General features: G+C 42.5%; 2 protein-coding genes across 2 annotated transcripts; one reads left to right on the top strand and one right to left on the bottom strand.

Annotated features, from left to right (window-relative positions):
* The first annotated feature begins 24,694 nt into the window (after positions 1 to 24,694).
* On the top strand, positions 24,695 to 82,841 carry LOC134353117 (sestrin-3-like). Its single transcript, XM_063061045.1, has 10 exons — positions 24,695 to 24,919; positions 63,451 to 63,516; positions 69,798 to 69,995; positions 72,045 to 72,227; positions 73,436 to 73,675; positions 75,369 to 75,519; positions 76,525 to 76,643; positions 77,706 to 77,896; positions 79,648 to 79,792; positions 82,200 to 82,841. Exons 1-10 carry the CDS (start codon positions 24,827 to 24,829, stop codon positions 82,287 to 82,289), a joined length of 1,476 nt encoding a protein of 491 aa, XP_062917115.1. The 5' UTR covers positions 24,695 to 24,826; the 3' UTR covers positions 82,290 to 82,841.
* A 9,459-nt stretch (positions 82,842 to 92,300) lies between these two features.
* Positions 92,301 to 142,741, bottom strand: LOC134353116 (forkhead box protein O1-like). The gene is made up of 3 exons (XM_063061044.1): positions 140,824 to 142,741; positions 101,380 to 102,647; positions 92,301 to 99,014 (listed from the first exon to the last, which is right to left on the bottom strand). The coding sequence occupies exons 1-2, from the start codon at positions 141,247 to 141,249 to the stop codon at positions 101,391 to 101,393; spliced, it is 1,683 nt and encodes a 560-aa protein (XP_062917114.1). The 5' UTR covers positions 141,250 to 142,741; the 3' UTR covers positions 92,301 to 99,014; positions 101,380 to 101,390.
* Between the last annotated feature and the right edge of the window lie 1,438 nt (positions 142,742 to 144,179).

Raw genomic sequence — 144,179 nt, 5'->3', positions numbered from 1 at the left:
GTATGGGGGTACTGGGGTAACCTATGGATATACTGGGGGTGTGGGAGTACTGGGGTAGCCTATAGATATACTGGGGGTATGGGGGTACTGGGGTAACCTATGGATATACTGGGGGTGTGGGAGTACTGGGGTAGCCTATGGATATACTGGGGGTGTGGGAGTACTGGGGTAGCCTATGGATATACTGGGGGTGTGGGAGTACTGGAATAGCCTATGGATATACTGGGGGTGTGGGAGTACTGGGGTAGCCTATGGATATACTGGGGGTGTGGGAGTACTGGGGTAGCCTATGGATATACTGGGGGTGTGGGAGTACTGGGGTAGCCTTACTGATCACTGTTTCCCCAGCTGCAATGCTGATATTTTCCAGAGCAATTCCAACAGTCCAATCAGCGGCAGGAACAAGCCACAGCGACAGGGTTTCTCACAGGTCATCGACACTCGTTTAAAAGGAGAGCTTCGCAGGCCTTCTGGCTCATTCTGATGGTCCAATCAATGGCAGGAGCAGGCCATAGCGACGAGGTTTCTTACAGGTTGGCAACACGTGTTTAAAAGTACAGAAGGGACAAGTGGGGCAGCCATTGTTGGGAATAGACCAGTGAGAGTAGAAGTGAGGCTTTGGCTCAAGTGAGGCGTTGGCTCTGGGTAAGCTTATGTTAAGGTTCATTTTTTTTCTCTCTCTTGCTGTAGTTGGTGTAGTAAATGGCCATTGTGTGTTCTTCATGCCGAATGTTGGAGTCCTTGGAGACCCTGAACTTGCAGGAGACGAGTAGCCGGGTGACTGTCAGGAGAAATGGAAATGTGAATAGGCAGTTAGCACAGAGCACCACTATGGCCATTCCCCTCAATAATAAGTGTACCATTTTGGATACTGTTGTGGGGATGACCTCCCAGGGGAATGTCATGGAGACCAGGTCACTGGCACTGAGCATAGGTCCGTGCAGTAGAAGGGAAAGAGAGAGAAGAGGGGGGCGGTAGTGTTGGGGTCTCAATAGCCAGGGGAACAGACAGGAGATGCTGTGGACATGAACAGGACACCTGGATGGTATGTTGCCTCCCAGTTGCCAGGGTCAGGGTCGTCTCGGATTGCGTCCACAACATTTTGGAGAGGGACAGAGAGCAGCCAGACGTCTTGGTACATATTTCTACCAATGACATAGGAAGGAGTAGCAAAGAGGTCCTGAAAAGAGAATTTAGAGAGCTAGGTAGAAAGCTGAGCAGCAGAACCTTCCAGGTAGTAATTTCTCGATTGCTGCCTGTGCCACACACCAGTGAGGGTAGAAACAGGATGATCTGGCAAATTAAAGCGTGGCTGAGAAGCTGGTGCAGGGGGCAGGGCTTCAGGTTCTTGGATCATTGGGATTTCTTCTGGGGGAGGTATAACCTGCTCAAAAGTGACGGGTTGCACCTCAGCCTGAGGGGGACCAATATTCACACAGGCAGGTTTGTTAGATCTGTTGGTGAGGGTTTAAACTGATTTGGCAGGGTCGTGGGAACTGGAGTGAAGGGACTCAGGATAGGATGGATGATAAAAAAGCAAAGGTAGCATGGAGTCAGACTGTCAGGAAGGGCAGGCAGATGATAGAACATAATTTCAGCCAGCAGGGTGAGTATCAGCGCATTAGGGATGCAAAATCAAAAAGGGGAGCAAATGCAACACTCAAAGTGTTATATCTCCAATGCATGGAGTATAAGAAATAAGGTGGATGATCTTGCTGCACTATGATAGATTGTCAGGTATGATGTTGTGGCCATCACTAAATGGTGGCTGAAGGATGGTTGTAGTTGGGAGCTGAATATCCAAGGTTACACATTGTATCAGAGGGAGAGGGAGATAGGCAGAGGGGGTGGTGTGGCTCTGCTGGTAAAGAATTGCATCAAATCAAGAGAAAGATATAACATAGGATCCAGAAGATGTTGAATCCTTGTGGGTTGAGTTAAGAAACTGCAAAGGTAAAAGGATTCTGACGGTAGTTATATACTGGCCTCCCAACAGATTACAATGGAACATAGCTTACAACAGGAAATAGAAAAGGAGTGTCAAAAGGGCAATGTTATGATAGTCATGGGAGATTTCAACATACAGGTCAAATGGAACTAAATCTCAAAAGAGTAAGTTTGTCCAATGCCTACGAGATGGATTTTTAGGGCAGTTTGTCATTGAGCCTATGAGGGCATCAGCTATACTGAATTGGGTGTTATGTAATGAACCGGAGGTGATTAGGGAGCTTAAGGTAAAAGAACCCTTAGGAGACAGTGAACACAATATGATTGAGTTCAACTTGAAATTTGATAGGGAGAAAGTGAAGTCTGATGTAGCAGTATTTCAGTGGAGTAAAGGAAATTACTGTGGTATGAGAGGGGAGTTGGCCAAAGTAAATTGGAAGGAGCTGCTGGCAGGGATGACAGCAGGCCAGCAATGGTGTTCATTTAACACTTAAAGCTGCCTACTGTTTGATTCTTTTTGGTGCAGGGGTGACTGTATTTGAAAGTAATGAGCAGCTGAGAGATGCTCATACAAGGATAAGAACATTTGCAGGTTAATGCATCCTTGACATAATTTTCAACTCATTTTTCTGTAGAATTTTGGCTCCCTGCATTCATTTGAAATTAGCCTTTGGAAAAGAACAGCTTAGCTCATTGGACTTGGTTATTTTCACCAGTTAATGAAATTGAGGGAATGTCCAGCTTTGAAATGTGGTTACCAACACTCCTAGCAGCACGTTTCATGTACCCACCATTCTCTGTATATAAAAAAAACCTCTGACATCCCCCCTATACTTTTCTCCAATCACCTTAAAGAAATGCCCCCTCACGTTAGTCATTTCTGCCTGGGAAACCACCTTTAACTGTCTATTGTATCCATGCCTCTTATCACCTTATATACCCCTATAAAGTCATTTCTCATCCTCTATCTTCCAAAGAGAATAGCTCTAGCTCGCTGAACCTAATCCAGGCAGCATCCTGGTAAACCCCTTATGCACCCTCTCCAAAGCCACCAGATCCTTATGATAATGAGGTGATCAGAACTAAACGCAACACCCCATCTTTGGATAATAAACAGAATCATATCTGTGTTCTATTGCTCACTACTAATTCAATAGGCGCAATCTTCTCTGAATTAATTCACTATCCCTCCAAGCAATCCACGGTTATCTTATGTAAATAATGTATGTTTTATTTAATAGAAATTCTAAACAAGACTTAATGATATTTATGTGATGTCAGAAGCTTAAATGTTCAACATGGTTAAAAGTTAAATATTCTGCTTGCAGATAAACTACTGTGCCAAAATATATTGCAGTTTAATGGGAAAACTGGTATTTCCGTCCAGATAGTCAAAGAATATTCATGTCTCGTATTTTGCAAATGATAGGTATGTAGCATCAAAACTGATCTTTTAACAATACCCTATTCTCCTGCAAACGCTGGTATGGAATCTTGTTTGTCTACATAGAGAGATAAAAGAGGTGGGGAAGTTGCACTACTCATTGGGGAGAATGTTTTACTTTAGACGAGACAGTTTATGTCCCGTCTGCAGTTTGTGATGAAAAGATTGAGAGAGGGCAGAGGGCCAGAGTGGGCTGTCCAAGAGGGCTGAGATGCTGCCTGACCTGCCAAGTTCCTCCAGCATTTTGTCTGTGTTGCTCAAATGCAAAGAGAATAATATTGTGGGGGTTGAAGACAATATCATGAGCGCTCAAAATAATGTGATATGTGGGAGTGAAAAAGCAAGGGTCCCAAGGGAGTTTGGGCCTGAAACATATGGTTTACTGCCAAATCCTGTTTTGTGCAAAGTGATAGATGTCTTGTTTAAAGGTGCGTGGGGGGCCGGAAGGTCAGTAACTATTAGAAATATATGTGTGTTGTCCATCTGAGATGAGAAGCCAGAACTAAAGTGAAGCACTTTAAGTACATTGTTTCAATGCAGGATTTATTCATTGACTCACAACTTTAGTCCCCATATGCCTTTTGCATTAGGATTTGTATATGAACTGGTAGAAGAACACATTTAGTCAAGGTTGAACTTCTGTGTAGAATTACTAGGTCGTTGGAAGTGGCAACCAAGAATGGTAAAGAATTTCATCGTACTGATGCAACTGGTATAAGCTCCTCTGGAGACGATCCAGAGGAGGTTTCCGATAATGATCCCAGGAATTAAAGGATTAATATATGAGGAGCCTTTGATAGCTTTGGGCCTGTACTCACTAGACTTTAGAAGAATGAATGGGGTCTCACCGAAACCAATTGAATATTGAAAAACCTAGATAGATTGGACATGGAGGTGATGAGTCTAGGGCCAACTTTAACAGCCTCAGAATAGAAGGATGTCCCTTTAGAACAGAGATGAGGAGGAATTTCTTTTGCCAGAGGGTGTTGAATCTGTGGAATTTATTGCAACAGGCAACAGTGGACGAACGTCATTGGCCTATTTAAGGCGGAGTTTGATAGGCCCTTGACTAGTAAGGGTGTCAAAGGTTACGGGGAGAAGGCAGGAGAATGGGGTTGAGAGGGAAAATAGATCAGTATGATGGAATGGTGGAGCAGACTTGATGAGCTGAATGGCCTAATGCTCTTATGTCTTAGCTACATTCTGGAGTCAGAGGACCACAGCGAAGTCTAAAACTATGGTTCAAAGAATCCTGGAAAGATCTCTTGCAACAGCCATCATTCTCCATCATTTGCCAGTTTAGAACAGCCAATTACTCCAATTGCCAAAAGAAATATCACATATTGACAGCCTGCAGATCCAAAATAAGACACGAAACAGTAGAAAGGAGTCCTTCATTGTTTGAGAATTTCTTTGGCCATTGAAGATCTGGGATTGTACATTTTCTATGGCATGAGCAGTAACAGAAATGAACAGATTGACAGATTGACTTTCAAGTAAGTCATTGATTAACAATTGGTGCATTGAGATGCAAATTAATTGCTGCAGGCTATCCAACAATTTGCATATACAAATTTAACCATTCTGTTGACAGCAAGCACTGTCGAACTTAAAGCCTGCTCTGCTAGGGATTTGCAGTTAAAAGGTCAAATGGAGTGCATGATACAATACGACAAACGACAAGAATAATTATTCCTCAATGCCACAAACTATAAAACCAGAGCATCTTTAATGGTGTGGTTTGTCTGAGGTCAGGTTGATTAGGTTTAAAGGATGGTACAGCATTGTGGGCTGAAGGGCCTGTACTGTCCTGTAATGTTCTATGCCCTATGCAACAATAGAAATTGGATGAATGTTCAACATTCAAGGCTCAAAGTGCCACCTTGGCCGGCAAGAAATAATAATATCCGTGGACACAGCTTACAGTCACAATGGATACAGCAAACAGGTCCACATTGGACTAGTCCATAGCAAGCTCAGAACAGTCCCATATGGTATAAAGCAGAGATTCCCAACCTGGAGTCCATGTACCCCTTGCTTAATGTTTCGGTTCATGGCATAAAAAAAAGATTGGGAACGCTTCGTTTCAAGAGTCAAACTGAGGCTGAACAAGAGTGGCTAGAACAAAATGATGTGCCAACAAAAATTGATCAAAGTGGTTGTTTCAAAGGCAGAGGAAGACTATTCAGCTGTGTGGGTCTAGAGTCAAACTTAATCAAAATGTAGATAGTGAATAATATCTGCTGTCCATTTCACAACCCTTGTGCACAGCATTGACAGGATCGAAGGTATTCACATAATGGGACTTGCCTGGACTCTCACAACATTAAGTGTTGAAAAAGACAGTCAGCAGTACCTAATCATCAAAACACAAGAAGGACTCTACTCGTAGGTAAGGTTACCCAATGCAGTCAAAAATGTTCAGGCAGTATTGGATAAAATATTGCAAGTGCTGATGCAACCATGATAATATGCCTGTTTGTTTATTTAACATTTAAATTTCAAAGTAATTTTATTACATTGGTATGCACAGTACTGCGCAAACATCTTAGGCACATATATACATAGCTAAGACGTTTGCACAGTACTGTATATGTCAATATGGAGCAAAGAGTGAGTTTGTAAATCTAGCAGGAGCAAAGGAGGTTGGGAATATTGAGAGTTGGATGCCACGGGAAAGGTGTGGGGCAGGTGGCAGAGAAGAAGTGCTGGGGCGGATGCAGACACACCCAGCCTTGAGACATCTCGCAAGGTCATTTGATTCCAAACAATGACCATGATACTGTGCTCAAGCTGGAGTTGGCAATATGTTGCATCAGGTTAGGTGCAAATGTTGTGATAAGCCATGTGATTGATGAAGTTTGTTGTTTAATTTAGTACAATAGACCAGCAATCAAGGAAGAATTGTGAATAGTGTTTGGAATCAAGAAATTCTCATAGGTTCAACAAAACAAATCCTTTAACCTAATAACATATCGTAAACCATGGCCAATATATGGTCCCAAATTAGTGATCCTTACTATTCTGTTATCAAAGATCCAAAGATGGACAATCCTTCTGTCACAATAAAATAGTACAGAATTTCCAAGCAGAATGGTGTCATGTCTGCCACATGAGAACTCAGATGTTGGAAGTGAAAATGCGTTCAATGCATTAAATGCAGTCAATGACAAATTTTCACTAAATGAAATGGAAATTGCAAATAATAACCGGAAAGACCCAGGACTGAAAAGGATCGTTCAACAAACACTGAAAGGATTGGAATGATCCAAAAGAGGAACTTAAACTCATTAAACATTCATTGAAGTGAGTTGTTGTATGAGTGGGGATCCATCATAGAGTGGACTGAGCTGCTACATTGAAGGATTCAGAATCAGAATCAGATTTAATATCACTGGCATATGTTGTGAAATTTGTTGTTTTGAGGCAGCAGTACAATGCAATACACAATAATAAAAAAATTACAATAAAGATATACTGTACAGTATATTAAAATTGAATTAAGTAGTGCTTGAAAAAATGTTTGTTTCAATTTCATATACAATTTCATAGGAATAGATAGTATTAGGAAGTCATATTTGCTGCTGCATTTGGACAGTACCCTTGAATAATTGGTAGGTAACCATGGTATTTGTTAAAAACTAAGAACAGGCCACCAATTTTTTTTTCCAGCTACAGTCAGGGCAATATAGACTTCTTCCTAGCATAAATGAAGACTTTTATATCTTCATTTCTGGGAGTGAAACTTTCCTGGTGCAAATTGATAATTACTCAGAATAGGTTGAAACAAAATACATGTGTTTATGCAACCCAACAGAGCATAATATAAATATACTAGTCCAAAATATCTTTAGCTGCTTTATGAATCACTTTGCTTCCACCATAAATTCAGAGGTGGAGATATTCATTGGAATTGCACAATATTCAGTTCAACTCATTAGCTAATGAAGTAGTATATGAATGATTGCACTAAGTCCTTGAAATCATTCAGACAGGGGCTGATAAATGTCAAGTAACACTCTTGCTACAAAACTGCTAGTCATTCAGAGAACATCAAACCTCCTCTCCTAATATTCCTTGGGTTTACCAATGGGAGTCCCACACTATTGAGGATTATCATGGATCAGAAACTCAAATGGGCCAGCAGCATAAATACTGTGGCTATAAGAGCACACAATTGGCTAGGTATCCTGCGGAAAGTAACACACTCCTAATACCCCCGTCGGCAATCGCCTATGATCTGGGCCGACATTTATGTGCCGGGCAGCACCTAGTTAATTAGCTTGTTTATTTTGACTTTTTTCTTAAATATGTACTGGGTGCATTCCGGCTACTGCTGCACCCCTGCATGCTTCGCGGCAATGTATCGGTCCACGGCCTGGAGGTTGGGGACCACTGATTAACATCAAGAACTCAGTTCAAAGATCACAGTTCCAAAGGTTCAAAGGTTCAAACGTTCACTTATTATCAAAGTATGTATGCAATGTACAACTCTGAGATTCTTCTTCTCCAGATGGTCACGAAATAAAAGAAAGCCATGAAAGTCAGTTCAAAGAGAAACAGCAAACCCACCATCCCCACACAAAAAAGAAAGGCAACACTATCATCAATCCCCCCCAGACTTCAAACCTCCTGCACAAAACACAGCAAGAATATCGGTCCCTAAATCCCTCACATTAACCCAAATCACCCCCCATCTACTGTGTTCGCAGTCTTTATGTAACAGTGCACTTCCCTGTTTATTCTTCATGGTGCAATTAGCAGGCAATATCCACTATTTGAGCAGTGGGTCGCCCCTCCCTGCCGAGGAGAAGATACTTCCAACTAGCAAAGTAGCCTAAAACATTATGTACAAACGTTTGTAGATCATTTAATTCCAGTGATACACATATAAATCCAAACAACATTCTTAAAGCACTTTTAAAACTCACAGAGCATTTTTATCTTATAAAAGGCTTCTAAATTGCAAACCATTTCTAAAATACAAAGGGTTTCCAAAATACAATTCCTAGAAACTAAAAGGACAAACCAACAATGCAGATGTCATCCATCACAGAAATCAAAGGCAGAGGAACGGACTCTAGCTCACCTTATGTTTCTTTCATACTTCTTGATGTTTCTTACCCCATAAGCCTGAACTGCTCTCTTCATTCATACAGTTCCTCTGCCACTTGTGTGACTTCACATACATATAATATTCTTTCAGGTACTTTTTTTATACAAACAATCTTAAAGTTTCTTGGAGACACATTTCCCGGGTACCGACAATTAATGCTGTGAGGTTGACTTGCCTGAGTACATAAATATTGCAACTTATTAATAGATCAGTTATTGATGTGCTAAGTGTTTGGCTCCATCTGGTCTGCAAGGTTCCATGAATTCAAGAACTTAGCTAGTGTTGTTTGTTTTGAAACAAGCCCAGCTAAATTCAGCAATAAGACAAGAGTTGTGACCCAACATCTTGCTTTCTATAGACAGTGTGTCTGTTTGTGAAACTGTGTTTTACAGCTTCAACTGATTACTGCTTTCTATTTACATTCGCAGAAATGGAGCCTGGCTCCTGTTTACTACCAGAAGCTAAATAACGAATATTAGTAGGAAGTTTAACTTACAACTGTTTGTTCTTTACAAACAGCCACGGCTATATTTGGAAAGCTAAGCTTGGGTAAAATAAAACACGAGGCTCCTTGGCCCAGGAGTGGATATCCATCACAGACATACACTCAGTGCCAATTTATCAGGTACAAGAGGTCCCTAATAAAGTGGCCGCTGAGTGCGTATGCACAGGTACAATGAAAAACCTATCTGAAGCAGCATCAGAGGCACATGCCATCATATAAGTAGCATTCACAAGAAAACTAAAATTAAACATAAACAAAAGAAAACAATTAGAACAAAGTGCAAAGTGATCAAAGTTGCCACAGTGTTGTTGAACTGTGGTGATTAGGAGTGTGCTTGTTGATTTATGAATAGTTGAAGGGAAGTAGCTGGTCTTGAACCTGGTGGTGAGGGACTTCAGACTTGTGTACTTCCTGCCTGATAGTAACTGCGAGGAGATGCCATTACCAGAATGGTGGGGTCTTTGGTGACGGATGTGGCCCTCTTGAGGTAGTGCCTACTGTACACACTGTACACATGGTGAGAAGGGATATGCTTGTGGTGGTTAGGACAGAAACCACTAACTAATCTCTGCAGCTTCATGGCACAGACGGCACCTGAGGTCAAGACTGAGCCTGGGTTTCTGGTGCTGCGTCGCAGCTACGCTGCCCCTGTGGAGCAGCTCGAAGCTTTGACTAAATACTTGGAGGAAGCCTTTCTCACCAGTGAGAACATTTCCAAGGAGTGCTGCCTCAAGAAAGCAACATTCACCATCAAGGATGCCCATCGTCTAGGCCGTGCTCTCTTCTCGCTCCTCCCATCGGGCAGAAGACACAGGAGCCTCAGGTCTCATGCCATGGCCAACCACTGCTCCGAGCTGGAAACTTCTACACAGCTTGAAATCTACATAGCTCTTTAATAAAACATTAATTAAAAGAAAATTCCAGCTGTGTGGCAACAAAGGCTATGTGTGCAGGAGCATTTCAGTTACTGCAGGGCTGTGGACTCATGAAACTTCAATGAAACAGTGACCACGAGGCTCAGGAGCACTTGCTATTCTACAGTCACCAGGCCCCTAAACCAGCGTGGATAACTTCACTCACTTCAACTTTGAACTGATTCCACTTACTGTCAAGGGCTCTACAAATCATGTTCTCAGTATTACGTATTTATTTTTTAGTTCTGCAATTTGTCTTCTTTGCACATTGGTTGTTTGTCAATCATTGTTTATGTATGATTTTTCATCAACTCTACTGTATTGTTTTTATGGAGGATCAGTTATGAGTAGGGAGGAGATCTCATTGCTGACTGGTTGCGGGGCAAATCTACCCATGAGGATCAAAAGGGACACAAATTTGACTGGGCATCAGTTGCTAGCCAATATACGGCATGCAAGAGAATTCCTAGAAGCATAGTTTTCCACAAACAATTCAGTAAGCAGACATGTAGACCTTGATCCTATTTATGAGCCAATGCAGTCAAAATTCCAGACCACAACTCACAAAATTCGCAATCAACCAGTGACGAGATCTCCTCCCTGCAATCAGAACTGGGTCTCCGTAATGACAATCAGTCAGCTGATTGATAAGTAGATAAAAGCCCAGAATTCATGGGAGACACCACAAATCAACAACACACCAATGATGTGTCCTCGTATAGTGACAAATCACTTGCAAATGAGTTGCCAAGATCGGAGGACAACTCCACCCAACCATCAACCACCTGAGCTATACTTTTTCCAAATTATTTCCAAGTCCAAAAGTTTAATGCTAAAATCAGGAAAAGCCAATAATGGCTGAGGTGTGCTTTGTGCCAGATGTTGGAGAACTGGAAGATCCAGAGTCTCCTCGGGAACTACATCTGCGTAAAGTGTGTCCAGCTGCAGCTCCTTAAAGACCGTGTTGGGGATCTGGAGCAGCAACTGGATGACCTTCAGCTTGTATGGCAGAGCGAGGATATAATTGATCAAAGTTACAGGGAGGTAGTCACCCCGAAGTTGCAGGAGGCAAGTAGCTGGGTGACTGTCAGGGGAAATAGAAATGGGCATTTAGAGCAGAGCACATCTGTGGTCATTCTCCTCAAAAACAAGTATACAGCTTTGATTACTTTTGTGGGGAATGACCTCCCGGGAGAATGCCACAGCAACCAGTTTACTGGCACTGAGCATGGGTCCATGGTGCAGCAGAAGGGAAAGAGAGAGAAGAAGGGAACGCTAGTGTTGGGGAACTCAACAGTGAGGGGAACAGACAGGAGATTCTGTGGACGTGAATGGGACACCCGGATGGTATGTTACCTCCCAGGTGCCAGGGTCAGGGATGTCTCAGATCGTGTCCACAATATTTTGGAGAGGGAGGGAGAGCAGCCAGATGTCTTGGTACATATTGGTAACAATGACATAGGCAGGAAAAGCAATGAGGTCCTGAAAAGAGAATTTTGAGAGCGAGGTAGAAAGCTGAGAAGCAGGACCTCCCAGGTAGAAATTTCTGGATTGTTGCCTGTGCCACACACCAGTGAGGGTAGAAACAGGATGATGTGACAGATAAATGTGTTGCTGAGAAGCTGGTGCAGGGGGCAGGGCTTCATGTTCTTGGATAATTGGGATCTTTTCTGGGGGAGGTATGATCTGTTCAAAAGTAACGGGTTGCACCTGAACCCGAGGGGGACCAATATTCTCACGGGCAGGTTTGTTAGAGCTGTTGGGGAGGGTTTAACCAATGTTGGCGGGGGTGGATGGGGTGGGGGAAACCAGAGTGAAGGGACTCAGGAAAGGACAGATGGTAAAAAGTAAAAATAGCATGCAGTCAGATTGTCAGGAAGGGCAGGCAGGTGATGGGACTTAGTTGCAGCCAACAGGGATGATTTTGTGGCCATCACTGAATCATGGCTGAAGGATGGCTGTAGTTGGGAGCTGAATGTCCAAGGTTACACGTTGTATTGGAGGGATAAGAAGGCAGGCAGAGGGGGTGGTGTGGCTCAATGGCATCAAATCAGTAGGAAGGTGTGACATAGGATCGAAAGATGTTGAATCCTTGTGGGCTGAGTTAAGAAACAGCAAGGGTAAAAGGACGTTGATGACAGTTATATACAGGACTCCCAACAGTGGCTGGGAGGTGGACCACAGGTTACAGCAGGAAATAGAAAATGCGAGTCAAAAGGGCAATGTTATGGTAGTCATGGGAGATTTTCATATGCAGGTCGATTGGGAAAATCAGGTTGGTAATGGATCTCAAGAGAGTGAGTTTCTTGAATGCCTAAGAGATAGATTTTTAGAGCAGTTTGTCGTTGAACCTACTAGCTGATCAGTTATACTGGAGTGGGTGTTATGCAATGAACCACAGGTGATTAGGGAGCTTAAAGTAAAACAACACTTAGGAACCAGTGATCACGATATGATTGTGTTCAACTTGAAATTCAATAGGGAGAAAGTAAAGTCTGATGTAGCAGTATTTCAGTGGGGTAAGGGAAATTACAGTGGTATGAGAGAGGAGTTGGCCAAAGTAAATTGGAAGGAGCTGCTGGCAGGGATGTCAGAAGAGCAGCAATGGAGTGTGTTTCTGGGAAAAATGAGGAAGGTGCAGGACATGTGTATTCCAAAAATGAAGAAATACCGAAATGGTAAAATAGTACAACTGTGGCTGAATAGGGAAGTCAAAGCTATTGTAAAAGCAAAAGAAAGGGCTTACAACAAAGCGAAAATTAGTGGGAAGATAGAGGATTGGGAAGTTTTTGAAAACCTACAGACAGCAACTAAAAAAATCAGAAGGAAAAAGATGAAATGTGAAAGCAAGCTAGCAAACAATATCAAAGTGGATAGTAAAAGTATGTTAAAAATAAAAGAGAAATGAGAGTGGATATAGGACCGCTAGAAAATGAGACAGGAGAAATAATAACAGGGGACAAGGAGATGGTTGCTAAGTCTTCACTGTGGAAGACACTAACAGTACATTGTAGAGTGTGAAGGAAGAGAAGTGGGTGCAGTTACTGTTACAAGAGAGAAGGTGCTCAAAAAGCTGAAAGATACTGAAGGTACATAAGTCACCCGGACAGAGGAACTGCACCCTGGGGTTCTGAAAGAGGTAGCATTAGAGATTGTGGCGACATTAGAAATGACCTTTCAAAACTCATTGGACTCTGGAATGGTGTCAGAGGACTGGAAAATTGCAAACGTTACTCTACTCTTTAAGAAAGGAGGAAGGCAGCAGAAAGGAATTTATAGACCAGTTAGCCTGACCTCAGTGGTTGGGAAGATGTTGGAGTCAATTGTTAAGGATGAGGTGATGGAGTACTTGGTGACACAGGACAAGATAGTACAAATTTTGCATGGTTTCCTTCAGGGGAAATCCTGCCTGACAAACCTGTTGGAATGCTTTGAGGAGATTACAAGTAGGATAGGTAAAGGGGATGTAGTGGATGTTGTATATTTGGACTTGCAGAAGGCCTTTAACACACACACAAGGCTGCTTACCAAGTTAAGAGCCCATGGTATCACAGGAAAGTTACTAACACGGTTAGAGCATTGGCTGATAGGTAGGAGGCAGCAAGTGGGAATAAAAGGATTGTTTTCTGGTTGGCTGCCAGTGACTAGTGGTGTTCTACAGGGATCAGTGTTGGGACCACTTCTTTTTACTCGGTATATAAATGATTTAGATGATGGAATAGATGGCTTTGTTGCCAAGTTTGCAGATGACAGGAAGTTTGGTGTAGGGGCAGGTAGTGTTGAGGAGACAGATAGGATGCAGAAGGACTTAGACATATTAGGAGAATGGGCAAGAAAGTGGCAAATGAAATATGATGATGGAAAATACATGGTCATACACTTTGGTAGCAGAAATAAATGTGCAGGCTATTTTCTAAATGGGGAGAAAACAGAGGAATCTGAGGTGCAGAGGGACTTGGGAGTCCTTGTGCAGAGCACGCTTAAGGTTAAAATAGGTTGAGTTGGTGGTGAGGAAGGCAAATTCCATGTTAGCATTCATCTCAAGAGGTCTAGAGTATAGGAGCAGGGATGTGATGCTGAGGCTTTATAAGCCACTGGTGAGGCCTCACCTTGGATATTGTGAACAGTTTTGGGCCTCTCATCTTAGAAAAGATGTGCTGACATTGGAGAGGGTCCAGAGGAGGTTCACAAGGACGATTCCAGGAATGAAAGGGTTATCATACGAGGAGTGGGTTGATGGCTCTGGGTCTGTACTCGCTGGAATTCAGAAAGATGAGGGGGGATCTCATTGAAACCTTTCGACTGTTGAAAGGCCTAGACAGAGTAGATGTGGAAAGGATGTTTCCCATGGTGGGAGAGTCTAGGAGAAGAGGGCACAGCCTCGGGATAGTGGGGCGCCCTTTCAAAACAGAGATGCGGAGAAATTTCTTTAGCCAAATGGTGGTGAATTTGTGGAATTTGTTGCCACAGGCAGCTGTGGAGGCCAGATCGTTGGGTGAATTTAAGGCAGAGATTGATAGCTTCTTGATTGGACATGGCATCAAAGGTTACGGGGAGAAGGCCGGGAACTGGGGTTGAGGAGGAGACAGAAAAAAAGGATCAGCCATGATTGAATGGCAGAGCAGACTCGATGGGCCAGATGGCCTAATTCTCCTCCAATGTCTTATGGTCTTATGGTTATTAAACTACATTCACAATAGTTTTTGTTTAAGTGAGAAAGTCAGTTATAATTATGAAAAATGTGCATACTGATGAGTTACTTGTATCTTGTTTAAGGTTTAAAAGGAAATTTGACAAAATGGGGATCAGCATAATGTGTCAATACACTCTGTACTGTGTATCTATGTGTGTGAAATATTGTGACCTTGTCGAATGGGATAGTGATGTGGAATGCCCACTTTGTTACTATATAACAATGAATTGGTATGTCACCAAAGACACTCGGAAATTTTTACAGATGTACCGTGGAGAACATTCTAACTGGTTGCATCACCGTCTGGTGTGGGGGGACGAATATACAGGACCTGGAAAAGCCGCAGAAATTTGTAAGTTCTGCCAGCTCCATCATCGGTACTAGCGTCTAGGACATCTTCAAAAGGCGATGCCTCAAAAAGGCTGCATTCATCAACAAGGACCCACCCCCATCACCCAGGACATGCCCTGTCATTGCTACCACCAAGAGGAGGTACAGAAGCCCAAAGGCACACACTCAACATTTCAGGAACAGCTTCTTCCCCTCTGCCATCAGATTTCTGAATGGACACTGAACTCATGAACACAACCTCAGTATTTTTCCTCTCGTTTTGCACTATTTATTTAATTTAAATTTCTTTTTATATATATATATGTCCCACTGTTCCTTATAGGTTTTATTATTATGTATTACAATGTACTGCTGCTGCGAAACAACAATTTTCACAACATATGCCAGTGATATTAAAATTGATGCTGAATTAAACACAACAGAACCTTAAAGCCTCAATATGCATATGGGCTGCTGCGGTGTGAAACCATTATAAAAACCAAGTTTTTGACCCATTTCTGAGGAAGGATATGCATCAAAAACATTAAAATGTGCCCTTTCTTTTTTACAGATGCTACCTGACCTTCAGTCTATTTTTAGCATTGATAGTCTTCTATTATTGGTCTATTGAGTTTTTTTGGTACAGATTTATTTATTGCTTTCAACAATATCAGACATTCACAAATTCCTTATTTTCTTTATTTTGTATTTCTCACATTCTTTTCTCCCCCATGGATTTTGAGCTAGTCCTGACAGTGTTTTCAGCTTTTAATTGTCTTCCTGCCTACTTGCCTGTTAGTAAGTATCTTTTCTTTGCCTCTCTTTGCAATGCGCATATTAACATTACTTAGTAACGTTACAAAAACATTAGCTAGTTCCTTTGAAGTTAGTCAGATTTGGATTCAATCTTATTAATGTTCAACTTTTTTCCCCTAGAATATATCCAGACCTCTCCTTATCAGTTCTATCATATAACCATATAACCATATAACAATTACAGCACGGAAACAGGGCATCTCGGCCCTTCTAGTCCATGCTGAACACAGGGGCCTCTTTAGGACGGCATGTTAGTTAGTGCCAATGATTGTGATCAGGGTCCAATTTCCACTGCTGTCTGTAAGGAGTTTTTATGTTCGGCCCCTGACCACGTAAATTTCCTCCTGGTGCTCCACCTTCCAAAGACGTATGGGTTAGGGTTAGTAAATTGAGAGCATGCTATGTTGGCACCAGAAGCATGGCGACACTTGCTGGCTGCCCCCAGCACAATCCAGATTGTGTTGATCATTAACGCAAACACTGTATTTCACTGTATGTTTCAATGACAAATAAAGCTAATCTCGCTTTAATCTCTAAAGGTGGCCACGGCAGTTTGAAGAAAATTTGTAACCAACCTACCAATGCATCAACTTGAATGACTCAGAAGGCACATTGCCCAAACCCACAAGCACCACTATCTAGAAAGGTAAAGGAAACAGGTGTAAGGAAATGTCGCTAACTGTAGCTTTCCCTCCAAGCTACCCATCACTCTGATGTGGGAATGCATTAACATTCTGTCTTCAGTGTCGGCTGAAAATCCTGGAACTCCCTAGCCAAGTTTGCTGTGAGAACTGAACTGAAGCAATTCAAGGCAATGGCTCACCCCAAGTACTTAAGCATGGCTAACACTAAATACTGGTCTTGCCAGCAAAGTCCACTTCCTAGTAATGATGTTTAAACTTACACTGGAGGCCAATCTAAAGAATGCTGCATTGTCACAGTTTCTCCCAAAATGTTAAACTCAAATTTCTATAGTTCATTCAGGTTTGGAGGATTTTCAGACAAATTGATGAGAAGTTGATAGTTATCTTATTGCCCAAAGCAATATTTCTTAACCACTGAATAAATATTCTAGCCAATCACAGTTCTTTTATTCTATTTTTAGGATTAAATGGCCACCATATTTGCCTGTGTAACAAGATTAGAATTTCCAATTAGTTCAGAGTCAGAATCAGAATCAGGTTTAATATCACCAGCTTATGTTGTGAAATTTGATGTCTTTGTGGCAGCAGTATAATGCAATACATGGTAATAGAAAAATAATGTGAATTACCATAATACATACATATATACTGTATTAAATAGTTAAATTAAATAAATATTATAAAAATGTTTTTAAAAAGTAGTGAGTTAGTTTTCCTGGGTTCAATATCCATTCAGAAATTGAACAGCAGAGGAGAAGAAGCTGTTCTTAAATTGTTGAGTGTGTGACTTCAGGCTTCTGTACCTCCTCCCTGATGGAAACAATGAGAAGAGGGCATGCCCTGGGCAATGGGATCCTTAATGATGGATGCTGCTATTTTTTTCAGTTCGAGAAGTGTCACTTTATGAAAGCATATCTTGTTTGGTGCAGATTTCCTTTGTTTTCTGCTTTAATTAAGTTGTATTAAGCCGTTATCATTGCTAGTATACAGGGAATGTTGACTTTGGATGATAATAGCAGCTAAGCAATGGGAGGGGCATGGTCGCAAAGCAGTCAGCACCATGCTTTGCAGAGGCAGCTGTAAGACCAGTGTTCATGTTCCACTGCTCTCTGTAAGGAGTTTCTACATCCTCTCCATGACCACGTGGGTTTCCTCCTGGTGCTCTGGTTTCCTCCCACATGCCAAAGATGTACCGGTTAGGGTTAGTAAGTTGTGGGCATGCACTGTTGGCGCAGGATGCAGAGTGACACTTATGGACTGCCCCTAGCACATCTTCGGACTGTGATGGCTGTCGACACGAGTGAAGCATTTCACTGTATGTTTCGATGTACGTGAGGTAAATAAAGCTAACCTTCATCAATATTTCATTTTCACTTATACTGGCTGCTTTGACCATTTATACTAATTCTTGTTGACGATAACTTTGTCAGAAAACTTTCTCTTCCCATAAGTAGGAGGAAATCTACAGATGCTGGAAATCCAAGCAACGCACACAAAGTGCTGGAGGAACTCAGCAGGCCAGGCAGCATCTATGGAAAAAAGTATAGTCGACATTTTGAGCCAAAACCCTTTGGCAGGACTGGAGTAAAAAAGATGAGGGGTCGAGTTAAAAGATGGGGGAGGGAAGAGAGAAACACAAGATGATAGGTGAAACTGGGGGGGGGGGGTAGGGTTGAAGTAAAGAGCTGGGAAGTTCATTAGTGAAAAAGATCCAGGGGGATCTAATAGGAGAGAACAGAAGGCCCTGGAAGAAAGAAACGGCGGGGGGGGGGGGGGGAGCACCGGAGATGGGCAGGCAAGGAGATAAAGTGAGAGAGGGAAAAGGTGATAGGGAATGGTGAAGGGGGGGGGGGTCATTTCTGGAAGTTTGAGAAATCAATGTTCATGCCATCAGGTTGGAGGCTACCCAGACAGAATATAAGGTGTTGTTCCTCCAGCCTGAGTGTGGCCTCATTGCAACAGTAGAGGAGGCCATGGACTGACATATTAGAGTGGGACTGGGAGGTGGATTTAAAATGGGTGGCCACTGGGAGATCCGGCTTTCTCTGGCGGATGGACTGTAGGCTCTCTTCTCTTGTCTTACTTCCTAAGACAATGGACTAACTGAGTTTCAGTTTCATAAGTATTATCCTGCTCAAGTAAGTACTGCTCTGAACAATTCTTCTCATTCAGTGTGGGGTCCCCATTTCCCAAAAATAAAGCTACCTGTTCCTATGCTAAACAAATGCTCACATACTGTCAGCTGTGGGAGTGATAGCTTCAAATTGAAGCTAGAATTACACATATCTGGGGCTCACTCCACTCCAGAGAGATCTAACTCATTAATTCAATACTCTACTAAGTAATGGTCTATCAGTGGTATTGGACTTATTAATCCCATAATACCATTTACAGAAGAGTAGGGATATTAACTTGGTACCTCATCAACATCCATGTCCTTTAGATTCTTTAGCCAGAGTGGTGAATCTGTGGAATTCATTGCCACAGACAACTGCAGAGACCAAGTCTTTGGGTATATTTTTGTGTGGTTGACTGGTTCCTGATTAGTAAGAGCATCTAAGATCATGGGGAGAAGGCAGAAGAATGGCGTTGAGAGAGATAATAAATCAGCTGTAATGGAATGGTAGGGCAGACTCCATAAGACCATAAGTCATAAGACAAAGGAGCAGAAGTAGGCCATTCGGCCCATCGAGTCTGCTCCACCATTTTATCATGAGCTGATCAATTTTCACCTATTTAGTCCCACTGCCCCGCCTTCTCACCATAACCTTTGATGCCCTGGCTACTCAGATACCTATCAATCGCTGCCTTAAATACACCCAATGACTTGGCCTCCACTGCTGCCTGTGGCAACAAATTCCATAGATTCACCACCCTCTGACTAAAAAAATTTCTTCGCATCTCTGTTCTGAATGGACGCCCTTCAATCCTTAAGTCATGCCCTCTCGTACTAGACTCCCCCATCATGGGAAACAACTTTGCCACATCCACTCTGTCCATGCCTTTTAACATTCGAAATGTTTCTATAAGGTCTTCCCTCGTTCTTCTAAACTCCAAGGAATACAGTCCAAGAGCGGACAATGGGCGGGATGGCCTAATTTTATTCCTATTTCTTATGATTTATGGTCTTATAAAATTTACTCCTCAACAACTTCCAAAACTCATCGAAAAGCAAAAAAAAAATTGCAGACGGTGGAAATTTGAAATTAAAACCGAAAATGCTGTCAATCTTCAGTATTTGTGTGGAGAGGCAGAGTTAACATTTAGGCCAATGAACTTGCAGGTTTCCAGCTTCTGTTGTTTTACTGTCCCCTTCCATTACTTTTTATTTCACTGTCATTCCTCTTCCAGGAAGATCATAAGACCACAGGAGACAGGAGCAGAAATTAGGCCATCCAAGTCTGCTCTGCCATTCACTCATAAATGATTTATTTTCCCTCACAACCCCATTCTCTTGCCTTCTCTCTGTAACCTTTGAGGCCCTTACAAGAAGCTATCAATCTCTGCTTTAAATATATCGACACCATTGCTCACAGTGGTTTCTGTTTCCTTTCTCTTTTTTGTAAAGATGTTAACCAAAATCATTCTACACCCTCATTTCTGTCCTTAGCAGATGCTTGTAGGTCCAACTTATTCCATGGGGACTTCATCTGAAATTTTATCCTTCACACCCACAATTACTGATGTCCAGTTTTTCCCTCAAATCGCTGTCCTTGATGCATTATGAGATCTATTCTTAATGCAATTCCTAGACACATGTGTTTTCTCGAAAACAACACCAACACTTATTCTGTCTCTAAGCTGTCCCTGTCAGCACTTTCATTTCATCGGAGTTCACCATATTTCTATACTTCAAACTTTTCAGACATCAACGATGGGCCAACTTTGACAGCTCTTTGATTCTAATATTCCTTTCTCACCTTCACATTCCACTCACCCCACATCTGCATCTAATCCAATCTCTTGCCATCTTTTCAACATTCCTCCTAACCTTCCCCTCTCGGATACTGAACAATCAATCCTTATCAGGGGCTTTAGCATCATTGAACTACATGCCCATCTTGTTGAGTTCTGAGCTCCACGTGCTCTTGAACTTTTCTTCTACAACCTTCACCCACATGTTCATATCTTTAGCCAGGAAACTTCAACCCCAAGCCCGTGGAGTCCTTTTCCCCATTTCTAGAATTCCCTATTCACGTGGATCATTCCTTTGGTCCTCCTACGCACTTCAGCAATTTTCATCACTAATTCCCAAACTAATGTTGGACATTTCAAATTTTCTACTGGTTTTCACACCACTGAGCTTGCAACAGTGCCCTCACTAACATTAATTGGGGGGGGGGGATTGTACCTTAAAGTTTCATTAAAAGGGATTGCTGTTAGGTTTTGACAAGGCGACCATTTCTAAACCAGCTTGTCACACGTCCTACTAGACCATCTCTCTCCCACCAAACATCAGGTTACCATCACTAAGGTGAATACTGATCTCATTTTCTTGGGAGGTCCTCATGTCACAACCTCAGCCTCTTGGTCCTCCAGTCCTGGTAATTCTATTTTTACCTCTTCTCCAAGATTCAAAAATATATGAAAAGATATCAATAAGATTGAAAGAATACAGAGGACATTTACAAGAATGTTGCAAGGACCTGACGACCTGACTTAATAGGGAAAGTCTGAATAGGTTAGGACTTTATTTCCTGGAGTGCAGGAGAATGAGGAGAGATTTGATAGAGGTATACAAAATTATAAAGGGTACAGATATAGTTATAGATACAGATAGAATTAATTTTTCTGTACATTGACTCCATTCTTTCTTCCCCTATTTAGCCATGTCCATAATACCTCGGCTGCCATTTCTCTGGCAGATCGACATCCTTGATCCTAGCTGGCTTATTTTCACCATGATGCCCTTCTTCCATGACAGAGTTCCCCTCCATTGCCATCCCTCATTTCCCTGGTGAATTTGTTCTTACATCAAACAATTTCTCCATTAATTCCACTCACTTCCTCTAACTCAGAGTCATAGCTGTGGGAACTCATGTGTGCCAGACTTTTTGAAGGAGACATGTAGCAATTCTTGCGTTAGTCCTACACAGACTTGCCTCTTTGCCTCTTTGCCTCCTTGCCTCTTTTCCCAGTATGTTAGAAAGTCTATCAATACTGCTTTCTGCCTTGTACAAAACTCAAGAATTCCCTTACATTTATAACAATTTCCACTCTCTTGCCTTTTTTATAATCCATCGCCAACTCATCCTTTCCATTTCTTAAAAACAAGGGATTCTGTATATGCTAGAGATCTTAAGCAATGCACTCAAAATTTCTTGACTTCTCTATCTCCAGATAAGATAGACAACCAATATCTATTAGAAAACTACAGATTCCCAATGAGTGAGTGAGTGAGGCCTCCAATGGTCAGAGTTGACCCTGGATATTGTGTCCTAGCTGTCTAGATACTCAAGCCTGGGCAGTACGATATGGAGAGCAAGCTGTTGCCCATGTAGCAAGCTCCCTCTATCTACACATCTGATGAATCCAAAGGAACAATGGAGACTGATACAGTTTGGTACCAGCAGTGTCACAGGAGTTGCCAGTCAGTGTTGAACTCAATGTAGGATGCCTTAACGACTCCAGCTCCATATTTTTCTCTCAAGGTTTACTCCCAAAGCCTTCCCCATGAGTGGGTATAGCCACAAGACAGTGGAGGTTTGAGATCAGACCTTTCCTTTTCCTGGATAAGCTGCCAACCACGGCTGATGAGCCCCTTCTGCCCAAAGCGACCAGTTTTAAGGTGCCGGTAACCTGCCTTTGCCCCTTCTACACAGACAAAATGCTGGAGGAACTCAGCAGGTCAGGCAGCATCTACAGAAATGAATAAACAGTCAAAGTTTGGGGCTGAGACCCTTCTTCAGGGCTGGAAAGGAAGAGGCAAATGCCAGAATAAAAAGCTGGGGAGAGGGGAAGGAGCGTAGCTAGAAGGTGATAGGTGAAGCCAGGTGGGTGGGAAAGGTAAAGGGCTGGAGGGGAAGGAATCTGATAGGAGAGGAGAGTGGACCGTAGGAGAAAGGGAAGGAGGATGGGACTCTGGGGGAGGTGATATGCAGGTGAGAAGAGGTAAGAGGTCAGAATGGGCAGGTGTTGCAGTTTGGCCGCTTGCAGGGATAAGTGCCAGGAGGGAGGTTATCGGGGTGGGATGAATGGACACTGTGTAAAGTGGGGCGGGGGGGGAAGTAAAGATACATTTGGCGGTAGGATCCCATTGGAGATGGCGGAAGTTGCGGAGAATGCTGTGTTGGCTGTGGAGGCTTGTGGGGTGCTAGGTAAGGTCGAGAGGAACTCTATTGCTGTTAAAGCAGCGGGAAGATGGGATGAACGCAGATTCCAATCGCTATTTTAAGTACACCTCCCCCAACCTTGCTTCCTATGAGGTCTCTGTTCTTCCAGTTACTACATCTCCATCATTTCTGCCTGATGATGAGACTTTCTTGAACACCTTCCCTTTTCCTCAGCAACACCTTTCCTCTACTGTAGTTAGCTGGGCTTGCAACGGTAAGTGCTCCATTTACCGCGCTTCTGCTCTCAACCTGAACAAGCACTGCTCTTGTCCTCACCTTCCAATTAATCATTTTTCATATTCAATGGATCATTCTTTATAAGATCTACCAGCTTCAATGGGATCCCTCCATCTTTCCCTTCCCAGCACTCACATGAGTCTGCACCATACACAGCTTGGTTCAGTCTTCCACCGGTCACTTCAATTCTCCATTCTGACTCCCCTGTTTTTGGCTACCTACTCTGTTCCAACAAAGCTGAACATAAACTCAAGGAACAGCACCTCACCTTCCTGCAAGGCTCATTGCAACTCTTGGTACTTAAGGAATCCAACCATTTCAGATAGAAATGTCACCACGGTAGCATAGCGGTCAGCATGATGCTATTATAGCTCAGTGTGTTCCAGAGTTCAGAGTTTGGTTCCGGTTCCGTTCCGTAAAGTCTCTGTTTGTTGTCCCCGTAGAAGGCACGGATGTTCCCAGGTGCTCCAGTTTCCTCCCTCAGTCCCAAGAAATACTGGGTAGGGAAAATAGTCATTACAAATTGTCCTGTGATTTAGGTCAGTGCTAATTGGGGTTGTGGGGTTACTGGGGGCGCATGAGCCAGAAGGGCCTACTCTGTGTTGTATTGCTAGGTACATTTTTTTTTAATTTAAAAAGAGTGAACAGAGTTACTTCTGATGCAACTTTTAAGAACAGTGCAGGCTTTCATCTTTTCAAAGATGCTAGCAGACCTACTGAGTACTTCCAGCATCACAAATGTTTGATTCACTGGGTTGCAAATTCTTTTATTTCTGATTTTCAGAAATGCTGTGATCTACATCCCACATCTGCAACAGTTTTCTTCTTCGCTACTACCTCCACCCATCTCCAGTTACACACCTCCTAACAGAGACAGAACCAACGGTATCAACATCACCGGGATAGTTTTGGTTTCCACACTCTCCCGGACATCCACCATGTTTTCCCCATCTCCTCTCTTTGCAACTTAAAGTACACTTTTGTTTCATCTTTTCCGGTTCCGCTAAGGTCATCAACCTCAAATGCTATTTCTGTTTGTCTCTTTACAAATGCTGATTTACCAGCTGAATATTGTCTACTTTTTTTTGTTTGAGTAGTGTGCATGAATTGGCTATTGTGTTTCTGCAAAACAACAGTAACCACACCTCAAATGTATTCCATCAGTTTTAAATGATATTTGGCTGATTCAGAAAGGTGACTTATAAATGCACGTCAGTTTTTCATTTCTCAAATGTAAACTTTGCCATTCTTAGGATTTCTTCACACGTACACACAAAACGTTACAACAGAGGAAAATTAAATTTGGAACACTTCTTTCTTGTATCACATCAGCTTGAGCTTTTCAAACAATATCTTGGGGTGTGAATATTCAAAGTTCGACATGTTGACCAGAGCAAAAAGCAATCGGTTTCAGAAGAAACCCTTCTGCTCGCCCTAAAGCAACTTGATCATAACCATCAATTCTGATGAAGTTTCGATTGTTGATTGGATGATCAGCCTCCAGCTGCTTTCATTCTGATTGGTTCGCGCTTCTCCTTCCTCTTGGATACAAGGGCGGGCTACTGATTGGCCAGAGATGACGCGAAGCAAGGAGTGAAGCAAAACCTGTGCTGTAATTGGTTAAGTGTGTCCACTGGACCCGCCTTCTTTCCCAGGACAGACTGGGCTGTGATTGGATGACGGTGCGTTTGAGTGACAGGCTGGTGCCTCCTTCCTAAGGAGGTTGTGCCTTGACTTGTACGGAGGAAAGGACCGGCTTTGCGGGACAAAGCCCCGGCTCCAGCGAAAGAAACAGCAGAGGGAGGAAAAAGAAGCAACAAGGGGGGATAAAAAGTCAATGCAAAGAAAATGATCATCAGTATCAGCGAGGAAAACGACAGGAACCCAGAGAACATGGCAGCGGGGGAATATTTAAACCGCTGTCAGAGGATCTCCAGACAGGTAACCGTGCAAAAAACAATATGAACAAAAGGAATAGCAGAGTAAACAGCAGCACTAGCAGCTCCCTGTACATATAGATTGGGCTAGTGACAGGGTAGCCACTAACCACTTTTAGCATTCCAATTTAATTCATTATCTTACGTTCCCGTGTTCTTGCATATCTTTCATTTGCACCATTGAGTCCGGCGACTTGGGTGAAAAAAAATCATTGTAACTTGTTTTGTCTGTTATGAATTTGCGTTTTATTTCTAGTCTTCCCCTTGTTAAGATGTGTCTTTTCCCCCCAATGCAATGTTCTTTTTCACCTACCTCTTTTTAATTTTTTTTTCATGTTTGTGATTTCAAGTGCTAGGGCACAGGGGGAAAAGGTGATATTCCAACTAAATCGATCTCTATTGAATAATGAAGTGATCATTTGATTCACTAGGTTGCAAACTTTGCAAAAAAAATTATTTTGAAAGGGTATTGAACTGTTTTTGTTCCCTCCTTCACCTCCCCCATTCGACATTAATTGTGTATAAATTAGTGAAATCTTTCCCATTAAGTGCAGCCACGTTCCTCGATTGCAATTTACATTACGTTAGCCAGTTAAAGTGTAATTGCAACACATAAAAATAGTCATTCTAAAATTACAACACTGCAAATTCCACCGCATCAGTGTTAAGTAGTGATCCAAGATAGCAAACATGTATGTCTGTGTAGCTGATTTTAAATATCCCAATTCATTTTGGTCAGGAGCATAATCCCCATTATATTGTAACGATCCTTTGTGAATCGACTAAAATGCAACCTCTTTGCATCATCTTTCCGTTTTCCCCCCTTCTTTGCATTTTCTCTCTCTCTCTCTCTGCTGTAAAGAAAGCATTTGGCCAACATCGATGCCAATCAAAGTTGTTTTTCTCTTCCAGCCGTGCCCGCAGTGTGTGTTCTGCCAGGGCAGGGGGCGCTCCAGCTAAGGATCTGCTTGTTTACATCATTGCTGGACTTATTCCAGGCTCCTTTGTGATTTCACTTAAAGCTGCAGAGGTCTCTTTTCAACCTGCCAAATTCTGCAATTCAGAATCACCCAGTGACAAATGCATCTGTATGCAGATTGATATGTAAAGATGGACAAATAGATCTATTGTTGCAACACAATTGCGTTTTTATTGAAAAGAGGAAAAAATTCCTGGAATTAAATTATTTTGACTGCTGAGAAGTGACATCAGTGAGACAAAGCCTTTTTTCCCTCTCTTGCTGCATATTTTAATTTTTGTACTCCAATGAGGGGAAAAAACCATGCAACAGTATTTTAAATCATTAATGTCTGTGTTGTTAAGGTTACTTTTTCAACATTTGTTGATATAACAGGCTTTCATCCTACCTGTTATTCCTTTTCTTATCCTTTGTGTGCCTACAGTGATAGCTCTCTCAGCTGTTCTTTTTTTCTTGCAAATGAGATGCACAATCTAAAAAATATATACATGGGCAGTTTTCTTAGAGAACTGCATCCCTAGGCTTTAGGATTAGATCCATTATTTTGTATCAGCCAGATCTCCTGTTCTTCCAATAAAGGTTTGCTGCTGAAACAGAGCTCTGGTAAAGTACGAAAGCTTCACTGCCTCTTTAGTGGGTCATGCTGATTTATTTTACCATTGGTCCTGATTTGGCCTGGACAATCCCATCTTTCAGATGAATGATCTAATTTCTAAGAATGTTACTGCATTAAGTCATCACTTCTTTATATGTCTTAAGAGTTAGCAAGATTAAAGTTTTCAGTGAACTTTCATCCAAGCAGACATGCATCTACCAGGCATCTGTCTGATTTTTGGGCTGTGTGGAAAATCATTACTGTATTTTATTATCAAAGCATTTCAGTAGTCCAGTTTTAGATTGGTTTGCAAGAACAAAGGCATCTGAAGAGAAACAAAAGTGGGTAAAGATGAATGGATGATATTTTCTAACCTGGAGCCCTACTATTCCATTTCTTCCCCCACCCCACCCCCAACCAAGTGTAATTGTGGTTCTGTTTAAAGGCCCCAATAAGATTGGGGAATTGAGTGTCAGATCATAATCAAATACCATCATTAATGGAAATAGATTATGCACTTCTTCACTGTAACTGTAACCACAGCACTCTCGTTCTTCTATGGCCACTTTAGTTCCTTATCACTATTCTCTTCACCATCCTGTGCCCCTTCACTTATTACAGGATCTTTTTGCAAAACAAATTAAATAGCCAGTTTTCCCCTTAAGGTGCTGACTGGTTGTGCTTCAGTGGGCTGCAGAATGTTCTGGTGTCTTTTTTTTAAGATGTGGAGGCGCCAAGATCATCCCCGAGTCCTGCCCTTGCTCAATATTCTTTAATGGAAGTGTTCCAGTGGGGTCACTAAGCTCTACACTGTTCCATCTGAAGGGCACTTGGAGGTAACTGCTGTGTTCTTATTCCCAGCACAATAAGTAAATTAAATCTAGGTGGCTTGCCTCTGAGGCAAATGTTGAGGTATTTTGGGAACCTTTGACACAAGGCCATCAAGATTGTAGTCTTAATCGGAGGATTGTAATCCTCACCATCTGTGATGCTCAACAGGGTGTCAGTCATACATTCTTTGCTTGTCTCGAGTAATAATCCAAATCCAATACTTCAACTGCATAATCTTATTTATACACTGAGACTGTTGTCTGCTACAGCAACAGAGCCTTTTGGACAAACTTGGATGGGATCAGTTTGTATTCTGGTATTAAGCTTGCTGGGGCAGTGAGTACACAAATTGGGTATGATTATTTCCGAACTACGAACATGGGATTATTGTATTCCACCATGTATGACTGAGGTAGAGCATTACTGTTTGGAGTGACGCTGGATGCTAGGTACACAAGAGGCTGACTCAAGCTTGTTGATACTGTACGAGATGTGTAGGAGCCCAAAGTCTTGCAAACTGCTTACCTACACCAACCAATGAGGAAAAATTTGCTCCCTGCCAAAAGTAAGGATAGAACAGCACCTTGGAACATCGGACTATTGATGCATGTTTTGTGGAGGAGATGCCACATTCTTTTAACAATTTATTATCAAAGGCAAAATTGATGGACTCTTGCAACCAGCTTACACGGCCAGAGCTAAAGTAGGTCAACTCAAATAAATAACTATCAAGAAGTGTGTAGAGTCATATGCATTACTATCTCAGGGCATTAATAAAGGTTTATGGAAAACTGGCGGTATGTCAATTGTTTGTGAGAGGGTCGGGGCGGAGAGGTTATTGAGAAGAATTGGTGATTGAGAAATGACGCAGGTTCGAGCATGATGAGAAAGGAAGATGGAGTGCATGTCACGGTTTCCAGTTCTGGTAAGTTATTCTCAGAATTTTGAACTACTTATGGTGCAAGATTACTATGATATGAGCAACACGAGGATATTATTTGTATAATTAGCACTTTATCTTCTCTAAATTTGGCTGACAAAATTAGTTTTGAGATTTCAGGAATAATCCTAAAACTACACAGTCAGTATATGTACTCAGTGGCTACTTTATTAGGTACACTGGCCTAATGCAAATATCTAATTTACCCAATCATGTGTCAGCAACCCAATGCAAACAGCATGCTGACATGGTCAAGAGTTTCAGTTGATGTCCAGACCAAACATCAGAATGGGGAAGGAATGTGATCTAATTGACTTCTGACCATGGAATGATTGTTGGTGCCAGACTGGGTGGTCTGAGTATCTCAGAAACTGATCTCCTGGGATTTCGATGCACAACAATCTCTAGAGTTTACGGAGAATAGTGCTGAAAACCAAAAAAGATCCAGTGAGCAGCAGTTTTGTAGGCAAAAGCTCTTTATTAATGAGAGAGGTCAGAGGAGAATGGCCAAACTGGTTGAAGCTGACAGGAAGGCAACAAGAACTTAGGTAGCCACACATTACAACAGTGGTTTGCTGAAGATCATCTTTGAATGCACAACACGTTGAACCGTGAAGTGAATGGGCTATAGCAGCCAAAGACCACAAACATACACCAACTGACCATTTTATTAGGTGCGGGAGTTGTATGTTAATACATCATTAATATTTAGACAGATTATTCATATTTGTGAACTCATCCAGTACTTAAATCTCAAAAGAAAATACTATCAACAGGCACCAAGGGCATTTTAAGAGGGGATGAATGCTACTGCCATGTAAGATCTTTAGCAACCAAGGAAGGTTCGTAGACCTTAACAGAATCCTTTCTGTAAGTACGTACCTACCTAAATAGTCTGTGAATCCTTGACCATTTTAGTCTATGTTAGACACTCAACAGAGTTCAATTCAGGTTTGCTGCAGTTCAAAGCATTATTTAATTCTCTGATTCAGCAAGTCTGGATTAGTTGACCATTGGGATCCCACATTGGATGATACACAGTTCATCTTTAGGCAGGCAATCTTTGTGGTGATGTCATCCCTCAATATCAAGTAGTTTACGATTATTATACGTGAGATAGTTGACCATTGGCTTTATAATATTACATGTGCAAAAATACTCGGATATTATTTAGCGCAAGTCACTAAACCATTTTTTGTTGACATGATTGGATAATAAATAAAGGAAATTGGTAATTAAGTCAAGTCAAGCAGGAAGTTTACTGTGGGAGCTGTTTTTTTTAAAAAAAAATTATTCCCTGAGACTTTGCTGTGCTTAGTTTGAAGACTGTTGATGGTGCCTTTCTCAGCTCCCCAAAAGTAATCATCGTCCACATGAACCAAGAAGGTCCTAGGGCAAGTTGGTCAGCTGTGCTGATGTCAGGCAAGGCAACCGTCCTTTGTGTGCTCCTTGCTCATCGAGCCGGCCTGCACTGCCAAGCATGAGGATGGTTTATTTGGATAAGAACCAAGATGGCAGACGGTGACTGGTATTGTACTGAAGGTAGTGTTAGAATTTGACTTGTAGGGAAGTCTTCCTCCGGAAGGAAAGCAATGGTGCTTCAACACGTTGAACAAAATCTTTGTTTACACGACTTTCGTGCATCCTTTCTGTCTTTGGTGACTTGATTATTTTTTTTGAAGAAAGTCAGCCCCAGTGTCTTCCTGGCTTCTTGATGCTGGTGTTAAAACATGGTCCGGATTGGGAACAGTTTTCCAGTGCAGATGAAGTGTGCAGCCAGTGGAAAGAGTACATCTTTTTGTGCTCTATTTGACCTTGACAGATGATAATCCGTTGCATTGGTCATCCTGGTGAATGAGACAACTTCCAATCCACATTGACATCCGGAAGTCCCTAATTTCTTTTGTTTCCTTGTATCAAGCTGACTTCCATTTTAAATAAGACCCGGATATTTTCTTACACCCTTTGCTTCTGGAGTCTGTTAGGTCATGGACTTGGTTCCCCATTGTCCTAATGTGCACAGATACTGGCTTACTGCCATAGTATTAATTGCCTTCCACCTTGTCTCATGTTGAAGAGCTGTAAGTTAATTTGTACAAAAATAATTTGACTCCTCAGGTATTTTCAAATATCTTTTATACTCGCATTGAACTTTGTCACTGCAGCTAATTTGTTACGTTAAGTGTACGGAAGTCCTAAAGTTAGTTGCTGCCTGCCTGGCCTATTGATGGGGATTTTTTTTTCTTTGCATATGGCCTAGGAGGAAGGGTTGGCAAGTTTGCAGCTTGCTTTCTCTTCAGCGAAATCCACTCTGCAATCACTGACGTGCTGGAGTTTGTTACAACTGCTCAAGGCAAACCTGCTGCAAGTGTAGCAAACTGCACTAAGACTTGTAAGTGACTGATACACAGAAAGGATTTTTAAAAGAATCTTATTTTTAACCCTGGTGTTTCAATTTTTGGGAATCTAATTTTGGCGGTAATTTGGTGCAGTAACTAAACATTGCTACCCGGCCTCTTGAGCTTGCTGTCTCAAATGATGAGATTATTGTTGATCTATTGTTTCAGTATAATTTTCCTCTGCTAGTCCCATATACGGTGAAGAGCTGGGTCTCCACAGCCATCCTGGAATGGTGAATTCTAAAGGAAATTTTTCTGAAGTGGCAAGCTTTCTTCTCCTTGCTGCCAAGTGGCCATTTCCCCTTATTTTGAAGCAGTGATCTGGGATTGAGACACTACAGAGAGTCATGGGAAACATCTGCTTATCCGTACTGTCAAGCCTCATTGTATGCATTTCAAGATGTGTTAGCCGAGGGTGAGCAGTAAGCCGGGCAGCACAGAAGAGTAGCGGTAAGTGTAGTCGCTTACAGCGCCAGCAATCACCGATTGGGTTCGGTTCCCAGTGCTGGCTTTAAGGAGTTTGTATGCCCCCCCCCCCCAAGTGGGTTTCCTCTGGCATTTCAAAAGTTGTCTGACACTGGAAGCATGGTGACACTTGCAGGCTGCCCCAGCACAAACCTCTCTGATTTCACGCAAACAACGTGTTTCACTATTTCGATGTATGTGACAAATAAAGCTAATCATAATCTTTTATCTGTATTTCACTCGGACTTTGAAAACAAACATGAAAGAATTATTTTGGGCTGTGACCTGGCTGGGTTAGTGGGAGTATACGGTAGATTTGTGGGTGACCCAAAAAAACAAAGTCAGCATTTTTGCCTGTGGGATATTTCTGCACCTGCACTGCTCCTCCCCCCAAAACCATCGCCGATTTATTTATTTATTAAATTAATAAATCTGGTTAATTAAATTAGCCACTTTTATTAAATTTAATTACATAATCTGTGCCGGATATCACAACTGCCCGAACACTCTCATTACCGAGTGCCCTAATGACACATATATTCTTAGTTTTACTCAATTGTTCTGTCAGTTAACCATTTGACAGTTGGATAAATAGCATTGTCATCATGAGCTTTGCAAATACGGGGAAGTAATTGAATCAGTAATGCAAATTATACACTGTGTCCTTGTGTGTTTTTATATCTGGTATCAAGTGAAATTGGTAGATTGGGAATAGGCTAATCAAGTCTCCTAGGCAGGGAATATGTAACCTGTAAAATTTGTATCGATATTCTCATTTGCAACAGTATGTTATTAAATTAAAGAACACAGGCCCTTTTAAGTCTCACATATACAGGAATAACTAAGTGTCTGCGTTGGCCATCTGGGGGTCTCTACTAATCTACTTACCAGGATATGAATGGATTTGAGAATGAGCCTTCTGTTATACTTTTGAGTGTGAACAAACAGAATCATTAAACATAATGATCTGGTCCAGATTGGAACATTTGAAATAGATTATGTGTATAATTAAGTAATTAACGTGGTTACCTTGTGGAACTTTAAAGTTTCCAATTTGACAAACTCCTTGGATCCACCACCCATAAGACAGTTTGACCTTAAGTCTTTATTGCCCTTGTGATCATCTGGTGCATAACAACGCGATACTTCTGTCTGAATCTGACCAAGCCTGAAGAAATTGTCAAGCAGGAAACGCCTTTCATTGGTGGTAGATGAGTATTTGAAAATTTATATATTAAAAATGGGGCACCGTGCTAGCATAATTGTTAGTCTGATGTTGTTACTGCCCAGGGCACCGGAGTTTGGACTTTGTAAGGAGCTTGTATGTTCTCCCCATGACTGCGTGGGTTTCCTCAGGGTGCTCCAGTTTCCTCCCACAGTCCAAGGACATTCCAGTTGGTTGGTTAATTGGTCATTGTAAGTTGTCCTGTGATTAAATGAGGGTTAAATCGGGGGTTGCTGGGTGGTCATGAAGAGCCTGTTCTGCGCTGCATCTACAAATAAATTTAAAAAGGGGCTTGGAGTATGAAGGTGATCTTATCATGGATGTATCGGAGAAATCTCTTCTAATGTAGATGACCAATGCGATCTGTGAGGAATGTGCCAAGTTTCCCACATCTGCATTAGCAAGCATAAAAGTTCCAGTGCTTTATCACACAATGGTTCTTGCATCTAAACGGAAAAGTCCAAAGCTGTTGACGATGTATTCATCCAGAAAAGCGCAGTTCATCAGGGAGAGATGTGGATTGCTTAACCCTGCTGGAGGATGGGAGCATTTTAGCCGTTAATATAGGAAGCCAATCACCGGAATGATTCACTGATTCAGTTAATGTTTAGTTCACTGGATGCACATTGAAGTGCTCTCTGTTGATTTGCCTGGTGATTCCTGCATACTGAAACTTCTGAATTAGGTATTCGCTTTTTTAAAAAAAGGTGTTCCCGTGGCTCTCTGCAAGGGGGTTAAAATTACCATTTTTGATGGAGGATTGGGGAGTGATGGTGCTACTATTGGCAGGGATGAGGATGAGGGGTGTGCTGTGGATGAGTTAAACAACCCAGGCGAGGGATCAGGATGAAGTGGGTGGGAATTCTGTCTTGCCCCAACACACACCCAGTGGATCAGGACTCCTGTCCTTGCTGAATCGACGTCCCATCAGAAGCTTGTCCCAGAAGAGTGCTATAGGAACTGGCCTAATGAGGACTCGTATCCAAGCTGTGGAGATGAAAAATAGGAAAAGGCTCCACACCCTAAGGATCACCAGCAAAATCCCCGCTGCCTCCTTGGAATGTACCGTTGACCCTGTTTTTTGGGCTCTGCTTTTCCAGCGGAAAGTTAATTGGGTGATTTGAGTACACTGTAAAGGAAATGTTGGTTTTGGCTTATTATTGCCATGTGTACCAAGATACAGTGAAAAGCCTGTCTTGCATACTGTTCATACAGATCAAGTCATTGAACGGTGCTTTAAGGTAGAACAAGGTAAAACAATAATAATGTAGAATAAGGTGCAAGAGCTACAGAGAAGGTACAGTGCAGATAAAGGGCACAATGACTGTAAGGTCAGAAGTCCATCCTATCGTACAAGCGGTCCATTGAAGACGCCGATAACAGTGGGATCGGGGCTGTCCTTGAGCTTGGTGGTGCGAGCGTTCAGGGTTTTGTATCATTTTTGTCTGATGTGGGAAGTGTACAAGGCACTGGCAGCTCAGTTTTTCACTGCATGAATGAACATTATTAAGAGTGATGATCTGACTGCAAGTCTCCACACTTGGTTTCCTTTCCAACTCTACCACTGCACAGCCACTGGCTGTGGAAATCTGAGCACTGGATTATCTCAACAGCAATTCTATAACGCTATCTTAATTCCTGCAATGAGCCAGTCAAAGTGGATTTGAGGGAGTGGTGTTGATAGGCAAGAGAGTTGAATCTGCTGGAGCAATGGAAGCAGAATGGGAGAAGGAAGACCAGAAACCTCCTGCTGAACGTGTGTGAGCTTTTACAATAGTGAGAAAGGATACTTTGCCTGATACGTTCCCAGAACTTTCAGGAAAAGGAAGTTCTTGTCCAAACAATAGCTGGAGAGAGCAGGCTTGTTTGTGGTGAGGAAGGATGCAATAACGGGAATTTGGAAAGTGTTGGTATTTAGTGAGAAAGATGGTGGTTGCTGACTATGGTTGGTGAGGTATTGATCGACTGTTTACCCTCGCGGGTGAGGTATGTGAACTGAGCTATTGAACATGGGAGATGCTCTGAAAATTGGGGGAGGCAATGATTAGGAGTCTGCAGTGTAAGTGGTAAATGGTCTGAGAGATCAGATGATTGTGGTTGAGAATGGATGGGACTCAAAGAACCCTTCATTTAAAAAGAGCTGAATGATGTGTGTCATTGTGAGATGACATTGTCATGAATGTGAGTGAGGAAGTGATGGGAGAGTTTGAAATTGAGGAAAGCGAACAGGGCAAAAATGCCATCGCCTCAAGGGAAGTGCAAATCTTATTGGAGATTAAAGTCACCTTGGGTGTAGAATCCTTTGGGATAAAGGTAGCAGGAACAGAGAGGCCAACCTTGATAGAAGAACACTGGGATTTGCAGCAAATCCAAAGAAATTTGGTTAGATATGAAAAGATGCCTTTTCCATACCAACATTGTTGGCAGCTCTACCTTCTGGCCCTTCTAATGTGTTGTGGCCAGTCATTCATTGAAGAATCTGAAGTTGTGGATGGCAGGTTACTGGAAAGGATTACTGGGAGAAAAGGTTCACGTACCCACTCTTTGTACTTGATTGGTACATTTGCTGAAGCCTTCCCCCCCCCCCCCACTTCATTAGCTGAAGCAATAAGCCTTGGGTTCAAATTTTGCTTGAGCATTGGACCGTACACATTTAATGTCAATGAACTCATTACCTGAGATTTAATTTTATTGACTCCAGAGCAATCAAGTTTGCATAATGGGCTCCTGATTTAACCAGGCCTGTTTCACCAGAGACAAATTTCTTACCCCCCAGCATAATGATGATAGATCTGGTGAATTGCTTACCACAACCAAGTACAAAATTAAATTTATTATCAAAGTACATATGTGTCACCATATATAACACAGACATTAATTTTCTTGCTGGCATACTTTGTAAATCCAATAACCATAATAGAATCAGTGAAAGACCGCGCCAAAAGGGCAGACAACCAGTGTGCAGAAGACAACAAACTGTGCAGAGACAAAAGAAGGTAATAATAATAATACATTTCAAGAACATAAGATGAAGAGTCCTTAAAAATGAGTGCATGGGTTGTAGGAACAGTTCAGTGATGGGGCAAGTGAAGTTATGTGCTCTTGTTCAAGAGTCTGATGGCTGAGGGGTAGTAACTGCTTCTGAACCTGGTGGTGTGGGTCCTGAAGCTCCTGTACCACCTTCCTGGTGGCAGCTGTGAGAAGAGCAGGTGATGGGTGGTGCGGGTCCCTGATGATGGATGTTGCTTTCCTGCAACAGCGCTTTATGTAAACGTACTTAGTGGTGGGGATGGCTTTACCCATGATGGACTGGCCCATATCATCTACTTTCTGTAGGATTTTCCATTCAAAGGTGTTGTTTCCATACTAGGCTGTGATGCAGCCAGTCAATATACAGTCCACCACACATCTGTAGAAGTTTGTCAAAGTTTTTGATGTCATGTTGAATCTTCGCAAGCTTCTAAGGAAGTAGGCGTGCTGCCGTGCTTCCTTTGTAATTTGCTTTGGTGCTGGGCCCAGGACAGATCCTCTGAAATGACAACACAGAGGAATTTAAAGTGGTTGACCCTCTCAACTTCTGATTTTCCGCGATTAGGACTGGCTCATGGACCTCTGGTTTCTTCCTCCTAACGTCAATAATCATCTTCTAAGATGAATTGCTTTTTCTTGTTTGTCACATTTCCAGAGCTGCAATGCACGCTTGTCATTTGTTTAATATCAACAAGTGGCTGAACCTCTGATATAGAGGGCTATGTTTAACAGGCTTGTTAATTCTTGGGTGAAGCACTTATTAATGGGAATCACAGTGATTGGTGTTTTCAGAGGTGGTAATTTAATATATGAGCCAAGAAGTTCACTGTACTCCCAGGAAGATATTAATGATTGGCACTGTGCCTCACGTGTTAAAGGGACCAGGAGGGGCAGTGATTCAGTTGTATTCTAATGTGATGATGATGCTTACTGTTTCTTACCAGGTCACTGTGCTAGTAAGATGGATATTGTTAGCTTACTAAATAAGTAATATCCTTGCTTTAACTTGCAACCTAACCGTGTCCTTGCATTACTGGGTTTCCATTCAGACAGAAGCTACTTGCATTGGAGTCTCTCTCAACAAGCCACTTAATTAGGGCAATTCATACATCAGCCCCAAAAGGTTAAGAAACTGTGTTTAAGAACAGAAAATAAAAATTACAGATCATTTGGCCAGTCCATGGATTCTGTTGTTTGTAAGATTGAGACATTTGTCATGAACGAAGAAATAAAATGTATTTAATATAATGTACCATATACCCAGCTATATAGGAGGTGGAGATAATATTGTTTGCATGTTATTTGGTCCTGCAAAGAATGTATACTATTTCCTACATCACGACAGCGAGAACACTTGAAATATAATTGACTCGCTGTGTAATGCTTCTGAATGGCATCAGATTATGAACGACACTCCATTAATGCCAATTCTTCCTTGCATTAACTTGCATCTTAAGTCTGAATGCTGCATGTAATATTCACTGAAGTGCGACTCTAAGTTACTCCACTGATCATTATTACTGACAGTCAGAATAAACTTGCCTAAGCTTGTGTAAGTGACCCAAGTCTGCCAGCAGTCTGTCTGAAATTAATTTTTGGGGATTTTTTTTTCAAACCGGTTAATTTTGTGCTTCAAGTACTTTCTGGGGGTTTATGTGGATTGAAATCTTGTAGCTTATTCCTAATTTTATTAAATTGTAATATGAGCACGTTTGTGATTTGATTCAGGTTTGACTTGTGGACATCTGCAATTTTGGAAGCCTTCAACACAGTCTTAAGAAGTAGAATATTTAATCTGGAAAAACATTGAATTTGCTACCCCAAAATTCTCCCAACACCTACAGCACCTGCTGCAGACCTGTTTACATCAATAATTCATTCTGGCATCCTCTAGCTCTAAACACAATCTCTGGACAAAGACCAAGTTTGAAAGAGTAACAAAGAAAGGAGGTGAATGAACGGGCCATGAGCCTCCATCTATTGAAATATCTGATCACCAGTATTTGGAAGGGTTGTGAATGATCTCAATCAGCAGATCACTGAAAACGGCTTCTAGGTGAATAAATTGCTTTACATAATTCTGAAAGCTCAGTCACAAACGAGAAAATCTGCAGATGCCGATATGCACTCAGTGGCCACTTTATTAGGTACAGGAGTGGAACCTGGTGAATTTGCTGCTGTTGCCTATCCTCTTCAAAGTTTGGCGTGTTGTGTAATCAGAGATGCTCTTCTGCACACCACTGTTGTAATGCATGGTTATTTGTGTTACTGTCACCTTCCTGTCAGCTTGAAGCAGTCTGGCCATTCTCCTCTGACCTCATTTACAAAATGTTTCGGCCTGCAGAAGCAATACTCACTGGATGTTTTTGGTTTTTCACACAATTCTCTGTAAACTCTAGAGACTGTTGGGGGTGAAAATCCAAGGAGATCAGCATTTTCTTAGATACTCAAACCACCCCATCTGGCACCAACAAACATTACTTGGATCACGTTTCTTCCCCATTCTGATGTTTGGTCTGAACAATAACTGAACTTTTTGACCCTGTCTGCATGCTTTTATGCATTGAGTTGTTGCCACACGATTGACTAATTAGATGTCTGCATTATTAGGTACACCTGTACAGCTTGTTAAAGTGGCCGCTCAGTGTATTCTCAAAAGCTCTGTCAGTGCTTTTGTGTTCTAAACCAGTGAATGGGTTCAGACCCGTAACCATAGCTGTGAAATAGGCAGGCAGGCCAGTGATGATAATACATATTTTCTTTTTTTGAGACAGTACTCTTTTCACCCAAGACCAGCTTTTATTGGAATAAGTGGTGACAGAAAGTAAATGGTTCATTAAAATCTGAAGAAGAATGCTGAAGAAAACCCATGAGGGGTGAGGAAGCACTCTCCCAAGCTTGTACTTTATTTCCTTGTAGCGCCACTTTGCTGCAGGCTAACCATTATATAGAAAATGTCACAATACCCCAAAAAAATCATGCATTCATTTTGCTGTTAGGGAGCCCAAAGGACAATTGGCAGCTGAGATCCAGGTTGAATGTGTGGCTTTGGAATTTCTGTTGTAGACTTGGATTTCTGAGAGCTTAACCCAGCAGTGAGAGTCAGAGAAACCTGGCCACTTCTGCGTCAGAAAAACATAATTTAAAACAATAGCAATTTGTTTCTCTTATTTGCTGTGTTTATGTACTTTGTAATGACCTTTGTCCAGTCATTCAGTGCACACAGTCTTTTTCCCACAGTGCGGGAGCCTCAAACCAGAGGGCACAGTTTTACCGTGAGAAGGGAGAGGGTTACAAGGAACCTGAGGGGTAGTTTCTTCTCAGAGAGGGTGGTGCATCGATAGATTGAGTTGCCAGAGAAGGTTGTTGAGGTGACAACATTTGAAAGACATTTCAGTAAGTACATAGGTGGGAAGAGTTTAGAGGATATGGGCTAAAATGGGATTAGCTTAGGTGGGCACCTTGGCTGGCATGGACCAGCTGAGCAGAAGGACTTGCTTCCAAACTGTATTACGCTCCTGGCAGTTTTTTTTAAATTTCCAGAGAAGATCTTGCTTACTTTATCCAAGTCCTTCCAAATACATTCCTAACTTTGCCCCCTGTATAATTCATCGACATGCGCATAGCCTTTGTGACACAGGGACTGTGATGCTGCATGTGGTCATTTCATTCTGCACATTATCTTACAGTTATCAATCTTAGTAGTTAGAAATATTTACTTAGCTCTTTCTCTAATGTACATACAAGCAAGTTATCAGCCTCTTTATCAGAGAGCCTGTTCATTGCTAGTTCTCTCTAGCATCATTGAGACTTTTTAATTATTTTCACACAAACACTTTCAGTTCTTTATTTAACAGGCACATTTTTTTACTCCTGCTGTGCAATTTGGGGCCCAGTTTAATTCCTTTGTTGGGTCCATGTATTCTTTTGCAGTAGGATTGGTACCAGCAGAACTTCCTATTCTAAGCTATACGTCATTGATTTGAGAAGATATGCTATTGTACCAAAAAATTATCTAACCAAGATTGTGGAGCAGCATTGTATTGGTGCTAGGAGGTTTCCTCTTCAAACATCTGATACCATTTATCACCATATTCTTAAGTGGCTTTCTGTGATTGTCATTGACATGTACAGTATTGCATTGAACATTACAGTACAGGCCCTTTGGCTCACAATGTACTGACCTTTTAACCTGTTCAGAGATCAATTTTATCTGAATGTTCTGGTTGATCCACCCCATCCGCCAGTTTCCCCCCGCAGCTGTGGTTATGCTGCCATATCCCAAATATGAATCGCACTTGTGGCTCTCTAGTTTGTACATTGGCTAATTTTGTCGGTGACCATGAAAAGAAAATCTTGGACTAAGCAGCCATCTCAGTTGTAGTCCAGTTGATAAAAATCACTCAGCATTTAGTTCTGTTGCAGGTCTTTACATGTTAATTTGTAACCCGTAACCCTCTCCTTTTGGAAATCCCTCACTGGCCCATGATTTGAATACAATTCAATTCAGCATGTAATTGTTTGAGGTTATAACTGACTTGTAGGTAACTTGGCACAATTGTTGCTGATATTTCTTTGGTCCCATCAACAGACATCCCACCCTGCAAAAACTCATTTCAAGGAGGTAGCACCATCAGTTTGCGGGAGACTCCCAAAACTTCCGGGAGAGGTGGGATGTCTGCATCAATCCTCTCATATGACTCGCCTCCCCCCGGTTATGACTGTATGGGTACACGTTGCTTCCCCGCTTCCCCTTCAATGCTGTGGGCTTGGCTTGTGGAGCGATCTTGATTGGTGTTCACTGCTTTTGCAGCGATTATTCCATAACACAAGGATGCTCACTGAGAAAGTCATTTCTAATTCTTATCATTAAAAGTGATAGCAGGAAGCCAATTTCTTGTCCATTCTTTTTTACTCTGCATTTGCTAAAGTGTCCTCTTTTTCACCTTAAACTTGTTATGGTTTTCTGTTATCATGGTTTACTCCTTTAGAACACGGAAGAGTACAGCACAGTAGAGGCCTTTCAGCCCATGAAGTTGTGCTGACCTTTTAGCGTACTCTAAGATCAATCTGTCCCTTCCCTTGTATACAGCTCTCCATTTTTCTATCATCCATGTGCCTATCTGTGTGGTGCGTGGCCAATTGGTTAGGGCGTTGGGCTCGCGATCTGAAGGTCGTGGGTTCGAGTCTCGGCCAAGGCAGTGTGTTGTGTCTTTGAGCAAGGCACTTAACCACACACTGCTCCAGTCCACCCAGCTGGAAATGGGTACCAGCAAATGCTGGGGGTTAACCTCGCGATAGACTGGTGTCCTATCGGGAGGGGGGAGGGGAGTCTCGTACTCTCAGTGGCTTCACGCCACAGAAACTGGCATAAACACCGGCCTGATGGGCCACAAGGCTCGGGACAGACTTTAAAAATGTACCTATCTAAGAGTTTCTTAAATCTCCCTAATGTATCTGGCTCTACCACCACCCTTAGCAGTGTGTTCCATGCACCCTCCGCTCTGCATATAATAAATAAGTAGACAATTCCTGCTATACTTCCCTCCAATCACTTTAAAATTATACCCCTTAGTATTAACCAATTCTGCTCTGTGGAAAAAGTGGCTGTCCCCTGTATCTATGTCTCTCATCTTATACACCTCTATCGTCACCTCTCTTTCTCCTTTGTTCCAAAGAGAAAAGCCTCAACTCGCTCAACCTGTCCTCGTAAGACATGCTGTCCAATCCAGGCAACATTCTGCTAAACCTCCTTCACACCCTCTCTGAAGCCTCCACACCCTTCCTATAACGAGGTGACCAGAACGGAGCCCAGTACTCCAATTCCCTTTCTCGATATTTCCTTTCTGTTTAGCCCAGACACTCTGCAGAAAATAACAGGTTCCCATCTTTGGAAGAGGCTCAGTGACAGGCCCACGTTGCGTTAAGAATCTCATGCTCAGCAAAACTTGAAGATTAATTTCTCAGAGTGTCACAGCAATGTTGCTGCTTCAATTTTACAGAAGCTACTCTGCACTGTTGATTAAAACATTTTGCTTCTGGTGTTAATTTTGCATGTATCTGTAGTGCATTTTGTTGTTGTGGGCTGAGATTACACTGCAGCTATGTTGAAAATTAATGACTTTGTTTTTGCCTGATTTTAATCAGCAGTGGACACCTGGGAACTACATCATAGAAGAGTGCTAATTACTGCTCGTAATCCAAATTCAGCAGTAAATGGAAATTAAGTGCTTCAGAGGACTAAAGGCGCTCTATTGTTTCTTCCCGTCCGCACCATCCTTCAAGCACCTCACCAAAGTCTCTGAATTGGTACTAAAATCTGAGATTGCCCTCTGGACAAATCTCCCAAATTGCCATTCCACCTGTTTGGTCCTGAACAGTTTGTTTACTCTTTGTTGCAAATGAATGTGTTTGGAGGTATTCCAGTATCCGCACGTGCAGCTTTCAGCAGGGCCTGGGTCAGCAGATAGAGATCAAGAGTTGAGAATCCTCTGCCTCTTTTTTTTCCTTTTGGCTGTTCTGAGAAACCCAAACAAAGTTCTCTGTGTGTTTGCCTGTTCTTCCTGAAGTTGCTGCCACGATGTTGTGGCTTGTGATTGTGCAGAGGAGTTCCAGCACTCCCTTGTTGAGTACTAAGCCTGATGTGACATGCAAGTTTGAGTATGTCGATCATTCTAGGCATGCTGTCTTTAGCAGGAATCACTGTGTTGACTGGGAGGACATCTTGTCCCTCGGCCATGCACTCTCACACCAGTTAGCACTTGGCCAGGGTCAATTTACCAAGCTGGGGTTCTAAAGTGAAGCTGCTCAAACTATCTTTATATTTTCCAATAAACCTTGAAGAGTTTGGTAAAGAAGGTAAAAGCAAGGATGGTTTGCTGAAGGTTTATAAGGCATTGGTCAGATGGCATTTGGAATATTGAGAGCATTATGGGCTCCTTATCTAAGGAAAGCTGTGCTTCTCCTGTTGAAGATCCAGAGGAAGTTTACAAGAACAATCATGAGGATGGGAAGGTTAGCTTATGAGAATAGTTTGCTGGCTCTGGGTCCTGTACTCAATCGAGGAGAGGGCAGTAGAATCTGAAGGAAATCTACTGAATGCTGAATGGCCTGAATGGATTGAAAGTGGAGAGGATGTTTCCATTGGCAAGAGAGTCTGGAATATAAGGGCACTACCTTAGAATAAAGGGATGTCTTTTAAAAGTGAAATCACGGTGAATTTCTTTAGCCAGAGGGTGGTGAGTCTGTGGATTTTGAGAAGGGCTGTGACAGACAAGTTGTTGGATTAATTGGTTAAGGGTTACAGGGAGAAGGCAGGAGTATGAGCTGAAAAATAAGTCAGCCATGGTTAAATGGTGGAGCAGGCTTAATGACTTAATTCTATATCTTATGGCCATGATTGGCCTGTGATTGGGTGAAGCATGGCCATTAATATATAATTCTGCAGCACTAGAGGGGATTGATACTCATTGCAGCAAGCAGTCATTGGCTTAAGAAGTCCATTGTTTGGATATGAATATCACTGGTATGCTCGGTATTTACAGGGAGCCAGAAGTTGTTTAATGACTGAACAGAAGAACAGTGTTGTATTAACGAGGGAAGGAATTGGTAACCTCAAGTGTGAGGTGACTGAAGGAGAAGCTGAGACATAACAAGGTGAAACAGGGTTTCCACGGGGAGTTTCTGATGATCTAGAATTGGAAGCTGATCCAATGATGACTTTCAGAAGGGAATTAGATGAGCATCTGAAAGGGAAAATGTGAATGGTCTTGGACACGTACAGGCAATTCCTGGGTTAGGAACATCAACTTGCTGACACCTGCGCACAGGAACGATCTCAACAATAATATTAAATTCCAAAAAGCCCAGTGTATGTTTGTTCCTGCAAATATCAGAACTAGTTTCCTCTCTCTCCATTTTACTAATTGTTTTTTTTCTCTTGTTACACTCATATGCTTTTCATTCTAAAGTAATGCTTTCGATGCCATCCTTTACAATGTTGTGGTAGTATATTTACCAAATCAAATGATTTTTATGTGTTTTCTGACTTGGGGACAAATTCAACTTGTGCATTTCTGTAAGATCAGGACCTGTTTGTTACTGAGGGAAGGCCTGTGAATGAAAACGTCACTGCTTGTGCTCTATTTCTTTTTCCAATTTTCTTACATTGCAGTTCAATGCAGATTGATCTACCTCCTTTCGTTTGCAAGTCTGAGCTGCTAGAGTTTTTGTCTTGCAGCCCTTCACAATATTTGTCATCAGAAAGCTATAATGCTCTCATTTCCGAGCTTGAAATGTACACTGTGTTGTCACTTCATTAGGTACAGGAGGTATCTAATAAAGTAGCCAGTGATATGTTCGTAGTCTTCTGCTGTAGCCCATCCACTTCATGGTTCGACGTGTTGTGCACACCACTGTTGTAACGAGAATTGCTGTTGCCTTTCTATCACCTCTCTCATTAACAAGGTGTTTTTACCCATTAAACTGCTGTTCACTAGATGTTGGCACCACTCTCTGTAAACTCTATATGAAACTTCCAGGAGATCAACAGCTGAGATACCCATTGGGCACCAGCAATCATTCCATGATCAGCGTCACTTGGATCACATTTCTTCCCGATTCTACTGTTTGGTCTGAACAACTAAACCTCTTGACCATGTCTACGTGCTTTTATGTGTTGTATTGCTGCTACTGTGTGGTCCAGAATCTCCGGAGGAGAAGGCCCCGAGTCCTTGGCTTTGCTTGTTGCTTGGCGGCTGGGGCGGGGTTGAAGCGCTCGGCAGAGGATGGTGCTCGGAGAGGCTGTGTCGGAGGCTTGAAGTTTTCGGACGGACTCAGAGTCGGCTACGGTCAGCTGCTTCCAATGGTGCTGCATCGGCAAGTTGGCGGCGCTTGGACGTTCATGGCAGGGAGAGTTCCTCCCTTCCGCCGCCTGCGTGAGATGATGAGTCTATCGGGACTTTGAGACTTTTTTTTACTGTGCCCAGGGTCTGCTCTTTATCAAATTATGGTACTGCTTTGCAGTGTTGTAACTATATGTTATAATTATGAAGTTTTGTCAGTTTTAGTCTTGGTTTGTCCTGTGTTTTCTTGTGATATCATTCTGAAGGAACGTTGTATCATTTTTTTTAATGCATACTTTTCTAAATGACAATAAACGAGGACTGAGTGTCCTCATAATCTAATGATTGGCTGATGAGATGTATTTGCCTTTATGGGCAGGTGTATGTTAACAAGAGGCTACTGAGTGTATAAATAAGATCCATTCCTATTGGATTCTATTGAGCTGTGCTCACCACATGTTCACAGTCAAAGATAATCATCCAGCCCTTCCCTGATTATTTTGGAATTGAACAGCCTCTGTTGTATGATCACATTTCCCTTAATACCAGATTTTTTTTCTTTTGGTGGGCTGAAATGGGTGCAAGAGTTTGTTCGTGGGTGACCCAGAGCAAAGTTTAAAGAGAGCTCAGGAGCTTTCAGCTTTCTGGTGGGCTGAAACCAGCATGGGGCCAATAAAAAGAAAGCAAAGTGGCCATTGTGTGAGCGGGCCAGTGTTAGAGTGCTCCATCTTTGGTTCATCGGGCTTGGGCAAGAATAGATGGAGGGTTTAAGTAAGTAAGAAAGTTCTAGTCTGTTTTTTTTTACTGTGTTGGTACATGGCTAGTGTGCTGAGAATGGATCGGGAGGTAGTAGTATGTTCCTTCTGTGAGATGTGGGAAATTTGAGAGACCTCCAGTTTCCCTGATAACCACATCTGCCTGAAGTGCATCACGCTGCAGCTCCTTAGAGACCACGTTAAGGAACTGAAGCTGCGACTGGATGGGAGCTACAGTGAGGTAGTTACTCCTAAGTTGCAGAAGGCAGGTTTGAGAAGGAAGAGATAAAATCGATTGTATCAATTGTACGTGGCCTATCAGCGGCGTCAACAGAGCTTTACCAAGAGGGATTTCTTGCAGGTCGGCAGTTATTTAAAAAGGGAGCTTCGAGAGCGTTTGTCCATTGTACGTGGCCTATCAGTGGCCATAACCAGAGCACTAATCGTGAGTTAGATAGCAGGGAAGGTTCAGGGATAAAAGGGAGACACTGCCTAGTGGAGCGGTCATCGATAGAGTGATCTGAGGCAGAGTAGTCGGGCTTTGGCTCATTCAGGCTTCAGCGAAGTAAGTGGGTGAGTGGACTTCATTTTTTTTTTCTTTTTTGAGAGGAATAAAGAGCATGTCTGTAGGATTAGGACTTTGCTCCGGGTGTCAGATGTGGGAATCCTGGGAATCTTCCAGTCTCCCAGATGGCCACATCTGTGCCAGGTACACCAAGATGCAGCTCCTGAGAGACCGACCGTGTTAGGGATCTGGAGCTGCGGCTTGATGACATACTGCTCATTAGGGAAAGTGAACAGGAGATAGATAGGAGCTACAAGGGGTTAGTCACCCCGAGGCTGCAGGAGTTGGATAAGTGGGTGACTGTCAGGGAAGGGATGGGAAGAGCTTAGATAGTAGAGAGCACCCCTGTGGCCATCCCCCCTAGTAATCATTATCTCGTTTTGGATGCTGTTAAGGGAGGGGGGGAGGTGACCTGACAGAGGACAACCACAGCGATCAGGTCTCTAGCACTGAGCCTGGTTCCTTGGTGCAGAAGGGTGAGAAGAAGATGAGGAATGCGGTAGTCATAGGGTATTCCCAAGTGAGAGGAACAGACGGGGTTCTGTCAGCCCGATAGAGAGACCCGCAAGGTGTGTTGTCTCCCAGGTGCCAGGTTACGGGATGTCTCGGATCAGGTGCGGAGTATTCTGAAGGGAGAGGGTGAACAGCCAGAAGTCTTAGTACACGTTGGTACCAATGACTTGGGTAGAAAAAGGGAGGTTACCAGTGGAGTTCCACAGGGGTCAATGTTGGGACCGCTGCTTTTTACGATGTATGTCAATGATTTGGACTATGGTACTAATGGATTTGTGACTAAATTTGCCTATGATACAAAGATAGGTGGAGGAGTGGGTAGTGTTGAGGAAACGGAGATCCTGCAGAGAGACTTAGATAGTTTAGGGGAATGGGCAAAGAAGTGGCAAATGAAATACAATGTTGGCAAGTGTATGGTCATGCACTTTGAATCAGAATCAGGTTTATTATCACCGACATGTGACGTGAAATTTGTTAACTTAGCAGCAGCAGTTCAATGCAATACATAATCTAGCAGAGAGAGAAAAAATAATAAATAAAATAAAACATAAATAAATTGTGTATATTGAATAGATTTTTTTTTAATGTGCAAAAACAGAAATACTATATATTTTTTTTTAAAGTGAGGTAGTGTCCAAAGCTTCAATGTCCATTTAGGAATAAACGGGCAGACTATTATCTAGATGGGGAGAGATTTCAAAATGCAGAGATGCAAAGGGACTTGGGAGTCCTTGTGCAAGATACCCTAAAGGTTAACCTCCAGGTTGAGTCAGTGGTGAAGAAGGCGAATGCAATGTTGGCATTCATTTCTAGAGGAATAGAATATAAGATCAGGGATGTGATGTTCAGATTTTATAAGGCACTCAAGAGACCACACTTGGAGTATTGTGTACATTTTTGGGCTCCTTATTTCAGAAAGGACATACTGACATTGGAGAGGGTTCAGAGAAGATTCATGAGAATGATTCCAGGAATGAAAGGGTTACCATATGAAGAACGTCTGGCAGCTCTTGGGCTGTATTCCCTGGAGTTCAGGAGAATGAGGGGGGATCTCCTAGAAACTTTCCGAATGTTAAAAGGCCTGAACAAATTTGAATGGATATTGGATCACTGGGAAACAACACTGGAGTGGTAGGAAAGGGGCAACAAAGGGATGGCAGTAGATCCTTGTGTCTTTTGCATCTGTCTTCATTGTGCAAGACACTATCAGAATGCCAGAAATGTGAGAGTGTTCGGGGGCAGAACTGAGTGTCATTGGTTTTACTAAGGAGAAGGTGCTTGGGAAGTTGAAAAGCCTAAGGTTAGATAAGTCACCCGGGGTTCTGAAAGAGGTGGCTGAAGAGATTGTAGTGGCATTAGTAATAATCTTTTGAGAGTCACCAGTTTGTGGAATCGTTCCTAATGGACTGGAAAATTGAAAATGTCACTCGCACTCTTCAAGAAGGGAGGGAGGTAGAAGAAAGGAAATTATAGGCCAGTTAGTCTGACTTAAGTGGTTGTAAAGATGTTGGAGTCTAATATTAAAGATGAGGTTTTGGGTTCTTGGAGGCGCATGATAAAATAGGCCAAAATCAGCATGGCTTTTCTAAAGGGGAAATCTTGCCTAACAAATATTTTGGAATTCCTTGGGGAAAAGAACAGGCAGGATGGACAAAGGAGAATCAGTGGATGTTGTTTATTTGGATTTTCAGAATGCCTGTGACAGGGTGCCACAAATGAGGCAGTTTAACAAGATAAGAGCCCACTATATTGCAGGAAAGGTACTAGCATGGATAGAAGATTAGCTGATTGGCAGGAGGCAAAGAGTGGGAATAAAGGATGCCTGGTTGGCTGATGGTGTGCCGCCGGGATCAGTGCTGGGACCACTTCTTTTCATGTTGTATATCAGTGATTTGGATTAAGGAATTAATGGCTTTGTGGCGAAGTTTACGGATGATATGAAAATGGGTGGAGGGGCAGGTAGTGTTGAGGAAGCAGGGAGACTGCGGAGGGACTTGGACAGATTGGGAGAATGGACAAAGAAATGGCAGATGGAATGTAGTACAGGGAAGTGTATGGTCGTGCACTTTGGCAGAAAGAATAAAGGCATGGATTATTTTGTAACTGGGGAGGAAGTTCAAAAATCAGAGGGAATTGGGAGTCATTGTGCAGGATTCCCTAAAGGTTAACTTGCAGGTTGAGTTGGTGGTGGGGAAGGGAAATGGAATGTTAGTGTTCATTTCGAGAGGACTCATACCAAAGCAAGGGTGAAATGCTGAAACTTTAAGGTATTGAACAGATGGCACTTGGAAGACAATGAGCAGTTTCGGGCATCTTTTTAAAAAAAAAGATGTGAGATGTGTTGGCATTGGAAAAGGTCCACGAGACTGATCTCAGGAATGAAGAGGTTCGGATAAGAGGATTGTTTGTTAGCTCTAGCCCTGTACTTGCTGAAGTTTAAAAGAGAGAGTGGGTGGGGGGACAAATCTCAATACAACCCATCAAATCTTAAAAGGCCTAGACAGAGTAGATGTTCCCTTTAGTGGGGGGAGTCTGGGACCAGAGGGCACAGCCTCAGGTTTGAGGGATGTCCACTTACAACAGATGAGAAAATGTTTCTTTAGCTAGAGGGTGGTAAATCTGTGGAATTCATTGCCACAGGTGACTGTGTAGGCCAAGTCATTGAATATATTTAAGGTGGAGGCTGATATGTACTTGATGAATCAGGACATTAAGGGTTATGGGGAGAAGGCAGGAGAATGGGTTGAGGGAGAATCAATCAGTCATGGTGGAATGGTGGAGTAGATTCATTGGACCGAATGGCCTAATTCTGCTCCTATATCCTTTGGTCTAATCATCAGCACTAACACTGTGTCAACCTTGACATTGTCATACTGCTGTCCAAAGTGTTGAACTAAAGTAAATTGTGGAGATTGCATTGGGTCCAATTTTTGATTTTCCATGTATCTGTGATGTATTTTTCTCTCTAGGCCATCCCTCTAACTCCAGGATGCCTCATGTCCTCTCTGTTTCTGTGGGTTCTGTGGGCTACAGGGTCCCATGTAAGTACAGCCTACTCTGTGCCAGTGGGACAGGTGGGCGAGTTGTTTAAGAGGTTGTGCACTCCTTTCCCTGTTAATGTGTGGCCTTCTCACACTTCTGGCGTAGACCAACGTACTCAGTACCTTCCTTAATTTTGAGCAAACGTGGACGTGCACTGCGTTACACTGCAGAGCCACAGAATACTGCAGCACTCAAACAGGCCCTTTGGTCCATCTAGTCCATGCTGTGCTGATCTTCTGTCAGTCACATCTACCTGCACCTAGACCATATTCCTCCAAACCCTTCCAGGCATATGCCTACCCAAGCTTCTCTTACATCTTACAACTGAATCTGCCTACACCTCCACTGGCAGCTCATTCCACGCTCACACTTCCCTCTCAGTGAAGTAATTTCCCCTCCTATCTCCCTTAAATATTTCACCTTTCACCATAAACCTGTGACCTCAAGTTCTAATCTCACCCAACCTGCCTGCATTCACCCATAAGACATAGGAGCAGAGTTAGGCCATTCAGCCCATCGAGTCTGCTCTGCCATCCCACCATGGCTGGTCCTGGATCCCACTCAACCCCATACTCCTGCCTTCTCACCATATCCTTTGATGCCCTACCTGATCAGAAATGACCAAGTTCCATCTTAAATATACCCACGGACTTGGCCTCCACTGCAGAGCGTTCCATAGATTTACTACTTTCTGGCTTAAAAAGAAGTCTCTGCTGTTCTAAACAGTTGCCCCTCAATTTTGAGGCTGTGCTCTCTAGTTCTGGATGCCCCCACCATAAGAAACGTCCTCTCCGTATCCACCCTATCTAGTCCTTTCAACATTTGCTAGGTTTCAATGAGATCGCTCCACATTCTTCTAAATTCAGGCCCAAAGCTGCCAAACCCTCCTCACATGTTAACTCCTTCATTCCTGGGATCATCCTTGTGAGCGTCCTCTGTACTCTCCAATGACAACATATTCTTTCTAAAATATGGGGCCCAAAACTTTTGGCAGTACTCCAAGTGCAGCCTGACTCATGTCTTGTAAAAGCTCCACATCATCTCCTTGCTTTTGTATTCTGTTCCCCTTGAAATAAATGCCGACATTGTGATTGCCTCCTTTATCTCAGACTCAACCTGTAAATTAACGTCCTGGGAGTCTTTCACAAGGACTCCTAAGTCCCTCTACACCTCTGATGTTTGAACCTTGTCTCCATTTAGATAATAGTCCACACTATTGTTCCTTTTACCAAAATGCATTATCATGCATTTCCCAACACTGTATTCCATTTGCCACTCTTTTTCCCATTCTTCCAGTTTGTCTTGAGTCCTGCTCAGGAAGCAATGCCATTGCAGACTACCTATCCCTCCGCCTATCTTGGTATCATCCACAAACTTTGCCACAAAGTCATCAATTCTATTATCTAAATCATTGACAAACAATGTGAAACCTTATCTATAACCTTCGTCATTTTGTATATCTCTATAAGATCTCACCTTTTCAACTATACTCCAAGGAATAAAGTCTTAACCCATTCAACAGATCCTACCTAGATCTTTGGGTGCTATAACTTGTCTCCATCTTTCCAGCCCAAAGATCTTCATTTTCTTGTGACTAATTAATCCAAAACAGCTCAATCCATAGACCTTCCAAATCCATTTTGAGGTTGGGGAGAGAGTTGATGAGGACCAGTGTTAGAATCATGCCAGTGTTAGTGTATCATGGTCCGTGCATCTCACTACATGAAATAGGGAACAGTGAAGTTCTGAGGACTTATTTTCAGTTGTTGAGCTTAAATTAAGTATTTCGTCCATCTGTCTTGATAGGAACCAAAGTAGATTTGTTTCTAAAAGCTTTGGGATTGGAATCTTGAGTAAAGATTGCCGGGATAGAAATCACACAAGTCATGAGATTGGAGCTTTCTTTTTAACTTGCCTTTCCACAGTGGCTGAAAATACATGGTTTAAAAACTGTTAATGATCATCGGGAGTTTAGACAGCACCGTTCTCAGGTTGGGAGCTGATGGGTAATCCAATATGGCATCAGCTGTTGTCAGTGATGGATGAGGCTTCCCACGGGTGGACAGCTGTTGTGCCTGTCAACAGCACAGCTGGTATGTAGAGCTGGTCATGTTTCATTGCTGGCAAGGCCTGGCAGTGGTTGAATAGGATATCAGATGAACCCGTTAACCCTTCTTTCATTGAGAGAATGCTAGTTTATTGCTGTCAATAATCAACCACGGAAACTCTTAAGTGTGCTGTCCTCCTACATGCCAGTATTACAGGCTGCCAGCAGGCATTCAGATCATTTCTTTTAGTGAATGATATTGTTTTTATTTATTCAAAGATTGTGAGCTAGATGAGCATATTCCAAGACCCTACTCAGACATTCTCCCCTCTCCCTTCTCGCAAGGGACAAAAGGTACATATGCTTGAAAGTGTGTACCACCAGGTTCAAAGACGGCTTCTAGTCCACTGGTATCAGACTCGTAAAAGGACCAGTTGTATGGCAAAGTGGACTCCTAACCCCTCCAACTCCCTCATTATCATCTTGCTCTTTATCGCTTGCCTGCACTGCTCCTTCTCTGTAGCTTTTACACATTATTCTGCATTGTTATTGTTTTACCTTGTTCTGCCTCAATGTACTGTGTAACCAATTGTATGAACAGTGTGCAAGCTAAGCTTTAAACTGCCTCCTGGTACATTAATAATCAAAGTATGTACAGAATACTATATGCAACCTTGAGGTTTGTCTCCTTACAAGCAGCCACAAAACAAAGATACCCAATAGACCTCACTTTATTAAAAAAAAGACCATCGAATGCCCAATGTGGGGGGAAAGACATCATACAAACAATAAACATAAGCAAATAACATTCAGAACAGAAGTTCACAAAAGTGAGTGCATAGCTACGAGTAACAATAAGTCAATAGCATTTTATTCCTATCACTAATTGATTTTGAACTGAGGATACCTCCATGAGTAAGTTGAGAGTCGAGCATGTTGTTGTGGTCTGGAATCATGTGGACTTGTTAATGATTCCAGTCCTCCTTCCCCAAAAGGCATCTGTTAACCAGCTGGGTTTTCCTGATTTCAGGGTCACCATTATGCAGATTTATTCTTGAATGTTTTGAATCAATTGAATTTAGTTGCTTTGGAGATGATATACAGGTCATTAAATTAATTTGCAATTAAGTTGTTAACTAGAAACCAGTACAGAACCATCCTTGATGTATTATGTCAAAACTAATGCAGAACCTAAACTGGAGATTTTGTAGGCACTGGAAATCGTACAAAGTGCTGGAGGAACTCGGCAAGTCAGGCAGCATCTATGGAAACGGATAAACAGTCAGCGTTTTGGGATGAGACCCTTCCTCAGGTCCTCTGAACAAAATGTCTACCCTTTATTCTTTTCCATCAATGCCTCCTGACCTGCTAAGTTCTTCTGGTATTTTGTGTGTGTGTGTTATTATGCATAACCTTCTGTCATACTGAAAACCAGTGGTCAAAGTAAATTTATTATCAAAGTACAAATAGGTCACCATATACAATCCAGGCATTCACTTTCTTGTGGGCGTACTCAATGAATCCAATAACCATAATAGAATCAATGAAAGACTGCACCAACAGGGCGGGCAAGCAGTGTGCAAAAGCTGTGCAAATACAAAAAGAAAAGGAAAAATAGATAAATAAACAGTATATCTCAAGAACATGAGATGAAGAGTCCTTGAAATTGAGTCCATAGATTGTGGGAACAGTTCAGTGATGAGGTGAGTGAAGTTACCCCCTCTGGTTCAAGAGTCTGATGCTTGAGGGGTAGTAACTCTTCCTGAACCTGCTGGGGTGAGCCCTGAGGCTCCTGTACCACCTTCCTGATGGTCGCTGTGGGAAGGTCAGTGACTTCAGGTCCCAGCCTGATCCTTGTCCGGCTTCATTCTCTCTCGGTCAGGCCAATATGGGGGTGGTGTCATTTGCTGTTAGTTTGATGGGGAAAGAACAGGAATACCATACAGTAATCCCTACTGAAAGTGCTCATCTACAGGTGCTCTTCTCTGGTCAAAGAGCCATTCTTGTGTCAATACTCAATAACCATCTCTCTTCCATTAATAATAAATGACCTCCCTCTAAGTTTCTAATATACAGAGCAATAACTGGGTACTTTGAGGGAAACAGATGGAAAGCACTGTTAAAAGGAAGTTTCTGAGTGGTTTTTAAAGGGAAATGAAAGATCACTCAGGTAGTTTTAATGGTTTTAGACAAACCTTTGTCCTGCAAAGTTGTTCTGTGGAGCAGCTTGTTCCATAGGTCATTGAATCTCAGTAATCAGGACCTCCTGAGACCTATCCTAGTTCTATGCTTGCGTAATTTATACTCGTGTGTCCTGATCTCTCCTAACCTATCTAACTCAAATAGTCTATCCACATGGACCAAATCTAATCATTTCACTATATAAAGACCTTATTCAAATCTCTCTTTTGTCTGCTTTGCCAGAATAATCAGACGGATGGCCAAACCTATTCTGATAACCAGGCGCTTTAAAACTGGGCCTAGAAATTCTAATAAATCAAAGACGATGCACTAGATTGGCTTTAAACTGGGGCACCAGCAATGACTTTGACCCCTTGCGCTTGAGGTCCCCTTCTTCACTGCAAAGTCAAGCATGGGAGAAACAATACTATTGGGGGGGGGGGTGTGAACAAAAACTGCAGGCATTGGAAGTCTGAAATAAAAACAGAAAATGCTAATAATATTCAGCAGGCCAGGCAGCACCTGTGGAAAGAGAATCAGAGTTAACTTTAAATGTTAACAGAAGAAAAATGGATAATAACTGAGATTTGAGTTACTGGCCTGCTTCCACATGGACTCTTCAGTTGGCTTAAGTGCTGGACAATGGATAGCGGCGTGTGATTTCTTTCAGGGTAAAGTGTTGTTTACTGGACTAGCTATCTGAAGCCCGAAAGTGGCACAGTAGCGTACTGCTTTCACAGTGCCGGCAATCCAGGTTCGATTCCCACCACTGTCTGTAAGGGGCTTGTACGTTTTCCACTTGACCATGTGCTCATTCCAAAGATATATGGGTTAGTCAGTTATTTGGGCGCTGCGGGCTCGTTGGGCCGGAAAGACCTGTTACCGTGCTGTAAAATGAAAGAAATACATAGAGGCGTGAGCTTAAAACTCTCTGAGTGATTTAAATCCCATTAATTAAATGGATTCAATTTATTTATGGTGACTATCAAAACCCAAGTGGTTCACTGGTGTCTGTTGGGGGGGAGGGGAATATGTTGTCCTTAATCTGAACCATGTGTGGCTCCAGCTCCACAAACTCTCAATTTGTCTTCAGTTGCATCACGGAAACACCAGTGCTCTTGAACCGAAAGTCATACAGACACTGGTGGATACGGTCCAGGCCATCATGGGCAAAGCCCTTCCCACCACTGAACACACCTGCATGGAGCCCTGTTGTAGGAAAGCAGCATCCACGATCGAGGACCTCCACCGTCCAGGCCGTGCTCTCTTCTCGCTGCTGCAGTCAGGAAGAAGGTACAGGACTCACACCACCAGGTTCAAGAACAGTTATTACCATCAGGCTCTTGAACCAGAGGGGATAACTTCACTTATCCCATCACTGAACTGCCCACAACCTATGGACTAATTTTCAAGGATGCTCAATATTTATTACTTGTTGTTTGTCTATCCTGTTGGGTATGGTATTTCATTGATCCTATTGTGTTTCTTAGATTTACTGTGTATGACCACAAGAAAATGAATCTCAGGGTTGTATATGGGGACATAGACCTACTTCGATAATACATTTACTTTGAACTTTGAGATGACCTAGCAAGCCATTGTATTCAAGAGTAATTAGCAAAATGCTGGTCTTTGCCATCCAATGATCTTTGAAGAAATAATGAAAACAGCAATTCTGTCCTACGGGTGGGCTACAGTCTCTTCTTGTGAGTTTTGTTTAATATCTGATCAGACTGACAGAATTGGAGTGTTGGTGTTAATTTTTGAGCTCAAATGCATCTAGAACCCATAACCTTCTCATTTCTTGGGCAAGAGTACTACAGACTGAACCACAGCTGGCACTTTCATTAATGTGGATGTTGTGTAATGTTGGTTACTGTTCCAAGAATGAGGAGCATTTGGATTTAGGCCTAGAACAAGCCTGTGTGACTGTTCCATAGTAGATCATTACTTTCAAGGAATCTTGGGGCGGGAGAAGGGTGCCCTGAGAACTGAACTGAGTCTTGCCTTTGGTATCTTCAGGGTTGACTGGTGTTCTTTAAAACAGGGTGCTGAAACCTTGTGAACAGAGCTGAAGTTGTATTATGATAAAGTGCATTTTATGAGTTCATCTTCACAGAATGCACTGAATTCCAGTGAAGTCTAACAGATGCATGAAATTTTTCGAGCCGCATCCCATGTTGGTCTGGACCAGATCCTGGTATCTGTTCACACATAGTTCTTTAATTGCTTTGGCAGACTGCGTTACATTGGGCGATTCAAGGCTTTATCTAAAGGGCTTTGCTACTTTTATCATCTTAAGGCTATTACCCCTGCTGGGCCAGCAGCTCATCCGAGTCCTCGATCCTGGGCCAGTCTTTAAAAGTAGTCCCCAAGTGTAGCCCATCTTCAAAGACCCTTCCCCTCCCAGGTCCTTGGAGCTTCTGTTGATGATTCTGTAGCTCTGGGTGGGGTTACTAGCTCCATACCTATCCCCCACTGGGACCTTGCATGGCGCAATTTACTTTTATTTTACAGTGAGCTAAATCTGTCGTGAATTGTGTGCGCTCTGTCCATACAAACTATTGGCCTCAAATTCTTTTATCTCCATGCTTTCCCTGTTTTGAAGCCAGTTTCCTGTGAAGCTGGAGCTATGTTAGTAGCACTGTTTCCTCTTGAATCAGATCTTGGTCTGACTTGGGAGACCAATGAGCCTTTGAACCAGACTGAGACTTTGGGTTGGACTTGGGAGATTTGAGCCCGTGAGCCAGACTGAGACTTTGGTGCTCTTCTGAATGCAGATCAACCTGCCAACAGTGCCATATTTGGAAGAGACATTAAAGCAAGGCCCGATGTAATGTCTCAGACCAATGCAAAATAAGCCAGGGATATCTCTGAAAAAGGTCCAGGGAGTTGGTATACTGGCATGAAGTGATCCCTCAAGCAGGAATGCTTAAAAAGATGTAAACAACTAGCTAACATGCAATTGTTGCACCTTGCTGAGTCCAAATTGGCTAGCATATTTCCTACATAATTTTGCTACAATAAAAACCTGTTTTGGTTGTAAAGTCCTGCAGGATATTGAAATCTCCGAAAGGCACAGCAAAAATGCAGTACTTTTCTGCCTTTTAACAGGCAAGGACATTCCAAACCTCCTCTTTCACCCACTGCAGGATTTTTTTTAACAAGTATTTGAGATTAGATAGCAGTTCTATTGTTTTCAATAGTCCTTGATAATAGTGTTGGTGTGTGACCTCAGTTCATACTTGGGGAAATGTTTTAAGCAGAATTTTTAAATATTCACTCTGGCAACACCCAATTATTTTTAAGTCTTTTTCTTAAGACCTTTCAGTAAAGCATAATCCCAACAAAAAACTATCCTGACATAAAACCCTGACAAGCTCCATAAGATACAGGATTATACCATTTAGTCAACTCCGTCATTTGTTTTTTAACTCCATTCTCCCCATAACCTTAACACCCTTAACCCTCTTACCAACTAAGTGTCTATTGCTTTCTGTTTAAATACTTTCAATAACTTGATCTCTACAGCCCTCCATTATAACAAATTCAACACCCTTTGAAAATGAGATGAGAAGGAATTTCTTCAGTCAAAGAGACACCCCTTTATTCTGAGCACAAACATGAGGAAATCTGCAGATGCTGGAAATTCAAGCAACACGCACAAAATGCTGGTGGACGCAGCAGGCCAGGCAGCATCTATAGGAAGAAGTACAGTCGACGTTTCGGGCCAAGACCCTTTGTCAGGATTAACTGAAAGAAGAACTAGTAAGAGATTTGAAAGTGGGAGGGGGAGGAGCAGATACGAAATAATAGGAGAAGACGGGAGGGGGAGGGATGGAGCCAAGAGCTGGACAGTTGATTGGCAAAAGGGATACGAGGCTGGAGAAGGGAGAGGATCATGGTACGGGAGGCCTAGGGAGAAAGAGAGGGGGAGGGGAGCACCAGAGGAAGATGGAGAGAAGGCAAGGAGTTATTGTGAGAGGGACAGAGGGAGAAAAAAAGAGAGGGAAAAATAATAAGGGATGGGGTAAGAAGGGGAGGAGGGGTTATTAATGGAAGTTAGAGAAATCAATGTTCATGCCATCAGGTTGGAGGCTACCCAGATGGAATATGAGGTGTTGTTCCTCCAACCTGAGTGTGGCTTCATGAGAAACAACACCTCATATTCTGTCTGGGTAGCCCCCAGTCTGATGGCATGAACACTGATTTCTCTAACTTCCGTTAATGTTCCTTCTCCCCTTCTTATCCCATTCCTTTATTTATTATTTTTTCTTTTTTTCTCTCTCTGTCCCTCTCACAATAACTCCTTGCCTGCTCTCCATCTTCCTCTGGGCTCCCCTCCCCCTTTCTTTCTCCCTAGGCCTCCCATTCCATGATCCTCTCCCTTCTCCATCCTTGTATCCCTTTTGCCAATCAACTTTCCAGCTCTTAGCTTCATCCCTCCCCCTCCTGTCTTCTATCATTTCGGATCTCCCCCTCCCCCTTTCATATCTCTTACTATCTCTTCTTTCAGTTAGTCCTGACGAAGGGTCTCGGCCCGAAACGTCGACTGTACTTATTCCTATAGATGCTGTCTGGCCTGCTGCGTTCCTCTGGCATTTTGTGTGTGTGTTCCTTTATTCTGAGGCTGTGCTGTCCATTCCTAAACACCTGCTAATGGAAACATCCTCTCCATGTCCAACCAGTAGCCAACTGGTTTCAGTGAGATCTCCCCCGTCCTTCTGATCCAAGTACAGATCCATATATAACCACAAGGTCTCAGTTATTAAGGGCAAGTTGAAAATTGAGACAAGACGCTGCAAGTGCTGGAATCTGGAGAGAAACAAAAAAGCCTCTTTGGGCCAGACAGCCCCTATGGAAGGAAATGGGCAGGTAATGTTTTGGGATTGAAAGTTAATGAACACAAAATATTCCTCCAGCAACTCCATGCAGAAAAACTGAATTACATTTTTGTTTTGGTGTTCATTTAGCGGAGGATAAGGGAACATTTTCTTTGTGAAAGAAAGAGTTAATGATATTTCTTGGGCACGAGGAAAGTGAATTTTAGTATTGAACTCCTTGAAACAGGAAACCAAAAGAAAGTTTCCTCTCAAACTGTAAAAGGCAAGAGAAAGCTGTCAGCTGCATTTGCGATACAAAGGCTTTGAATCGTTCCGTGTTGACGTGTGGTAAATGTGACGATCCAAAGTTCCTCTTTGTTCCACCTTTGGTACTGTTGCTTTAAGCCAACCAACATGATGCACTGCACACAGCCTCTTTCGAGATTATCACTCTAGCATTGCAACTTGGGTGGAAGAAGTCTTGTAGTGGCATTTTAAAGAAATGCTAACTACCTTTCCTATGATCTTTAAGGTAGGACATTTCTGTGCTGAGGAATGGAACACTTTGGCATTAAGAAACCCATGTCAGTTTTGACTTAGTGAACAAAGTGCAGAAGCTCAGAAAACATCTTCCCCAAGCTTCCACAAATAAGAATGGCATTTACAAACAATGAGCCCAATGCGTATTTGCGTTCCTTTGAAAAGAGTTTTGTACCTTCCCCCCCATCAAAGCTGCTGGTGAACGCAGCAGGCCAGGCAGCATCTCTAGGAAGAGATACAGTCGACATTTTTAGGCCGAGACCCTTCGTCAGGACTAACCTAACGAAGGGTCTCGGCCTGAAGCGTCAACTGTACCTCTTCCTAGAGATGCTGCCTGGCCTGCTGCGTTCACCAGCAGCTTTGGTGTGTGTTGCTTGAATTTCCGGCATCTGCAGAATTCCTGTTGTTTGCACCTTCCCCGCTATGCAATTATTCCAGTGGCTTGTAGCCCAAATTCTAGGTCAGATATTTTTGCTTGACTCAAATTTGCAATCCTACTTGAAGCTGTTGAGGGAACTGCTTTATTTTATCTGGTACTATTTTCTGGAATGTTGCTCCAAGACCGAGAGGTTGGATCTTGAGGAACCTGACTGCTCTAATACTTGGAGGATCCTGTTGTTAACTTTGGATTGCAAAAGTAAAGAAGAGTTCTGGTTCTTAGTACTGTCTGCTAAAGAATATGTTTATGATTTTTATTTTGAAGAGGCAGATGTGATTAAGCAGTTGTAGGTCACTGGGTATATGGTGCAGGGCACACAGAGAATCTGGCAGGTCTTCTGCATGGACTGTCTAGGCAGGGTTTGGTATTGTGAATAGTCCTTTGCAAACAGAATGCAGGGACCTTGGAGTTTTTAAAAAGAACAAGTGTCATTGTCCTGAACAGTGATCTCTCAAAGTGCTGTGCAGTGTTTGTAAGGGGCAGCGTGGTAGCATAGTAGTTAGTGTAATGCTTTACAGTGTTAGCGACCCGGATTCAGTTCTGCTGCTGTCTGTAAATAGTGGGTTCCTTCTGGATCCCTCTTACATTCCAGAGGTGTACAGGTTAGTGTTAGTAAGCTGTGTGGGTGCCAGAAAGATGGTTCCACTTGTGTGCTTCCCCCAGCACATCCTTATACAGTTGGTTGTTGTGTTTTGATGCATTCATGACAAATAAAGCTGATCTTTGTCTTTAAATGCCTGATTGCAGAAATAATTCTACTTTCACTGCTGGGTTCGTACTGTCAGTTATTTCAAGCATTCTTCTAGCTGTTGATTTCTCCATGAACCTCTTGTTATGCTTACAGTTTTGAAAAATGCAGAAATACCAGGCAGTAATGCAGAGTCTGCTTTACTGGGAGTAACGAAGTACATTCCTTCCCAAAGGCTATGGAAGGCCTTGTTATTGGGTGTGATCGTTGTGAAAGAGACCCATGTTAATTTTTTTTTAAAAAAGTAACTTTGTTTTATTCCAAGCTAAGTGATGTTTGACCTTTTAATCATTCAATTTTGGCCTGTGTTTATCACACTCTCCCCTTTTTGCGTTCTGCCCCTTTCCCTTTCATAATCTTTGTACGTCCATGCCTTGGACTGCTCTGTTTCTCAACCATCTCTGATCACGTTTCACTCCCTTTTCTCTGCAAATCATATTTTCTTCTTACTGTTTTCCTCAGCTAATTTACATCTTTCACTAGTTCTGCTTTCCTAGACATTTTTTTTCTCTTTATTTGTTTTCTATTTCGGTTTCTTCTATAATTCCAGCTTTCACTTCCTGTGTTTCTGTTGAATTAACTCTCCGATTTTCCTGGTTGCCTTGCAGCCCTCCTCTCTGCCACGCCGTACTATAGTGCGCTGTTTCTGTTAGAGTAAAGGACAAGGTAAAATTACGATAACATGCTGTCCAGCATCGGACTAACCAGATGTTTGCGGTGCTCCCCATCTACACATCGAGACATTGGTTCCCGTGCATCCTTTAAGCTAACTGAAGCCTTGATACTGATCGTCCTTTAAACTTGTCAGTGGCACAGCGGCGTAAAGCTCTGACAGCACCGGTGACCTGCAAGGAGTTTGTATGTTCTGCCCGACACCATGTTCATTTCCTTCTGGATTGCTCTGGTTTCTCCCACATTCCAAAGGTGTATGGGTTAATAGGTAACTGGGTCACATGTGTAATTGGGCCTGTTACTATGCCATATTCCTAAATAAAAATAAGAATCCTTGGAAAATGTATTATTCTTTGTGGGAATGCTTTTTTAGATAAAGAGGTGAGCTTGAAGTATGTTAAAACATTGTTGGAATTATGTTCAGTGGTGTGGAAAATCTACTTGAATGGCATCTCTGAAGGCCTGGGCATATCGGATTAACTGGAGTTTTACTGTCCTCTGGTATATTATCACTCCAGTGCTGTGTTGACATGGCCTAGATTCAAGCAACAGGACTGTTCCACATTTCACTCAGCAGACACTTATTTGTAGCTCTGCATCGCATGCGCCTGGTGTGCTTTTCCACACCCTTGGTTATTTTGAAACTCATTCGTCAGCCTTGTGTTTATAGTAGGGCTTCGTAGAGCCAGCAATGTCCCTTCTCTGATCCACAATCATTGGACTACTTTGTCTGGTTGTGGACACTGCCCCACTCCCCATTCCACGCGCAACTACTAACCTGTCATAAAACATAAGCGCATAAAGCATAGGAGCAGAATTGGGCCATTTGGCCCATCGAGTCTGCTCTACCATTTGATCATGGCTGATCGATTTCCCTCTCAGTCCCAATCTCCTGCCTTCTCCCTATAATCCTTCATGCCCTGACTAATCTAGAATCTATCAATCTCTTCCTTAAATATACCCAATGACTGCCTCCACAGCTGTCTATGGCTGCGGATTCCACAGATGCACCTCTCTCTGGCTTAAAAAAAATTCTTGCTTATCACCATTCTAAATGGATACCCCTCTATTCTGAGGCTGTAATCTCTGGTCCTAGACTCCCCCGTCATAGGAAACATCATCTTCACATCCACTCTATCAAGACCTTTCAACATTTCAATAGGTTTCAATGAGATCTACACTCATTCTTCTGAATTCCCAAGGAGTACAAGCCTAGAGCCATCAAACACTCCTCATGCAAGACTTCCAATCCTGGAATCATTTTTGTGAAACTCCTTTGAACCCTCCCCAGTATCAGCACATCCTTTCTTAGATAAGGGGCCCAAAACTGCTCACAATATTCCACAAGGAACCTCACCAGCACTTTATAAAGCCTCAACATTACGTCCTTGCTTTTATATTCTAGTCCTTGCAATATTAGCATTCATTTTTGAATTTCCCTTCCTCACCATAGACTCGGTCTGCAAATTAACCTTTCATGAATCCTGCACAAGGACTCCCAAATCCTTTTTGCAAGTCAGATTTTTAAATTTTCTCTAAAAAAATTTAGAAAATAGTCTATGCTTTTATTTCTTCTATCAAAGTGCATGACTGTAGACTTCCTGGCACTATATTCCATCTGTCACTTCTTTGCCCAGTGTCCTAGTCTGTCTAAGTCCTTCTGCAGCTTCCCTGCTTCCTCAACACTACTTGTCCCCCCACCTATCTTTGTATTGTCCACAAACCTGGCCACAGAACTATCAGTCGTGTCGCCCAAATCATTGACATGTCATGTAAAAAGTATCTGTCCCAAAACAGACCCCACTGGAACACCGCCCAATCAGAGAAGGCTCCCTTTATTCCCAATTTTTGCCAGTCCTCCAGAACCATTCCAGAATCTAGTGATTCTTGAAAGATGGTTACCAATGTCGCCACAATCTCTTCAACCACCTCCTTCAGAACCCTGAGGCGTACATCATCTGGTCCAGGTGATTTATCTGCCTTCAGACCTTTGTTTCCCAAGCATGGCAGCTTCACTCACTTCTGACCCCAGCACTCTCGAACTTCTGGCATACTGCTAGTGTTCTCCACAGTGAAGACTGATGCAAAATATTTATTCAGTTTGTCTGCCATTTCTTTGTCCTCCATTACTACCTCTCCAGCATTATTTTCCAGTGGTCAGATATATATGCTCAGCTCTCTTTTACGCTTTATGTATCTGGAAAAATCTTTTAGTATCCTCTTTAATATTATTAGCTGGCTTACCTTCATATTCCACCTACTCCCTCTTTATGACTTTTTAGTTGCCCTCTGTTGATTTTTAAAAGCTTTGCAGTCCTCTAATTTCCCACTAAGTTTTGCTCTATTATATGCCCTCTCTTTAGCCTTTATGTTTGCTTTGACTTCCCTTGTCTGCCATGGTTACATCATCCTGACTTTTAGAATACTTTTTCCTCTTTGGGATGTGTCTATTATCTTGCACCTTCCAAATTGCTTTCAGAAACTCCAGCCATGGCTGCTCTGCTGTCATCCCTGCTGGTGTCCCCTTCCATTCAACTTTGGCCAGCTCCTCTCTCATGCCTCTGTAATTTCCTTTTATTCCACTATAACAATGATACATCTGACTTTAACTTCTTCTCAAATTTCTGGGTGAAGTCGATCACATTATGATCACTTGCCCCTCAGAGTTCTTTTACTTTAAGCTCTCTAATCATATGTTCTCCGTTGAGATGCCTTCCTGGTTTCCTTTTCAACTGTACAGTACCATTACAGTGGGCTTCATATTTTTAATTTCTAGATATTGGAAAAGTACTAATTGGAAAATTAGATTGAGTTGCATTCTTGCTTGCGGGATGTGACTGGAGCCTTGAATTATTCCACCCCTGTGATGTTTAGTAAGAAGTCTCCTCCTGGTTCTCTTACAGGAACGGACAAACCGGGTCCCTCGACCATGCAATAATGGACAGAATGCATTGATACCGGAACATGAGGTAATGTTGAACTTGGTTCCATCTTTTCCGAGTAATTTTGGGGGAAATTTGAGGGAAAAGGAGTGATTAGGATTGTTTAGATATTGATACCACTACAAGGCAACCTTGCTGCAAGAGAACAAATCACAGAACAGGCCCAAACAGATGAACACTCCACTAATGGTGTGCAGTTATAAAAGGCAGTCAGTGTGTTGTTCAATCACAAGGCCGTCACTACCAAGGAGTAATCATCGCCTTTTGGCTAGCAGGTTACAAGACAAAATTCATGAATGGAATCACACAAATTTCTATTTCAGTTCACAGGTTTGAATAGTTATTGCAGTTTGCCCTGTTGCCAGTCTACTCTGTGATAACATAGCAATTAGTACATGGCCTTGCGGCCCTGGCTATAAGATCGGGGTTCAATTCCTGCCGTTGCCCTTAAGGAGTTTATATGTTCTCCCAGTATCCACGTGGTATCCCTCTGGGGGCTCTGGTTTTCTCCCACATTCCAGAGATGTATGGATTAGGATTAGTGATTTCTGCTCATGGCTATATTGGCTTTGGAAGCGTAGTGACCCTTGTGGGCTGCCCATCGTAATCCTCGCTGATTTGATTTGATGCAAAAGGCGCATTTCACTGTGTGTTTTGATGTACGTGTGACAAATGAAACCTGATCTTTTTCAGTACGTCTTAATGTGAGTTGATCTAATCCGTCAGTTTTAGAAAGACATTTCCAGAGTAATTATTGAAAATGTTTATATTTATCATCCTTGTTGTTTTGGGATATAAGTTTTTAGTGAATTTTTTCCCCCCATCTTTTGGAGCTGTCATCACATTTGTTCTTACACCTGTATTATTATACAGCCAGCTATTACTATTTGCCAGCAGCCTGAGGTGACTCTCTTGCCCCTCCGGTTTTCCTCATCCTCCCCCCACCCCACAGCAGTTTTATCTTGATTGCTGATGCTACCTGTGGGCAAGCATATCAGCTGCTGCTTGTGCCCGTAGGAGTCTGGTTTCAGGACTTCACAAGCTGCTTATAGTGTTGCTCTCACAAGTCATTCTGTAACAATTCTAGGAGAATTTCTAACTCTTGATCTTTTGAGTTAATAATCAAAGGTTCATTTTTTATCAAAGTATACAACTCTGAAATTCTTCTTCTCCAGATAGCCACAAAACCAAGACAGAAAAGAATGGCAGCACCATCATCGATCGCAAAATCCCTCCTCCCCGCACAAAAAAAAACACAAAATCAGAAACATAGAAACATAGAAAATAGGTGCAGGAGTAGGCCATTCGGCCCTTTGAGCCTGCACCGCCATTTATTATGATCATGGCTGATCGTCCAACTCAGAACCCTGCCCCAGCCTTCCCTCCATACCCCCTGATCCCCATAGCCACAAGGGCCATATCTAACTCCCTCTTAAATATAGCCAATGAACTGGCCTCAACTGTTTCCTGTGGCAGAGAATTCCACAGATTCACCACTCTCTGTGTGAAGAAGTTTTTCCTAATCTCGGTCCTAAAAGGCTTCCCCTCTATCCTCAAACTGTGACTCCTCGTTCTGGACTTCCCCAACATCGGGAACAATCTTCCTGCATCTAGCCTGTCCAATCCCTTTAGGATTTTATACGTTTCAATCAGATCCCCCCTCAATCTTCTAAATTCCAACGAGTACAAGCCCAGTTCATCCAGTCTTTCTTCATATGAAAGTCCTGCCAACCCAGGAATCAATCTGGTGAACCTTCTTTGTACTCCCTCTATGGCAAGGATGTCTTTCCTCAGATTAGGGGACCAAAACTGCACACAATACTCCAGGTGTGGTCTCACCAAGGCCTTGTACAACTGCAGTAGTACCTCCCTGCTCCTGTACTCGAATCCTCTTGCTATAAATGCCAGCATACCATTCGCCTTTTTCACCGCCTGCTGTACCTGCATGCCCACTTTCAATAACTGGTGTATAATGACACCCAGGTCTCGTTGCACCTCCCCTTTTCCTAATCGGCCACCATTCAGATAATAATCTGTTTTCCTATTTTTGCCACCAAAGTGGATAACTTCACACTTATCCACATTAAATTGCATCTGCCATAAATTTGCCCACTCACCCAACCTATCCAAATCACTCTGCATCCTCTTAGCATCCTCCTCACAGCTAACACTGCCACCCAGCTTCGTGTCATCCGCAAACTTGGAGATGCTGCATTTAATTCCCTCACCAAAGACATTAATATATATTGTAAACAACTGGGGTCCCAGCACTGAGCCTTGCGGTACCCCACTAGTCACCGCCTGCCATTCTGAAAAGGTCCCGTTTATTCCCACTCTTTGCTTCCTGTCTGCCAACCAATTCTCTATCCACATCAATACCTTACCCCCAATACCGTGTGCTTTAAGTTTGCACACTAATCTCCTGTGTGGGACCTTGTCAAAAGCCTTTTGAAAATCCAAATATACCACATCCACTGGTTCTCCCATATCCACTCTGCTAGTTACATCCTCAAAAAATTCTATGAGATTCATCAGACATGATTTTCCTTTCACAAATCCATGCTGACTTTGTCTGATGATTTCACCACTTTCCAAATGTGCTGTTATCACATCTTTGATAACTGACTTTAGCATTTTCCCCACCACCAAAGTCAGGCTAACTGGTCTATAATTCCCTGGTTTCCCTCTCCCTCCTTTTTTAAGAAGTGGGGTTACATTAGCCACCCTCCAATCCTCAGGAACTAGTCCAGAGTCTAAAGAGTTTTGAAAAATTATCACTAACGCATCTACTATTTCTTGGGCTACTTCCTTAAGCACTCTGGGATGCAGACCATCTGGCCCTGGGGATTTATCTGCCTTCAATCCCTTCAATTTACCTAACACCACTTCCCTACTAACATGTATTTCGCTCAGTTCCTCCATCTCACTGGACTCTCTGTCCCCTACTATTTCTGGAAGATTATTTATGTCCTCCTTAGTGAAGACAGAACCAAAGTAATTATTCAATTGGTCTGCCATGTCCTTGCTCCCCATAATCAATTCACCTGTTTCTGTCTGTAGGGGACCTACATTTGTCTTTACCAGTCTTTTCCTTTTTACATATCTATAAAAGCTTTTACAGTCAGTTTTTATGTTCCCTGCCAGTTTTCTCTCATAATCTTTTTTACACTGCCTAATTAAGCCCTTTGTCCTCCTCTGCTGAACTCTGAATTTCTCCCAGTCGTTAGGTGAGCCACTTCTTCTGGCTAATTTGTATGCTTCTTCTTTGGAATTGATACTATCCCTAATTTCTCTTGTCAGCCACAGGTGCACTACCTTCCTTGATTTATTCTTTTGCCAAACTGGGATGAACAATTGTTGTAGTTCATCCATGCAACCTTTAAATGCTTGCCATTGCATATCCACCGTCAATCCTTTAAGTGTCATTTGCCAGTCTATCTTAGCTAATTCACGACTCATACCTTCAAAGTTACCCCTCTTTAAGTTCAGAACCTTTGTTTCTGAATTAGCTATGTCACTCTCCATCTTAATGAAGAATTCCACCATATTATGGTCACTCTTACCCAAGGGGCCTCTCACGACAAGATTGCTAATTAACCCTTCCTCATTGCTCAAAACCCAGTCCAGAATAGCCTGCTCTCTAGTTGGTTCCTCGACATGTTGGTTCAAAAAACCATCCCGCATACATTCCAAGAAATCCTCTTCCTCAGCACCTTTACCAATTTGGTTCACCCAATCTACATGTAGATTGAAGTCACCCATTATAACTGCTGTTCCTTTATTGCACACATTTCTAATTTCCTGTTTAATACCATCTCCGACCTCACTACTACTGTTAGGTGGCCTGTACACAACTCCCACCAGCGTTTTCTGCCCCTTAGTGTTATGCAGCTCTACCCATATCGATTCCACATCTTCCCGGCTTATGTCCTTCCTTTCTATTGTGTTAATCTCTTCTTTAACCAGCAACGCCACCCCACCTCCCCTTCTTTCATGTCTATCCCTCCTGAATATTGAATATCCCTGAACGTTGAGCTCCCATCCTTGGTCACCCTGGGGCCATGTCTCTGTGATCCCAACTATATCATAATCATTAATAACAATCTGCACTTTCAATTCATCCACCTTATTACGAATGCTCCTTGCCTTGACACACAAAGCCTTCAGGCGCTCTTTTACAACTCTCTTAGTCCTTATACAATTATGTTGAAAAGTGGCCCTTTTTAATGCTTGCCCTGGATTTGTCGGCCTGCCACTTTTACTTTTCTCCTTAGTACTTTTTGCTTCTACCCTCACTTTACACCCCTCTGTCTCTCTGCACTGGTTCCCATCCCTCTGTTGTGAACTAACCTCCTCACGCCTAGCCTCTTTAATTTGATTCCCACCCCACAACCGTTCTAGTTTAAAGTCACCTCAGTAGCCCTCGCTAATCTCCCTGCCAGGATATTGGTCCCCCTAGGATTCAAGTGTAACCCGTCCTTTTTGTACAGGTCACGCCTGCGCCAAAAGAGGTCCCAATGATCCAAAAACTTGAATCCCTGCCCCCTGCTCCAATCCCTCAGCCACGCATTTATCCTCCACCTCATCGCATTCCTACTCTCACTGTCGCGTGGCACAGGCAGTAATCCCGAGATTACTACCTTTGCGGTCCTTTTTCTCAACTCCCTTCCTAGCTCCCTATATTCTCCTTTCAGGACCTCATCCCTTTTCCTACCTATGTCATTGGTACCTGTATGTACCACGACCTCTGGCTCCTCACCCTCCCACTTCAGGATATCTTGAACTGGCACATTCACCCCCAAAACCCCCTCCCCTGCACACAAAAAAATGAGAAAGATCAGGCAAAAAGCACAGCATATTAATAAAACCCGTAAGACTGAAAAAGAACAGTCTATAGTCCAAGTCCATCGCAAAACACAGAAAACCTGGGTAACCTGTTTTTTTTTAAACCAAAAAAAATAATCAGAATCTGGTAGCACAGTGACACAGCTGGCAGTGCCTCTGCTTCTCAGCAACAGGGATGCAGGTTTGATCGTGATCTGCCAGGGTGGAATTTTCATCTTCTACATATGACTAATGGGAATCCCCCAGGTGCTCCTCTTCCCTCCCACATCCCAAAGAAGTATGGGTCTGTAGATTATTGATTATTGTAACCTGTCCTTAGTTGCAGATAAGTAGTAAAATCACGTGGGAGTTCATAGAATGAAGAGAGAATGAAATTAATACAAGATACAGAAATAAATTCCGTATGCATCACTGGCACCTATCTACCTGCCATCAAGGATATGTATGCTGAAGGGTGCCAGCAAAAGGCCAGCAAAATGATGAAGAATCCTACCCATGCTGCTCATAGACTGTTTGCCCCACTCCCATCAGGGAGGAGGCGACATAACTTCCATGCCAAGAGCAGCAGACTCAAAAATGGTTACTTTCCCCAAGCAGTAAGACTGAGATTCAAAGAGGACGTGAGTTGAGAGCTAAAGGGCAAAAGTTTAGGGGTAACATGAGGGGGAACTTCTTTACTCAGAGAGTGGTAGCTGTGTGGAACGAGCTTCCAGCAGAAGTGGTTGAGGCAGGTTCGATGTTGTCATTTAAAGTTAAATTGGATAGATATATGGACAGGAGAGGAATGGAGGGTTATGGCCTGAGTGCAGGTCGGTGGGACGAGGTGAGAGTAAGAGTTCGGCACGGACTAGAAGGGCCGAGATGGCCTGCTTCTGTGCTGTAATTGTTATATGGTTATCAACACCTCCACCCACTAACTCCACCATGAGTTTATTTCCCGTCAGTCACCTTAAGTACAGTCTATTGTCACTTGATGAACATACAATCAATGTATATAAGCTATCTTAATGTATAATTATTATTTTTTCATTATTATTATATTCCTGATCTCGTGTCTGTGTGTGTTTTTTTGCACTGCATCAGATCCAGAGTAACAATTATTTCATTCTCCTTACACTTGTGCATAGGAAATGACATTAAGCAATCTTGAATGAGAGGATTATAGGTGTGCGGCAGTCAGTCAGCAGGAACTCAGTGAGCCAAAGGGCCTGTTTCCCTGCTGTATCTCTAAGCACCTTTAGCTGGTATGAGCATGGTGGTGAAATGCTTGCGTGAAGATAGAAGATTAAACCTCTCTTGTTACAGTTATACTCTGCTTCTTGCCTTCCCTTTGTAATGGGAGCACTTCCATATTTGGTATAGATTGAGCGAAGGAAAGATTTGTAAGATCCAGTCCATCTACAGTCAACAGGAATTAGACTGATTTATTTTTTCCCCTGTTCTCGTTCTTTTTTACCACGTAGATCAATAAGGTGAGCACAGAGAGTGATCGTGCCCATCTGTTTGTGAAGGCGCTGGGCAGCAGGAGCTGCCTGGATGGAGTCGTACAGCTCATGGGATGCCACCCTCAGTACCTGGAGTCGTTCCTGAAAACCCAACACTACCTGCTGCACATGGACGGACCCCTCCCCTTCCACTACAGACACTACATCGCCATCATGGTAAGGCCAGCGAGCATTTGAAGGCTGTTGACAGTTTAGAGTGATGTTAACCAAAATCTCTGTGTGGCAAAGTTAGAGACTGGCAGCAGAGAGGGACAGTCAGGGGGAGCACTGCAACACCCACAGAGTCGCTCGCTCCGTTGGCTGAGTCACAAACTTGGTTGGCCACAGGAACTCCTGGGGGGGGGGGGCGTGCATGGCCATTGGAACCTTGGGGTTAAAGTTTTATGGGGAAAAAATGTTTTAAAAAATTTCTTCAGCATTTTTCCCTTCCCGTGTTACGTTTCAACACGCAGTCATGAATAACAAATTGTATTTGTAGAAAAATTGAGAAGCAAAACCAGATTCCTTAGACTTGCTGAGTGCTTCGAGCATTTTTAAAATTCCTGTTTTGTCATTAAAACAATGTTAAGTAATGCCATAAAGTTTTTCAACTCATTTCATTGATGTAACACACAAAATGCTGGAGGAACTTAGCAGGTCGGGCGGCATCTATGGAAAGGAATAAACAGTCAACATTTTGGGTCAAGACCCTTGAACAGGCTGGAAAGGAAGAGGAAAGAAGCCAGAATAAGAAAGGTGGGGGGGGGGGGTGGGGGAAGGGAAGCCAGGTGAGGGGGAAGGTGGGTGGGTGGGAGAGGGGGGGATTGAAGAAAGAATATGAGAGGTGATGGGTGGTTGTAAAACTGTGTCATTCAATCATGAAAGGGAAGATGAAAGTTGGACTGCGGAAAGATTTAAAGATGGGTTCAAGAATTTTGATCTATTCAGCTAAGGTGCTGCAACTCAGGACAGGGAAAATCTGGGAAGCACATGACGTGGATTTGTAGGCTTGGCGTAAAGTATGGAATCGGGGAGGGCTGAGATCAAGAAGGAATAGGGAGAAGAATTTGAAATTTAAGGTATTCGTAAAGCCAGTTAGCAATAGTGTCCTCACAGTGGACACTTCAAGGCAGGCAATTGTTCTAGATCAGGTTGTGACATCTCATCATGTAAACTTGATGTGCATTCTCTAGTGTTGGAATCTGGTACTGCAGTAATCTAGTCCAACATGAAAGCGAATGTGTTGAAACCAAAAGAGATCTCCGTACAAGACTGTTCCCTAAACCTTCCTTTGGTTTCTGTCATGTGTCCCTGGGGGATGAGATTCTTTTGCTTCCAGCCTCCTCATTATATTCAACACTGCACTAAAATCCCAGCCTCAAGCTATTGTGTAAACTTTGGTATTTTCCTACTTCAGCTCGACAGAGATGGGTTAATGAGGGAGAGAAGGTGATGCTGAGTTCTCTGTGTAAGAGGTTCTCTGTTCACACTGTGCCAGGGTTCCCAATCTTTATTATGCCATGGAGCCTTTCCATTGACTGAGGAGCCCGTGGACCCCAGATTGGGAACCCCTGACTGTGCGGACAAATTATAAACGATGGTCTTTACACCGGTGCATTTAGTGAGTGTGGGGATTTCTGCAGCATTTTCACTAGTGGTTTCCTCATAGTGATCACACAATAACTCTTCTTCCTCCTCCTACCTTACCATCCCTCCACTGCCTACTACCTCCATGTCTCCCCGCACCCCCCACTAAATATTGTTTTTGAAAGAAAATGTGATGCATTATTCAACTTATCATTGCAACAAGCCCATAATCCTAAACCAATTCACATTAATACACACAAAATGTTGGCGGAGCTCAGCAGGTCAGGCAGCACCTGTGGAAGGAAATGAGCAGACAATGTATTGCGCTGAGACCCTTCATCAGGACTGAACAGGAAAAAGGAAGAAGCCAGGATCAGGGGGAGGGAAGGGGCAACAGTACCAACTGGCAGGTGATGGGTTCCCTCTTCTAATTCTGCTTTCTGCTCCCTTCCTTTCCAGTCCTGATGAGGGGTCTTGGCTTGAAACTTCCACTGTTTATTTCCCTCGATAGATGCTGTCTGACCTGCTGAGTTCCTCCAGCAGAGTGAGTGAGTGTATGTTGCTCTGAATTTCCAGCATCTGTAGAACCTCTTGTCTCTAATTTTTGTCGAACCTTCTTTCTCCTTCCCTCCGTGCTAGGCGGCAGCCCGACACCAGTCCTTGTATTTGGTGGAGGTTCACATTAATCAGTTCTTGCAGGTGGGTGGTGACCCACAGTGGCTACAGGGGCTCGGCTGTATCCCGCAGAGACTGAGGAACCTCAACGAGATCAACAAAATCCTGGCACATCGGCCCTGGCTCATTACCAAGCAACACATTGAGGTGAGCGTCAGCCTTGCGTCCATCACGTCCGCCACACAATTTGACCACTTTGGAAAGGAAGAAATGTGTTTCGAATGGATCATAACCATAAGCATCCTCACTTCAATGAGGCTCAGTCTGTTACTGTTATCTTGTTGGTAAAACAACAAGCTGCTGAAGGAACTCTTTCAATGGTCTTGACTCAAAACATTGGACCATCCCAGTGCATCCATACATATTGCTTGACTTGATAAGGTCCTCCAGCAATTTGTTTTATGCTCCGGATTCCAGCATCTGCCATCTTTTGTGTCTCTACTGCGGTTCTGTATCGGGATCTAAATTTGTTCTGCTTTTATAACATAATTAACCTACCCTACTAATGTTAACTCTTTGAGTTATCCAGCTGGCCCAGTGAACCTCTCCTCAAATTAGCATTCTCAAATTCCTAGTTGTAGTTGCTTGAGGCAAATTGATAGGTGGTTAAGAAGGCGCATGGTACGTTGGCCTTTGTTGGTTAAGAGGTTGAGCTCAAAAGCCACGAGGTAATGGTGCAGCTCTGAGGAACTCTGGTTAGACCACACTTGGGAGTATTGCGTTCATATCTGATCACCTCATAATGGGAAGGATTCCACACAATAGCATGAGTGCGGAGGATACTGCCTGGATTAGAGAGCATGTCATATGAGGAAATGCAAACTAAGACTTCTCTCTTTGGAGGGAAGGAGGAAGAGCGATGACTTGATAGAAATGTGTAAGATAATAAGAGGTATAGATAGACAGCCCATTTGTCCCAGGCAGCACGGCTAATACACAAGGGCATAATTTTAAGGTGGGAAGGAAAGTATTGGGGGGGGGGGGGATGTTAGAGGTAGGTTTTATTTTTTAAACAGAGAGTGGTAAGTGTGTGGAGTGCGCTGCCAGGGCTGGTACTAGAGGCAAATATATTAAGGACATTGAAGGGACTCTGGTAAATAAATGAATGATAGAAAAGTGGGGGGCTTTGTAGAAGGGAGGGTTAGATTGATCTCGGAGTAGGTTAAAAGTTGGGCACAACATTGTGGGCTGAATGGCTTACACTACACTATACTGTTCATGTGTTATAATGAGTACCTTTCAATTTTCCCTTCATAATATTCATAGCCTGGGAAAGGATTTCATTCACCTCATCTCACAAAGCTCTGGTGAGGTAAATATAATTAATTACAGTTTTCAACTTTGTGCGCACGCAGAACCTGCTGAAGATCGGCGAGCACTGTTGGTCACTGGCAGAGCTGGTCCATGGCGTAGTGCTGCTGGCTCACTACCACTCGCTGGCGAGTTTCGTCTTTGGCTGCGGGATCTGTGCCGAAGGAGGGCACGAAGGCGGTCACATCCTCCGGCCGTCATCGATCAACAACCAGTGCTCCGGCGACACTACCAACGGGAACGGCAACGTCCCAGACCCCTCCGTGGTTCACCGCAGGCGAAGAGTAAGCAGCAGCTGGAAGGGCGGATGGCGGAAGCGTGGGGTCGCGCAGAGAGCGGTGGTACTGTTGTCGGGCAGCTCCGGTTAATTGCGTAGAGAAGATCCCTTATTTAGTCCAGAATTATGGTCGTACCTGCCTTGGCTGAGAGACAGGTGGAGCAACAAACGATCTGCTGGAGGAACTTGGCAGGTTGAGCAGCAACTGTGGGAGGAAAAGAATTGTTGATATTGCAGAGTTTTGACCCAAAACATCGCCAATTTCTATCTCTCCCTCCCCCCCCCACACTTGACCCACTGAGTTCTGCAACACATTGCCTGGTGCTCCAGATTACTGCATCCGCAGTCCCTTGTGTCTCCATTTAATGGGTGAAGTTTCAACCAAACCACGTGGCTGCTACCAGCCCAACCTGATGTGGCCTCCATTTTGCACTTCCACGGCATTTTTCTCCCTCACACCTTTATAAGATGTACGTTTGTACGGAGTAGGGCTTGCATGTGCAACCTCGGTAAATCTAGGTGCAGGTAATCACAGTCACAAACTTTCTGAAAGCGCTGATGGCTGCTGGAGTTAATTCTCCTGTAGCACCACATCCAAATAGCCTCTGGTCATGCCTGAGATGAAACAGAAGGCAGTGTAATTCCAGTTGGGTCCAGTCCTGAGTTTGTCCAGTGTCCAAGTTCAGATATTATAACCACGCCAGAGGCTGCGTGGCAATCAATCAGCCTCTTGATTTCCTTAACCTTGTGCTGGGGGACCAAGGTTAAGAACGTGGACGTGGCTAAAAATTGCAAGCTCAATATTAACCAAGCCTCTAACTTGACTTCCTTGGTCTCTGTGACCAAGTCTTTGGGGAAGTCTGTACTGCTGTGGTTCTGTTTCCAAGTTGAGCTGTTCTTGGAGTCAAAGGGCACTTTCACACAGAAACAGGCCCTTCAGCCCAGCAGGTCTGTACTAACTATTAGCCCCACCTATACCTGCACCTGGACCGTAGCCCACCGTACCCTTCCCATCCATGTACTTATCCAAACCTAAAATGTTGAAACCGTACCTGCATCCACCACTTCGGCTGCCAGCTCATTCCACACTCCTACCATCATCTAAGTGAAGAAGTTCCTCGGGTCCACTTAAATATTTCACCTTTCACCCGTAACCCATGACCTCAAAGTTTTCATCTCATCCAACCTCCGTGGAGAAAGCCTGCTTGCACTTACCCTATCTATACCCTCATAAATTTGTATAGCTTTATCAAAATGCACCAGGGAATAAAGCCCCAACCTATTTGGTCTTTCTGAATAACTCAGATCCTCGGGTCCCAGCAACATCCTTGTACTCTTTCAATGTTATTGATAATCCTCCCTGTTAGGTAGAAGACCAGAGCTGCACACAGTAGCACACGATTTCTCTTGTTCCTCTTGCCAAAGATTAAGAGATTGTTTGAAGTTGCATATCCAAAGTGGGCAGGGGAGGGAGCATAAACTTTGGCTCGTAGAGTATAAGTTATTTTGTGTCTCGGCTTTAGACTCTGGCTTTCTGCACAGGGAATGAATTTTGCCAGCAGCAAAGTGGTCCAGTGGAAGGGTATTGGGGGGGAAAAGGAACAGTTTTGTGAAGCCCTGAGCCTGGGGCGAGGAGGCGAATGAGTCTGATGTCCTGGAAAAGAGCCAGCGCTGAGTGACTTCGTTTCCATTCCTTCCAGTCGGTGGATTACTCCAGTGATTCCGAATATTTGGTGGACAAGATGCAGAAATTCCAGGCAGAGAAGGAGAATGAAGACGAGATGCTGAGGGAAGAAACGTGGATTGCATCAGAGACGGAAAAGGACACCAGTCCACCAACAGTGAACCGGGGTAAGCAAGGTCACCTCAGCTGGTGTCTGATTTGTTCCTGCTTTACTGATCTGGTGTAAAGTTTGTCGTTGCTACTTCCATCTTGAGAAGATTGGTAACCTCTCTGAAATCTCCACTTGTGCTGCCTTTAAGACTGGGAGGAGATGAATAGTCTTGGAGGAGGAGCTGAGACTTGGAGGAGATGATTAGTCTTCCAAAATAATTGATTTCTCTGTCATTCTGTCACACAGCATGGAAACAAGCCCTTTGGCCCACTGGCTCGCTTAGATCCCCATCTGAGCTGATCCCATTGGCCCTTAAATCTTCTCTACACAAGTGCTGGTTCCCCATGCCAGTGAGTGGTTTCTCTCCTCTGGAGTATCGCCGGCTGTTGTGGACTTTCTCCCAGGAAGCTGAGGAGATGCTAGTCATCTTAACGTGTTTGGATGCAATGCAAATCCTCCCCTCTCCTCCCCCACCGCCCCAGGAGCCAGCCGGTGGGTGTAGTGGCACATCCGCACTGGATTTCAAAGTAAGTGGTCCTGGGTTCGGATGCGGCCTACTTTCCATCTGTGCTGGAAAAACAGCCCCACCCCCGCCTCAGCTGTGGAATGGAAGGTATTTTGGAGCTCCATTCCATGGTCCCCCTGTGGAACGGTGATCTGTGTGGCTCTTTCCCAGCCACATCAGCAGACCTCTGGTTCACTCCAGATTGAAGGCCAAGCAATTGACTAGTACAGGCCCGGCCATGAGTGACCTGCCAAGGCCTGGACTGTAAGCAGAGAAGGGAAACTAGTACATTCAGTACTGAGTTAGGACAGGATAAGATTCTGTTTTTGTGAGTGCTTTTTAATCTTCCCATCTAAGTGGACAGTGAACCTGTGAACGCTACCTCATTATTTTCTTTCTCTTTTTGCACTATATATTTTAATTTATTATTACAGCAGTGTAAACAACAAATCACAACATATGCCAGTAATATTAAACCTGATTCTGATTCTAACGCCTCACTCTTTGATTACACAGCTCCGGACGACAAACCTGTTACTATCCCTGACTTGTCCTGTTACGTAGAAGACCCTGAGTTTGGTTATCCCGAGTTTTCCCGAAGAAGTGGAGAGCAGCTTCCTGTTTTCCGAGCTCAGGTAAAATTTCATCCATTGGATCTTCCGCTGTGGCAAAGGATGTCCTGTAGCACGACTTTGAAAGCCTTTTTGAAGTTAAGGTGGAGAGACTATGGTCCAGTGGTATAATGATTAGGTTACTGAAATGGACTTCTGATCTAGAGACATTCAAATTAAGGTAAAGAAATTAATAATCTAATAGTATTAATCAAGCTGCTGGCCTGTGAGTAACATTCTACAGTGAAGGAAATTTGTCATTCTTGCCATGTTTTGTTTGTCTTGGATCCATGGCGATGTGGGCATCTCCGAACTTCTCTTTAGAATAGTCCAGCAGATTAAAGGACAGTTACGGAGTGATACCACCAATGAAGAATGAATAGGTCAAAAAAAACTTGCTCGGTGTAGAGGTTATAGGAACTCCAGAAAAAGAGATGATGATTAGAAGGTTTGAGAGCTCACAGCTAAAGTTGATTTAAATACAATCTGCTCCAGACATGAAAGTAACACAGATCTATAAAGTTAAGAGGGAGTAGTAAAAGTCATCTGCAAACTTGGCATTGTAAATTCCTTGTCCTTTAGACCATTGCTCATTCCTGCTTGTTTCACTTCCTCTGCTAAACAACAGGAGCTGACATTGGGGCTTGGCTGACGAACTGTGCACACACCAGTGTGGTTACAGGGTTACCTTTGAAACTAAAGTTCCACTCTCGTAACAAGGTGGACTTAAACCAAAGAATTGGGTGACGTAGACCTGTAAACATTTATATCCCAAAAGGAACAATTCGCCATTCTAATCTTGACCCTCAGTCTTGTGGTTGCCATGGCAACCGAGGTTGATGTAGAGGTCGATGTAGAAATTGGGGATACCAACCCCAGTCTAAGACCAGGGGCCCGGTACATTACCGTCTTGATGATCAGTCAACGTTCATGCTTTTGGACCATGAAGTTGTAGCGCAGATTTAAAGCTGAGGGCTGACATGTAAGACAAAGCAGTGAGTTTCTAGGCCCTTGAGATGGCAGGGAAGAGTTTCTTCGTCCTGTGCCCCAGCACTCCCTAATGCTTTTCTGCACTTTCTCCTGAAGGACTACTCCTGGGAAGACCATGGGTTCTCGCTGGTGAACCGTCTGTATTCGGACATTGGCCACCTCCTTGACGAGAAGTTCCGCACTGTGTACAGTCTGAAGAATGGCACTATGGCCAAGCAACGAGGCTGTGACTTCTCAGTGCTAAAGAGAGGAATTTGGAACTACATCCATTGCATGTTTGGTATTAGGTAACTGCCATTTATACAAGATCCTTTTCAACAAACCTTAGAGTTCTCAAAATTTTTAAAAACTCACAGAACGAGCAAAAACGAGGAAGTATTTCTTTCTCAGAGTCATAGAGCACTACAGCAGAGAAATGGGGCCCATCTGGTCGGTCTAGCCGAACTGTTCATTACTCTGCCAAGACCCATCGACCCACACCTGGGCCATAGCCCACCACCCCGCCCATCCATGTACTTATCCAACCTTTTCTGAACTGTCGCAGTTGAACCCATATCCACCACCTCAGCTGACAGCTCATTCCACGTCCTCACCACCCTCTGAGTGAAGTTCCCTTGAAATAGTTCATATTTCACCCTTAACCCATGACCTGTAGTTGTAATCTCACCCAACCTCAGTAGAAAAAGCCTGCTTGCATTTACTCTATCCATACCCCTCATAATTATGTATCACGAATTGATGTCTGAGCAAGAATACTTCCTATATACAAAAAAATTGTTGTCTCTCGGTGGCTAAATCAGACTAGATCAATTTTTTTTGGTCTTAATGGGCCCATTTCATGGGAGTTGGTCCCTTCCTCAGACTCATTTACGATTTTTGGATGACAAATGCCAACCAGTGTTGTTGGATTATTATCAAGGTCAGGAGTATCACAGGAGTTCCCCTCCCCTTCACTCCACTGTGGCTTCCTCCCAACAACCCTGCCTTCCTTAGAAACACAGGAAGAACTTGAAGCAAGCTCTTTGCAATCTGGAGCAAAAGCACACTGCTGGAGGAACCCAGGAGAAAGAGGAAGTGTTGCCGTTTCAGGTCGTGCTGCTGGATCGGAGTCTGTATGGACTGTGAGCTTGCTGTGTTGGTTTAAAGAACCTGATGTAGATTCTTGATCCAAAATATTGGCATTTCCTTTACCCCTCTCAGATGCTGCTTGATCAGTTGAGTTCATCCAGCAGTTTACTTGTTCACTCTAATCTTCAGTCTCCTATCTCCATCTCAATGATTTAGTACAGCTCAGGGGAGTGAGTTTGCCTGCGTGGTGAACGTACCGGTGTTCAAAAGCTGCTGATTAATAAATAATCAGATGTACAGTGTGGAAGCGAATTCATTAACACAGCATTTACAGAACCTCCCCACGTTAAGGAGGAGTCGCTCTCCTAGAAAATCATAGGTATCATCATATTCCAAAATGTGAACAGTTGACACAGATGGACAAAATTTGTTGATGCTTTTTTATTTTGTTCATTTAGTTATTTCTCTCTCTTCTCCCTCCTCCCCCACATAAATTCCATAAAAAATTTGTATTCCATATCTCAAAGTTTTTGGTAGGGATTTGTGATCATAAGGGCAGGAGAGTAGTACTGCGGATTAGTGCAACACTGAACAGTGCCCGTGATCGGGGTTCAATTCCCACTGCTATCTGTAAGGAGTTTGTACCTTCTCTCAGTGACCGCGTAGGTTGCCTCCAAGTGCTGTGCTTTCCTCCCACACTCCACAGATGTCCGGGTTAGTAAGTTGAGGGCATGCTATTTCAGCACCAGAAGCACAGCATTACGAGAGCTGCTCACAGCAACCTCCTCGGACCATGTTGCTACTTGACCCAAACGATGCATTTCACTGTACGTGTGACAAATGATTAAAGCTACACCGTAAAACAGCATGAAAGGGACAGTCTAAAATAATTTGTACCAATCCACTGGCACAGATGCTCTGGAGAACATTGGCGTTAATTGATGCTATTTTTCTCCCTTCAATGTGACAGGTACGATGATTATGACTACGGTGAAGTGAATCATTTCCTGGAGAGGAATCTTAAGGTTTACTTGAAGACTGTGACTTGCTATCCTGAAAAAACAAAACCTCAAATGTTTGAGAGGTACTGGAGACAGTTTAAATACTCAGAAAAGGTGAGTGGTGACCCGGAATAACCCTGACAACAAAACTCAACTGGAAAGAGAAAAGGCCATCTTTTCTCTTCTGTAAAGCTATTATAAGATGCTGGAGCAACACACAGACAAAATTCTGGAGGAACTCAGCAGGCCAGGCAGCACCTATAGAAAAGAGTAAACAGTCAACATTTTGAGCCGAGAGCCTTCATCAGTTCCTGCAGCATTTTGTTTGTGTGTGTTGCTTTGGATTTCCAGCATCTGCAGGGGTTTTCTTGTGTATATAATGCTGGAGTATGTTATTAGAGAGGTATGTTTCCCCTCAATCTCTTGTGTACGAGGTGTTGTGAACTTGTAAATGGGGGTATTTACTTCACTGTTTCTTTGGACAGTGGTTGTCTAGAAAGTCACATGCACTCCTTAACGAGTGTGCCAAGTGGGCACAGCAGTGGGCATCAGCCACTGTATGGTTATTGTCCCTCCACTGAAATCTGCCGTTGTACACAAGACCGAAAGCCTAAGGGTTCTCCCCCACACACACACACACACACACACACACACACACACACACACACACACACACACACACACACACCCCCGGGCAGGCAATGGCTAATACTAGAGGGCATGATTTTATAGTGATTGGAGGAAACAATAGAGGAGATGCCAGAGGAATTTTTTTGCAGAGTTTTAAGTGCATGGAACGTACTGCCTGGGATGGTGGTAGAAGCAGATAAATCAGTGGTCCCCAACCACCGGGCCGCGGACCGGTACCGGGCCTCGAGGAAACGATATGATTTGGTGATATGAAACAATATGAGTCAGCTGCACCTTTCCTCATTCCCTGGCACGCACTGTTGAACTTGAAATAACCTACCAATTCATACCAAATAACACAAAACCTAAAATAACACTAACATATAGTAAAAGCAGGAATGATATGATAAATACACAGCCTATATAAAGTAGAAATAAGGTATATGCTGTGTAGTTTCACTTAACAGAATCGGGAAGATTAAGCCAAAACCAATTTGTGGGGGGGGAGGATAAAAAATCGGCAGGTGCCCGCACAAGGCTTCATGGTCATGGTAGTCTTTCTCGGGGTAAACACAAGTGTCCCGTATTTGACTGCTACTTTTGTCCCTTATTTGGGAGTGAGAAAGTTGGCAGCCCTACTCGAACACCCCCCGCCCCCCCATCAGCCGGTCTGCAGGAATATTATCAATATTAAACCGGTCCGCGGTGCAAAAAAGGTTGGGGACCCCTGAGATAAATTAAGGACTTCTTAAAAGATTCTTGGATAGGCACAGGAATGATAGGAAGTTGGAGGGCTATGTAGGAAGGAAGTGTTAGATTGATCTTGGAGTAGGTTAAAAGGTCAGCACAATGTGCTGGACTGAAGTGTCTGCACTGTGCTGTACTGCTCCGTTCTATGCCCCTGGTTTCTGCTAAAGGATGTAGGCCCTTCCTCTTTACTGTGTCAAAATTCCTCTTAATTTCATTTCTGCAATCCCAGCTTTTTGATTTATTGCTGTTTGCTTGCAACTAAAGAGAGTGAACTTCCACTCGTAGAACAGAACTTAATTTGGATATCTAAGACGGTAAGAGGCATTGATAGAAAGAACAGTCAGCGTCTTTTTTTTTACCCCTGGGCTAATACAAGAGGGCATAATTTTGAGGTGGTTGGAGGAAAGGGGGAGGATGTCAGAGGAGAGGGTCGAGTACATGGAACGTATTGCCCAGGAATGGTGGTAGAGGCAGATACATTAGGTGGACTAATGTATCTCTGCCTTAGGAGGACTCTGCATGACTTAAGGATTGAAGGGCGCCCATTCAGAACAGAAATGCGAAGAAATTTTTTTTAGTCAGAGGGTGGTGAATCTATGGAATTTGTTGCCACGGGCGGCAGTGGAGGCCAAGTCATTGGGTGTATTTAAGGCAGAGATTGATAGGTATCTGAGTAGCCAGGGCATCAAAGGTTATGGTGAGAAGGCGGGGAGTGGGACTAAATGGGAGAATGGATCAGCTCATGATAAAATGGCGGAGCAGACTCGATGAGCCGAATGGCCATCTCCTGCTCCTTTGTCTTATGGTCTATGTGGAAGGGAAGCATTAGAGTAATCTTGGAGTAGATTTAAAAGACACAACATTGTGGAACAAAGATCTGTATTGTTCTACATCCTATGCCCCTCGTTCTTGTTACAAGATGTAGGCCCTTCCTCTGATGTTTCAAAGTTGCTCAAGTTTCATTTCTGCAACCTCGCTCTTTGGTTTGCCTGTAACAGAAGAGAGCTGAACTCAAACAGAAAGGAGTATGGTACAGATGCAGGCCCTTCGTCCCACAGTGTTGTGCCAAGCTACAGAAAAGCTGTTCCCAGCAAATTTACTTTTCTTTTTTAAAACAACTGCCTTTCTCTTCCTGTTGCAGGTTCGTGTGAATCTGTTGATCCTGGAAGCTCGAATGCAAGCAGAGCTTCTCTACGCACTGCATGCAATAACCCACTACATGATCTCTTAGAAAGGTCAAAAGGAAGGATGCCCTTACCTGCGGGGAACTTTTTTAAAAAAAAATAAAGACTGGACATAAGCTTAGAGACTTGAACGTCTTCTTGGATGGAGGCATCGCAGGGCAGCTGGAACCATGTCACAATGTCTGTGACAGTTAATGTGCAATTATTGACAATGACGCAATCAAGCATTGTGACTGTATGTACAGAGAGCAATGTTACTTCACAAAAGTGTTTCATGCCTCAACACCAAGTATTCACTTGAGGGTCTTCAATCTCTCTAAGTTTTCAGATGTCAAAAGGCTATCGCATCAGTGGTTTGCGTGACTACCATCAAGCCTTGATGATGGGACGGATGAGCCCCCCTTTTTTTGGAAAAGGAAGACTTATTTTTGCTATGAATAGTAATAACAGAAAATATGTTTGACACGTGTTGAGTCTGTTTCATATTGGAATGGCGTTTCCAGATCCTTGCCATATTACTTTTGGTTTTAAGACTTATCCAAAGCCTTTGTGTGTTTGGGTGTGTGTGTGTGTGTGTGTGTGTATGAGTCGGGGGGGTGTGTTAGGTGGGTTCGGGGTGAGGGGTGGGTGGGAGTGAAGGGCAAGGGGAGGGAGCAGAGTTTTAACTGTGCCAACGAGCTGTGAATTTAGTAAATCTCGGGTGACTGAATAGGGGAAGAAAGGAAGTATCGTGAGCCAGTGGGGCATAACATTTCTTGAGTTTATCCAAAACAAAGGCACTAATGAGTGAAACGTGAATGTTCTTCCCTGCCCTAGTTAGTGGTTACTGCAGTAAGCACTGCCAGAATGCAGTGTGCCAAATAAGCATGGTTGACTTTCTTGAACCTACTGAACAGTCAATGACAGGATCCACAACGTTTAAAAACTGATTTCGGAGTCCAAATCTGCGCAGGTCAACATCAGTGCTTTTAAGTTGTTCATTAATCTAGTGGCGTCCAGTCCTTCCAATGTTCTGAGGTAACTTCGAGCCTCCTAACCGGAAGTTCTCTTGCAAGTTGCATGTGCGATTGGATGGTTGACAGCACTGCATGCTTGTGCTTTTTTTCTTTCTTTTTAATATAGAAAGCACTTCAGGCCTCAGACAGGTACTTGAACTTGGAATGAGTATGGCAGCCATTGGATTGGTGACGCAAACTTAACTGGAGTTGGATCTCTGTGGAACTGTTTTATTTATTTTTTACATTCTATATCCAGTAACAGTGTTACATTACAGGAAGAAAGAAATGGGGAAATATAACCCTACCTACAATGTGTATAATTGGCTTGTACAACAATTTTACCTGTAGCTGGTTCTCACCATGCATGTAATATGGTCATTTCCACTACAACCAAACGAATGACAACCCATCATTTTCCATTTATCGTCAGATAGTGAAACATAGAGGATGTCTGGACCTTGTGGGAGTACTCATAGTTTCAAACTACAATTGTGAATTGACTCCAACAAGCCCTGCTCCTCTACTTGTTGCCAAGCAACCAACCACACCCCTCCCCAATTTTAAAAAAAAGAAAAAAAAATTGTTGGTGCTGGTCTATCACTAGATATAATGAGTATAAAAATACAAAAAATAACACTTTTTCTTCCTTCTAGCGGTATAAATGTGACTGTAAAAGTTTTTTAAATTAAAAAAGGAATATATTATAAATGGACACTATTTTGGAACAAACGGTCCTGTGGTTTAATGATACCCAGAATGAGAGTCTTGTGCAGTCACGATCTGAATCATCACCTTCATTGTGATTAGAATCATTTTATGTGATGTGTTCTATTTGGGAATTATTGGTTTAGTGTTCCAAAATGGAGTAGCGGTCAGTCATCGATCTCAAGAGCCTCGTGATCATACATGAGGATTTTCTGTTTTTCAAGGATTTTCTTACAATCCAAGAATAAGGAAAATTTCTGAGCTATTGCAACATATCTGTTGCTGCTGTTGTTGTCTCTGATGTAACTTTGGGAATTTCAAAGCCCTGCAGTAGCATTTTATTTGCACCAAAATAAAAAAAAATAACATTTTTAAAACTGTGAGGAAAAAAAAGTGGTCTGTGGTGAAATCATCTCTGACTCTCCTGATTTCTCTTGTGTTAGTTTACATTTTCACCTTTATTCACCCCCATGTATTGTTTTAAAGTATGGATTACACCTGGGACAGGAGTCAAGGGCAGCAATTACTCTTGCAACAGGGACAGAAAAATTAGTATCTCATCCAAGTCTACGTTTGTATCAAGAGTGTCTGATGTTCTTTTTAGAAGAGGAAGCCAGGTTTTGTCCATCCTTGTCCACCTCTCATACTGAGACCAAGTGAAACACTCCAGCATCTCCTGCAGTTTCTTTCCAGAACAGACTTATAATTTGGAAAATCCTGGGTTCTGTCGCTCAGTAGTATAACATCTGAAACACTTTTCAAGATGCTTTTATAGTCATGGAGTCTACAGCACAGAAACAGGCCCTTTGGTCCATCTAGTCTCTGCCAAACTCCTACTTTGTGTAGCTGACCCCCCCCCCCCGAACTGGACCATTACACTCCATACCCGTCCCGGCCTTATTCTTATCCAAACTTCTCATTTAAAAAGAGCAATTGAATCTGCATCCATCATTTCTGCCGGCAGCATATTACACGCTGCACCCTTTTGAGTGCAGAAATTCCCCTTAAATATTTCATCTTACACCCTTAACTAGAGACCTCTGCTTCTAGTCTCACCCAACCTCAGTGGAAAAATCCTGCTTTCATTTACTCTTATCTATATCCCTCATGACTTTCTATACCTCTATCAAATCTCCCCTCATTATCCTACACGCCAGAGAATGAAAGTCCTAACCTATTCAACCTTTCACTATAAGTCGCCCCGAGTCTCAGTAACATCCTTGTAAATTTTCTCTCTACTCTTTCAAACTTATTGGGCACAATACAAGCCAGTACAGGTGGGGTGTAGAGGTTTTGCTGGCCGCTCACTCTGCAGAACCTACTCCCTCCTTGGCATTATGGGGCTCATCACAGGCTGCTGTATGATCTTCTAGACGGATATGGAGCAAGAGGGGTGACCTGTGCACCATTGCTACTGGGTGACCTGGGCAAGCGTGTCTGATGTTGAAATACCCACTGATGATGTGTTCCCAGCCCATCACGGTGCATCTCAGCATCATCTCTTTCCTGGAGGTAGGTGACCTGACCCGCAGACAATACTCCAAATTTGGTTTCGCCAATGTTTTATACATAGAACTTCAACACAACGTCCCAACTCTTGTACTCATTAATTTATAAAGGCCAATGTGCCAAAAGCTCTCTTTATGACCCTTAAATGATTTCCATGATATACAGTACCTTTTACTCAAGTAAATTTCTGCCACTGGATAGTGGTGGGTTTAGACTCTGTTACACTGTCAAAGTGGGGCAGATTGAGCTACAGTTGAGGTCTGACTACTTGTGTCCACTTGTGGAATTATCCTGGTCAATTTAAAATGGTGTAAAGCATTTGTATTTGCTGACCATTTATGAAAATAATTGTCATGATTGATGTGGCATTTGGTGGTTGTAGGTTTTCATTTGGTGTGGTAGTAAATCCTGGGGGGGGAGGAAGGGGGCAAGAATGTACTGGGGGAGAAGAAAGAGCAGGAAAATGGAGCCAACTCCTCCTGTGGCTAATAAAGTGTCTCCGGGTATGTTTGTGGTCTTCTGCTGCGGTAGCCCATCCACTTCAATGCGTGCACATCACTGTTGTAACGTGTGATGATTTGAGTTACTGTCGCCTTCCTGTCAGCTTGAACCAATCTGGACATTCTCTGGCCCCTCATTAACAAGGCACCTTCACCCACAGACTGCCATTCACTGGATGTGTTTTTGTTCGTCACCTCAAGCCATTCCGTCTGGTACCAACAATCATTCTGCAGTCAAAATCACTCAGCTCATATTTCTCCATTCTGATGTTTGCTTTGAACAACAACTGAACTTCCTGACTGTCTCCATGTGTTTATGCATTGAGTTGCTGCCACATGATTGGCTATTTAGTTATTTGCAATAATGAGCAGGTGTACTTAATAAAGTGTCCATTGAGTGAGTAGGTGCTCCTTCGACGCTATACTGATCTACAACTGGGGCTGAAACCGTTCAGCATTTACCAGTAATAAAATACTGTGGAAGACAATTTTAACACCAATGAAACTGGAGTGGCAATGTATTTTGCTTTAAGAATATGGCTTTTAAAATGCAGGTATTGTGCAAAGGCTAATGTCCAATTAGATGAGGTTGTTGGCACATAAAAGAGAACATATTACTCAATAATGTTACCAGGTAGCCCAGTGTCAGGTCCCAGGATTACTGTCATTACCAACCTGTATTTACGATTAAACCAAAAATTGATGCTTTTGCCTCAGTTTATTTTGTAAGCAAGTCTAAACGCAACGCATCAGAGTGGTGAAGGGCCCCCAGTCGTCTTGCACTCTATGCCCCTGATCTGTCAGGGACTGTAGGGTGGCTGCCCCTGCATCAGCCTCCCCACGTTAAACATAGTCACGCATAGGCGTTCTCTGTTAATGAAATCCACCCTAACACAGCGGCATATGTGGATCCTGGCTCCGCCTCTGAAGCCACCCGAGGACCCACCAATAGACAACCCATTAGGAAAGTATCATACTTGATTCAAGTGATCACAGCCATAGATCACTGTAGATTCAAAAGGTTGTGTGTCTGAATCCCCTCCAGCACGAGTACTGTTGGACCTCCAGTCCAGTGATGGAGATGGTCAAACCAAATCCCTTGTCCCCCCTTTAACAGAGAAGCTGAGATATCCTCAGTGACCTGGCTGACATTTTTCTCTACTTCAAAAGAACAGGTTATCTGATCATTCTCTAGTTTTCAGGAACTGACGAGAGTCCACCTTTTGATGGGCTTTGGGATTCCATGATCCCACCGTGGAGTCTCTTCAATCCCATCAATGCATTGATAAACTGAGGCAATAGCGATTTTTCCCCCAGCATAAATACATTTCTTAATGATCCAGTAGCATTATGGATTTTACAAGTGGTGCCGTAGCTCAGCCTATTGTGATGTTTTGTGTTTGTGGACAATGTGTTCCAATTTTTCTTAATTTCAAATCTTTAATACATTTTAAAAGTTCTTTGTTAACTTGAAAGTACTTAGGGATGTTTTGCAAGACATTTGATAGATGCCATATCAATGCAATCTTAATTGGTCTGAAATGCAACAGCACCCTTAACTGGCAGGAGGTGTGTACTGCAGCTTGGCTATTGCCATTTAAAAATGGCAGCATAAATTATACGTCACCTCAGGAAAATGCCCCATTGAAAATTGCATTTGTCGATGGCTCTCTTGAAGTTTACCATTACAGTACAATGGATTTGTATTTTTGTTTAATCTTGCAGGATACACTGACTTGGAGTTAGCTGAAATCTGCCTCACCATCCACACTAGCTGCTGTGGTCATTCCCTTACCAAAGTCTCTATCCAAAATAGTGAGGGCCGAAACAGCTAAAAACACTTTGACGGAACACAAAACCTGCTCGAGTGGTTTTGACAATTGTCCAAGTGTAAGAATGCCCTGAAACATTGCAGCCCCAAGGACCTGGGTTCCGTCCTGATCTTGGTACTTTCTGCAGTTTTATGTACTTTTTTTTTGACCGTGTGTTTCTTTGGATGCACTTTTTAAAAAATCTCTTCTCAAGCGTATAGGTTATTGGGATACTAAAAATTACCCCTAGTGTACAACAGTGGCAGAAAGATACAAAGGGGTTGCTGAGGGAGAAATGTTGCACTGACACAATGATGCAGCGGTCTCCCATCTCCAGTGAACTCCGTTCAATCCTGACCTCTGGTGCTGCCTGTATGGACTTTGCACATTCTCCCTAGAACTGTGTGGATATTCCAGTTGTCCCTTAAAGACATGAGGGTTGTTAGACTATCTGGTCACTGTACATTGCCCCGCTATTGTACAGATGAGTAGAGGGGAAAAACTTGTTTCCCTGCAGCATGACTCTAAGCGAGGTGGAAATCAGCTATGATGGAATGGTGGAGTAGATTCAATAGGCCAAATGTCCTCATTCTGCTACTGTGTCTTAAGGTCTTATGGAAGTGATAGAATTGTCTGTTTCAAGCCAGCATTGATATGAATGGCCAAGTGTTCTTGTGTTTTAATTTTAAAAAAAGCTAGCAATGTGCCAGTCAGCTTGTAGACCTTACCCACACACACATTATTTCCTCTTTCCTTTCGGGTCCTCTTGAAAGTTTTTACAACCACCCTATGCTTATATCATTACCTAGTAATAATCTATGCCAGTCATAATACGCCCATCAACCCCTCTCCAATCTAACACTAGTGCAGGCCTTGCATGCACATCTCAAAGCTTCCAAAGACTTTCAGCTACTTAGTAAACCATGTACACTGTTTCACCCTGGTACTTTTGAAAGAGGTGACACCCATTCAGCAATGGCAACAGTTGCTTGATTGTGGACAAATGAAGAGTTCAAGAAAGTGGATGGACTATCAACAAAATGGGTTGCTTCCTTGCAAATGATGTTGGACATCAGCAATATTGTAGAAATTCTAGCCTTTTAGCTAAACGAAAAATATTTCATGAAATGTGTGAATTGGATAAAAGGTATTTGAATGTTTGGTGAGTTGGAAATCGAAGGCCCCAGCCTCTGATGTCTCCTTGTTTTCAAGCTATTATGTTCCAAGTCTGGTCACGTGTATCTGGTCAATGGTAATCCTCATTATATAGACGGTATATCTTTAACAGGAATAGACTTTCTCTTGTTGGACATGGTTACTGATTCAAATTTGCAAGGTATGAATGTCACTTATCAATCCATGCCTAAATTTATCAAGACGTATTGTTGGGTTTCCTTTTCCTTGGCCCTAGTGACACAGCTCAGGCTCCTCACCGGAGCCAGAAGATAATTAGGATTTCACAGCATGATCAGAAAGATCTCCATATCCTCCAGCAGGCTGAGGGGAGTCATAATAAGTGGAGACACCCTCTCTGGTGTCTACCATGGGAAATGTATCCAAAGAAAGCCCCTACACCCTTCCTCTGAATGTCTCTTCCTGATATTTGGATCCACTCCAGCAGCAGAGCAGGAATGCCCATTTTCTAAACAAGTGGGCTCAAAGCTACTCAAACAACAAAGAGATTACCTTCTCCAAAAATATCTTTATCACAATGGTTGCAAATCAACCAAACTCAATCACCAGCAAACTTACAAAACAGTGAAGATTCTTTTCAAAGGCATGGATGTTGTTAAGGTTGGGGAATCAAGATTATTTCAATTAATATTGTTAGCTGGGTCATTACAATCCATTTTGAAATACTGATGTCATATCATTATTGCCCTGGAATCGATTCCCTCCAGTCCCTATTCTGTCCACACTTGGAAGGCACATGCTAACCAATTTGCAGAATACCGCACTTTGAGATCTAAATTGGAAGCAACTTGACACATATAGCATAAAAATTGGCACCACAAAGTCTAATTTCACAGTCACTGCCTTCTCTCAATCTACCGCCATTCAGGCAGAATAAATTATAAGAATTGTGTTCACTCACTGTTACAAGCTCCCAGCATAATGCTGAAGCATCTTAGGACTTCAAAAGAATGATTTGTATAGTAAAAAAAAAGATTTATATCAACAAGGCTAAACCAAAACTACTAGGTAATTCCTAATAAGTTAGCCTCCACAGCTCTCTGGGACAAAGACCTTTGGAGATTCACCACTCTCTGGGAAGTCTCTACATACATCAGTTTTAAATGTCCCTTGTCCAAAACTCTCCCAGTAATGCAAGCATCTTGACATCTATCTGTCATTCCCCTTTAGGAACGTATGTGTTTCAATAAGCTCACCCTTCATTCTCGAAAACTCTAAAGAATACACATCCACCTTGTTTAATCTCTCGATTAATTATACTATATTATTTCTTAGGCAACAGGATCAAAACTGTGCACAGTAGCTCTTCCAGCACCCTGTGCAACTTAAACAAACTCCCTATTTATGAACTCAAACCTTTTTGCAGTAAAAACTAATGTACATAAGAAATTCTGCTTGTGTTGGAAATCTTGGGCAACACACACAAATGCTGGAGCAACTCAGCAAGTGAGTTAGCAAGCTTCTCATCTATAGAGGGGAATAAACAGTTGACATTTTGGACAGCGACCCTTTATCAGTGCTGGAAAAGAAGAGAAAAGAAGCCAGAATAAGGTGGAGGGGAGGGGAAGGAGTACAAGCTGGTGAGTTTGGGTGAGCACATGGCCGAAGAGTTGTACAGCAGCAGAGATCACAGAGGGAGAGCAGTGAGACAAGGTCTCACTGAATGCCAAAGAGAAGATTTAAACTTCATCAAGGTAGAAATACCTCAAAGAAACTTCACAGTGGAGCAGCAAATCATGAGCATGAGATTCTGTAGGTGCTGGAAATCTGCATTTACTGTGTGTTGCTCAAGATTTCTATTATTAGTATCTATTTATTAACTATGTTTGAAATAAGTCTACATTATGAACTATATCTTTATTACTATTGTTTTAAACTTTGAAAAAAATCCAGACCCTCATACAAGCTCTTCCCCCCCCCTCCAAGTGTCTCAAAAATACTTAAGCTGCAACTAGACCCAACCATACTATGCAGTAAAACATCTTTTCTTTCCTATTCCATACCGTTCAAAAATAATCACAGATTAGCATTGAGCCTTGTTTTTATAGCAGATAAGTAGTTGCCTGTAAGGGGAAATATTTGCTGAGCTATGATTTAGAAGTATGCTGTGCACAATATTTTTACTTTTTTCCCCAAAGACATTTCTTTCATTTTCATACTATGGGTAACTTCCCCAATCTAAAATTATATTGTTCAAGATTCAAGATTGTTTGATGTCATTTCCAGTACACAAGTGTAGAAGAGAACAAAATAATTGTTACGCTGGATCTGATGTAACACAAAAAACACAATAAATACATCAGATAACTTAGATGCGTTGATTGATTGCATGTCCGTAAAGTGACGCCAGGCATAGTAGTGTCTGTACAAAAGGTGACTGAAGTAGCAGTGGTTGGGGGTGTGGAAGGGTGTGTTAGTGGGTGGAGGTGTTGGTCAGCCTTACTGCTTGGGGAAAGAAACTGTTTTTGAGTCTGGTGTTCCTGGTGTGGATGCTATGTAGCCTCCTCCCTGATAGGAATGGGACAAACAGTCCTTAAGCAAGATAGGTTGGATCCTTCATGTTACTAGCCCTTTTCCAGCAGCTTTCTGTATATTGAAACAGCAAATGCAAAATGCCGCAGTTTAATACTCTACCCTATTTACCCCGTTTTTAAAAAAGTGCTTCCAAACAGCTCGACGGTGAATCAGCATGTAACTGAGCCACATAGGTCTCAGATTAAATTTCATATCTACCCACTAATCACAATCGTCATGGGAGCTCCGGCAAGGGGGTAAAAAAAATCAAATAAGGTTCCAACATCTGCCGTACATGCTGTAAATAAGCTAAGAGGGGTGCAGTTCCATGCTGATGTAGTACAACAATGTGAAAACATACTCTACGATGAAGAATCAGCACAACAAGAAACTCAAATGCATTCACACCAGTAAATTCAATGTGGCAGCTGGAAGTCATGTAAACTCAGACAAATAAATGACAGAAAATTCTGTTCATTAAAACTTGCTTTTTTTTTAATATTGATGGTCAAGCAGAATATTCTATTGTATACAATTTTTTTCCTGGGATTTTGAAAAAAAAAATCAATCACAGAATGCATATTTAGTCTACCAGAAATGCAAAGGACTACACAGTATTTTGATAACCTGTGCCTGAACAGATCTATTATGATTTTTTTTAGAAATATTAGTACCAAGCATTATAGAGATGGACATTAGAACAATATGGCAACAGCATCACAAGTTACACAATTATAATAAGTGAAATAAAAATAAATCAATAAACGCAAGTTATGATGTCAGTTTTCTCAAGACATCATAAATCTACTTAAAAGGTAAAAATATCCAGTTGGGTTAACATTTAAAATAATATTTATATGATCATTCTAAATGTGCTACTGCCATGGATTACTCAGTAGGCAAAGCGTACAATACATAAACTGTAAATCATTATTGATCACATACATCGCGCACCCATTGCTTTCTTCATTCATTAGGTTTATAACTGACATGCATTTCTTTTATAGAATGTACAAGATCAAGCACCACTAAAATGTTTAAAATATTTGTATTAGTACCACACACCCCAGTGACAAGTGTGGTTATCACTACGCAAGGAAACAACAGGTTGTGTTCTGAGATGTTGGAATTTATAAAAAATGCCTTATATGAGATTAATAATAACTGGTCATCTCCCTGAAATCTACTGCAAATTATTTTCCAATAAATTTGCAGTAGAAATACCAGAGTCAAGTCTCAAAATGCAGTGGTATACTGAAGTCTTGGAATGCTCAACCACTTAATTACATCTTTAGAGTTCCCATATCCAACCCTTACAACCAGAATGTTGTAGATACAAGTTTGGTCCGACTGATCTATACCAGCAGTTTCTGAACTTTCTAAATATTTCCTGTCAGGATTTCAAATGGCACTGTATCTTAGTCACCCTTTTGAATGCAAAAACTTCGACAAACAATGGTGGTGCAGCAAACAGTCTCTTCTATACAGTACAGATAATCAACTTTAGACTGGTTGTGATCTTCATAAACGGAGTACTGCGCTCATGGTGCAGAGTGCAAGTTAACCAGTGTGCAGACAATTGCCATTATAATGATCTTGATAGCCAGAGACGTTTGGATATATCCACAGGCAAAAGTACAAATATCTGCTATCATGTCCAAATCAAATTAAATAGTTTAAATGAACGTACCAGCAATACAGTTAAGAAATTAACAGGAGCTTATCAAGTCCAGTAAGGGCCAATTGTTGAGACTTCACTTCAAGCTTAAAATGCCACTATTAATGCTACAAATCCTGCCAGCTCTCCTTACAAGTAGGGTTCAACGACCAACATTTTGCAAAAGGGATGGTGGGAGCTAGGTGGGAGAATTCAATATTCCTCGACACATTAATAATAAAATCATGGAAACAACTCGGACACATATTTTATCAATACACTATTTTTATTTCACTTATTATTCTTGAAAATGACTGTTGACACTACCATGAAGAGCAAATACATACGTGACTTTAGGAAGTAACTCAGGGTAACTACATCTCTCTGTGTGAGTACGCAGCTGCTGTGAATTTCAGCCTGTGGCTGAATGATTCAAATCATAAACCTTTACTGCTATAAGTTATGGCCGTGAAACCTCATCCTTCCACTCTGTGGCGCATTACGCTCAGGCTCCTTGAAGGCTTAACCCTACGAGTAAAGACATTTTCTCATTCCTTTCAAAGATGCTGACATATGATGCATCGCGATTCCATCTGCAGCAGCCTCCTTTAGTACCTTACTCAAGCGGTAAATACTTTATGTATGGTCGCTATCATTTACAGTCCAAAGAATATTAAAGAAATATCAGGCAATACACTCAGGGAGATGCATTCACTTATAATTAACTTCAATAACCTTGGTTCTGGCAGGGAGTAGGGAGAGATGAGAGAAAATACCAAGGTTAATGTTCATTCATGCATAGAAGCATCAACCAATCTCCAGGCTCACATATCTTAAATGATCTTAAGTGGTAAAGGTGACCTCTCCCAGGCAGCAAGATGTCTCATGTCAAATCTCAGCGACAGGGTGGGAGGAGGAGGAAAGAGAAGAGAGAAAACTTTTGCCTCACAGGTTTGCATTTTTCTCCCTCCAGAGGTCAAGGGAAAGGATAAGATTGGAGGAGCATGTTGGATGGGGGAAGAATAGTAAAAAAGATGGGAAAAGAGGTAGGATACAAGACTCAATTTTACAGTGGGCACCCAGACGAGCCAAGAGGGCTGTTTGACTATTGCAGAGTTTACTCTTAAACAAAACCTCACAAAGGGTGTGAAGTATGCTTCTTTCTGCAATGAATATATTTCTTAGAAATCATCACATATGGTATATAAAATATCACACATTCATAAAATATACTTTAATGTTGCAAACCCCATGTACCAAAATAGTACCACATGGAGCATTTACATGAATGTTTTACAGATACAGAATACTCTTAAATGCATAATTAAAAAAAATTACAGAGATTATTTTACTCCAAAAGATTTTACTTGGAGCTCTGCAGATGTCATTAATCATTATCCTGATAATAGGCAGGTCTCATGAAACACTCTGGCTATTCAGTAATTTAAGGAAAGGAAAATATTATTGTAAAGATAAAATTGTAAAAAAAAATCCAAACACATTAGACTAAGAGACTATAAAGTTCACACTCTAATAGCAGACTACGGTTATTTTCTATTTCTTTACACTTGTCTTTCCACAACCAATAATTTGCATCCAGCTGAAGAGACTGTATAGTAAAACTCTATTTGTAATCTACCTCATCAGGAAACGAAGTTATGGCTAGATGTGTGCACCATTCCTACAAGAGAACTTCCTTAACCCTGCTCATCAAAGGGGCTTTTCTGCAAAAAGTTTCTACTGAAATAAGTTTATTTATAACACAAAACATGTCATAAGCATTGGGTTATGGAGCCATTGTTTCATTTTAAGATGACTGTGGGGTTTCAGGACAGCACCTATATGCAGGATTAGCCTGCATTCTACAAACACCCTCCTATTCTCCTCTATGAAAGTACTATTTCAATCCCTTCTATGCATCTCCCCACTTTTCCCTAGCAATCGAAGGCAAAGATAAAGTATAGACCACTTTCAAATGTGGGAAAAGTTGTACGAAGGTGAGTAAAATCTGCCCAGATATGTCAGCTTTTCCTCTTCTGAAGATGCAGAAACTCATTCAGTTTTGCCCAAAAGGCTGAAATTTTGCAGCAAGATGAAATTGCAAACACAAACCCCATACCCTGCAGCAGTGTGAAGAATACCTCTTCAATCTGGTTCCTGTCAGAACTTTATATGCACACAAACGGAATGAATACCCTGGGCTGAGCAGGAGACAGGAAAACTAAACCTAATTATTTTTTTTTTTAGCTTGCATAAATAAAGTTTACAGAGACATATTAGAAATGGCCAAAGCATTAAAATTAAAATAGTTCAAGTTTAAAAGTCAAGGTGTTTGAAGCTACAAAATTACTAATTAGTGAATGAAGTTAGAACTTCATTTATAAGCAAAATCTGAAGCTAAGTTTTAAAAAGGACAAAAATGTAGTAAAGACATTTAATGTATATGCAATTAACTTAGTCTGTAAACACTTGAATCTGGCATACTGCCCTTAAAGAGCAAAAACAAAAACACACTTGCCTTGTTTTTTTTTGATACTAGCAATATAATCAGAATCACCCTGAGAGGTAAAGGCAGGTTTATGTGAACATAAAAGGTCTAAAAATTTGATTCCATGAACTAGTTAGTTTTTAGTGTTTATGTGGCATGCACATCTGCTCTTGACTCTAATCCTCGGTAGTTTTATATAAAAACATTAAAAAGAACTTACATGCCAGTGAATGAGACGAGCAGAACTGGGAATCGTAACAGTGACCACCAATCACTCCTGTGCCTGTTCCCTCTTGTTAAACATCACAACCTCAGCACACATGCCAACAGCCTACACCATAAAGGGCCACAAGCTGTTTTACAGCAAACTGAGGATTAAGTGCTATAATTGTTATTAAATAGTCATTAAAATGAAGAGGGGGTAGGGGGTGTGCGGTTAGAATTCTCTCCCAAAAGAATTTCCTCCACTATAAAAGATAAGATTACCCATCTTTTTCTTTTTCTCTGGCAATGAAAAGGCAATTTTAAAAAATTCGAACTTCTGCTACTGGAGGTTGAAAAAGTGGCAGGAGAGCGTATGGGAGAGAAGGGAGTTCTTTAAAACCATTCCAGGAATCGTTTAAAAGAGAACTTTGCTCCTTAAGTTAAAAACATTAAAGCTGGCAAATTCAAACAATAGTCATTTTTAACATCTAAGGTCATTGACAAAACTCACAAGTTCGGCCTAAATAAAAGTGCCTCATGTTAAAGATTATACCACTACTTGGTATTCTTCCCACCAGACACCAATTGTCTGAGGGCGCTTCATAATTTAGTGCTAAATTAGAGGAGTGCTTTGGGCTGCAAGGAAGCATTCAAAATTAACAATAGTAATTCATAAAAATAAATCCTCACAACCTAATTCTAAACTTTCATTGCAAATCTGGGTTGAGTTAACACTAGCCCAGAGGTAAAATATACACATTTCCAATTTCCATTGTCTTATTTATACTTACACCATCTATACAAACTTTAAATTGTATCACCCAGTACTAACTTTTTAAATAAACCATTTTTGGTTTGAATCACCTCTCAATTCAATTTCACAATTTCCCTCATTATATATTCTGATTTTGCATGTAGCAAAAGATATTTTTGTTAAAAAGGAGTGTGTTTCATGGGGAAAAAATGAGTACAAAGTAGGATTGAGGAGGATGAAAGCAGTTTGGGTCCTATGTACTCTATGAATCTATGGTTATAGTATGTAAAAATTAACAAACTTCAATAAAGATTATTTCTTGATACAGCATGCAGGTGATCAAGCCACAATTCTTAATCCTTCAGCAAGAACATCCTCATGAATTCATCAAGAGTGCATTGGGCTTGTGTGACTGCAGCAAACATCAGTCCAGAAATGCAACCTCAAACAGATCAAGTTCAATTTTATAAACCTTAGTGTGTACATTAGGCCCCAGAAGTGATTTCTGATAGTCAGCATCTATAAACTTTGAGCTTATGAAGACATCCAAGTTATTTGGTGACTCATAAATCATTCCTAGGTTGTTTATGCAAACTAATCCTTGACAGCTTTAGGCTTGCTTATAGTTCAGAGCATTATCTCGTAGAATTAAAGCCACTTCTTGACTTAATTACATAGTTTAAATCAACCAACGTGTTTACTTCCTCCTCTGCAATGGACATATGGGTGACATATGAGATCTTCTTCAATTAGAGAGAATAGCACCTTTCATAACATCAAATGATCCCCAAGTATATTTCACCCAATGATGTAGTTTTGAAGTCTAGCCAATGTTGTAGGGAAATAAAACAGCTGTCCAGGGCTCAGCGAGATCCCACATATTGCCATGAAATACACTGCCAGACAATTTGCTTTAATAATACTAGTCCATATTAACCAAGTCATTGAAAGAACACACTCTTTTTCAAAGATTGTTCTGGAACGTTTTACGCCCATCCTAGAGGAGTAATTTGGTCTTGCTTTAAAATCTCACCAATGGCAACTTTCATCATTTAGAATTTACATATAACAAGGGCATTTGAAAAAGCATGTTTCATGGAAACAAAGCCTGTATCCAGGAGGGGGAAATCAGTTCAGTCATAAGGACACAGACATATATGCCATGTGTTTAATCCCAGTACTATACCAGGATGCTGGACAAAATTAAGTGCTAAAGTAGAAGGCACAGTTTAAATGGAGAGTAGTACAAATTTCAGTCAAACTGCTTTTTTTTGACTTGAAGGAAAATTTCCCAAATTTGTGAGGTTTGCTCACATTCCCCTTCATTAAGCAACATGGCAAAATGAAATCAACCTCCCTCTCTCAAAGAATGAGCCACGGGCTATTAGACAGGGTTCCAAAACTCACTCGACAGTTAATTCTAAATTCAATTGTTAAAAGAATGGAGTGAGAACAATGGGGGAGAGGGGGACTAGACGTTTTACTTGCCGCAATCAAAATGTCCACATTAAGCACACTAAAATGAAATTACACAGTAACTGATGGTTTTCTTGTTGGCTTTAAAATGTATAATACTAACATACGGAATTGGGTATGAGTGTGTAGGCTGAATGCCTTAGCATTGCTAGAATAGATTGGATTAATTATAATCTATTCCAAAAGGAATTTACGTCACCACAGTTTTACTGGAAAATATCTGTGCATTTCTTTCTTTGCATTTTAATCCTTATTTACAAATAGTTCTGACTTTACTCAATTTAAGTTCCAAACAGCATGTATACTGAATGTAGTGAACGGTATCAGAGAGAGAGAAAGGAGGAAATCCTCAGTCTACATACTCTATGCTTCTTTGTGATATTTCACTTCATCTGTCCAACACAATGGTTTGTGCTCAATTAATATTTTTTCATGTGAGTATTGCAAATTTATTTTGAGGGGTTTTGTTGGAAATCTGAATGACTTACTTCCACGTAGTGTTTCAATGCAAGCTCTGAAAGAACAAAATGGTTTGCTACCAATTAGCTTTTTTAAAAAAAAATGTTCTGCACTTTGAAAAAAAGTTCCAATAATCATATTTGCTCAACTGTTAGGATCCTATATATTTGCACTATTTTCATTATCAAGGATCATTGCACCAAAAGTTTAGAACCAGACAAAAATAAACATCCCCATCAGTGTGTGCAATTCCTTCCGAGAAATTCTTCGTAATGTAATAAGCATTTTCAAATGGATTGTGTTGGCACTATGACATTCCAGAATCACACCAGAAAATAATTTTGGATGGGTTTCAACCACACTGGAATCAGAGTGCACGGCAGAAGGAAAGTATCTTCTTAGATGAATTTGTTGGAATAAACAGGAACGGATACTCGACTCCTGGATTAGTTTAAAATAAAACTTCTTTGTGAAGAGAGATGACTGCCAGCTGACAAACAAACCTGTGGAAAAAAAAAAGATGTACTTAAGTCAGAGATGCAACAGTTAATTTTATTTCTTTTACATAACTATTGCTATTTAAAATTTCAGTGAGAGCAATTGTACAGTATATGGGCTTTTAACTTTAACTTGCACAAAGGAATTATTAAACTTAGTTGCTCCCCACAGCAGCAAGTTATATGGTGACATTTTCTACAAAGGATAAAGGAAAACTAAAAAAAATTGAAAAGAATCCATTAGCAGCTACCACACAGAACTCACTTCTAGTGAATATGACACAATGATTTAATTAAGTGTCTAAAAGCAAATTTCCTACTTACTTCATGCTGCAAGGAAAAGTTAGAGTTTGTGCCCAAGTGAGGGCTCATATGTGGACAGGCTCCCATGCAATACATTATGAAAGCGAATAATCTTTGATCAACCAATATTTATCAATCTGCAGAATCTATTATAATTTTAGAAGCCGAAATGAAGACAAAGATAATTACAAGATCAGAGACCGAGAGAGTGAACAGCAGGAGACAGACAGCAAAAAAGAGATTGAGTTGGAAAAGGTAGTGTGATCAGGGGAATGGGAGAGCAAGACCTTTCTCTCCCACTCCCAACTAATTCCTCACTCCCCATTTTCTCTTGCAGCCATCCCACAGTGATGTGAACGCATAAAGAATTTAAGTATATTAGGAGATTATTAAAGAAAACCATTTTCTAATAGACCCAAAGTGTTTTCATTGTACATTCTAGTGTTTTAGCTGCACAATGATTAAATTTAAAAAACTGCTGATCAACTCAGTATCAAATTTGTCCCAACAAAAATTAAAAATAGGATTAAATGAAGTTTACAAGCATCACATAATTAAAACTAAAACATCTGATGTGGCAGGAGTGAAAAATCTTGCATTTATGTATAAATTATACCCAGTCCAGAAGCTATTGCCATTCCGAATTGACATAAGTACTGATGCCTTGAAAAATTAATCATCAGACAAGTCAAAGTGGAAACATTTTCAATAAAGACAGGTAACTACCAGGTACTAGCTTATTAATCAGAACAACTTATTAATGCCTCTCTAAGGTATGCTCTCTTCATTAGAGAGCCAGGTCAGTTCTAGAAGTCTATTTGTCATTTTGTCTCCTTTTTAAAAAAAAAAGTGACATTCAGATTATAATTAAATTATTCTAAAAATTTCAGGAAGAAATGCTAGGAACTGTTAATTGTACTCATAATAGAATTAAGGTACACCAAAGTTTGTAAACAGCAAATGAACTTCCCAGAGACTGCTTTCTATTCCTCTCCATCTTTAATTTCTATTTAGACATTTCCCATCTCAGTCAAGTTTGGAAATTTGTCCAAACTCAGTCAGGCAAAACTGGGGTGGTACAGTAGCGTAGTGGTCAGCACATCGCTTTACAGTGCCAATGGTCACAGATTGGGCCTGAGCTCCCACTGCTGCCTGTAAGGAGTTTTTACGCTCTGCCTGTAACCGAGTGGGCTTCTTCCAGATGCTCCAGTTTCCTATCACATTCCAAAGACTAAGGTTGGGATTTGTGAGTTGTGGGCATACTATTTATTTATTTAGAGATACAACATCGAATGGGCTCTTCCAGCCTACAGAGCTGCACCGCCCTCTGATTTAAACCTACCCTAATCATGGGACAATTTGCAATGACCAGTTAACCTACAAACCAGTATGTCTTTGGACTGGGCAGGAAACCGGAGCACCTAGAAAACATCCACACAGTCCACGGGAAGGAACGTACAAACTCCTTACAGAGGATGCCAGGATTGAACTCCAGACTGACGTCCTGAGTTGTAATAGCATCACGCCAACTGCTACACTACCGTGGTGCTATGTAGGTGCCGGACGCGTAGCGATACTTGCAGGCTGCCCAACGCAATCCTCATTGATTTGATACTAATGATATTTTTCACTGTATTTTCGATGTACGTGACAATTAAAGCCAATCTTATCTCTTTTTACAGAAAGCGTCTAGTTGTTTTGAAATATTGATACTTGATGGTTGGAACCTCAACCTGAAACCAAAAGGCAATTTCTTGGCAATAACATTATCATGTTGGTAACTCTCATGCATTTTCAATACCTGTATCAGAAGTATTACTTTTTCTGCCTACAGATGTTTCCATTTCACATAATAAACCTGACTATAGAAGGGTAATAATTACTTTGTCATCTATCTCAGTGATATTCACTGGTTAATATGCAGTAATATGATTTGGTAGCAAAGGAAATTAACTACATTAGATGGCATATCTGTTTTATGTTTACAGAGGCTAATTTTTTTAAGGAATTAAAGCTAGAACATTACATTTAAGTCATCATCATCCCAATTTTGGTTGAAAAGAGTTACCTGTATTGAAATTAACTTGGCACCCAGCTACGAGAAGACGACTGTGAGGTGTTGGGATAAGATGGATTCGTGGCAATAGGATCCAAATTGAAATCAAGTCCTTCATCGTCCATGAGATCATGATCAATTATGTAATCCACATCACAGTCGAGACTTTCCATGAACATATCCAAATCAAGATCTCGAGGGAAATTCTCATGATTCATATTCACTCCTCCTGAAGAGTTGCTGCTGCCGTTTGAGTTGATGGTGGATGATAGATCAATTTGCAGAGCCTGGCTCACTGGGGTCTGGAGTTGGGCCTTCAAAGTGGGCATTTGGTTTGCATCAGGCGGTGGTCCCAGCATATTCAATGCATGAGGTATAATATTAATAGATGAGGCTGGTGATCCTGCAGATTTTCCTTGTTGGCTGGGCTGGTTAATTTTTGACTCTGCAGATGGACTGTTGATAGAGTCGATGTTCAACAGCATAAGATTTTCACTGGCTAGTCGTCCACCTGTCTGTGGCATGACAGGGTCAACTTGGCTCATCATCACATCTGTATGAGCTGGCGACTCCGAAGTCAGGAGGGCTTCAAGAGTTGCAGGTACACTGAAGTGACTCTGCACAGACGTCAGATCAGAAGAATCATAGAAAGAGTTCCCATAGGCAGAGGTCTTTGACCCAGAGTCAGAGCTCTGTGACCTAAATGTATAGTTTGAGCTTTGCTGTATCAAGCCAGCAGATAATGATTGCTGGGTTGGCAACAATGCAGATGATGGTGGCATGAGGTTTAAACTGTCAATGAGTTCAAGTTCTTCAATTATGTTTTCAGTGAGTGTTGATGGTAATTTGCTTGAAGAGCTGGGGTAGGCTAGTGTAGCATGAAGCTCATCTTCCAGATCATCCTGTTCTGGCACTATGGGGGACAGGTGTCCAGTACTTAATGTACTAGCATTAGAGCTCGTTCTTGGCCTAAAGCTGGTCCAGGTCTCAGAGTCCTCATTGTTACAAGAGGAAGGACTTCCAGGCCATTTGGAAATTTGTGAACTAGGGCTCTCAGCACTTCCTTCCTGAGCAGCCTGAAGGGCAGCCTTTTTCCGCGCAGCCCTTCCTTTGCTCTTTACAAGCTTGCTATTATTGTCCATTGATGCTGCTCTTCTCCTGGGTGACTTCCCACTTTTGCCACCTTCAGGATTAAGTATCCACCAAGAGCTCTTTCCGGTTGCTTCATTGTGGACTCGGATGAACTTGCTGTGCAGAGAAAGGTTGTGTCGAATGGAATTCTGAAAGAATTTTTTAAAAAATAGGTGAGAAAAATACTTGCAGAAAAACTTTTAATCAGAATAGTTTAATCTCACTGAAAATTTATATCCAAAACATTAATTCTCGAAAGCTCAATTCACCACCGCATTTGAAAAGCTTCCAACTTACTTCAGACATTCTGGTTTTTGTTTTAATATGAAGTTACTTTTTTTTTCTTTGAAAAGGGACATCCTACATTCAATCTCTTTAAAAATTACATTCAAGAACATGCTGGGTTGACTCGTTCCCTCATTGCCAAAACAATAAATATTACACTTTCAGAGATCATTTTTGGCTACAATAAAAATAAGTTTGCATTGGAAGACAGACAATGGAAATGTTTTCCAGATTTTTGTATTTCTCAGAGAGTTAGTTGAGGATAACACAAAGATTTTGCGGTTCAAAGGAGCCCACGTGCATGGCATTTGTGAAGTCATTTTTGCTCTTTTAGACTTTACTTCCTCAGACCCAAGAGTAGCTACTGTATTTTGTCGGAAAGGAAAGTTACTAGGCAGCCGTCTATCCCAGGGGATCATGGGTTTGCACCTCTGGTGGACTGTGTCCTCTCCAGGGCGCAAGCCTGGGTGGGAAGATTTGAAAAACCGGCTGTTGCCCATGCAGCGGGTTCTCTCTCTCCACGTCACTGATGTAGTCCAAGGGAAGGGCAAGCGCCGATACAGTTTGGCACCAGTGTCGTCACAGGATAGGGAAACTATTCCAATATGCCACAATAAATGAGAGGGAGCTTTAGAGAGGGTTGTTGTTCCTTTTCGCGCTTTGTGGCACAGTGGGCGGCATTTTTGCTGTTTCCTTAGTATTTGTGTTTTTTTTACGAGGCAGAGTTGCTAGGTCAACGCTCAACACAGCACGGAGGGAAAACGTGCAAGGGGCCAGCCAGATTCGAACGAACCTGGGACCTTGAAGTCCATTACTGATGCCACTACACCACTGGCAGCTTTAGAGAGAGCATAGAGGAGATTTACCAGGATACTGCTTGCATTAAAGAGCATGTCTTGGACCTTTCTCTTCTGAGTTAAGGAGGACAAGAGGAGACTTGATAGAGGAGTAGAAGGAGGATTGATATAGAAGCTTAATACCAGGGCTAATATGTGGGGGCATAAATTTAAGGTGATTGGAGGGAAGTATAGGGGGATGTCAGAGATAGTGTTGCATGTTTTTTCCCCCCCACAGAGAGAGCGCAGTGCATGGAACATGCTGCCAGGGGTGGTGGTACAGGCAATTGCATCAGGGATATTTAAGACACTCTCAGATAGGCAGATGGAGGGAAGAAAAAATGGGAGGGTAGTGTTTGAAAGTTAAAGGTCAGCACATCATGGGCCAAAGGACCTGTACTGTGCTGAAATGTTCTATCGAGATCAATGGCTGGTTTCACAGCTGCAAATGTAGAAGTTGCTGATCGGCAACTGTGGGAATACGGAGTTGTGCCAATAAGATATGGCAGGAGTGCCATACTTTTCCACTTCACGTTTCTTTTTAATTTTATCAACAGTAAGGGATACAAAAGTATCATCATCTAAACACACACAATTGTTCCAGCCAGAGATTTTTCAGATTACAGAACAAGTGGAGAAATTATAAATGGATGACTAAAATGAAAGATACAAACATAAATCAAAAACCTGTTCAGCATGTGACAGAAGTTTCAAATCCACAACCTACTGGAATGACGAACCCGAGACATTAATGAACCACAAGCTACTCGTGCACATGCAGAATTAATTCATCTGTAGTTATTCCTGGAACATTGGTGCTAACGACACACCCAGCTTTTATTGCCCATCCCTTATTGCCCTCAAAGTAATGGTGCTGAGCTGTGCAGTCCTTCAGATGAACATGCTCCGGGTTAGCGGTTAGCACAATGCATTACAATATAGGTGACCCAGGTTCAATTCCCACGTCTGCCTGTACAGAGTTTGTACGTCTGATTGCGTGGGTTTACTCCGGGTGTTCTGGTTTCCTCCCACAGTCCAAAGGCGTACTGGTTGTTAGGTTAATTGGTCATTGTAAATTGCCCCATGATTAGGCTAGTATTAAATTGGGGAATTGCTGGGCAGGTCAGCTCAACGGGCCGTAAGGGCCAATTTCTCAGAATACCTCAACCAATCAATCAATAAATAAAGGCATCAGATAATATGTTCCAGGAAGTGCATTCAGCAAAGGTGAAACAATAACACTATCTCCGCAAGGTCAAGAATGCGTATGACTTGGGAAGAAAATTTGTGGGTGAAAGTCTGTTTTCAAAAGCTTATTGTTATGGAGCTTCTTGGTCTCAAGAAGTTATGGAATTGGGATGGGCTGTGAGAGAAATCTATGGAATCAACTGTAGTGCATTTTACTCGAGTAAGAGGAAATTGATATGTAGACAGAACAAGCAATTAGGAAGGCCAACAGTGTATAGATTTTAACAGAGAAAAACTTGCTATCTTGCTTGAATTATATAGGACCCTGGTGAGACTAGGCCTAGAATATGGTCTCCCTTCCCAAAGCGAGAGAGCATCCAGCAAAGATTCGCCAGATAGATTACTGGGATCATGCATTTATCATGTGAAGAAAAGACCTATACAACCAAGTTTAGAAGTATGAATTGGCATTATTGGAATGCACAAATTTCTTACGTTGCTCGAAACAGTAGATCAGAAGATGTTATTTTCTCTGGTCAGGTGCTTGGAAATGGACACTGCAAATCCCAAGGATTCAGAGGAAAGATTAGAGAAATTTCTTTATCCAGAGGAATGCTTTACCTGAGAATTCGTTTATTTAGTTTATGTCTGTCACATGTAATGAGATACCCTGAAAAATTTGATTGGTTAGTTTCCACAAGAGAGTACTGGAGTGAGTAAGGCCTCTGTCGGTCAGAGTTGACTATATTGCATCCTAGCGGTCTAGATATGCAAGCCTGGGCAGTATGATATGGAGAGCAAGCCGTTGCCAATGTAGCAAGCCCTCCCTCTCCACACAACTGATGAACCCACAAGAACAGCAGAGACTGATACAGTTTGGTACCAGCAGCGTCGAACTCAGCGAAGGGCTGCCTTAGAGATTCCTGCTCCATATTTTTCCCCTCAGGGTTTACTCCCAAAGCCTTCCCATGAGTGAGTATAGCCGTAAGGCAGAAGAGATTTGAGATCAGAGTTTTCCTCCTCCCAGACAAGCTGCCAATCACGGCCGACAAGCTCCATCTGTCCAAAAGCTTCCTTAAGGTTGTTATGCCGTGGTAGCTAATGGGGACAAGCTCCCACTACCTATTTAATGCTCCTAATGGCATGCGCCTCAAATAGCCTCTGACAACCAAGTCCAGATCCTGGCCATCAAGTGCGGCATAGCTGCTAAGCCTGACGGAACCATTTCTACTGACAGGAGAAGGGAAGAAAGATGGGTTACCGGCACCTTAAAACCAGTATTAAACCACAAGACCATAAGACATAGGAGTAGAATGAGGCCATTGAGCCCACTGACCCTGCTCCGCCATTCCATCACGGCTGATCCCGTATCCCACTAAACCTCACACACCTGCCTTCTCACTGTATCCTTTGATGTCTTGACCAATCAGGGAACTATCAACTTCCGCCTTAAATACCGACAGACTTGGCCTCCACTACAGTCTGTGGCAGAGCATTCCACAGATTCACTACTCTCGGGCTAAAGAAAATCCTCCTTACTTCTGTTCTAAAAGGTCACCCCTCTATTTTGAAGCTGTGCCCACTAGTTCTGGATACCCCCACCATTGGAAACATCCTCTCAAAATCTACCCTACCTAGTCCTTTCAACATTCGGTAGGTTTCAATGAGATCCCCACAGAGTCTTCTAAATTCTAGTGAGTACAGGCTCAAAGCTGCCAAATGCTCATGTTAACCCTTGCATTCCTGGAATCGTCCTCGTGAACCTCCTCTGGACTCTCTCCAATGAGAACACAACCTTTCTGAGATATGGGGCCCAAAACTGTTGACAATACCCCAAGTGCAGCCTGACCAGTGTCGTATAAAGGTTCAGCATTATCTCTTTGCTTTTATATTCTATTTCCCTTGAAGTAAATGCCAACATTGCATTTGCCTTCTTTACCACAGACTCAACCTGTGAATTAACCTTCTGGGAGTCTTGCTTGAGGACTCCCAAGTCCCTCTGCACGTCTGATGTTTGAACCTTCTCCCCATTTAGATAATAGTCAATACTATTGTTTCTTTTACCAAAATGAATCATCATACATTTCCCAACACTGTATTTCATCTGTCACTTTTTTGCCCATTCTTCCAATTTGTCTAAGTCCTGCTGCAAACACATTGCTTCCCCAGCGCTACCTACCCCTCCGCCTATCTTTTTGTATCACCTGAGCAACACACACAAAATGCTGGAGGAATTCAGCAGGCCAGGCAGCATCTATTGAAAAAAGTACTGTTGACGTTTGGAGCTGAAACCCTTCGGTAGAACTTTCAGCCTGAAACGTCAACTGCACTTTTTCCAAAGATGCTGCCTAGCCTGCTGAGTTCCTCCAGCATTTTGTGTGTGTCGCTCGGATTTCCAGCATCTGCAGATTTTCTCTTGTTTGTATCATCCGTAAACTTTGCCACAAAGTCATCAATTACATTATCCAAATCATTGCCAAACAATGTGAAAACAAGCAGTCCCAATACTGACCCCTAAGGAACACCGCTAGTCACTGGCAGCCAACCAGAAACCACCCCCCCCTTTATTCCCACTTGCTGCCTCCTGCCTGTCAGCTATACTGCTATTCATGCCAATATATTTCCTGTAACGCCATAGGATTTTATCTTAAGTAGCCTCATGTATGGCATCTTATCAAATGCCTTCTGAAAATCCAAGTAAATGATATCCACTACCTCTTCTTTGTCCACCCTGTTTGTTACTTCCTCAAAGAACTCTAACAGATTTCCCTTTACAGAAACCTTGCTGACTTTGATTTACTTTATCATTAGACTCCAAGTACCCCAAAACCTCATCCTTAATAATAGACTCCAACACTTTCACAACCACTGAGGTTAGGCTAAAGGCTGATTTATACCTGTGTGTATGGGCTACACTGGGTTTACACCGTAGCCTATGCCATTGTAAGCATTTATACTTGTGTGTTGGTGTGTCTGCGTCATTCTGCAATTCACTGCCACAATGCTAGTTGGCGGTGGGGTTTCTATGCCACTGTGTTGAGTTTCTTCCTGTACTTCAAACAATGGCGATTGAAACTGAGCGCATCATGTTGGAGTTGGAGCTAATAAATGTTGAACAAGAGTTTCTTCTCTCTCAATTCTGAAATGGTGGAGAAGCAGCAGCAACCGGAAATGCGATGCTACCAAGCAGACCAATCACAGTTGTTGCGGTCTGCGTCGCCGCGACGAGTAGTCACATTTTGGGAGAGGTGCATGTTAGGCTACGGCGTAGGGTTCGACGTAGAGTACAGCGTAGGGTATGCGGCTACGCCATACCCCGGCTGTACATTTGACGCAGAAGTGTAAAATTGGGCTTAACTGGCCTATAATTTCCTTTCTTTTGCCATCCTCCCTTCTTAAAGAGTGGAGTGACATTTGCAATCTTCCAGTCCTCTGGGACAATGCCAGAATCAGTGATTCTTGAAAGATCATGACCAATGCATCCGTTATCTCTTCAGCAATCTCACTCAGGACTCTGGGATGTAGTCCAGGTGACTTATCCACCTTAAGAACTTTGAGTTTGCCTAGCACTTTTTTCTTTGTAACAGCAATGGCACTCACTCCTGCTCCTTGATAGTCACAAACCTCTGGCACACTGCTAGTGTCTTCCAAAGTGAAGAAAGATGCAAAGTATCCATTAAGTTAATTTGTCATTTCTTTGTCCCCCATTACTATTTCACCAGCACCATTTTCCAGTGGTCTAATATCAACTCTCACTTCCCTTTTTATATAACTGAAAAACCTTTTGGTATCCTGCTTTATATAATTGGCTCATATTTCACCTTTTCTCTTTTTATAGCTTTTTAAGTTGCCTTTTGTTTGGATTTTAAAAACTTCCCAGTCATCCAACTTCCCATTCACTTTTGCTGCCTCATGTGCCTTTTCCTTGGCTTTGATGCAGTCCTTAACTTCCCTTGTCAGCCACAGTTGCCTACACCTGTCATTTGAGAACTTCTTCCTCTGTGGGACATCTATCCTTCACTTTGTGAGCTATTCCCAAAAACTTCAGCCATCACTGCTCTGCCATCATCCTCGCCAATATCCTCCTCCAATCCACTTGGGCAAGCTCCTCTCTCATGCCTCCGTAATTCCCTTACATTCCAGTATGAATTCAATCATATTATGATACCATCATCAAAGTAGTACAAAATAAAGGAATAACAGAGTGCAGAATAAAGTGTATCAGCTACAGAAAAAGTGCAGTACATGTAAAAAGATATTGTCTGTCTACTCTATTATGCCTCTCAATCTTGTAATCCTCTATCAGATCTCCCCTCAGCCTCCACTGCTCCAGAGGAAAATGTGAGGATACGGACAATGTGTAGGCAGAAGAGATTAGTTCAGTTAGCCACTTGATTACTAATTTAATTGGTTCAACACAACACTATGGGCTCAAGAGCCTGCTCCTGGGCTGTACTGCTCTATGTTCTATGGCTACAATAATTCCCCTTTGTGCAACATTGAATTCCAAAAGGTATACCACTTTCCCGCTTGGCTGCAGTTTTATTAGAGGTCCTTGATGGTACACTGTCAAATGATACCTTAGCTCACCTCTTAAACTCAGCACTTTGGTGGACATTTATACCAAGGCTATAATGAAGTTTGGAGCAGATAGTCCTGTCAAAATCCTATCTGAAGATTTTCCACTTGGCACCACAGTCAGTGACACCATCCATTATCTTGGTGATGGCGGAACATGGAAAAGATGGAATTTTCCATCTCATCTGTCTGTTGTAAGTGTACTGGAACTATTTAGTTTATGGCATGGCCGGACTTTGAGGTGAATGGTGCCAGGTTTGAATCCGGCTGGCTCCTTATGAGTGTCCAGCTAGCAATTCGGCCTCAGTAAAAAGAAGTTGAATGCTATGGAAACAGCAAAAATGCTGTCTGATGCGCCACAAGATGCGAAGAGGAACGTCAACAATGGCTGGCTCTGCAGTATTCAGTATTACAGTAGGAAGTTACCATTGTTGTATCCCCGGTTGTAGTATTTCTTTTTATGTGAAGTGAAATAAATTAACTATAAACAGGTGTGTCCAAGAAAGACCATCCAGTATTTCTGCAAGAATACGTCCAATTAGAAAAGGGCCTCTTTACTCCCACTCTTTGCCTTCTGCTAGTCAGCCAATACAGGGAAGGTGTGACTGGATTGAAGAGGGTGCTGTTGGGAGGATATTGCCAGGACTAGTAAACACAGCACCAAGGAAACGTTGTGTGAGGTAGAATTCTGGAGTATAATTAAAGTGTATAAAATGTTGAAGTGTGTTAATAGTAAATGGGAAGTATCTAATTTCCCGTAGCAGGTGGTCATGGTGACATGGATTTAAAACAATATTACACAAAGGGGTGAAAGGTGACAGGCAGAGGTTTCTTTCATCCACCTGCCGCAGTCTCCCAATTCCGCCTCATCTCCCCTCCTACCTTGCACAACCTGCCCATCAACTTTCACCAACTCAGTCCAGCAGTCACCTCATCTTACCACTCCCCCTCTGCTCTTTATGCAGACACCAATACCCTCCACTCTCAATCCTGATGCAAGGTTTCACTCTCCTCCCCTCCAAGGCCACCAGATACTTGTCCAACCCGCTCTGTTCCTCCAGCAAAGTGCCTGATGCTCCACCGTACTGTTAATTTTCTCAATGTTGCCAACTTGGGAAACCAAGTAATATCTTCATTGGAAAAAGAGAAAGTAATTAAAAATGTATTTTATTAAACAAGGCTCATGATCAGGTTGCTGAGGTCAGGCGATACCACGTATCTGAATGCAGAGCTCAGCAGAAACTCCGTCAGAACATGCCAGGTTATAGCTGTGTTTTCTCAATGTTTAACTCGTCCAGTCGGCACCACCAGTCTATTGAGCTTTGAAGCCTTACAATGAAGGAAGGCAGCTGACAGTACTTAGTATAAAAGGAGCGTCTAAAATTGCTTAAAAATAATTCTCAGTATGCATGAACATGTGTTGAATGTAAACTAAAAAGCTCAGGATCACAAGCTTTGAAACTGGCAATGGATATTGTTGTCATTGTTTCACCGCTGAGCCTGCAAACAAGTGCCACGTAAACAGCCATCCTCTCTGCCACAGCACATTGACAAGATCATTCCCTCACCTTCAAGTCTTACCCACTCTGCCTGAAAAATATTCTTAAAATATCAGCCTTTTATCCATTTCCATATTATGGTTCGTTACCTGTAGCTGAAGCCAACACTTTAAACGCTTTCTCTGTGACCCTCTCCCTTCCCTACTCTTCTACCAAAATTTAAAAAACATCTTTAAATTACATAGATTTCCTGTTTCCCATTAAACAAGTATGTGTACCCTTTAGAAAGCATTTTTTTTTTAAATATACGAGAAATACTAAATAAAGTTGCATTGCTATTCCTGGCACTGCAGGGTGGTTATTAAAAATAATGGCCTATAGCCTGCAAGTGGTGCAACACTTCTGACCAAAATGGCCCAGGTTTCATGGAAATGGATAAAAGATTTCAAGATACAGCAAAAATGCACCACATCACTGGAAGATTTATTACATTTAAACTGTCTACAAACCAAAGAACATGTGGGGTGGGGAGGGGGGTCTAGTGTCTGATTTTATGGTTAGTAACAGCTGAAATACTACCAGATTCAGGCACGTCCAAGCTTATGAAGTAATCAGAAGGAAATCAAGACCTGTGGTTAAAATAGCTTACAGGCACATGTGTTATCAATCAAACACAACCAACACAAAAATCTGTCCCAAAAACTGAATAAACATTCACTTACATTCATACTTTTATGACAATATTTGCTATTTTTAAACTGATAGTATATTACAGATAGAAGGAAAATTCTAACTTTAGTAAAATTGTACATTCTACATAGGAATTTTGATAATTCAACACTGGAGAAGAGACATTTAGACAAAAGAAAAATCTGATAGAAAAGTTAAAGTGAATTTCTTCTAAATTACTCATCTGGTAATTATACTGTCCTCCACAGAATGAGGAACATGAACCAAAAAAAAGGTTAATAGTTGAATTCCTAGGCTCATGTTAAATGATGTACACTAGGACAAGGATAGAAATACTGCACGTCTCAATCACCTCAGGTTCTGAAACAGAACAACTTTCAAAAAGACTCTACATTGTTCGGTAAAGACCCCTCAGGAAATGGTGGATGTATGGACTGCAAATGAAGAATGGATCAGCCTTCCCTGGTCAAATGTCAATAAATATTCAGTATCAGTAAGTGATGTGCAGGAAGCAAACAAAAGTCATGGATGCGTACCTGAGGACAGTCACCACCCAGAGGAAATATAACAACTTTGGAAAAAGTATTAATATACATCACCCTTAAAATAGAAAAATAGTATTTGATGGTTCAATCAAACCAAGATATTCTTGGACTTTAATCTTGGAGAAACTGCTTCATGGAAACATGTAAATGTAATTTTTAATTTTCTTTCTGCTGCTACAACAAAAACCATTTTACAGTATCAGGAAAATTCAATAATAAAGTAAAAAAAAAAGGTCTAGGATTGGATACAAGCATAAAAATAACATCTATTTTATATCCTTTCTTGAAACATTGGTAATCAAACAACTCCCCACTTGTTGGAGGGCAGGTCACTCAAACAGAACAGTGCCTTTGCTGTCGAGCATAGTCCCAAACAAAATGAAGAATTGCATTAAAATGAAGTTTCTCACAACTTCAGGAAACCCTGAAAATTCTCACAGTCATTGAAGAGCTTTTTTATTAAGTGTTGTAATGTAGGAATCAGGACAGTCAATTGTTAAAATCAAAAGGTTCTGCGGATGCTGGAAAACTTGAGCAATGGATAAAAAATGCTGTTGGAACTCAGTGAGTCAGGCAGCATCTAGGGAGGGGAGTAAGCGATGGAAGTTTCGGGCTGAGACACTTCATCAGGATTGGAAAGGAAGGGGGCAGAAGCCAGAATAAGGTGGTGGAGGAACGAGAAGGGATACAAACTGGCAGGTGATAGGCAAGACAAAGTGAGGGGGAAGGTGGGTGGGTGGGGAAGAGGGGTTGAAGTAAGAAGCTGGGAGGGGATAAGTGGAAAAAATACAGGGTGGAAGAAAGAATCATTAATAATAGGAGACAACAGTGGACCTTGGAAGAAAGAGATGAAGAAGGGGAAATACAGGAAGGTGAAAGGGTAAACAGATTGGGTAATAGAAAAAAAAAGGGGGAGGGAAATGGGGGAGAAATTATCAGAAGTTAAAGAAATCAGGGGTTCATGCCATCAGGTTGGCGGCTATCCAAATGGAATACGAGTTTTGTCTCATCATGGCAGTAGAGGAGGCCTAGATAAACATACCAGAATTGAAATGGGAAGTTGAAATGAAATGGGTAGCCACCTGAAGATCCTGCCTTTTTTGTAACACACATCAAAGTTGCTGGTGAACGCAGCAGGCCAAGCAGCATCTGTAGGAAGAGGTACAGTCGACGTTTCAGGCCGAGACCCTTCGTCAGGACTAACTGAAGGAAGAGTGAGTAAGGGATTTGAAAGTTGGAGGGGGAGGGGGAGATCCAAAATGATAGGAGAAGACAGGAGGGGGAGGGATGGAGCCAAGAGCTGGACAGGCGATAGGCAAAAGGGATACGAGAGGATCATGGGACAGGAGGTCCGGGAAGAAAGACGGGGGGGGGGGACCCAGAGGATGGGCAAGAGGTATATTCAGAGGGACAGAGGGAGAAAAAGGAGAGTGAGAGAAAGAATGTGAGCATAAAAACAAGTAACAGATGGGGTACGGCGGGGAGGTGGGGCCTAAGCGGAAGTTAGAGAAGTCGATGTTCATGCCATCAGGTTGGAGGCTACCCAGACGAAATATAAGGTGTTGTTCCTCCAACCTGAGTGTGGCTTCATCTTTACAGTAGAGGAGGCCGTGGATAGACATGTCAGAATGGGAATGGGATGTGGAATTAAAATGTGTGGCCACTGGGAGATCCTGCTTTCTCTGGCGGACAGAGCGTAGATGTTCAGCAAAGCGGTCTCCCAGTCTGCGTCGGGTCTCGCCAATATATAAAAGGCCACATCGGGAGCACCGGACACAGTATATCACCCCAGTCGACTCACAGGTGAAGTGTTGCCTCACCTGGAAGGACTGTTTGGGACCCTGAATGGTGGTAAGGGAGGAAGTGTAAGGGCATGTGTAGCACTTGTTCCGCTTACACGGATAAGTGCCAGGAGGGAGATCAGTGGGGAGGGTGGGGGGGACGAATAGACAAGGGAGTTCTGTAGGGAGCGATCCCTGCGGAACGCAGAGAGATGGGGGGGAGGGAAAGATGTGCTTAGTGGTGGGATCCCGTTGGAGGTGGCAGAAGTTACGGAGAATAATACGTTGGACCCGGAGGCTGGTGGGGTGGCAGGTGAGGACCAGGGGAACCCTATTCCTAGTGGGGTGGCGGGAGGATGGAGTGAGAGCAGATGTACGTGAAATGGGGGAGATGCGTTTAAGAGCAGAGTTGATAGTGGAGGAAGGGAAGCCCCTTTCTTTAAAAAAGGAAGACATCTCCCTCGTCCTAGAATGAAAAGCCTCATCCTGAGAGCAGATGCGGCGGAGACGGAGGAATTGTGAGAAGGGGATGGCTTTTTTGCAAGAGACAGGGTGAGAAGAGGAATAGTCCAGGTAGCTGTGAGAGTCAGTAGGCTTATAGTAGACATCAGTGGATAAGCTGTCTCCAGAGACAGAGACAGAAAGATCGAGAAAGGGGAGGGAGGTGTCGGAAATGGACCAGGTAAACTTGAGGGCAGGGTGAAAGTTGGAGGCAAAGTTAATAAAGTCAACGAGTTCTGCATGCGTGCAGGAAGCAGCGCCAATGCAGTCGTCGATGTAGCGAAGGAAAAGTGGGGGACAGAAACCAGAATAGGCACGGAACATAGATTGTTCCACAAACCCAACAAAAAGGCAGGCATAGCTAGGACCCATACGGGTGCCCATAGGTACACCTTTAGTTTGGAGGAAGTGGGAGGAGCCAAAGGAGAAATTATTAAGAGTAAGGACTAATTTCGCTAGACGGAGCAGAGTGGTGGTAGAGGGGAACTGATTAGGTCTGGAATCCAAAAAGAAGCATAGAGCTTTGAGACCTTCCTGATGGGGGATGGAAGTATATAAGGACTGGACATCCATGGTGAAAATAAAGCGGTAGGGGCCAGAAAACTTAAAATCATCGAAAAGTTTAAGAGCGTGAGAAGTGTCACGAACATAGGTCGGAAGGGATTGAACAAGGGGTGATAAAACAGTGTCGAGGTATGCAGAAATGAGTTCGGTGGGGCAGGAGCAAGCTGAGACAATAGGTCGGCCAGGACAGGCAGGTTTGTGGATCTTGGGTAGGAGGTAGAAACGGGAAGTGCGGGGTGTGGGAACTATAAGGTTGGTAGCAGTGGATGGGAGATCCCCTGAGCGGATAAAGTCGGTGATGGTGTGGGAGACAATGGCCTGGTGCTCCTTAGTGGGGTCACGATCAAGGGGTAAGTAAGAGGAGGTATCCGCGAGTTGTCGCTGTGCCTCGGCAAGGTAGAGGTCAGTACGCCAGACTACAACAGCACCACCCTTATCGGCGGGTTTAATAATAAGGTTAGGATTAGTGCGGAGGGAGTGGAGAGCAGAGTGTTCCGAAGGAGTGAGGTTGGAATGGGGACAAGGTGCGGTAAAGTCGAGACGGTTGATGTCCCGTCGGCAGTTAGCGATAAAGAGATCCAGAGCAGGCAGAAGACCACAGCGGGGTGTCCATGAAGAGGAGGGTTGAAGACGGGAGAAGGGGTCATCGGTGGGGGTGGAAGAGTCCTTGCCGAAGAAGTAGGCTCAGAGACGGAGAGGGTGGAAGAAAAGTTCCGCATCGTGGCGAACACGGAACTCGCTGAGGTGTGGGCGAAGGGGGACAAAGGTGAGGCCCTTACTGAGAACAGAGCGTTCTGCCTCCGACAGTTGAAGGTCGGAGGGGATGGTAAAGACCCGGCACGGATGAGAGCTGGGATCAGTGGGGGGAGGGGGGAGGCTGGGGGTGTCAGTGGAGAGGGGAGGGTTGGGGTGAGAGGAAGATGGAGCCTCTGAGGGCCCAGGAGTTGACGGTGGGATCTGAGGAAGACGGGGCTGCGGAGTGGTGGTGGGGGAAGGGGAGACGGGAGTCACAATAGCAGCACATAAAGACCCGGCCTGGAGTTCAAGGCTGGAGTCGCAGTTGGTGGTTGCGCAATCGCTGTGAAGGTGTCCATGGTCGTTGCTGGAGTCCGGGTTTTGAATATGCCCTGAGGTGTTGGAGCCGCCGAGATCAATGGCAGGAGCCGCAATCTGAAGTTCATGCCTGCTAGCGTTGGGGCCAGCAGGCTCTGGAGTCCGTAGATGTAGGATCTTGCGATCTTTGCCTAACATGACAAAGTCAAAAAAACGGCGATTGCAGGCAGGAATCCGACGGAGGATGAAATAACGGGTAGTACCATTACAGACGGCGAAGAAAGTGTCCCGAAGGTGTGGAAGGGTCTGGGATAGGGACACCAAGTACCTCCTCATGGCGGAGAGAGTCGCCTTCAGAGCTTGACGGGAGAAGCGGCGAGAGGCAGAGTCAATAAAATGTGAGTACCTGGGATCCTCAGAAGGTCCAAATTGAGAGGCTTGGAAACGAATCCTAAAGCCAACTGGAGTAAGTTGGCGACGGAGGCATGTTCCAAGAAAGGATATATGGCTGTGATAGCGAGTCTGAGTCAAAGCGTGGTCGAAAAGTTGAAGAGCCGAAGAAATTACAGATGGGGAGCATCCCGCTCTGGTCTTCTGCCTGCTCTGGATCTCTTTATCGCTAACTGCCGACGGGACATCAACAGTCTCGACTTTACCACACCTTGTCCCCATTCCAATCTCACTCCTTCGGAACGCTTTGCTCTCCACTCCCTCCGCACTAATCCTAACATTATTAAACCCGCTGATAAGGGGGGTGCTGTTGTAGTCTGGCGTACTGACCTCTACCTTGCCGAGGCACAGCGACAACTCGCGGATACCTCCTCTTATTTACCCCTCGATCGTGACCCCACTAAGGAGCACCAGGCCATTGTCTCCCAAACCATCACCAACTTTATCCGCTCAGGGGATCTCCCATCCACTGTTACCAACCTTATAGTTCCCACACCCCGCACTTCCCGTTTCTACCTCCTACCCAAGATCCACAAACCTGCCTGTCCTGGCCGACCTATTGTCTCAGCTTGCTCCTGCCCCACCGAACTCATTTCTGCATACCTCGACACTGTTTTATCACCCCTTGTTCAATCCCTTCCGACCTATGTTCGTGACACTTCTCACGCTCTTAAACTTTTCGATGATTTTAAGTTCCCTGGCCCCCACCGCTTTATTTTCACCATGGATGTCCAGTCCTTATATACTTCCATCCCCCATCAGGAAGGTCTCAAAGCTCTACGCTTCTTTTTGGATTCCAGACCTAATCAGTTCCCCTCTACCACCACTCTGCTCCGTCTAGCAGAATTAGTCCTTACTCTTAATAATTTCTCCTTTGGCTCCTCCCACTTCCTCCAAACTAAAGGTGTAGCTATGGGCACCCGTATGGGTCCTAGCTATGCCTGCCTTTTTGTTGGGTTTGTGGAACAATCTATGTTCCGTGCCTATTCTGGTATCTGTCCCCCACTTTTCCTTCGCTACATCGACGACTGCATTGGCGCTGCTTCCTGCACGCATGCAGAACTCGTTGACTTTATTAACTTTGCCTCCAACTTTCACCCTGCCCTCAAGTTTACCTGGTCCATTTCCGACACCTCCCTCCCCTTTCTAGATCTTTCTGTCTCTGTCTCTGGAGACAGCTTATCCACTGATGTCTACTATAAGCCTACTGACTCTCACAGCTATCTGGACTATTCCTCTTCTCACCCTGTCTCTTGCAAAAAAGTCATCCCCTTCTCACAATTCCTCCGTCTCCGCCGCATCTGCTCTCAGGATGAGGCTTTCCATTCTAGGACGAGGGAGATGTCTTCCTTTTTTAAAGAAAGGGGCTTCCCTTCCTCCACTATCAACTCTGCTCTTAAACGCATCTCCCCCATTTCACGTACATCTGCTCTCACTCCATCCTCCCGCCACCCCACTAGGAATAGGGTTCCCCTGGTCCTCACCTACCACGCCACCAGCCTCCGGGTCCAACGTATTATTCTCCGTAACTTCCGCCACCTCCAACGGGATCCCACCACTAAGCAAATCTTTCCCTCCCCGCCTCTCTCTGCGTTCCGCAGGGATCGCTCCCTACACAACTCCCTTGTCCATTCGTCCCCCCCACCCTCCCCACTGATCTCCCTCCTGGCACTTATCCGTGTAAGCGGAACAAGTGCTACACATGCCCTTACACTTCCTCCCTTACCACCACTCAGGGCCCCAAATAGTCCTTCCAGGTGAGGCAACACTTCACCTGTGAGTCGACTGGGGTGATATACTGCGTCCGGTGCTCCCGATGTGGCCTTTTATATATTGGCGAGACCCGACGCAGACTGGGAGACCGCTTTGCTGAACATCTACGCTCTGTCCGCCAGAGAAAGCAGGATCTCCCAGTGGCCACACATTTTAATTCCACATCCCATTCCCATTCTGACATGTCTATCCACGGCCTCCTCTACTGTAAAGATGAAGCCACACTCAGGTTGGAGGAACAACACCTTATATTCCGTCTGGGTAGCCTCCAACCTGATGGCATGAACATCGACTTCTCTAACTTCCGCTAAGGCCCCACCTCCCCCTCGTACCACATCTGTTACTTATTTTTATGCACACATTCTTTCTCTCACTCTCCTTTTTCTCCCTCTGTCCCTCTGAATATACCTCTTGCCCATCCTCTGGGTCCACCCCCCCGTCTTTCTTCCCGGACCTCCTGTCCCATGATCCTCTCGTATCCCCTTTTGCCTATCACCTGTCCAGCTCTTGGCTTTATCCCTCCCCCTCCTGTCTTCTCCTATCATTTTGGGTCTCCCCCTCCCCCTCCAACTTTCAAATCCCTTACTCACTCTTCCTTCAGTTAGTCCTGACGAAGGGTCTCGGCCTGAAACGTCGACTGCACCTCTTCCTACAGATGCTGCTTGGCCTGCTTCGTTCACCAGCAACTTTGATGTGTGTTGCTTGAATTTCCAGCATCTGCAGAATTCCTGTTGTCTGCCTTTTTTGTGGCAGTCAGAGAGAAGGTGCTGAACTAAGTGGTCCCCTATTTGCGTCAAGTCTGACTGACATAGAGGAGGCTGCACTGAGAGCATCGGATCCAAAAGATGATCTCAACAGACGCAGGGGCAAGTTTTGCCTCACCTGGGGGGACTTTCTGGGGCTCTCAATGGTGGTGAGGGAGGAGATGTAGGAGTAGGCGTAGCACTTGTCATGCCTGCAGGGATTAGTGCCAGGAGCAAGATCAGCGGGAAGGGAAAAGTGGACAAGGGTGTCGTGCAGAGAATGGTCACTACAGATGCGGGGGGGGGGGGCAGGAAAATATGTGCTCAGCGGTAGGATCCCAGTGTTGGAAGTTATGGAGAATAACGTGCTTGATATGGAGGCTTGTGGTGTGGTAAGTAAAGACAAGGGGAACGTTGTTATAGCATTGGGAGGATGAGATAAGGGCAGATGTGCAGGAAATAGAGGAGATACAGCTGAAGGCAGCATCGATGGTGGTGGTAGGCAAACACTGTTCCTTAGAAAAAAAATAATATCTCAGATGTTCTGGAAAGGAAAGCCTCATCCTGAGAACAGATACAGTACAGCAATGGAGGGACTGAGAGAAGGGAACAGCATTTTTACAAGTGACAGGGTGGGAAAAGCTGTCAAGAGAACTGCTAAGAGTCAGTAGGTTTGTAAAAAATGTCAGTGGATAGTCTATCTCCCGAGATGGAAACAGAGATCTTGAAAGGTGAGAGTGGTGTCCAAGATGGACAAAGTAAGTATGAGACAGGGTGGAAGTTGGAGGCAAAGTTGATGAAATTGATGAGTTCAGTATGCATGCAGGTATCAGTACAAATGCAGTCATCAAAGTAGAATAGAAAACATTGGAGAACATTACCAATTTAAGCTTGGACCATGGACTGTTCCATGTAGTCAACATAAAGGCAAGCATAGCTGAGGCCCAAGCGAGATCCATGGCTACACCTTTGGTTTGGAGAAATTTGTGTACAGCTAATTCCCACAAGCAGCTTAAGGGACAGTGACCAGACAATTTACTTTACTGATGTCAACCAAAGCAGACATACATCACCCAACATGAGAAAATGTGCAGATGCTAGAAATCCAAGCAATGCACAAGAATGCCGGAGGAACTCAGCAGGTCAGGCAGCATCCACTGAAACATCAACTGTTTACTCTTTTCCATAGATGCTGCCTGACCTGCATTTTGTGTGCATTGCAAAAGTCAGCCAAGATATCTGGAGGCATCTAAAATTGCTCCTTTAAAAGTATCATGGGGCATTTTATATCCTTTAGAAGTGAAAATGAAGGCTCATTAGGAAAATACTGCCTCCAACAATGCAGCTTTTCTTCAGTGCTGCACCACAACATCAACCTTTGCCTTTGTATTGAAGTCTGTGCAGTAAGATGGGAATCTACAACCCTTTCAGGTAGAGGCAAGTACTGCCACTGACACATAATTCCTCTAAGTTTGTCAGATCATTTCCAAACACAAACTAAGTAGACTGTAGACCACCCCTCAAATATCTAATAAGATTATGATTTATGTGATTACCACCACATTCTTATCTACCCAACATTTACCTGTCAAGTATCTAATTTCCTCTGCAGTCAAAGACTGCTTCCTTTAACTTTTGAGGAAACTGAAGACTCTCAATCCTTTGAAAGAAAGAGATTCACCTCTTCACAACCTTTAATGGGTGACATTTTTATTTTTAAACAGTAACAACCCTCCACCACTATTATTCTCTGTTCTTTACTTAGTGCTCCAGGCCAAAAAGATTGTTCTCCCTCCCCCCCCCCCATTACATCTGATATTTGTTCATCTCAGTGCTCTAGAATCTTTCATTATTTAAAGATTCAAAGTACATTTATTATCAAAAAGATGTATAAATTATACACCTTGAGATTTGTCTGCTTACAGGCAGCTGCAAAGCAAGAAACCCAAATAACACAATTTTAAAAAGGACCAGAAACCACTGCATAGAGAAAGAGAGAAAGAAAAAAAACACATTGTGTAAACAACAGAAGCAAGCCAACAGCATCCTGAACCAGACTCAGTCACAGATCCGCTGGAGTTGGCCCAAGCTTTGGTCCCCAGTTCATCACACCTGTGGGACTGAAGCGCACAGCAGCCCAATCAGTTTGTCACCATGGAGAAAGGAATAAACATTTGCGGGACAGCGAGAGAAATCAGCCTGACCCTCGCCTCTGTACCTCACACTGGGGCTTCCAGCCTATCTGGGCCACATTTAAACTGTCCGAGCACTAGCTAGTGCCTCGCTCCAGGACCTTGATCCAGACATGGCGACACGCCCAGCCTGAAACCACTCTCGATCTCACCAAATTAAGACAGCATTTTCTAGACAAAGTGGACAATTTCACAATTCTCCCATTATGTTCCATTTGCCAAACCTTTGCTCACTCACTTAAAACTAACTAGATTCCTTTGTTAAACCACTTCTCTTTGTTAAGGACAATTTAACTACACCAACCAAAGTGATTTGCAACACCATTATCAATATACAAACAAATGCTCTGAAAACACAATTGTAAGGATGGTGGCAACTAGAAATGATGACTGCTCAGCTGAAAAGCCTCTCCCAATAACCCCCTTTTGCTCTGACTTTTCACCTTAGTTCAACACTCCACCTATATTACAAGCCTTTTTCTTTTACAAAAATTTCCCTGCATTTTCTCACTTTCGCCATTGTCTGCATGAACAGCTTTTGATCTACAATTGTATTTTTAAAAATTTCAACAATAATTTTATCGTAAGTAATTTTAAAATTTTGGGGTTTGTGTAAATTGATCCTTTTGGGCATGGAGCCATAAACTAGCCACTTAACAGATGTGGAGAACACAACATAATGAGTCATGAATCACAGACGCTGCCCAGAACTGAGAAATATTAAGCAATGCAAAATTCCTTCCTGGCAGCCCAATTAACAAGCCATGCAAAACAAAAGAGCAAATGAAGGGGTTAATGGCTTTATTTAAGTGCGCCAATAGCTGTCTCAGTCAACAGAGAAAATAACAAAAGAGTGGATGTTGAACGGATGTTCCCTATAGTGGGGGAGCCAAGGACCAGAGGACACAGCCTCAAGAGTACAAGGATGTCCCTTTAGAACTGAGATGAGGAGGAATTTCTTTAGCCATATGGTGGTGAATCTGAAGAATTCACTGCCACGAACAGCTGTGGAGGCCAAATTATTGGTATATTTAAAGTGGAGGTTGATAGGTTATTGATTAGTAAGGATGTCAAATGTTACAGGGAAAAGGCAGGAGAATGGGGTTGAGAGGGATAATAAATCAGCCATGATGGAATGGTGGAGCAGATTCAAAGGGCCAAATTACCTAATTTTGCACCTATGTCTTATGGTCTTATCACAAAATGGGCTGGGCAGGACTGGCAACAGATCTTGCTATGTTCTTATCCAGCTATAATAGGGAGAGTCAACATGGCTTTGTGCGTGGTAGGCCATGTTTGACCAATCTATTGGAGTTTTTTGAGGTGGTTACCAGGAAAGTGGATGAAGGGAAGGCAGTGGATATTGTCTACATGGACTTCAGTAAGGCCTTTGACAAGGTCCCGCATGGGAGGTTAGTTAGGAAAATTCAGTCGCTAGATATACACGGAGAGGTGGTAAATTGGATTAGACATTGGCTCAATGGAAGAAGCTAAAGAGTGGTAGTAGAGAATTGCTTCTCTGACTGGAGGCCTGTGACTAGTGGTGTGCCACAGGGATCAGTGCTGGGTCCATTGTTATTTGTCATCTATATCAATGATCTGAATGATAATGTGGTAAATTGGATCAGCAAATTTGCTGATGATACAAAGATTGGAGGTGTAGTAGACAGTGAGGAAGGTTTTCAGAGCCTGCAGAGGGACTTGGACCAGCTGGAAAAATGGGCTGAAAAATGGCAGATGGAGTTTAATACAGACAAGTGTGAGGTATTGCACATTGGAAGGACAAACCAAGGTAGAACATACAGGTTAACGGTAAGGCACTGAGGAGCGCAGTAGAACAGAGGGATCTGGGAATACAGATACAAAATTCCCTAAAAGTGGCATCACAGGTAGAAGGGTCGTAAAGAGAGCTTTTGGTACATTGGCCTTTATTAATCGAAGTATTGAGTATAAGAGCTGGAATGTTATGATGAGGTTGCACAAGGATTGGTGAGGCTGAATCTGGAGTATTGTGTTCAGTTTTGGTCACCAAATTACAGGAAGGATATAAATAAGGTTGAAAGAGTGCAGAGGTTTACAAGGATGCTGCCGGGACTTGAGAAACTCAGTTACAGAGAAAGGTTGAATAGGTTAGGACTTTATTCCTTGGAGTGTAGAAGAATGAGGGGAGATTTGATAGAGGTTTATAAAATTATGATGGGTATAGATAGAGTAAATGCAAGCAGGCTTTGTCCACTGAGGCAAGAGGAGAAAAAAACCAGAGGACATGGGTTAAGGGTGAGGGGGGAAAAGTTTAAAGGGAACATTAGAGGGGGGCTTCTTCACACAGAGAGTGGTGGGAGTATGGAATGAGCTGCCAGACGAGGTGGTAAATGCGGGTTCTTTTTTAACATTTAAGAATAAATTGGACAGATACATGGATGGGAGGTGTATGGAGGGATATGGTCTGTGTGCAGGTCAGTGGGACTAGGCAGAAAATGATTCGGCACAGCCAAGAAGGGCCAAAAGGCCTGTTTCTGTGCTGTAGTTTTTCTATGGTTTCTATGGTTTCTAATATTGCTGCAAACCCCAAATATATAATTTCTTCAATGTTATCAATACCACCTTACTTAAAATCCAGTGCATGTTTCTCTGAAATAATAAATATTTTAAACCCAGCTTGCTAAAGAGTCTTGACGAAGGGTCTCGGCCCGAAACGTCCAGTGCACTTCTTCCTATAGATGCTGCCTGGCCTGCTGCATTCACCAGCATTTTTTGTGTGTGTTGCTAATTACAAAATGCTTAGTTCCCCATGTCAGATTGTAAAGCTTTGTTTCTTAAAATGATAAAAATAAATGTAACTCATTTGAAATGTAGCATCAAAAGTGTTTTCAAATACAAACATGCAAATTTGACAGCGTGTATCTGTACAAACAAAGGCTGCAAGTTACAAATGCTGTAAATATAGCCAAAGCCATAGATGTTTTAAAAATGCACCACTGAACTAAAGTGTGGGTGCTTCGTTCACCAGATGGTCTTAGAGAGTCGAATTTTATCAACCTTAAACAGATAAAACGAGCAACAACACAAAAAAAAATTCATTGGCATGATTTATTTCCCTTTTGAAGTTACAGTATTCCTAGCTAGATCAGATAGTGTTGTCTGGTTTCGGTACTATATTTCCCCAAGTCCAAGCTTACAATGAGAACATTGTCTCAACACAGGCAGCTTCACTCTCACCCACGTAAACACAGGAGTCTTTCTGTGCAAAAATGTCACACTTGGACAGTATCTAAACCACAAAAACAAACCACAGAATGGGAGAGAGTCATTGCTAGATTATAAAGCTAAAAGTCACCTTCAAAAAAGAAATAGATTTATTTAAATGGGCAGAATTCTGACAAGAAAATATCTGAAGTCTAGCTTGCCAATATCACTTAGAGAATTCACAGTAATGCGTTTATGGCTTGAAACTACTGGTCAGAAGCTCTCTGGGTGAAACACTGTAGAATTTCCACTGCCATAAAATGATTAGAGATAGAAACCAGTCATGTCACTGCACTGGTTCTGCCAGCTTTTACAAACCAAGTCAACAAAGTTAAAATAGATAATATTGGCAACAAAATTAAAAGCAACAGATGTTAGGATTAGAATAGATATAGAAGTCTGCTGGACAGTTGACCATAAGCCCACTAAAAAATAACAATTTTAGCATGTTGGACTCCAGAAAATAAAAGTATGTTCTAATCCATTGTGAAGGTGATTTAGGAATTGGTTTGGAGAAAAAAACTGGAAATAATATACAAATGTAAAATGCTAAAAGCCTATTTGTATTGCTGTTTTATTAAACTCAACCTATCAAATCTGGAAAAGGCCAAACTCAAAGATGAACAGAAAAAAAACTGAAGAAGATGAAATCACCCTTTTTTCTTGACTGGAGCCTGAAATGTTGAGACCTGATAAAGGACCCCAAATGTAAAAGATTGAAGATTTTGCATTCTTGATATGGCTCTTTAGCATTTAGTTGTGGTAGAGTGACTTCAAATGGCTCTACGACTAAGCCATGATTCTTATCCTAGTACACAAGCAGGAAATTTTACAGCTAGAGACAACACTACTAAATACAAGGAGTCAAATGGAGATGAAGTCAACCTGCCACTCAGCCCAGGGTCCCTGTTCACTGGATGTATCTAGATTAGATGCAAAGAATCAGTTCCACTAACGGGACAATAGGAGGACAACCAGCACAGTGCAATGAGACCAGCTGTCAAAGCCTTGGAAACAACCTTTAAATGTGGCTGACCTTTGGAAACATTTATAAGCCGTTGCAATTGAAATCACATTTTGAGTAATAATCTCCATGCCAGAAATCTCTGTTATGTTTTGTAACTTCAAAACATTAAATTAATTCAAAGGAAAACACAGGAACCCAAAATCAGTCGAGCCTGATGTTTACTTTTGACCAAGGCGCACACGTATCATGTGGTAGCGTGATGACGTATGCAATTCGTGTATTTATATATAACCCGTAATTAATAATTTAAATGAACAAGAATGCTTAACCAAACAAAAAAAATACACACACAAGGTAATTCAAATATCACTGAAATATTAAATACACAAAACCTTCCATTTACAAGAATAGGGACTCCAAATTCATCACCAAGTTAACAAGAACCATGGCGATATGTTGCAGGCTGCTTACAAAACTTCTAAGTATCCCTCCTCTAAATTACTCTCACTGCAATCTGCAACCCGTAATTTCCCTCTAAGCAAAGTATTTTTGAACTGCCTTAATGAACTAGTGTCTTCGTGAACTTCTGAAGGACTTGCCGGGCTTAACTCTCAAGCATGCGGGTATGGCACCTTTAAGTGGACAAAGGCACATCACCATAGTCAAAAGACAGGGAGGAGAAGATTCCAAGCCAGGCTGAATCTTTCTCTACCCAGCATCTTGTTAGTAAATGTACAGTCACTGGAGAACAAGACTGAGGACCCAAGGGCAAGACAGCTTTCTCAGAAAGAAAAGAGGAATTGCCATGTTCTGTGGTTCATGGGGACTTGGCTCACTCCGACCACAATGGATTCAGCGATCAGACCAGACAGCTTCTTGATATACAGGATGGACCAAACAGCTGATTTTGTGTTTCATGATAAACTCGCTGTGGTGCTCAAACATAGCAATCTTGGTATTGTTGCACTCTTGTTCCAGGTAAGGGAAACATCTAATGATTAAGTGTAACTGTTCTACTCACCAACAGAGTTCTCCTCCATGATCCTGACCACAGTTTATAAATCATTAGCAAATAACGTGCAGCACCAGGGGTCTCAACATTCTAGACCACTGCAATACTACAATTAGGAATACCTACTATTCCATGTCTAGACCACATTTCAGTTAATCTAACCACTTGGCTGCGCATCTCCTACCTGCATACAGGCAGCGGCTGAAGAGCAAGGCTCCAGAGATAAGGACTACAAAGAGGTGGCCATGGGAGGCAAAGTAGTGGGCTACAGGATTGCTTTGAGTTAGTGGACTGGGCTGTGTTCAAGGACTCATCGGTGGATCTGAGGGAATATACCACAGTTGTCAAGGGCTTTATAAACCACCTGGGTGAACCATCTACTATCTGCTTATGGCCAGATCAGTGGTAGTCAGGACTGGCAACCATGTAAGATAAAAGAGGTCCAGGTATGATCTCTGGAAAGCTATCTCATGTGCATATTGGCCATTCCGGTCCAAACTTGAGACACTCGGGGATGCCTGACAGCAGACTTGAATGCTGTTACCTGTTACAACGTGAAACCTAGTGACATAGGTGACAACAAGGTTTTGCTACCAGATGAGCTCAATGCTTTCTATGCTTGCTTTCACCGTCAAAACATGGAGGAACTTCACAAACTCCCGTAGTTCCCAATAATCCTGTGATATTAGTCTCAGAGGCTTATGTGAGAGCATCGTTCAGGAGGCTGGCACAGAAAACATCCAGCCCCAGTAAGACCAAGCAGCTAATTGTTCACTTCAGGAGGAGGAAGCCAGAGGTCCGTGAACCAGTCTTCATCAGTGGATCAGAGGTGGAGAGGGTCAGCAATTTTATATTCCTTAGTGACATCATTTCAGAGGATCTGTCCTCAGCCCACAAAGGAAGCACAGCAGCGCCACTACTTCCTTAGAAGCTTGCAAAGATTTGGCATGACCTTTAAAACCCTGACAAACTTCTATAGGTGCACGGTGGAGGGTTTATTGACTGATTGCATCAAGGCCTGGTATGGAAACACCAATGCCCTTACAATGTCCAATGTCCTACAGAAAGTAGTGGATACGGCCCAGCTGATCACAGCTAAAGCTCTCCCCACAACGGAGCACATCTACGCAAAGTACTGTCACAAGAAACTACTATCCCTCAAGGACCTCCACCACTTAGGCCATGCTGACTTCTCGCTGCTGCCATCAGGAAGAAGATACAGGAGCCTCTGGATCCACACCACCAGGTTCAAGAACAGTTATCATCCCTCAACCAGCAAACTCTTGAATCGAAGAAGATAATTTCATTCACCCCATCACTGAACTGTTCCCACAACCTATGGACTCACCTTCAAAGACTATTCATCTCATGTTCTCAATCTTTATTGCTTTTTTTTAAATCTCTCCTTCATATTTGCACAGCTTGCTGTCCTTTGCACATTGGCTGTTTGTCTATCCTGTTGGGTATGGTGCTTCTTGGATTTACTGTGTATGCTCGTAAGAAAAAGAATCAGGGTTGTATTAAGGTGACATATATGCACTTTGATCTTTGAAGTTTAGTGAACTGGGATTCACCATCTGATGAATCCAATTCCACTACTGGAATTGCATATGGACTGAAGAGAAAACGGCTCAGCACATCCGTGACTAACCCAGCACCATGTAACACCAGCAGTTCCCTTTGGAACCATCGGCCACAGCAAACATAATTCAGCCCAATAGGGATAATGGCAGCTCCTCTTAAATTCTTAAGTTCAATTTCCATACAATTCCAACAAACTTATACTGGTTATATGATAACAGCTGCATGCATGTTTATAGTCTATATACCAGAGTCTCAAATTTCACTCTCAGTTGTGTCCGACGTGACGTCACACTTATAACTTCAAGAGACTGTTAACTAGTCTATTCAAAGCTATTTTCTTTTTGTCTTAGTAGCTTTTTGATTCTTAGTTCCGAGTTTAGAAAACAGATCCATTTATATATATTACAAAGAAATCTTTGACTGTCTTAAGACAATTCACAGCCAGGGTTAGAAAAGAATAACAGAGGGTGCAAGAAATTGTAAAGTGAAGTCAAGCTTGCTTTAAAAAAAATACATGATTGTAAGCTGGAAGAAAATAACTAAACTGAGGCAAGAACAGAATTCTACCGCTTTGTGGTACTGGGGAACAAATGAGTCGTGGCCAGAATCATCAAAGAAAGTTTCTTTCAGCAGGCTTTCTCTTGCCAACACTTCCCAAAGATTAAGGGCTAGCACAGGGGTGCAGCTTTTAAGACTCAGGAAAAGAGTTCAGCTTCAGAGAGAAGTCATGTTCGCTCATGATAAATAAAAACAAGTTTTTAAAAAGTTATTTGCAAGACCCAAAACAGTAAACATCAAACAATAGTTACACCTTTATTTATGCCTCTTAGCAAATTACAAGTCAAACATTTAGGAATACATTGCCGTTTCACTTTTAAGTGAAGATTGTTCCTCCATGGCACAGCAGAAGAATCCAACAGAATGTATTCTTAATTATAGAAATGTACATGCATTTCCTGTCGGCTACACTAGAGATATTAAAGGCAAATTTTGTGCAGCTGTCTGGTCTCCTGTTTAACTCCTGTTGTCTCGGATTTCTTCCAGTTATTTGCAATGTCTACCACTAACTGAAAATGTTTTGTTAAAATGTCATCAGCAATATTTCAAAGCTCACTATTGGGAAGCAATGAGGCAGAGCAGAGACTTAACCATGTAATAATCAAATAAATTTTAAAACCACTGATCCTTTATTTTGGTCCAAAACTTTAAGACAAAATACACTTCAAACGATAAAGAAAGCTGAACGTGATAGTTTCTAATTTCAACCTGTCAGATGAACCACAATGAAGAATTCTGATACTCCATGGTGGGATTTTTAGAAAGGAATTAAGATACAAGCAAGTTATTATTAATTTAGTCTTTCCTACTTGCTTACCAAGACCTATTTTTTTAAATATTCTTAACAGCCACATTATAGCCCCTGTTTAAGTGCTAAAACAAAGTTCAAACAGAGAGGCCTGTAACACTCTCTCCCACCAATATGCCCATCTATTTTCTCTCATTGATGTAGCTGTTAGACCAAGACCTTGGAAAAATGGTTATTTGCGTAAACGTTAAAGATCTTTAAAGGTTAGCCTTGTCACATGCACATCAAAACATACGGCAAAATGCATTGTTTTTTGGGGGGAGGGGAGAGAGCCCACAAGTGTCGCCATGCTTCCTGTTCCAAGGTAGCATGCCCAAAGCTTGCTAACCTTAACTCGTACTTCTTTTGGAACATGGGAGGAAACCGGAGCCAGCAGCAGGAACTGGATTTCAATTGTGATCACTGACACTGCTAGCTGCTACACTACATGCCACCCTGACGTGGAAGTTTACCTTTGATAACTAACTGTAATAAGCTGCTGCTATTTATAAGATTTCATGCATTTCCCTGGGGTGGAGCATTGATTGGGTAAAGCAGCAAGGAAAAAAATAGGAGCCCAGAAGTACGGAGAAGGAAAGGAACCAAGTAACACAAGATTATGCACATTCAATAAAAAATATGCTATAAATTTTCTTTGATTTTAAGGATGGAGAGAGAAAACCAGAAAAACTGCCAGCCTGACATAAGTAGAAGGAAAAATATTGCAGTTATCTACAGATAACACTGCACTTGTTAGATTTGGGCAGAGCCTTCATCGACTTAACATAGAGGAAATCATGTTTGACCAATTTTTTGGAAATATTTTAAGGTCACAAACAAAAGATTGACAAGGCCAAGTTAGTAACTGGACTTATAGAAGGTCTTCAATAAAGTAATAGACAAGAGATTACTAAAACAAACATATTCCTGGTTATATAGTAGCATGGATTAAGGATTGGTTGACAGACACAACAGGAACAAACAGTTCACTTTGGGGGTGTTAACTGTGGATCCTGTAGGGATGAGTGCTGGATGGACCATGGCTGTTTACTATTTACATGAATTACAACTCTGTAATATATCTTGATGCAGGGTCTTGACCCATAGCATTGACTATCTCTCTACCTCCACTTGTACTGCTCCACCCACTGAGTTTCTCCAGCAATTTGCAGTTTTTTTAAAAATCTGGTGTCAAGCTGCTGCAATTTAGACCACAAGACATAGGAGCAGAATTAGGCCATCTGGCCCATCCAGTCTGCTCCATCATTCAATCACGGCTGACCCTTTTTTTCTATCTCCTCCTCAATCCCAGTTCCTGGCCTTCTCCCCGTAACCTTTGATGCCATGTCCAATCAAGAACCTATCAATCTCTGCCTTAGATACACCCAACAACCTGGCCTCCACAGCTGCACATGGCAATAAATTCCACAAATTCACCAACCTTTGACTAAAGAAATTTCTCCACATCTCTGTTTTGAAAGGGCGCCACTATATTCTGAGGCTGTGCCCTCTTGACCAAGACTCTCCCACCATGGGAAACATTCTTTCTACATCTACTCCGTCTAGACCTTTCAACATTTGGAAGGTTTCAATGAGATCCCCCCTCATCCTTCTGAATTCCAGCGAGTACAGACCCAGAGCCATCAAACGTTCCTCAAATGATAACTCTTTCATTCTTGGAATTATCCTTGTGAGCCTCCACTGGACCCTCTCCAATGCCAGCACATCTTTTCTAAGATAAGGGGCCCAAAACCGTTCACAATACTCAAGGTGAGGCCTCATCAGTGCCTTATAAAGCCTCAGCATCACATCCCTGCTCTTGTTTTCTGACTTCTTGAAATGAATGCTAACATGGGATTTGCCTTCCTCACCCTCAACTCCACCAGGTGTTCTGCACAAGGACTCCCAAGTCCCTTTACGTCTCAGATTTTTGGATTTTCTCCCCCATTAGAAAATTCTCTGCACATTTATTTCTACTACCAAAAGGCAAGACTATGCATTTTCCAACATTGTATTTCATTTGCCACTTTCTTGCCCATTCTCCTAATCTGTCCAAGTCCTTTTGCATCCTACCTGTTCTTGTGTGTGCCTGTAACACATCCAGGTTTCTCGATGATACAACTGCAGGTAACAATACAGATCGTGGAACGAGCAGAGGGACTTTGGCAGTATACAGTCACCAAGGTGAAAGGACAATAACAGCAAATGGAACACAATGGGAGAAAATACGAGGGCATTCACTTTGGTACAAAGGCAGCATTATTAGAGATTGACAGGTGTTGGTGTTCAAACGGACCTGGGTGTTCTTGTAAATATATCACACATTTAACCTGTAATTAGGAAGACAAATGGCATTTTTTTTCCTGTGAGAATTTGTGCATGAAGACATCTCGGCCCAATTGTAAAGAACAACATTAAGGCCAGATCTGGAATACTGGAACAGAACTAGTCTCTCTGGCAAACAATGAAATTCCTACTTAAGAAAGGAATGCATGCAAATTTCACCATATTGATTTACAGGATGGTGAGCCTGGTGTATGAGAAAGGGTTAAATAGATGAGAGTTTTGAAGAAAGTAGTGATCTCACTGCACAAAGTTCTTAAGACTGTTGATAGGATAGATGCAGAGATAGTGTATCTTGGCTCATATATCTAGTGTGTGGAGCAAATGCCTCAAAATAAGGGATCAGACTTCAAGACAGAAGTTTCTTCACCAACAGAGATGTGAAACTTTGAAATTCCTGACTGAAGAGGGCTGTACAAGTGCCCAAGTACATGTAATACAGGCTCTGGCATGTTTTCAGATACAAGGGTACTGAGAGACATGGGGGTTAGTGTGAGTAAGCAGTGCTGAGGTAAAATATCAGCCACGATCCCACTGGACTGCGGAGTGCCACTAAGAACTGACTGCACCCCCCCCCCCACATATTCCATTTCCTGCATCCTTATTTTGAAACATATAAACCAAATGGTGCACTTCGTAAAATTCTAATTTTTTCCACTAGCAGGCCACGCTCTAGTACATCAACCCCAACAGATGTCCACTTCCACCTTCCAAAAACAGTCTACTTCTCAAAATGAAACACCATCACTACAGACAGCATTCACGGAGATAACCCTTTTTTAATATTCAACGCACTCCAACTGTAAAACTAAAAATGCCAAAAAAACAGAAAATGATGCAGTAGTCGAATATGCAGTTAACCTTACTTTCATCAGAGTTTAACTGTGGGACTGTAATTAGAAGATCAGCACTCCTGCAAACCAATCCTTTTGTAATAATGACATTCTAGTGCAAAAATACAAATACAAAACGGTCCAGAATGAAATAATCTATATCCCATATGAGCCAATCTATATCCCATGCCCATTCAGCTTCTAATCACTGGCTCTGCACTGCTAAAGAAATCAATGTTCAGCTACCCATTGATCCAGTCTAAATTTCATAAACTTAATTTATTGACCAACTTCACTGAAAATGAGCAATGTAGTTTAGAAATCTCCAATGGTGAAAATATGTTTTTGCTCAGGGTTTCTGTTTTTGGTTAGTGAACTGCTAAATGAATATTAAGCAAAATACTGTGAATATTAAGTTCAGGCAAAATTTTACAGAGGGAAAAAACTTATTAACTTACTGATGTCTAATCAGTTTTGTCCATGTCTTCCAGGACTTCGCATTAATACTTAATTTTCTAGCACTGACGTATTTAGGACTTGCTGAATTAATGAACTGCATTTTTATTTTAATTTGGTAACGAGTTCCTGTAATTTGTGATATCCGATGACAGTGTCAAAGAGATCAATAAAAATTTAACATTAACTTTCTCAAATACAGTAAATATGATTTTATTCCCAAGATCTAGATGTACAGAAGTTGCATCTATGTTAATGAGTTCCCAATGCCAAAAATGTCTGTGGAGAAGGTTCTAGTCCCTTGTCAAAATGGAAGATAATACAGAAAAATAGCATTAATATAGCAGGAAAAAAGGAAAAGTGCAGTAAAAAAGCTTCATCTGGAAAATAGGTGTTGCTTAAATGTCAAACTCACATCAGCACACAAAGCAGAATGTGAATAAATCAAATACGTAAAAGTTCAAGACCATAAAGAGCATGCAGCACTAAAATAAAATGTGGCAATGCAGATAAAAATGAAGACAGTGAACTCCGACAACCAAAAGCCTGGAAGGTGAGAATAGGTCCACGCCAAGGCTACTCATTACCCTCTCAGTAGCTCAGAGAAGCCCTCCATTCGACAGGGTCCCCCATAGAAGCTGCATTCTAGCTGTGGATATATAATTATATATCTAACAATAAATAACTAGTTAAAATAACTATCATAAGTGCTCCACAGTACAACTGTAGAAATTGAGAGGGTCTTTGGTGACACAACAATTCTCCTCAAACTCCTAATGAAATACAGCTGCTGTCATTCCTTCTTTGAAATTGCATCAACATTCTGGGCCCAGGATAGATCCTCAGAGATGCTGACACCCAGGAACTGCAGACTGTTCACTCTTTCCACTTCTGATCCCTCAATGAGGACACATGTCTGTTCCCCCAACTTTCCCTTCCTGAAGTTCACAATCAATTACTAACATTGAGTGCAAGGTTATTGCCACGACACCGCTCAACCAGCTGTCCGTACGCCTCATCACCATCTGAAATTCTGCCAACAGTAGTTGTGTTGTCGGCAAATTTATAAATGGAATTTGAGCTGTGCCTGGCTACACAATCATGGGTGTAGAGAGAGCAGATCAGTGGGCTAAGCACACATCCTTGAGGTGTGCCAGTGAGGAGGAGATGTTATTTCCAATCCATATGGACTGTGGTGACCCAGTGAGGAAGTCAAGGATCCAGTTGCAGAGGGAGGTACAGAGCCACAGGTTTTAGACTTTGTTGATTAGAATTGAGGGGATAACTCTTGAACGCTGAGCTGTAGTCAATAAACAGCAGCCTGATGTAGGCATTGCTGCTGTACAGGTGATCCAAGGCTGAGTGGAAAGCAAGTGGGACTAGTCCGCTGTAGACCTACTGTGATGATAGGCAAATTGCAGCCGGTCCATGTCCTTGCTTACGCAGAATTGATGCTAGCAATGACCAACCTCTCAAACTACTTATCACAGCAGACGAGTGCCATTGAGCGACAGTCATTAAGGCACCTCCCCTTGCTCCTCTTGGGCACTGGCATGATTGTCAGCCTTTTGAAGTAGACGGGAACCTCTGACTGCAGCAGTGAGGGATTGAAGATGCCCCTGAACACTCCTACCAGTTAGTCGGCACAGATTTTCAGAGCCTCATCAAGACCTGAAGCCTCGCGAGGGTTCACCCTCTAGAGATGAAACTTTGAAAGATGTTCTGACATCTGCCTCTGAGACAGAGATCACAGGGTCACCAAATGCTGCAAGGATTTGCACAGGTGTTTTATTCTCCCTTTCAAAACGTGCATAAAAGGCATTAAAGGTCATCTGGGAGTACAGCCATTCATGATGTTAGACATCACTTTGAAGGAAGTAACAGCCTGCAAACCCTGCCAGAGCTGAAGTGCATCCGATTCTGTCTCTAACCTCTGTCAGAATTTTTTTTTTGTTGCCCTTAAAGTAGCCTTCCATAGGTCGTACCTGGATTTCTTGTATAACCACCAGTCTTGAATGCCACATATCTAGCCCTCGGCAGACTACGAATCTCCTGGTTCATTCATGGTTTCTGGTTTGCGTATGTCCGGTATGTTCTTGAAGGCACACATTCATCCAAGCAACTACTGATTCCAAATGAACAGCAGATACAGTTTGGCACCCGAGACATTGCACTCATTTGCCAGTCAGCATTGAACTCAACGTAGGACTGCCTTGGGGACTCCAGCTCTGGATTTTTCCATGAATGGGTATAGCCACAAGTTTTCCTTTTCCTAGATGAGCCGCTGACCCCACGGCTGACGAGCCCCATCAGCCCAGAGCAACTGGTTTTAAGGTGCCAGTTACTGGCCTTTGCTCATTCTCCTGTCAATAGAAACACTTCTTCCAAGCACAGTAGCTGAGTCACGTGTGAAGGCCAGAAGCTGGACTTGGTTGTCAGGGGCTATTTGAGAGGCATGCCATTGGGAGCACTTAAAAGGCAATGGGAGCTCATACACACTACGCAACCCCCCAGCGGTTATGACAACCTTAAGGATGTCCACCCCTTTTGTTCTCACAACCCCCAAATCACTGGCAAAACCAGTCCATAGTGCTAATTCAAAGAGAAAGTAGGAGATATAATTAGGGTCTTAAGTTATTGTAATCAATAATTAAGCTGGAGGGCTATAAAGTTTCTAATACATTGACATAACTCTGACCTTCAGCCTGCAATGAATTTCATTCCAAAATGTGCTCAAAATTGGTAGGAGATCAAAGCGAAACAGGATATTGAAGTAGAAAGCAAAATATGTAAAAAAAATTATTTGAACTGGGGAGGGGCAGGTTGGGAGAACAGATGGAGACAGAATATAGAGAAATGAAAAAGATGTAATCAAAGCTACTGTATACATACCAAAGTGATAAGATCAACTGAGGGATGAAAAAGAATACTTTGAATGCCCAGTTGTGAAAGCCATATCATAAAGGAAAATGAGCTTTTCACAAGGTAACTGAAGGGAATGGCAATTTCACCAGAAATGGGGTCTGCTCCAGAGCTATAGAGTGAGTTAGTTAATGATAAATGAACATATAAAGTCTAAGAGCAGATATGAGAAACAGATTGGTTATGTTATAGGGTAGAATTTAAGCAACATAGAAAACCTACAGCACAATACAGGCCCTTCGGCCCACAAAGTCATGCCAAACATGTCCCTACCTTAGAAATTACTAGGCTTACCTATAGCCCTCTATTTTACTAAGCTCCATGTACCTATCTAAAAGTTCCTTAAAAGACCCTATCGTATCCGCCTCCACCACCGTTGCCAGCAGCCCATTCCACACACTCACCACTCTCAGTAAAAAACTTACCCCTGACATCTCCTCTGTACCTACTCCCCAGCACCTTAAACCTGTGTCCTCTTGTGGCAACCATTTCAGCCCTGGGAAAAAGCCTCTGACTATCCACACGATCAATGCCTCTCATCATCTTATACACCTCTATCAGGTCACCTCTCATCCTCCGTCGCTCCAAGGAGAAAAGGCCGAGTTCACTCAACCTATTCTCATAAGGCATGCTCCCCAATCCAGGCAACGTCCTTGTAAATCTCCTCTGCACCCTTTCTATGGCTTCCACATCCTTCCTGTAGTGAGGCAACCAGAACTAAGCACAGTACTCCGAGTGGAGTCTGACCAATCTATTGAATTTGTTGGTAGTTTGTCACCATCTGAATGTATTTTTTTTAAGGGAGTAAGTATGGGATGTGGATTTAGTATAGGAAAGTAATGCCAAGGTAAAAACCACAATAATATTGATTGGCTGAAGTATATGGATCTTAATTTATGTTCTATATTCTAATTGTTCTTTGCAAATAAAAAGAAAAAAAATGTACAGCATTCAAAAGACAAATTAACAACCAAAACAATCAATGCTAATAAATGGCCAATGGCTGACAAATTTCAAAGTTCAAGTTCAAAGTAAATCTATTCATTATCAAATTCCAAATACCTTATGTTGCCATATACAACCCTGAGACTCATTTTCTTGTGGACATACTCAATAAATCTAATAACCATAATAGAATCAACGAAAGACCACACCAACAGGGTGGGCAAGCAGTGTGCAAAAGACAACTATGCAAATACAAAAAGAAAGGAAAAAAAAAGTTATAATAATAATAATTATGCAATAAATAAACAACACAAGATGAAGAGTCGTTGAAAGTGAGTCTATAGGTTGTGGGAACAGTTCAGCAATGGGGCAAGTGAAGTTCTCCCCTCTGGTTCAGGAGCGCGATGGTTGAAAGATTCCTGAACCTGGTAGTGTGCGTCCTGAGACTCCTGTACCTTCTTCCTGATGGCAACAGCAAGAAGAGAGCATGACCTGGGTGATAAGGGTCCCAGATGATGGATGCTGCGACAATGCTCTGTGTAGATGTGGTCAATGGCGAGGAGGGCTTTACCCATGATAGACTGGGCAATATCCACTACGTTTTGTAGGATTTTCCATTCGGGCATTGGTGCTTCCATACCAGGTTGTGATGCATCTAGTCAATATACTCTCCTCCACATATCTGAAGAAGTTAATCAAAGTTATAGTCATCATGCCAAATTTTCGTAAATTCTTAAGGAAGTAGAGGCACTGCCGTGCTTTCCTTGTAATTGCACTTGCGTGCTGGGCCCAGGACAGCACCGTTGAAATAACAACACCCAGGAATTTAAAGTTTCTGACCCTCTCTACCTCTGATCCCCTGATGACTGGCTCATGGATCTCTGGTTTCCTCCTCCTGAGTCGATAATCAGCTCCTTGGTCTTGCTGACATTGAGTGAGAGGTTGTTGCTGTGGCACCACTCAGACAGATTTTCAGCCTTCCTCCTAAATGCTGATTTGTTAACACCTTTGATTGGCCTATGACAATGGTGTCATTGGCAAACTTAAATATGGCATTGGAGCTGTGCTTAGCCACACAGATGCAAGTGTAAAGCGATTAGAGCAGGGAAGTAAACACACAGCATTGCAGTGCACCTTTGCTGATAGAGATTGTTGCCAATCCAAACTGACTGGGGTCGGCAAGTGAGGAAATCAAAGATCCAATTGCACAAGGAGGTATTGAGGCGAAGGTCTTGAAGCTTACTGACTAGTTTTGAGGAGATGATAGTTTTGAATGCTGAACATCCTGATTTATGCATCTTCACTGTCCAGATGTTCCAGGGTTGAGTGAAGAGCCAGTGAGATGGCATCTGCCGTGGACCTGTTGTGCCGGCAGACAAATTGGAGGGGATCCAAGTCGCTTCTCAGGCAGGAGTTGATATGTATCATCAACAACCTCTCAAAACACTTCACAGTAGATGTAAGTGCTCATGGACAATAGACACTGAGACAGGTTACCACTTTCTTCTTAGGCACCGGTGTAACTGAAACCTGCTTTAAAGCTGGTGGGTACCTCAGGCTGCCAAAGCAAGAGGTTAAAGATCTCAGTGAACACTCCAGGCAGTTGACCAGCAGAGGTCTTTAGTACCCAGCCAAGTTCCCTATCTGGACTGGATGCTTTCAGTGGCTTCACCATCCTCAAGGATGCTCTCATGTCAGTCTCAGAGAATGAAATCACAGGATCATCGGGGGCTGTGGGAGTTCATGATAGTTCTGCCATGTTCTGATGGTCAAAGAGAGCACAGAAGGCATTGAGCTCAACAGGAAACGAAGCCCTGTTGTCACCTACAGTATTTTGCTTGATTTCACTTTGTAAGACGTGACTGCATAAAAACATCCTTCATTGACTCACGTTTAGTCTGCAATTCCTACTTCACCTGTGAGATAGCTTTCCGCAGAACGTGCCTGGACTTCTTATAACTTTCTTGATCACCAGACTTGAAGGCCTCTGATCTGGCTCTCAGCAGATCGCAGATCTCATGGTTCATCCAGGGCTTCTGGTTGGGGTAAACTCTGTATGATTTTGTGGGGACACACTCATCTACGACTGTTTTTACAAAGTCCGTGACAACAGTGGTGTATTCATTCAGATCCACAGTTGAGTCCTTGAACTTGGCCCTGTCCACCAACTTGAAACAATCCCATAGCCATTCCTGCCTTCTACAACCACCTCTGTTGTCCTAAGCTCTGGAGCTTTGCTCATTAGTCTCTACCTGTATGCAAGTAGGAGAAAGACAGCAAAGTGATCAAATTTCCAAAAGTACGGTCTGGGCACGGAATGGTAGGCATTCCTTATCATATTATAGCAGTAGTCTAGTGCCCCAAGACCTCTGGTGCCATTTAAAAGAGGTGATTAAATATCCAACTTCTAAAATCACAAGAGTGGTGACAAAGCATTGTTTTCTGATCTTATAGAAGTGACAGAATTCAAAACCAGGTGAAAATATATAAAAGGAATAATTACTGTGAAATTAGCCTGTGGCAGTTTTGATTAATTCAATCTTAAAAAGGGATAACACACATGAAACTAGCCAACAGAACAACCATGTTTTATCATAATGTTCGTGTACTTTTAAAACAGCATATTCTTCAACTTGCCATTGGATACCCAGCAACGTTTCCAAATTTGACATATTTTCAGTGTCATAGATTAGTGAGGAGATGAACCTTTCTGAAAGTGTATCAGTAAAGTGTATTTTCTTTTAAGTAGTCCACGTAACTACAAGAACACAGCCAGTGAGACGTGACGCCAAGCCTGGAAACGACTTCTTAAGCTATCCACTACTGTCAGAGCTTCCCAAATAATGCTATGACAATATTTTGGCTAGTAATGGAAAAACATTTAAAATTATGCTTGGCTAACAATATGCTAAAATTCAAAAGGTCCTCACAACAGTACTCGTGACTTAATCTTATTTGTTTCATGTGCCTGTTAGCTCATTAATAGTAATTCACATCTCAAATATAAGTCATTTACCCAAAAGCAAACCAGTTTATGCCTGGTCTCTTTCAAGGTAACTGAACTCAGCCAAAAAAAAACAGCAAGGGCAGTAAATCTTGCCCTGTAGCAAATATGCAGGGATTTTTCTAATAATCAAGGATACTTTTTAATCCTAGAAGTGTGATTGACAATGCTGAAAATATAATCAAGATTGCAAAGTCTTCCAATAATTTTGTTGACAAGCTTACATTTCATCACCAAATGGGTGAAAAAAGTAACGAACTGCTGCTAATTCTCTAGCTGCACCTAACACGGGCCAACTCTGAATGATACGCATCTTGTTACTTCAGCTGCAAGCAAAAGCTATCTTCCAAATACTTACAAATGCATTATTAATTAGGGAAAGAGAACAAGGAGAAATGAATATACAGATTGGCCCACAACTTCTGTCGAGCTCTGCAGCTGCTGAATTCAAGGTTAGCTCATCTATCACTTAATGCCACAAGATTCCTCTAATATAAACATTTTTACATCAGGATTTATTGGAAATTACATATAATCAGAGTATTAAAGCGCAGAGACAGGCTAACCTTTTTGTCCATCTACTCTAGTCCCAATTGCCTGCAAACAGTTTTGGATCATTCATAAGCCAACAAGTATCAATGCGAAATCTGACAAAAATGGCCACATGGAATTTGCCTTGATGTTTAGAGATAGAAGTCATGCAGTTAACATTGAAACATTCTGGACAGGCCACAAGCCAGCAAAGTATCCCGGAGGAGACGATTTGCACTGTTACAGATATCAAGTTTGAGGCCGTAAACCAAAGTATTGTTCCTTATCACCTTTTGCAATACAAATAATAAGTATGCACATTTAATTATTTATCAAAGCTGTCTTAAAGATTGAAATGTATATGAAATCTTACTTTAAGCTCTTGGAACAAATCCCAGCATGGAATGTTCAAAAACTAACATTTTATCCACTCATCCCCAAAATAAACTGAATTCTTACCTTCCACCCAGCTGAACTGTTGCTATCTCCTTTGTCCTTGAAGTAAGGCACAGATTTGACCATCCAATCATAGATCTGAGACAGTGTCAGCCTCTTCTCTGGTGAGCTCTCAATAGCTTTGGTGATAAGGTCTGCATAAGATTGATGGCCCCATGCATTTCTTCGAGAAGAACTCTTACGCTGTGCACTTGCTGCAGCACTCTGGGAAGAGACCTCTGCACTCAGGCTAACTTCACTCTCTAGTTTTATAGCACTTGAATCAGCAACATCCTGCTTTTCTTCTTCAGTGGGAGTTCCTGTGGCAGAATCCTCCTGCTTCACAGTTGTCAGTTCTGGTCTTGGCAAAGGCCAAGTGCAGGATCTAGGACGAACCTGTGGTTTGAAGTCAGGGTCAATCTCAGCTTGTCCTGATTCTTCAGCCATCATTTGTAAATTTTTTTGTCAATTAAATTCCAAATGAGAATGGTTTCTTCCTCTTCACAAATTAAAGTTCGTGACTTCTGTCTTACAAAATACATATAATTGATTTTTCATACAAATCTCTCTACATCTTCAACAAAATAACTTGCATCTTACTGAAAAGGGAAACAAATTTGGGTGCTGTTCCCGATTATTTGCAGAATTTAGAAAGTTACAACCACCACCACCTATCCAAATATACTGATACTTCTTTTCTGCAAATATTACTTTGATTTCAAACTGAGGTTAGTCCCAAACAATTAACACACTGTAATTCCCCATCAAGAGGAATAGAACTGGCATCCACTGCAATACGTTCTGACACGTCCTTTCCAATGGCTTGCACCCTCTGGATTCAAAGCACAGTTACAATTAAACACTTTGCATCTTTCCCGGAATTCAGAATCTGACTTTATTATATGAAACCATATAATACTGAAGAGGTTTAAACAGACATGTTTACCCAGATTTTGATCATTTAGATTTTTTAAAAGCAACGTCCACAAAAATTATTTTCCTATCTTAATCAATCTCAGTGACTTTCGATAACAAGGTAATAGAAAAAGACAAGAAGTATTCTGGTTAACAATTTCCTTTTAAAATGCTCAGAATTCACAAAATCATTGCAATTCTGAGAAGCTTTGTTTTCTTCTTCTCTAAGTAAATCCAAAACGATGCGCTGCAAACAGTTTGAGAACGAGTGGCAAACAAGAATCTTCTTTCAGCTGACGTTAAAAGGCAGTGTAAAAGAACGACTGTGAAAACGAATGTCTGATGCTACATGATCACGAACACTCATGACAGATATTTCACCTTTACTGTTCTATAGTGTCCACGATTAAAACTTTGTTTTTAAACCAACGAAAGGACGGGAGCAGGGGAAGAAGAGAGGAGCAATCTGCATAAATTCCTTCGTCGCGAAACAATCTCTGTTCGAGAGGTGCAAGCGTGCAAAACGTTCATGAATCCTCAAGCAGCCACTGGAGTCTGCAAAGCCTTTCCAGGAGGGGGGTTGCTGCTCCTCTCTCTCTCTCTCTCACTTACTCACTCACTCATCCCCCGTCGGCCTTTCGTTGCAGGCCCCGGCCACAAGGCGCCTCCACTCCAAGCTACCATCTTGACCAGGAGGAGGGGTGAGGAGGGAGGGGTGAAAGCGCCACTGATCCAACCTGTGCCTTCAGCTACGCGTGCGAGCTCCTCCGAGTGGTTTGCAGGGCACCTTGGCCGCTGCAGCCTCGGCTGGCGGTGCCCTCAAGCTTCATTGGAATCCACCCACCGCAAGCCGCGGGATGTCCGTCTCAGGCGAATATTTCAATCACTCTCCGTATAACAAACATTTGCTTTTCATTTTTTTTTTAATTCTATTTCCACCTTCTCCTCTGTTTTGATCCGTCTCGTTCCCTTTGACGTGTTTCAACGCATAGTAAACATTGCCGTCCGGTGAAATGGGGGCGAGGCTTCGAGGCACGATGGGAAATGTAGTCCATTTACCAGCGTTCAGTGGGGACTCTACCATCTTTTAGACTACAGGACCCAGAATGCAGATGGTCTACAACAACATCTTAACACGGCGCCACCAACATGGCAAAAACTGTTTACAAAGCTCCTCAAATGAGTGCAGTCACACAGTTGGATCGTTAACCCATTTTCTTTGAATATTTAGTTGCTGATAATTGGATCCAGTATTTGTCACATTGAGGAGATTACAAGCCCTCATTCATGTTTTCCTTCATTCTGCCGACAAAAAAAAATGCCACGGTGACGACATCGACGTCAGACAGAGTAGTTGGATGGTGCGTTGCCTTCTGGGAGTTGTAGTCATGATCTTCTGACGGCCCGCGACTGCAGCAAAGGCCTACAGTACCCAGCAAACATTAAATCGTACAACATTGGAAAATAATCTCTAATTAAGCACTCTAGTTACACCTCGAGTAAAACATCTCCTGGTTGTGACTGATTTTCCAGCTAAACAAATATCTTAGTATTGTAAAAACAAGTGATTCTGCAGATGCTTAAAATCCAGAGCAACAGACACACAGTGCTGGAGGAACTCAGCAGGTTGGGTAGCAGAATCAGAATGAAGTCTAATACCACCAGCATATGTCCTGAAATTTGTTAAAATTGCAGCAGCAATACAATGAAATACAGAGAAAAATGTGAATTAAACAAATTAAATAAGTAGTGCAAAAAATAGAAATAGGAAAGTAGTGAGGTAGTGTTCATGGCTTCAATATCTTACGGCAGAGATGAAGAGGCCAGACATCCCACCTCTCCCGGAAGATCTGGGAGTCTCCCGCATATCGATTGTGGCTCCCTGACACCCGGAAATTATATACAATATCCCGGAAATAGATTTTTTTTGAGAGGGAGAGGGAGAGCGAGCATCCTGATTGGTCTCTCTTTGTGCTAAGAGTGGTCCCCAACCACTGGGCCGTGAGGAAACGATATGATTTGACGATATGAAACGATATGAGTCATTTGCACCTTTCCTCATTCACTGTCAAGCACTGTTGAACTTGAACGCACACGAGGTCATTACCCGCGCGTTATCCGTGTCAGCGCGGGAAGAAGATCAACTCCTCAAGCTTGTAAATGACGGCGGGCTAAAAAGTGTGTTTGACATAACATCTCTGCCGGCATTCTGGATCAAAGTCAAGGCTAAATATCCTGAGATAGCCACAAAAGCACTGAAAACGTTGCTTCCATTTCCAACATCATATCACTGTGAAGCAGAGTTCTCTGCAATGAATGCAACGAAAACTAAATTGCGGAATAGACTGGACATAAGGAACCCCCTTCGAGTATCGCTGTCTCCCCTCACCCCTCGATGGGACCATCTTGTTGCATGAAAACAAGCCCAGGGCTCGCACTGATTCAGCGATATTGGTGTGTTGCAA

The sequence above is a fragment of the Mobula hypostoma genome, chromosome 10, assembly GCF_963921235.1.
Source record: "Mobula hypostoma chromosome 10, sMobHyp1.1, whole genome shotgun sequence".
In the NCBI taxonomy this organism is placed as follows: domain Eukaryota; kingdom Metazoa; phylum Chordata; class Chondrichthyes; order Myliobatiformes; family Myliobatidae; genus Mobula; species Mobula hypostoma.
This window is presented reverse-complemented; position numbering and strand designations above follow the sequence as displayed.

Bases quoted from the DNA above. Each gene is read 5' to 3' on its own strand.
- LOC134353117 (XM_063061045.1), top strand. From the start codon at position 24,827: ATGATCATCAGTATCAGCGAGGAAAACGACAGGAACCCAGAGAACATG. The intron at 72,228-73,435 runs GTGAGCGTCAGC...GTGCGCACGCAG, and splicing joins TTACCAAGCAACACATTGAG to AACCTGCTGAAGATCGGCGA. The intron at 77,897-79,647 runs GTAACTGCCATT...TCAATGTGACAG, and splicing joins CATTGCATGTTTGGTATTAG to GTACGATGATTATGACTACG.
- LOC134353116 (XM_063061044.1), bottom strand. From the start codon at position 141,249: ATGATGGCTGAAGAATCAGGACAAGCTGAGATTGACCCTGACTTCAAA. The intron at 102,648-140,823 runs GTAAGAATTCAG...AAATTCTTTCAG, and splicing joins ACAGTTCAGCTGGGTGGAAG to AATTCCATTCGACACAACCT.